The 121896-nt window shown below is 39.6% G+C and overlaps 1 protein-coding gene across 8 annotated transcripts; it reads right to left on the bottom strand.

Moving 5' to 3' along the window:
• Positions 1–422: 422 nt before the first annotated feature.
• TRIM9 (tripartite motif containing 9) lies at positions 423–112661 on the bottom strand. Of its 8 annotated transcripts, none has more exons than XM_076004031.1 (13): positions 111650–112655; positions 55027–55122; positions 52711–52833; positions 40243–40353; positions 38735–38888; positions 30932–31077; positions 27603–27741; positions 14822–15010; positions 12254–12295; positions 11822–11845; positions 10684–10987; positions 8232–8394; positions 425–6193 (listed from the first exon to the last, which is right to left on the bottom strand). In XM_076004031.1, exons 1-13 carry the CDS (start codon positions 112469–112471, stop codon positions 6131–6133), a joined length of 2376 nt encoding a protein of 791 aa, XP_075860146.1. In that variant the 5' UTR covers positions 112472–112655; the 3' UTR covers positions 425–6130. The 8 variants fall into 8 exon arrangements, with proteins under 8 accessions (XP_075860148.1, XP_075860146.1, XP_075860149.1 ...); XM_076004032.1 differs by having other exon boundaries at positions 727–6193; positions 10738–10987; positions 30932–31089; XM_076004030.1 differs by having other exon boundaries at positions 730–6193; positions 30932–31089.
• Positions 112662–121896: the final 9235 nt, after the last annotated feature.

Below are 121896 nucleotides of genomic sequence, written 5' to 3'. Positions count from 1 at the left end.
CAGCTGTATCCAGGAATATACAAGATGTGCTATAGCACCATTGTTTCTTAAAGCTGAGTAGTATTCCATGGTATACATATACCACATTGTATTAATCCACTCATGAATTGATGGGCACTTGGGTTGTTTCCACAGCTTTGCAGTTGTGAATTGTGCTGCTATAAACATTCGAGTGCAGGTGTCTTTTTCATAAAGTGTCTTTTGATCTTTTGGGTAGATGCTCAGTAGTGGAATTGCTGGATCAAATGGTAGATCTACTTGTATCACTTGGAAGTATCTCCATATTGCTTTCCACAGAGGTTGAACTAGTTTGTAGTCCCACCAGCAGTGTAGGAGTGTTCCTCTCTCTCCGCATCCACGCCAGCATTTATTGTTTGGGGACTTTTTGATAAAGGCCATTCTCACTGGAGTTAAGTGATATCTCATTATGGTTTTGATTTGCATTTCTCTGATGATTAGAGATATTGAACATTTTTTCATATGTTTGTTGGCCATTATTCTGTCTTCTTTTGAGAAGTTTCTGTTCATGTCCTTTGCCCATTTTTTGATAGGGTTGTTTGATTTTTTTCTTGCTGATTTTCCTGAGTTCTAAATAGATTCTAGTAATCAGCCCTTTATCAGATGTGTAGCTTGCAAAAATTTTCTCCCATTCTGTGGGTTGTCTGTTTGCTCTCTTGACAGTTTCTTTGGCTGTGCAGAAGGTTTTTAATTTGATCAGGTCCCATTTGTTTATTTTTGTTGCTGTTGTGATTGCCTTTGGGGTCTTCTTCATAAATTCTTTGCCTAGGCCAATGTCTAGAAGAGTATTTCCAACATTTTCCCCTAGAATTCTAATAGTTTCACTCCTAAGGTTCAAGTCTGTTACCCAGTGTGAGTTGATTTTTGTGAGAGGTGAAAGGTGTGGGTCTTGTTTCAGTCTTCTACATGTGGCTATCCAGTTTTCCCAGCACCATTTATTGAATAAGGATTCTTTCCCCCAGTGTATGTTTTTGTTGGCTATAGTCATTAAAACAGCTTTGTATTGGCACAAGAACAGGGACATTGACCAGTGGAACAGAACAGAGAACCCAGATATAAAACCATCCTCATATAGCCAACTAATCATCAAGATGGTTTATTTAGCTTTATGGCTTCCATACACATTAAAAGTCACGGCCGTACATTAAAATATAATGGTTTGTAAGTTAACAGGTTTTAAAATGTAACATTCAGCCATGTTTATTAATGAACTTATAATTTATAATCTTTATTAGTTATTAGAGAATTCTAGAAAAAAATTGGGGGAAAAAACCAAGTACACCAACCAAAATATTTACTCCTTTATATTTCATAACGAATGTTCATTTTTACCTGACAGGAAGAGGAAAAAGGTATATAAGCAAGATTCATGATCACATGCTTGGATAACATACCAGATCCAAGCTTCCCTAAACTCAAGCAGTCTCAGGGGAAGTAGCGGGAATAGCATGTGTTTAAGGAATATATACAAGTGTGTTGAGTGTGTTCATATAAATTCTAAGGGTATGTAACAGTTACTTTGAATTGCTTCCTTAATGGAAGCCAGTTTTTCTGTTCTGTCCACCACTATGGCCCTAGCAAAGGGGCAGGCTAAATTCTGTTTTATGAGAGTGAAGAACAAAACATGGAGGTAATCCCCAGCAGACAGGAAGAGGAAGTAAATAAAAGAAAGCCCTACCATTTAGTAAGGGACAGTGGGAGGGGGAAAGGAAGGCCAGAGTCAGGAGATGAGATCTCAGGTCCTGGACATCTGCCCTGTGCTTTGGGCTTTATCTCAGAGGTTGTGGCTATAGAAGCATCTGGACAGGTTTGGGGAAATAGGAACAGACTGTTGTGGGTAGATTGGGGGAGGCCATAGGCAGAGTCCTCATCAGACTCAGGGTCTTGTCTGATGTGGCCCCACAGTGACCACGTTGCAGCAGAGCCTTGGCACAGGGCTCCTGGTGGCCTCCATGCACTTTGCTTCCTGCTCCGGAGATCCTTCGGGGCGTAATGGAAACTTTTTCTCTCTTTTTTGTATTGAGAGATAATTCACATGCCAGATAAATATACATTTCAGTGGTTTTTAGTATATTCACAAATTATGGAACCATCACCACTAATTCTATGATCTCTAATACTGTAATGGAAATTTCATAAAATGTTGGTCATTTTTTCCCCCAGATAAATGCCCCACATACATATTTCTGTAACTTTTCTTAGCACAGATGTGGCAGGGTGGAGAAGTAGTAAATCAAAAGGTCCAGACTGATGTTCTGTGCATTAAATTAGGTGCTTCTGTTGTTCATTTGTATTCGAGTCCCTAAATTCTGTGTTTATCTGAAAAACTGGAATAAATGCAAGATTTAGGTAGCCTCAGTTATGTGTGATGTATTATATCAGATCCAATCTTCCCTAAACAGCAGTCTCAGGGGTAGTAGCTGGCACATATATTTGAGGAATACATACAGGTGTCTTGAGTGCATTCATATAAATTATAAGGCAGTATGACCTGAGAATGTGTTTGTCTAATTAGTATAGTTCCCTTGATTCATAGTCAGAAATCTTGATTCAACAGCAAGCCCCCGTCTGTTCTCAACAAATTGAATTAATGGGCACGATAGTAATGTCCACATTACATGCAGGGGAAAAAAAGGGATCTCATTTCCAGAAAATAGGACAGTTTCCTGCAAATCACTTAATCCTATCAGGAAATGCTGGGGATCAGAAGTTCCATTAACCTCAGTACCACAAGAAGAGTAAAAAATGGGTAATGTGTTCCATTAGGTAGTGAACAGAAGAGAAGAAAACTGGGAGAAGAGAGATGGGACCAATAGGGGAAGAAGTGAAAAAACAAAAAAGCATCCCGGAAGTGGGTATGGAGAGAGGAAAGTGCAGAAACTGGAATAAACAGAGAGTAGCAGCTGCTGCAACTGAGTGTTGCTCCACTCTGGGGGATGAAAACCCAGATCACATACTTTTAGGTAGGGCCTTTTTTCTAATAAAAAAGATAGTTTCTTTTAAAAGGCTAATAACAATGTGAGGGAGATCAATAATGTGGTAATTATTTTAAAACAACTGTATTGTGGAACCATGCAAATAAATGTTAGAGGATCTAGGTTTGAAAAAGTCAGTGAAACTATATTTTCTAGTACAAGTTTGCGGCTTAAGTCAGTCATCAATGCGTGGGCATCTAAATAGGCATCTAAACCTTCGGAGCAAGGCACTGTTTCCTGGTTTTACTTATCTCCTGAACCCTAATTTGATGTGAAATCTCCACAGTTTAGATGCTTTAAGGTCTGTCTAAAATAGACTGAAACAGGATCCGCACTTTTCACCCTCTTTCAGACTGATTCCATGGCTCAGCTCGGAAGGGAAAACGGTTCTGGCAGAGGAATCCAAGCTTGGGCCCGGTCACCTGGGTTTTTCGAGCAGTAGCTAGCACCAGTGTTGAGAAAATCATTATTTGAAGTGTTTTTTCACCATCCTCCAGGACACCTCACATTTCACCAGCATCTTTAGAGGTGTGGCTTCATGAGCTCACAGCCTCAGGTGATTCCCCCAGAGATTTCTATGCTGAGGCCTAGCTAAGGGGATTTTTCCAGAAGTCAGTCCTAGAGCCTTTTAAAATAACCATTCTTTAAAGAATTATCTCCCTATCCATCACCGTTTCTTCAAGAAGGTAGCCCCATTCACCATCCTTTCAGGAATAATTTTTTGGAGCTGGCCTTTGTGAGAGGTGGAAGGTGTCCGCCCTGTGTTCCCCCTTCCCCCAGGCCGCTTGTTCTCAGAGATGGGAAGTGCCCATGCACGCACGAGCAGGGTGAAAAGTACGGATCCTGTTTCAGTCTAAAATAGACTGACCCTAAAGCATCTAAAACATGGAAATAGGCATCTGCCTATTTTAGGCAGACCCTAAAGCATCTAAACCGTGGAAATTTCATATCAAATTAGGGTTCAGGAGATAAGTAAAAGCAGGAAACTGTGCCTGGCTCCAAAGGAAATGGCGCAAACAGCAGGGCTTGCAAAAGGTCGAGGGGAACTTTCCAGTTACACTTTGCTGAAGAAATATTGCTCTGGCAAAGAGGCAAATTGTCACTCAAAATAGGTAAGAATTAAAATTCTACAGAGACATTTTGTTCGCTCATAAAAATCATTTATTGGCACACCCGAACTGACAATTTTTTAGTACAGTAGCTGTATGCATCTATAATTGCAATTCAGTGTAAACTACATGTTACAAGTCACTAGAAATCTAATTAGCAGGATGAATTTAATAAAGAACAAGAGTAACTGTGAGTCTACAGCGGCCCAGCCATCGAGTCTCATTGGAGCGTAAATCAAATATCAAACTAGTGTTGCCCTGCAACAGAGTTTGCCTGTAGCTAAGAAAAACCAAAATAGACATAAACAGGATAGCACCCATTCAATAAATTAGGTACAACTAACTAGAAAAACTGATTGTAACTGATAGAAATAATCTAAATAAAGAACAAAAGTAAATTAATTAGCTATTTACATATATTACTTTTTGCCAAAACTTTAATTTGTTAGCTTTCCCATCCTATCTCTTCTATATGTTATTCTTGTTTTTTCATGGTCAATGTCTTGGCTCACTGGAAAATATTTAGACAACTAATAAGACCTTTTTTCCAGGTTCTACGTTTCCTAAAAATTCATGTCAAACTAAAGAATCTGAAGAGTAACTTCTGTGAGTCGATCTCTATATAGAAGTCATATGCATTATTATTCTATCTGTCATAGTAATGACATACAAGACCATGTTTTCCCAACATCATTTGGACTACTCCAGAAAGTCAGGCTGTGATTGGCAGCAGAGTGGATGGATTTGTCATTTGTAACAGGCACAGTCTATATGGAGATAAGCATGTTTATCCTGAGAATGTGGACGCTGTGGACTGCAACTCACTATCCCCCATTACTGAGAACGGGTCCTCTGACCTCTGCTCACTATTTTTTTAACCGTGTGTTTTTAAGGCTTAGTATCATTGCAGCATTAACAAATAAGAATGCTGACATCATTTCTACCAAAGAAGGGCTCTGTGATGTGTGGCAGCAGGTACCATAATTAAAGTAGAGCAGTTGAAAAGGCATTGAGTTGGTACGTTTCTGGTGCTATGGCCAGAATGTGTGGATTTTTAGCATCATTCTATAATAGGAAACCTGAAAGATCTTGCAATGAGCCTCTTTGACCCTTGCCTATTTCCTTTCTACTACCTATAACAATATATAATTATTTTATTTTTGCTTTGTTCTCCTATTAGAATATAAGCTTCAGAAGGGAAGAGACTATGCCTGTCTGTTCACCACTGTTTCCCCACAGTGTCTAGAACACAGTGTTCTAGTGTCTAGAACAGTGCCTGGTCCATAGTAGGTTCTCAGTTAAAAGCTTGTATTAAATAAATGAACCAAATCATTAAATCCCCTGGTTTGCCTATGTCTAGAGACTTTCTCATTTTATACAGTGGCCAGGATTTCTGGCTCCTCTTAATTATAGAGTTATCCTAATGATCCTACCCTGCCGTGAACCTGTGTAGCTGATAGTTTTGTGCTTCAATGGGTAGTAAAACTTCTCAATACTAGATTCACTCTGCCCACCTCCCAAAGAGTAGCTATGCAGAGCTGATACTGCATGAGAGGAACAGGGCAAGAACATTCTAGGAGGTGAGCTGCAAGCTCCAAGTTCAGCTTGTTACCTCTCCCTATAATTTTGCTTTTGACAGAAAGCTTAAGAGAAAAGTTAGCAAGAGAATTTTCTCTTAGCAGTGACATTTCAGTGAGTCACCAATAACCTGATCAGAAAAGAAACAAAAGATAAGTCACCTACATAAAAAATTAAGTTAAATAAAAGCAAAATCTAGGAGTGGGAAGGAAGTGACGTGGTGGGCGGTCTAGGTCCTCTGTTGGTTAGAACTGCTGGACGTGGAGGTGGACGCAGGCGTGACAGCAGAGGAGGGCTTGGAAGGAAAGGGGGCAGAGCTTGGGTGTGACCACGGTGGAGGACCAGCTTTTCTCTCCTCCTTCGCCCTCTCCTGCCAGCTCTGCCTCCCGCTGCGGCTCAGGCTCTCAGGCGGAGGTAAGAACAGGCAGCTGGCACCTCCAGGGCACATCCTTAGGCTATTGATGCTCTGCTGGAGTAGAAGTCGGGGACTGGGAGCCCGGTGTGAAGCGTCACCTGGGGAATGAGACTGTGAGTCCTGCGAGGAACCCTGTGTCCCCCCGCCCCTGAACACAGCGCACAGTGGGGGTGTTCCTAACTCAAAAGGGATCTGTTCACTTCTCTTTAACATCTATGCTAGCAGATATTAAAGAGGATTCTAGCAGAATTCTGCCTGTGATAAGAGCCTGGCCACCATGGGGGGGCTCCCAAATCCTGGTGACACTTGATTATATGGTTCTCAGCCACCAGCCTCTTTTAAAGGATTCTGGGGAGATTGTGTTCCTTAGGACTGAAGACACAGGCATTTATTTGCAGGTAGTGACACCTGCTGGCCACACCGCCATGACCACTGTCAAACCCACGGACAGAGGACAGATTAGCAGAGACAACCCTCCACTTATTACTTATCTCCTAGTTATTCCAACTGGGGCAAGCCTTTCTTTCTGGGGTTGCACAGATGATTGCTAGCTGTGAAGGAACACAGCACTCACACTATTTCACCAATATCAGTTCAACCTCAAACCTCCATGGACAGCTGCGTGGACAAGACTAGAACTATTTCATGTAACGCTGTAATTTCCCCTGCCTTGTCCCTGTCTGCCCCATCCCAAGTCTTTATCCACATATTCTCAGAGTGTCCTGAAAATCCCAGAAGAGCATCTAGTACAATATTCTTTGAAAGGGAAATGGCTAAATTGTGGAAAATGTTGAATGCAATTTTTCTGAGATTCGTTTCTATGGCAATTATTATTATTATTTTTTACTCTAATGTAGAGTCTGAAGTCTGAAAGATTAGATTCTAGCCTCTTAGAAAACCTCATCTACTTGCAGGAAGAGTGAAGAGCAGGTGTCATTGGGTTGCAATCACTGTCATTGTGCATATTGATAGATAACAATATATATGTTTTTAATAGCTTCCAAGACTGTGGTTCTGGATAGGGCAGAAATCATCTGCAGTGTTTTGATTCTTGAGCTCTATCTCAAGGCAACCATCTATTGAATGAGGCTCCCAGTAGTTAATGAGAGGCCCAGCACAGGAGGGAAATGAAGTCTAAGTCCTAACAGTGGCTGGCAGGGCTCTGATACCCACCCCCCACCCCAACCTCCTGGCTTCTTTGCCCTTCCTTGCCCATGCAAGGCTCTCTGCCTGGAAAGTTCTGCACAGCCCCCTTCCTCCCCTCCTTTAAGGCTCAGTTCACCCATGGCTGCAACAAGGCTTGTGTACACTGCCCATCCTATTTAAGACTGCAATTGCCCTCCCCATCCCCAGTGCTCCTGGTCCCGTTGCCCTACCCTTGGTCTTTTCTCCATGTACTAACCACCTTCTAACATACCATATAATTAATGTAGTAATTGTGCTTAATATTTATTGTCTGTCTCCTATAACTAGGATGTAATCTCTATGATGGTAAGATTATCTGAGTTTTTTTTTTTTTGTTTTTTCACTGATACATCCCAAATACTTACAACAGTGCCTGGCATGCTAAAGGCATTCAATAGATATTTGCTGAATGAACGAATGAGTGAATGAGAAGAACCTGTCATTTTATATCCACAATAAATTACATGTAACTAACTTGTAGGTAGGGACTATGTTTTCTACTGTTTAGCATCTAACAGAGCTGAACAAGAGTGCAGAGAAGATGCTCAAATTTTCTGATAACGATACAATACTATCATTTCTATCTTACACCTTCACTTCCTCTCAGGCACTCCTGGAGCTTTGTGTAAGCCATTTCATTTGTTTTCAGGGAAGTTGACTAAAGGCTTTCCTTTCAACTTAGAGATGAAACCAGAGCTAGAGGGATGGCCATCCGCAAACCATGAACAGAATCCCAGTTTCTCACATGCTCTTAACTAGACTGTGTCCAAAGAAAGAGTAGCTTCTGCTGGTGTGGAACTGTACCAGTTGTCAACGTGGATCCCTTTCCCTCCTCCCTTCCTCCTTGTCTTGGTCTGGGCCTTACACTGTCAGCTTGATTTAATGCCTGTGGGCTGCCTTTGAAGCCTTGGTCAGCGGAAGTCATTTCACACGCAGGGGCGCGGCGCTTACCTGCACATTCCTGTTCAGGCTGACTGCGGGGAAGAACATGCCCTCCACATTCTCAAATGCTATGGGGCCTTGCTGTTCATCGTTGACAAAAAATGTCAAGGTTTTCCTATTTAAGTCGAGGAGGACCCCAACGGTGGCCCCTTTTGTGATTCCTCCTTCAGTTCTGTGGGAAAAGAAAAAAATTGGGTTTCACTGGCTTGTTGTCCGTTCTAGAAGCTCCTTTTTCTGTATGGTTAAACCAGCGTTTTGCAAACCTGTTTATAATTATTGCCCCCTCCAACCTTTTTAAACATTTTTTCCCTTTCAACCCCTTTCAGATAAAATTGTAATGCCACAGATATACTGTATACCCGGTTATGTACTGTTTGTATATCTGCGCTATATATATATATATATATATATATATATATATATATATATATATATATAGAGAGAGAGAGAGAGAGAGAGAGAGAGAGAGAGAGAGAGAAAGATTTTTTGCTTCCCCGCTCCCAATTTTCACTCCCTTGGAGGAGATATCGGCCCCTGTTGAGGATGCACAGGTTGCTCTGCTGTTGCTGAGAGTGAACTCATTTGTACAGGGTCTCTACCACTGAGCCACAGTGGGAAACTAAACACTAAAGACTAGGGGGAAAAATAGCCTTTGGGCTATCAGAGTTCTGACTGTGTGCAAATGTTGCACACTGTGCACACATGGTGTGAATTAAACATCATTAAATAACAGAATGACTTAATCTGAAAGTCAAAATAAAGAAGCACTTAGATTGAACCTAAAACATATGCATGAGAAATTAGAGTTTGGGCCTTATGTTACCCATTAAATAGAAAAACTCATTCCAGAAAGATGGTTATTTTTTGGCATGCTGCATTGGAATTAAGATGTTAGAGTCTCTCTTTAAAATGACATCAAAGAAGAGGATTCTTCCCTGTAAAGTGAAATAATTATACTATAGGAAATGTGGTGATTTTAAGGATACTGCATGTAAATGTCATTTTACAAAGAACTGTGTCTTATGCTTCAATTGATGATTTTGCAAAACGCCATTAAAACATGGATAATCAGATTTGTCTTTCCTCCCTTTTTGAGATCTAGCAATATTGAATTCATCCTCATCTCAGCAGAGCACAGACAGTGTCATTCGTTTCCTCTCGCATGCAGGATACAGACTGTATACAGCCATTAAAAGACAGGTTTACGAATTGCATCTTGTTAATTCACAGGTTTAACAATGAAAGCACAAGTGACATGCAGTTGGCATGCAAGCAGATGTGTTCGGCTTTAAAAATGTGTTTCACTGCATAGCGTGATGGTTATGTTATTATTCACTCCTTCACTCCAAAATAAAGACGCTAAAAGGGAAAAGGTGAGTGTGGTGTGTGGGTGATGGCATCAGGAATCTAGTGACAGAAAGTTCCGCAAGATGTCAATCACTGAAGATAAGTGCTTATGTACATCCCATAGGATTTGATATCAAGTTGAAATGGCGTGTGTGTTCACTTCAAGTGATAGCGAAAAATACACACCTGAATGGAGAATAGATAGAAAATATCGAAGAGAACAGGAGGCCCTCAGAGGCTAGAGAGGGTCGGTGATGAGCATACAGAAACAGCTTAAATGATGGAGTCCTGGCTTGTTTTCCCTTTCAGTTGATTGAACACAACTTCATTTTTTTTAATAGACACCAATGAATGTGTATTTTGGGGAAATTTGAGAATAAGGTGGACCAGGATCCATGATAGGCACTTCTCTGTGTGCAAATTTGTGCAAAATATACTTGAAGATGAGAACACAACCAAATGAAAAAGGAAATATGGGGAAAAATTACAGTATGAGTTAAATTCTAATTGTCTATATTTTGGTGGTAGAGGAAACCCTTAAGGAAATTACAATAGTCTCTTTCCTTGGCAAATGGGATGCTTTCAATTCATACAATAATAAGAGTGTTCTTTAAGTGTGAAACTATCCAAGTTGGTATCCATAGATTTAATGAATCATAAGAAGAATAATGGCTTCTCTATTTTCAGGTGCCTTCAATGTGAGGCATTTAATCTTCAGAACACACTTGTATTGAAAAATATTATTACACTGGAAAGATTTGGAATCTGAGGTTCAGAAAAATGAAGTAATATGTCCAAAAGCACTGTTCTGGAAAGTTGTAGGTGTGGGTTTTAGAATCCTGGATTGCTTTCCTATAATGGATATGCATGAGGACTCTCAGTTTCCAGCCATGGGCAGGAAGGGCCTAGGAAAGTGCTCACATCTCTATCTTTATGCAAAAAATAAACCAGGACAGACTCACCTAAGTAATAGAGCACCTGTGCTACTTGCTCAAGGCCACCTGCCTGACTTCCTTAATGTTGTCTATGTATTAATAATAGGTCTCTGAACTGGGCTGTCACTGCTGACCAGAAGCCAACATGAAGAAGGCTTGGTTCGGGGGCTGCAGGGTACCTGTTGGTGTGCGAGTTGTTGTGCATGAACCAGCTCCGGTTATTGTCCACATACATTGCCCAAGCTTTGTCGTCCTTTCCTAACATCACATCCTTCATGACGTCGATGCGAGCCACGCCAAAGGCAGGATCCGGGTGGTTGTCATAGCGGTCTACCGTTAACTCCCAGTAGTGGACGCCCTTGGAGAAGCCAGTCTTCCCCAGCACCACCCGGTCATCATAGCTACTGCAGGTCACTGTCAGGTTGTCATTGGAGAAGATGATGTCTGAGTGCGCTGAGCCAGGGTCGAAAGCAAACCAAGCCACTGGGAACAACAGAAGGGAATCGGGTTATTAAGACAGACCACGGCAGCATGGCGTCGTTGCGCACTCCTGGGCAGGTAAGGAGCGTTGTGTAGCGTTTTCATGCTGCCATGCAGGAAGGAGGCGTCCAGGGCCATAGCAGACAAGCGCACGTCCTGGGAGTTGGTACTCTCTGCACCAGAAGCAGACGGAGGACACACGACCGGTTCAGCAGGGGTTACCTGGCTCAGACTGCACTCCCCACCAGGTGATCCGGGAGTGAAGTGGCATCGATTTTGGAAGGTGCAAATCCCTTCACCTGGTGACTGGCAGAACAGTGCACCACAGACATAAAGGGAGAGGGGACGCGCTAAGATGCCCCCTGTGTAACCCCTGAGGCGGGGAGGCTAGGAGCTAGAGTCCTAGATGGAGGAGGGATAAAACACATGGAGTGAAATCAGGAAATAGCCCTTTGGCGGAAGTGCTAACATCTAGTCGCTTTGAAAACTTCCTCAGCTCTAGTGAAAGCTCACAGGCTGCGAAGCTATAAGCAACATAAACTAATTTTTATGAGTGTGACTTGGATGTAGGACAGGTTGCTTCCTCATAACTTAAAAACACAGTTTGCGTGCTACTCCTAAAACTAACATGTAAGATATTTTGCTGAAGCAGTAGGTACTTTGGACATTAGGTGCAGATAGACCCATGTCTTTGCACACATTGTTATGTCCCAAGTTCTAAATGCCACCTGCAAATAATACGCTTGAGAGATGTAACTGCTGATGTATTGAACCTGTGAGCCACCTCACATGCACTGTGGTCTTTGCTATTTGTAACAGAATAAGGTTGTTCCATACCTGCCAACAGCTTTTTAATGTCAACTGTTGTCATTCCAAGTGAAAGGCATGGGGGAGAGAGACAGGAAGCAGAATTGACATGGATAAGAAAACATGTCTCTTGTGATAAACCAGTACTCAAAAGGGCTTCATTTAAAATGCCACATACACTACGACAGTTGGTCTGACTTCTACCTTTACCCACATTTAGCGCTTATAAAGAGTGCTTTGCATTGGCGTATAGGAAAACTGGGGGAAAAGTAAGCTTTGAGGTATACTTTAAAAAATATAGACATTTCTATTTTTCTAAGAACTTGAGAAAGTGTTATAGTGGGGTTAGAATGACAATTAGACAGTTTTATTGACAGAAAATAAGCTGCTGCCATTTATTTTGTGAAGGAAATTGAGCATACCAATCACACAAAAGGTAACAATTACAACAAGTATACTTGCCTAATTGAGAGTAAGGTGCAGATTGTGTCTCAAAATTGCATCCTATAAAGAGATACTACACATCAAAGCTATGAAACAACAACCAGGTTGATAAAAATTATTTGTATACATTAAAAAGCACCAGCTGAACACAGTCACCAGAGGCCTGATTCATGAAAAAAGGAAGCCCTTTTTATTGTTAGTTTACTTTGCTGGGTAAGAATTGCTTCTGCTTTTTCAAAATGAAAAGCACGTCTTTTTACCATTTCATAAATCCTCCTCCAATGGATTCTAAAATCTTCAGCTTAAGTTTTCATCATCATTCCCAGTTCAATCTTTCCCCCTAAAGTTGCCATATTAAGAAAGGTGACTTTTAAAAATGAGAAAAATTTACCCAATTGAAATGGAGAAATCACTGGATCTTGCTAAAACTCTGTGTCGCTGTTGTATGCACTTCTAACTCTGGTTATGCTGAAAGGTCTTTGCTGTGACTTGAGCCCAACATAAATAATACATATATAACTAAATGTATAATGCCATCATATGTTAATAAATACACCTGATAATTATTAAAAATGACAATCTGAATGTAGTAAAATCACCCCAGTTCTTAGATTGTTTTACTCTCTCAGTCCTTCCCACCTGAGGGGAAGGGTGTGGGCTCAGAGATAACTGGAGTCACCTGTGGAACTTTTCCAACCGCCTCCCTTCCCCAAGGTCTGCGTCCCCCACCCCAGGAGAAGCCGCACGGGGTGGAGGAAGGAAGGCTGTCTAGTCTTAAAATGTCCAAAGCTGTGCGAACAATTTCCAGTGGTGTTGGGGACTGACTCATCTAGAAAATGTGGTTTTGACAAGCACTAAAAGATAAAGAAAAAAAATCACTTAATTTTGTTTTCAATTTAGTAAGGCCCTTATATGCTAATTTCTAAAACATATGAAGGATAATGGACTGACTCAAAAGAATTTTATAAGAATTTAAAAAAGCAACTTACTATAAAAAGGAACTGAGGTAAAATCAAAATTTAAAGATTATGACCTTACTTTTGGTTAGTTTATTTACTAATTTGCTTTGAATTCACATGCAAAAGAATCATTTTCTCCCAACTCATGGCTGATTTTTATGTTTAATTTCTATCAGTTGTCAATTCGATTTCTATCCATGGGGTAAAGAACAGTGAATATAGAACACCCAGAGTTTTAAAATTGACTGTCACATCCAGCTTTAGAAATAAATTTGTAGAATCCCAATAGGGCTTTTAAAATTTTTAAATGAATCATGCCTCATGCAAATTCTTTTTCAAAACAAATATTCTGAAATCTTTTTACACTACTTTAAACACACTGTCATATATTTAAGATTCAATGATACAACTAGAACAATGCTATTAAATACACCCATCAAATATTCCAAAACCCACATTTCATTTTATTCTTGAGACAATATACATTACAAAGACTATAACAGTATTTCAGTACATTAGACACAAGTGAAAAGAGTTTCATAACAAAGCATGTTGGAAAGCTAGTGCACAGAAAAACAATAAGAAACATAAAAGCACAAAGAAAAATGTCATTTTAAAGAGAGCTTGAAGTCCCTGCATCCTTTTTGCACTGTCATGCTGTGGCCTTCTTCATTCCAGGATATGGGATGAGCAAAAATAATAAAATAAAGAGCAAAAGAAACCTTTGGAAATGTGAAATGTGCATCATGTGTATCCATGATTACAATATAGTCCTGAAGAGATCAAATAGGTCTGCATCTTAGATATTTTAGGATTTTAATTTTCTAGACAGGGTTCACTGCAAAGTTAGCACAAGTTTAGCTTCCTTGAAGTCAGCTGTAAGCCCTGTCACAACAGGCTTGGCTTGGACAACTTCCAGGAGGCCAGACTTTCTAATTGCTTGGCTCTTTGGGCATTAGGAGTTAAGGTTTCTAATTCAGCTAGCAGCGGTCCCTCCCCTTTGCTAGAAAAACACTCAGCCATGAGCCCGACTGTCCTACCAGTGAGCACAGGCTCTTGCAGAAAATGCTTTTACTTTCTGCTCTCTGGTTTGCCTGCTTTGTAGAATAGGATACATTCTGCTGTTAGTATGTTTTCACTTTTATTTTTGTCAATAAAGATCTCTTGAGTCTATGTTTAATCAGACCACTCCAGGCTGGATGCACTGATCCAGTCTCCCAGACACAGCTGGTATCCTGGATACAGAAGGGTTGCAAACCTCCAAAGTACTGCCATGGCCTCCACTCAGCCAGTGCCTTTGCCGTGCTGTGCCACAGCATGTGATGACAGAGCAAATTATCATGGTACCACGGTGGTACCAGCTTGTGCAAAAAGAACAGCTTCACTCATCACTTTCCAATGCCATTATACATAGACCACAGCTCCATGGTTGCTCCTTACACCACACAAACAGGAATGCCACAGAGCTCCATCATCCAAATGCTCCTCATACTGGAAGCAGGCCACAGACACAGAGACTAGCTCATCCCCTGTACCACGCACATGAACGGCAAGAACAAAACACGCATTTCAAAGCTGCCTTCAAGGCACAGAGATCAAAAGGAAAGGTCTGAGGAGCTCAGCTCACCCGGTGCATTGAGAGACTGCAAAGAGGAATGCAAGCTCAGCTGGTGGGGTGAGGATCGGAAATCAAAGTAGGATCTCCCCGGGAAGCTGGGTTGTAGATTAAGGGTGGAGGAGAAAGGACTCATTCTACGAAGCGGCAATCTTTCCGAAGGCACTGGAAAAGGGAGGGTCTGTTCTTCTGAATCTGTGTCTAAATGTAAGATCAATGCAAACTAGAGATCAGAAATCTGCTACCTGACAGTGCACGGTTCCCCAAGACCTGCCTTAACAATACATTCATACAAAGCCTCCTCTTCCACAGGAGGCCACATACAGGCATCTACACCACCGATGTGCCTGGGGGCTGGGAGGGAATTCTCCGCAGGTCAGGACCCAAGACCAGAGGATACTGCCAACATCACAGGCAATTGTTTTCATTTCCCCCCAATTTTTAGTGGTAGGAAAATTATTTTGAAAAGTTTCCTTTTAATTAAATGAAATATTTTTAGAGTTGAATTTAGTAACTTTAGAGGTCAATTTTACCCATGATGGCCAAGAAGAAATTAATATTTTACCCCTTTCAGCTATCCTGGATATTACCACCTATTCAATAATGGCCTCTTACAGGGTTTCTATGCAGAGATGATGATTTTTGCAAACTGTTCCTGATCCATTTCTAGGTGTATGATATGATTTTCTCTATGGGCACATTCAAGGCTTGATCTTTGAAAAGGAGAGGAAGCACGTGGTCCAGGGAAGACAGGGCTGGACAAATCCTCAGGAAGCCTTACATTTCTTTGTTTCTGAATTATGGTTAGACTCTAGGGACATCATTTGGCCATCTTCTAATAATAATTGGACACGGGCAGTGGTGAGGTGCATTGGTAACAAAGTGTCTTTGTTTCTTTTCAGATAGTCAGGTCTGCTATGAAGACCATTATTATATCAGAGTAAGGAATTATCAATCTTGTTTTTAAAAAGGGCTTGTGAATGAGTTTCCCTAAATTACTAAAATCACTCCTTTTTCTTTTGTCAAACAATAGTTGGCTCTAGGCAGTGGTGTAGTCTGGTTGCAGATGGATCTTTCACCCATTGAAGCCTTTTAAAAACTCAGTTTAATAGTAATAATTTAGGAAACACAGATGATTGGAAGGTAATATTCCATGTTCAAAAACACCAAGGAAATTTCTTCTTGTTGAAAAAATGCTTTTGGTGACCTGGGGTATGCCTGTGAATATATTTCTGGTTTCAATCTTTTAGCAGTTCTTCTTTGTTGAACATACCCTTCTCCTATCAAAATGCTGCTCTGTGCACATTCAAGCAAAAATAACTGGAGTACATGTGTGCAGAACAGGATCCTATTTGAAGAGCTCAGAACAGGGCCAGTGACAAATTTTAATTTAATTCTGCCAAGAGTCAGCCTCATATTCATTTCTGAACTTACAATATTGAAATTAGCTTTTCAGGCTTTAGATTTTTTCTGTGGGGGAAGATTTTTTTTTTTTTAAAGAAAAGTACAAACCCTATCTCAGAGGAAAGGAATTGCTATTCATGGAGTTAAGACTTTGTGTTCCCAAGAATAACACATTCAAATTCTCTTTCTTTCATTCATTTTATTTATTTATTTATTTTGAGAGAGGATCTTGCTCTATTGCCTGGGCTAAGTTCAGTGGCATTATCATAGCTAACTGCAACTTCAAGCTCCTGGGCTAGATGGATCCTCCTGCCTCAGCCTCCTAAGTAGCTGGGACTATAGGCATTAGCCACCATGCCTGGCTAATTTTTCCATTTTTTGTGTAGATGGGGGTCTCACTATGTTGCTCAGGGTGGTCTTGAACTCCTGACCTCAAGTGATCCTCCCACCTTGGTCTCCTGGAGTGCTAAGATTACAGGCACTAGCCACTGTGCCCGGCCCAAGTTTTCTTGTACCTAAATTCATATGGTTTCGATGACTTGGCATGGTATGATCATTTCTTTGTTCAGATATGATAAACCAAAAATTATGTTATTATCTTAGGGGGAAATTAGCCCTTTAGTGTAATGAAAGATTTGAAATACAATAACACGGTGCCCCATAAACTGACATGGGCTTGTCGTGGGGAGAGAGGCATTTATATTTATGTCAGTAAAAGATTTTTTATTAACAAGAATTTGCTTGGAAATGCATTTTCACCAAGCGTGACAATTCATTATATTGAAAATACTTGTTGCTTTAAAAGTTAAGGGAAAGGACATGCATGGTAAGATGAATTTCAGAGTATTGAACCCCCAGGCAACGATCTGAAAACCAGTGAAGAATGTGTACTGGGTACAGACCTTGCGGAGTGTATCCAGTTCCACTGCGAGTCGTACTCACCTTTTCTATTCCCAGCACCAAGAAGAACTTGGAGTTGGTGACGGCACCCCTTGGTGGGGTGGGGGTTGAGGGTAGCTATGGCTATTCATGGGATTAAGAACTTGACCCTAAAGTGGTTATTGTTTTTTCTGTCTTTTCATATAGATCCATGGTGTATTAATGGCCCAATTTCTCTCAACTCCTTTCTCTCTTGAACTACACCCTCTACTCAGGCAAGCTCATCTCATATACATGTTATCGAACCATTCCATTTTTGGTTTTGAGGTGTTTTTTTTTTTCCCACCTACGTCCTCCCATCCCTACCAGCTGGGCTCTTACCGCATTTTCTCTAGGCAGCTCCTAAAAAGAAAAAAAAAAAAACAAAAACAAAACAAAATTCCTACTTTGCCATGAGAACTTTCCAAATGAATTACGAGAGAGAAGCAGAGAACACTTTCCACCTGATCCCAGCCCAAATAAACAAGCAATTCTCCCTTTATTCCCTTCCCCATGGGTACATAGTGGTCAGTTGCCTATAAGTCATCTATGCCACTTCATATTATCTTAGATTTCAGGAGTCTCAAAGGGAAGACACTTCTCCAAATAACATCAGAGAAGCAATCATCAAGCTTCCCCTCTAAGTCCCCTGGGGACTTCCAGCCAGCTCCCTCCAGTTTGTAGTTATTGCTTATTTTGTTCTGGACATACCTCGTTGGGAGCTCTTCTCACCAACTGTAGCATCACTTTCTGGGGCCACAGGGAAACAGATCACTAGTTCTTCAAGTATTTGAGTCCAGTCACCAATCCATTTTAAATCTTCCCTTTTCTGAGCTCAATAGAGTCTACTTCCAACCATTTCTCTATGTGTGGATTTCAAATCTTTCACTGTCTGGTCATGCCCCTCTGCACATGTTCAAAGGCATGAGTCAAAAATAATATGACAATATTGAGAACAGTATTGCCAATCCCTGGTTTAGCCAAATCATGCTTAACTCACATGGAATGTACACAGAACTACCCAAGTGTGTATTCTGTGTTACACTCATGGGATGCAGGAAGGACATACATACCATTTCCTCATCTCCCCTTTGAAATACAACTATTGAGATACGGAGAAGGCTTCTCAGCCATTAATGTTCTATTAGTCAAGACAAAGAGGAATGAGGTTATCATTTTTTTCTTTAGAATACATGATACAAAGCTATTGTTTAGGTCATAGCTAATACTCAGGATGATGACTATTATCAATTTTTAACTTATAGATTACTAGAGAAACACAAGTAGCTCCTTAAGAGATTTTTAATATCTCATCATGTTTCATCATATGCACTGGTCCTGTCTGGTTGAAGAGCTTTGCTGGGTGAAAGCAGCTTAGCAGGAAAGAGCAATGGAAAATAGTGTGTCAGTGGCTGAAGGTGCTAACTCCAGGCATAACTATGACTCTAGGACGGGACTGTGCTAATAACGGAAATGTGTCAAGACATGTTTTTCATCAACTCTGTCAATGACCCTTATTTTCCTCTTGCTCCTTCCTGGACTTCTTTCCCTTCCCACCTGGGATTGGCTGGATTCTGGAGGCAGGGTTTAGATAGTGGCAGAGGCCTCTGCTTGAGAAAAAGCAATCAAGAATTACCAAAGTAAAGATGAGCTGGGGAACACTTGTATTACTGAGTTACTTTTGGGTTCAAGAAAGAAATAAGAATATTTAGGTGGTGTACTCCTATTGGGCCACCATATATTTCGTTAAATTGTTCATTACTAACAATAATTGAACACCTATTGTGTGCCAGACATTGTATTAGAATTGAGTAGTTGGGAAATATGAAATTGGCAGGAGAGCTGACCATAGGAAAAATAATAATTTAGAGAAAATCTGTGTCATACATTATTGATTGGTTTTTATGTTTCTAGGGGTGGAATTTCTTGATTCCAAATACATAGTACTAAAGATTTTTGTGGATGTTGCAGAATATTTTGAAATGTAAAGTATAGTCTTTGAGGTGTTATTTTTTGAATTCAAGGAGGAAAAGTAAACTGATAGTGGTTCCTTATGACAGTATATACTAATCCAGCTTCCTTTGTGTCATGCTAGAAGTTCTCATTGTCCTCCTGTCTGGTTGTGAACAAATTCCTAACTTAAGCAGCCCTTGAACCTGGTCCAACAAGATGGTTGTATTTTAGAGTACAGGAAAGCCAGATCTGTCACTAAGAATTACGTGAGCAGTGTTAAAGATGAGTTTCACTTCAACTAGAAACCAGCTGTAAAATAATCTTAGCCTGCTTTTCTAGGGAAGATGTTAAAAGAGACAAATGAATGAGGAAGGAGGCTGAATTATCTTAAATGATCTAATAACTAGCCAAAGTCACAATTATGCTTGACTGGTACCTAATTTATAATAAAAGCTTGTATTTTAAGCTTTCTTAAGTGTGGCATTAATTGCAGTTGAGAAATGAGAACAGATGTCTTGAAAACCTCCTTTTAAAAGAATGAAACAGCCCTTGCCACCCTAGGATGGCTGCATCACGACCAAACCCTCCACTCCAATTTAGATTACCATGGCATTATTCGTAAGGAACTATCATCAGAAAAACTGAAATTTCCTATATTTCAAAGAGATACACAAAGATTCTAAAGGAGTAATCTGTTCCCCAGAGTGTCAACTGCAGAGCACACTCCCTAGAACCAAAAATAGGGCTCTGGATCCAATTCAGTCCTACAGAAAAATTCTGGAAATTCCCTGGGATATCATGCATAGTGTCAAAATTAAAAGGAACAGAGAATCTCTTTTTCCTGAGCTCTGAAACCTATCATTATGCCTCTCACCTTGGATTTCGTAAAATTTACCCACATTTGGTCAGGTATGATTTACCTACCTTGAGGATTTCATCCTGGAAATGTATATTCTTATAACTATTTTTGCAGAGGCCCAGATGTTCTGGGTCGGGAAAAGCAAAGTAGAGGCATGGAAAACATCTGCAGTGGATCATATACTTTTCCTTATAGGATCCTTTATCAACTGTTTTCTATTAGTGGTGAATTTGCACTATCATAGGTGCAAGGTTAAGATCCATTAAGACCCTTGAAAGAGGCAGGGGACATCTAATGCCACTTCCACAGCATTTTCTGAAGCAGCTTTCAACAGTAATTTTGAAGAGAGAAGCCACAAAAGTACTAATTATAAAGAACTTAGAGGTCATCTGGTCTAAGTTCATAGTTTTAAAGATAAATCAAAGTCCAGAGAGGATAAGGGACACTATCAGCTATCACTACCAGCTGTGGATGGATAGGATAGAGACTTAGGATCAATTCCTGGTGGATAAAATTTGGGGGTGACAAGGCTACTGCTGCTCTTTGCGACCTGGAAATGTACAAAAGATAAGGTTTGTGCTACAGGCTTTGGGGCACATTCAATGTTCTCAAGGGTGACCAAAGTTTGTGCAGATGACCTAATTCATCCACAAACCCTGAACTCTATTGAGGATGAATCTTTCTCCTCTAAATAGGGTAGTTCAGTGGACTATGGTGGTTAGGGATTGTCTCCCTTTAGAATTTTTGGCCTCAGGGGTAGGTAGGTGGGCTGAGCTGTTCCCTGTAGTTGTTCTTCTAAGAGGTTCTTTTCCCTCATAAGGTTATAACTTCTCTGAGGGTCTCAGTGCTGCAGGGTTTAAAAGTGCAGTGCTTATACTAGACTAAAATCTCTATGATATATCTGCAGAGAGACTCTGGACAGATGCATCTGAGGCCATTTGGCATTCAGACAAATGGAAGCAGAAGTCTGTATTCTGCCTGCACCATCCAATATTTTCTGGGTGATGTCCTTTGATGCCTGGAAGAAGGAGCTACCACATTGGCAAGGGCAGTGGGATGCTGAGAAGTGAATGAGGGAAAAAGAGATTTTAATCCTTATGAATAGCACTGTCTATGCCCACTTTTTAAGAAGCAATTTCTAAGACATAATGTCAAGAATCCCAACCCATTTATTGTCATGAGATAAAACAATCCGGATCAATGTTGCGTAGAATGGCTACCAGGACCTTCAACTAAGGCTGCTTGAGAGCACTCTTTTCTCTAATCATCACTGATTACTTTCTCCCCATTTCTCCCAGTTGAGATCTGGAGGGCCAGAAAACTTCTCTGATTAATTGCTCTATGGAGCCCAAGCAGGGCTCTGAACGCTAGACCTCATTTGGTAGTGGCTTTCAAGGGCCTCAAAGGTGTTGCTCTGACATTCCCTTTCTTTCCCAGGCAGCGACCTGTCACTGCCAGCCAAGAGCATCTACTGGTAGCAACTGGGGAAGGGCCTGTCTAGATGAGCTGCTCACCTGAGGTGAGGGGGAGCTGGAGGAAACACAGGGACATGGAAATGGGCATAGGATATGAGGAGGGGCTTGAGTTTTATGCTGGAAATGACAGCTACTTCCACATCTCCTTCTTAAAGCAGGAATGTTATTCTTTTCAACAAAACTCTGACATGACTCTTTGAAAATACTAAAGTCTTATTTCTGGCTGGGGTTTTTGGCTGAGTACATGAGATAGCTACACATGCTGCATCATTCTGACAAGATGTTTCCAGACACCTAGCAGACAGACTTGGGATGGTTTTCCTTCTCTTTCTCTCCTTTGGGTCAAATGCAAATAGCACTTTTCTAATGTTGGCACCACAGCAGATGGTGCTGGGCATGGAAGGCTTGACATCCTGGGTCTGACATGTTACTTAAGATCTCTGAAGCTCAGTTCTTCCACATGTAAAGTAGGATGATAATAATAATACTTATATAGTGTGGTAGACAGGATAATGGCCTGTCCAAAAATGCCCACATCCTAATCCTCAGAACTGGTGAATATGTTGCTTTACATGGCAAAAGGGACTTTGCAGACGTAGTTAAATTAAGGATCTTGAGATGAAGAGATTCTCCTGGATTGTCCGAGTGAGCCCAAGGCAATCACAAGGAAGGCAGGAAGGGACAGTCAGAAAGAGACTGGAAGATGCTATGCTGCTGGCTTTTAAGACAGAAGAAGGGGTCATAAGTCAAAGAATGTAGGTGGCTTCTAGAAGCTGGAAAAAGCAAGAAAACAAATTCTCACCTGAAAGAACATAGTCCTGCTGACACCTTACTGTTAGCCCAGTGAAACCCATTTAAGATTCTGACCTTGAGAACTAGAAGATGACAAATTTGTGCTGTTTTAAGTCACAAAGTTTGTGGTAATTTTTTACAGAAGCAGAATACATCAGATAAATCTAGAATGTGAGAATGTTGCAGCAACAGAACAGGGGAGGGGTTTAGACATTAGCCATGGGCATGGAGGTGGAGTCTATATAACTGTTCTAGGGTGAACAGAAAAAGAAATCTCTGTTTTTTTCTGTAGGCCCTTCTGGTAGTGAAACACAGAATGGGTAGTGTTTACATAATTCCTCCACTGGATCTTAGTATACTAGAAATATTTCCTGGCTTTCATGTTGCTGTCATTTTTCAGAGAATCTTTTGATGAACAATGAAGAAAGTTCTCAGCAGCTTGACACAAGTGAAGTAGGATTTATATTACATATATGTGAGAAATATTACACTAGGTATTTGACTTATTTCATAAAACCCTCTGAGACATACCCAATTACCCAGAGGAATTCCAAGGATTCCTGAGAATATACTGACTTTTAAAATGTTTTAGAGGGAAATTTTTCTAAAATGTATTATATACTTTCTGACATTCTTTTTTTTCGTTTTAATTTGCAGCTTTCATCTCCAAGCTTTCTGACTTTCTTAATCAGAACATTTGCCATGAATTTTGGGGGGGAGGTCTTTTCTTAGTTTTTCCTGTTACCTTCCTTGTTGAATGCTGCCAACAGCCTCAACTCACTTCTATAACAATTCCTCTCTTCTCTCTTCTGATGTGATGCTTTTAGTCTACTGTGGTCTTAGCAAAAGGGTCAGTGAGCTCAGTCAATTGTAAACTAAGAGTAAATGAGAACTCAATGAGAGCTGGTTCTGCTGTGAGGACAGTACAGGAGCTTCTACACATGGACATTGTGTGTGTGTGTGTGTGTTTTCTTGCCAATCAGAGGTCATTGTGCTTACTTCCTGGTTTTAAGATGGTAATGTAGATTGCAGGCGGGATATCTTAGTTCTAGAGAGGTGAGGTGGTACTATAGCTTTTAGGTGATCTGAGAAAGGTGCCATGCAGTTTAGAAGGAGGAGTGCAGCCTATAAGTTCTAGGACAGGGGTTGTGCCCAGCCCAGTACCTGACATACTTGAGGTGCTCAATTAATGTTCTGAATGATTAAGTTTTCCTGTCCAAGGTCAGCTCAAGGCAGATTTCTGAAGTTTTTGCCTTGCATACAGTCATTCCATGTCTGGATCTCGAGTTCTTTCCCTTCTCTGGGAAGTCTCCCCACACCTCACTCCCCACGGCCCCACGTTTACATCATGTTCATTTTCCCTGCAATACGTTGTAACTTACTGCATGCAGTTATTAGTTGTAAAACAATCAGAATATTACTTCTATGAAAATATAAATTTAAAAACTGTTTTTAGAAATATTTTTGTTTTTAGAAAAGGCTGCTCTTTAGTTGAAATTAAATTCAAGAAAGAAGAATTAAGGTTATATAATAAATTGGAGTGGTTCATACATTCCTGGTGTAAAGATCTATTTGGAAAGCAATTTGGAAACACAGATCAAGGGCCTTAAATAGGTTCATCCTCTTTGGTCCAGTAATTTCACTTTTAAGAATCTGTGCAAGGAAAAGAATCTTTTTGCATAAAGATTTGTGTTACAGAGTGTTTTTTATGTAGAGGTTGCAACCCTCCATGTTCTGATTCCCCTGAGGGATGGTGAGCAGTAGCTCCATCCCTGCTGAGAAGTCTGCCTGAGGCAAGTTTCGCTCTGACAAGGCTGAGGGCAGTCAAAGGACCTTCTTTTTCAGCCTGTTAATAGTCTCAGTATGTTATTTGAAACCCAGGAATATTACCTTTGCTATATTTCATGTTCTTTCCAGATTTAAAAAAAAAAAAAGCACAGTCTGTATAGATAGGAAAAGGGAAACTAGAGAAAAATAAACAGAACATTCCCTATCTTGTTCTCAGCCTTGTCTAATTTTTTTTTTTTATTTGACTATCTATAGTGTGTCTCATACACACAGCATGAGCCTCAGAACTCCATGTATTAAGAAGGCCTTGTTACAGGATGTTTTCAACAGATAATCTTTTGCAGATAGTTCAAAGACTGTGGCACAGCTATTAAATGAATTAAAGATATACAGAACCAAGTTTTGGGGTCTTATTTTAAGATTTCATTAAAATTCTTAATTGATTACTGTTGTATTTCTTAAGTCAGGGTAGTTTAGATCTGTGACTGGCATTTTTTGATGGGTGTCATAGATATATCCCCAGGAACTTTGCTTTCAGGGAACTAACCAAACTTGAACTCATATAATAATACATTTTCCTTTCTCTCTCTCTCTCTCTCTCTCTAGAGATGGGGTCTTGCTATGCTGCCCACACTGGTCTTGAACCCTTGGGCTCAAGCAATCCTCTTGTCTTGGCTTCTTGAGTAACTGGGACTACAGGCACGTGCCACCATACGTCACTCCTTTTCTTTGCTCTTAACACATTCTTTGTAATTTCCACTGAATTAAATTGTTTTTCATTATTTTCCTGACCAATTCTCCTATAAAAATTATATTTTTCTGCTGCTCCTCTCCCCTTGTTTCACAGTGTTTATCATGATTTTAAGTATGCAACTATTTACATGTTTATTTCTCTAAGGCCTATCTCTCTTTCTAGCCTGTAAACTCCAGGACAGCAGGGGTCGCTTCTGTTCAACACTCTGCACCCACAGCGTAGCACACAGTGGGCACTTATCAAGCACGGGCCAATAAATAGATAGATACATTTGCTTTTGAGAAAAAAACACTTATAATTCATAATAATGTAGACATTTGACCTTCCCAGTTACCTTTAGGTAACAGCAGAAGGTTTTGTGACAGTTCAGAGAGTATAGTGATTAGTGATTTAAATCTCAGACTAAATGCATGTTAGACTTGCAAGTTAGACCTGCTATCACATATGAAATTGTACCACTCTGTGATATTTTTTGTTTTGAACTTTGGAAAGGGGTTAACTTTTGCTAAGAAGAATATGAAATATTTTTTAAAGCCAAAACAAACTACCCCACCACCCCCAATACCATCAAAGAAAAAAAAAATCTCTAAAGCAAACCTTTCCAGGAACTGTAGGAAACAAGATTAATAAAGTATAAGTGCAGTGAATGTATCAAAACTCTGTTAATAGCATTTTTCTCACTGATTTCTAAAAAACAAAAAAAAAGATATAATTATTTAATTCTATAGGCTTTCTCTATCATTACAAATTGATCGAAGATTTTTTAAAAAAAATAAACTAGTCACTATATTTTTTCTTGCTCTCTAAATCTTGTCTCATTGTTTGGATGAATTAGAATGAGGGAGAAACAAATAGAACAAACCAAAGTTATGGAGAAAGTATGTGTGTGAACTTTATTTCATCATGAGAAAATCACTTCTGTGCAGTAACAGAGAATACTGATATCTACATGATGATAATTTTCTTTGTATTCATATACATACCTTATATTTGTACACAATATATAAAATTCATGGAGGAAATTAATTTCTACAGTACAGTTTCTTTGTTGGAAGAGAACTTGTTCCGTTTGTTTCATCTAGAAAATGACCCCCAGTTCTGTGACTGTGGTACCAAGGATCGCAGTTCCAATCCTGTAATTTATTAAATTAGACACCATAATCTTGTGAACATTAAAAGAAACTGAGAAACTACATCCTCCTGCAGGATGAAATGAGAGACATAAGTGCTCACGCTGCTATGCTAATAACTGAGTTTAGCAGAATAGTATGATTCCCACGATGTATTATGAATAGAAATAGTTTTCCCGCAGGTCTGATGACACGTGTTAGCAACATTGCTGCAATTTCTCTCTGCTCTGCTGGCATGCACTTCACTCTTCAGTCAGACCACCTGTACACACATGGGAAATGAGGCCATCACCAGCAAAGGCCTTCTGCATTGCATCTAGGAAGAGTTCTCAGAGGGCTTTAGCGTTTAGCATGGTATTCTGGGAAAAGAGGCAACTGCTCTCAAACTGATAGGTCATCCCAGAGAGAAGTAGCTAAAGTGATAATTCTGGGGAAAATTCTAACTGCTAACCACATCATTGTACTCTACATGGGAATAGGTCATGTGGGCCTTTTCCCTTGAACAAATCTTTCTCTTTGATTAGCATCATTCATAGACTTACACTTGCTCCCCAAAGCACTGTTTTCACAGCCAGGGACCTCTCACCCTTGCTGTGGGATTCAAAGTTGTGCTTGATTTTAACCATGTGAACCATTTTTAGGGTGACTGGCATATGCTGAGGTTTGTGGGAAGTAGGAAAAAATGCCAACCACAGTGCTTTTAGCTAACATCTTGAAGTTAAACAAAATCAACATAATTCATTTTGCAGAGGGAAATTATGGAGAATGTCATGGGGGGGGGTGACTTCTATGATTAAAATGACACCCCGAGGTCTCAAAATGCTTTCATATAAGCCACAAATAACCTCTTGGTAGGTTTAATTTTTCATGTGTTGTGCTTGCTTTTAAAATGAAAATGTTAAAAGCCTTGGAGGTTATAGTTGGCCATCCAGTTCAAGCCTCACTTCTGAGATGGATTACTTGTGTTTGATGACCAAAATGCATAAAGTATAACCAAGAAGCAAAAGCTCTGTAGAGATTAACCTTGTACGGTGGCCCCAGGCAGCCTAACTCAGACTAGAGGGACTGGCAAAGATGAAAATGGTTGGTAAGGTGGAGTTGCTGGTCTTCCTGTTGGTGTCCACAGGAAGTCTCAGTCCTGGTGCCACCGGCTGGGCTTTGGGTGTGAAATGGAGATGGACCAAGCTGGCTGAGCCAGGAGTGGCTAATAGGCCCTCTGGGAATAGCTCTAGCACCCCACACCCATTTGAAACACATTTGGTCATACAGATCCTCAGCTGGAAAGAACCTACGTCCCACCCTTAGGAACAAGCAAGCACCACAAAGTAATTTAGAACCATCTGGGCAACAATGGCACATGATGTGTATTAGTGGAGAATGGGAGCCTGTTCTACAGCCTAGACACATTCGTCTTACACACCGGGGCACATTCAGGCCTTCATTTTTCAGCTTCTTCAACTGCAGCTTATTTAGAGCGTTATCAAAGGAAGCCGACGGCCCGAGCCATTTGAACTGCCGATGTGGAATCTTTGGTTTGCTCACATCCACATACCACAGGCTCTCTAAAGGCCGGAGAGGAAGAGCGGCTCTATGCAGAATGCAGAGCAAGTCATGGAAAGACTTCAGGAATGTGGGAAGTGGTGGGGTTACCTCCGAGCTTGCCAGGCATTTTAGACGCCACACAGTTCTCGCTCTGAGGGATACTGCTGAAGGGCCTTACCCTCGGACGTTTGGAGGACCAGGGTCTTGCTGTACGGGCTGACTCCTGTTTTGTTGAAGGCCTTGACCCGAGCGTTGTATGTGCTGTTGAAGTGAAGACCATCCACGGTGCACATCGTCTCCTTCCCCACATACACTTCCTGAGGGGCAGCAAATATGAGGACATCACTTAACATGGAGCCCTGTGAGGGGCCGGGGAGGCAGCATGGCTGAGGGGTTAGGAGCGAGAGCTTTGACAGCAGTCTGATCTGGATTTGAATCCTGCAAGATACTGGGCCATTTAATTTACCCTTTTTAGCCTCAGTTTCCTAGTCTGTAAAATGGGGATAATAATGCCCACCTTCTGAGGTTGGTGTGAGGATTACATGAACAGATTGATTAGCATAGTGCCTTGTATTTAGCACAGGCCCAGCAGCTTGCTGGATGGTAGTTATTAGCAGATAGGGCTTCAGAAGTTAAAACTGGGTGTTTATAGTTAGGATTATGCTTACTAATATTAACTTGGCATTTTATCCAGTATCTTATACCTACTGAGCTCTTTATACACCAAGTGTGGTTTGTAAAAAATGTTTGAAAAAAAATGAGGGTGGTCTCTATGCTGTATTTATAACTTCACTGATAACTTCAGGAGCTGTCACACAGACCAAATTCAAAGCCATAGAAGTATAGGTTTTCATTACAGTAGGGGATGGGAAGGGACGGGGAAGAGGGAAGAAATGACATTTCAAAGACTTAAAATAAATCCTGGCATAACACATCTTTAGCATAGGTTAGGCATTTGCTTCCCTCTTTAGCTGTACACTTTGCAAAATGCTGGTGTCATGAGTAAAAATAATGTGCATTTAAAGCTCAGTCTTAAAATGACAACTCTCCAGTGGGATACTAAGAAGACTGGGGTCTTGTGCCCAACAGTTCATCACTACTGCAGTGGTAACAAAAATCCCCTCTCATTTAGTACTTCTCAAACTTTAAGAGCACTTGAATCATGTGAAGATCTTGTTAAAATGCAGTTTCTGATCCAGCAGGTTTCTGGGTAGGAGCTGAGATTTTGCATTTTTAACAACTTCCCAGGTGAAGCCAATGGTGCTGGGGGGACCATACTTTGAGTAGCAAGGCAAGAAAAACCTGCAGGCACAAAGGTGCAAGTGGCCCCTTGGGCTGGGACCTTTGTGGCCTGTGGAATAAGAGAAAGAACCAGATGGGAGAGTCATGGGTTGACTAGAAGGGATCCTTCTTTATGTTATTGGAGTTCAAGGGGGAAGGCAGTGCCAGATGGTGCTAAGATTGGGAGTCTGATATCTAAGCAAGGACAACTGGGGTACAGAAGAGACAGACTAAGTTTTTAAAGAAAATGACAGGTTTGTTTTGATTCATGTTCAGGAGATAGAAGTGGAAATGTTTAGGCCACAGGTGGAAATCTGGGCCTGGCTCTCAGAGGGAAGTCTAGGTGAGGGATGGACTAGGGGGTGGGGGACAGCACGCATCAAGACCTCAAAATGGGAAGAGAAGGGGCCATGTCCAGGCACCTTCGCCACTGTTGGCAGGTAGTAACTGGGAGGAAGAAGTCGGGGAAACTATGAGAATTACTTTCCCAGGGAAAAAAATAACAAAGGGAAAAGAAAGGTACTAAAACAAGAACTGTGGGTTGCAGAAAAGGCAAGTCAGAGATGGGAAACTGACAGACAGGATTTTTTACACACAAATACAGACACCCACATAAGTACACACAGTGCAAAAGACATGAATTGAAATGGAACCTGAGACCCTTATCTCAGAAAGGAAGAAACTTGGATCTGTCATGACAGCATATCAACACATATATAAATAAGGCTTCTATATCAAAAGAGAGAACCTTTATCCTTAAGAATTATAGAAGACATGGTCCTTGCTCTCAAGTATTTAAACCTAGTGGAGGATCAAAAACACATTCAATGGTGGCTCACGCCTGTAATCCTAGCACTCTGGGAGGCCGAGGTGGGCGGATCGCTCCAGGTCAGGAGTTCAAAACCAGCCTGAGCAAGAGCGAGACCCCGTCTCTACTAAAAATAGAAAGAAAATCAATTGGCCAACTAAAATATATAGAAAAAATTAGCTGGGCATGGTGGTGCATGCCTGTAGTCCCAGCTACTCAGGAGGCTGAGGCAGACGGATTGCTTAAGCCCAGGAGTTTGAGGTTGCTGTGAGCTAGGCTGACACCATGGCACTCTAGCCTGGGCAACAGAGTGAGACTCTGTCTCAAACAAAACAAAACAAAAACAAACAAACAAACAAAACACATTCAAGAAAAAGAAGCCTTGACAGGCATTGCTCTTGAAAGCTGGTGGCCCAGGTTTGGCCACTGATGGCCAGAAGGTAGCCTCATCTTCAGGGACCTGGGGTTCTTTGTAGACAGGAGGCTCCATCTTCATCAGTGAAGGGATTGGCCTCAGTACCCAGAAGGTTCCAGGCATCAGAGCTCCCAGTCAAGACTGGGTAGGGGAGAAGCTAGATGAGAATGGGGCTGTGTGTGTGTGAGACAGAAGCGGTCACACGCAGATCACCAACTTCTAGGCACCATGGCCATGTCTTACCAAAAGGTTAGGCTGGCCTACTTTTAGAGAGGACTGTGAACTTCTCAATGGGGTTAGGGCTCCTTTGCTTTGAGGAGCTAATAATCTGCTGGCACCAGTTCTATTGGATGAAAAACCCAGATAAAAACCATAGAACTGGGGAAATGTTTGCTAGAAACTCTTCTTAGAATAGGGAAGCTACAATAGGGGAGCATGCTGATTAAGAGAAATGCCAATTAAAGACATTAGAAGCTGTGGGTTGCAGGTTGCAGAAATAAATCTTAGACAATGGTTAATTATATTATTAGCAATAAATAACAATGGTAATAATAATATTGCTATAGTGCAGACTTACTATGTTCTAGGCAACATGCTAAGAATTTTATACAGATTATCTAATGGATTCTTAGCAATAAGGCATGATACATGCTAATGTTGTCATCCCCCACTTTTATAAATGAGGACCTGAAGGCTCAAAGAGGTGAGACATAGGCACAGTCACACAGCTCCGTGGAGGAGACCAGATTGAATGCAGGCAGTCTGCCTCCAGAACCTGCAGCACTGCATGTACTGTCTCTTTAAAAGGACAGGACAGTTTTGGAGACTCCTCCATCCCTCTTTGATGGTACGGGGAGAAAGCAGGCCTCAGGGGAAGGGCAGGCAGGCCCTGCCAGGATGGCCTGTCCTTAGGAGGATAGGAAGCCAGGCCTGAGCCTCGCTGGCAGGGCCTTTGAGGGATGCATTTTGGTTTTGGGTAACAAGCAGGAGGTTCTCTACTGACCCGGAACTGACCACCATTGCCGTCATCCAGCTCCAGAATGTATCCTTCCGCGGGCACCGTGGACAGAGGTGGCTGTTTCCAGGACAGTGTAGCACTGTTGTTGTGGGTGCAACATTCCTCCAGCTGTAGGATGGGAGTTGCTGGGACTGGAGAGGAAGCTAAACAGAAATTAGTGTAACCCTGGTTTCTGTTGAGTTGCAAATATTTCCTTGACTTTGAATGACAAACATGCCTCTGACAAACACGTGGTTGGAAGTAGCCAGCCTGGGGTGCACGGGGGACCTGAACTGGAGTGGGACTGGCTCCTGAACTGCTGTGATGCCTTTTTCTAAGCTCACAATGGCACTTCCCACATTAATCGTGGCAGTGAAGGGGAGACAGGCACATTCACAGAACTGCTCTGTTCTCACCTCCCTGAGGATAGGAGACATCATCCCTAAGGGAAATGTTTGTCCAGCCCACTAAAGCCTATTTAACTCATAACATGGCCAACCTGTGCTAATAATTTTATCATAACATTTATTCTGAGATTTAAAACCCAGTTTATATTCTAAGATATAGCTCTGAAACCACTATATTTCTAATATTCTATTATTTTTTTAAACCAGTGATTCTACTCTACATCTTGTACACATAAGTAGCTATAGCAGTGCATTTGTTGAAAATTTGGTAACAAGTGACACAAAGTGTTCTCTCACTTTCAAAACTTCTGAGGAACCTGACATCATTCTCCCAAGGCAGTTGCACCTCAAAAACAGCAGGAGGCCAAGTGTGCTCTTCCTCCAGAACACCAGGCTCAGAGCCTGGGAATGTATGGGGGGCAGGCTGGGCTGGGACAGAGAGGCTGAAGGTGTGCTCATGGCCCTGTGAGAATCTTTTGTGGTGTTACCAGTCCCAATACCCCCTACCCACATTTTATACTAAAACTTTTTTGTGTTACTTACAATTGCAAATTAGTTGAGACTTCAGACACACAGACATAGAATAATCCCAGTTCCTAACATACAAACTCAATATATATAGCTGGGAATGATGTTTTTAACAACTGTTTAAAATTTTATTTTAGCACCAAAACACTGATTTATTATTATTATTATTGCACTTCAATAACAGGAGAGAACAGCTTGGACCACATCCAGGGACATTTAGATGAACAAATGTTAACTGTGGAACACCTGGTGTGTTGTACCAAAATTGGACTCTGTGTCTCATGCACTGAATTAAATCTGCTCCTTTTCAGTCACCTCAAACAGGAAGAGGTTTAATTTAACAGCAGTTTGGGAAACTAGTTCTATGGTGGATAACCTAGAAAATAAAAGCAGTGATTACAGTGTAAGAGCTATGAAGGTGAAATAGGTCAATCCTCTCATACTTAAGAAAAGACTGTGAGACATTACAATAAAACCATGTCTGAACTATGAAATCAAATATAATTGAATTAAAATTCCTGACTAGTTAATTGGAGGTGATCAGTTTAAGAAGGGAAATCATGTTTTAAGTTTCACTGATACAGGATTTGGAAGGAATCTTGGAGAACAATGGCTACTGCAGCCTCAGCGTTTCCAAAACCTCTGGATTTGGAGGAAGGAAGATAAATTCATAGCCTTGTTCAATAAATAAACTACAGGTTTGGACAGAAAGAGGAGACAGAAGACATCACTCCTCCTGATTCTCATGAGCATCTGCACATGAACAGGCATCACCCTGGAGTTGTAACTGGAGGGTTAACTTAAGTCATTTTAAGTATTAGAGACTTACTCTGTTGTTTCAAATTTATTTTCTTGATAAAAATAATACATTTTTAACACTTACCATGGAAGCAAAATATGGCAAGTTTAGGCAAACCATTCTTCAAAGGGCTTCTAGAAACATGAATGATACTCCTAAGATATCTGTTCTTAACTGTCCTTATTAGCTAGAGCCTCCCATTAAAATAATTCTTTGGACTCTCTTATTTCATTAGCTCCACAATAGTCTTTCTTTTTCCCTTTGCTCATGCTTCAGGCAAGTCTACATTTAATCAATTACAAAATCAAAGAATAAGATCACAAGATGGCTTCAAATTAAATTATACAAATGCTCACAATGTCTCTGATAAGAAAGTCAAATTTCCCTGTGTAGAGACAGGTATAATTAAAAGATTAACTGAAATACATGATGTCATGTGTAATTAAAACATTACAACTTCATTTATGAGTGCTTAGTGGATATACTTTAAAAGACCAAAAGGATAAAAAAAAAGATTCTAACTTCTCAATAATCTTCAGATCTTAATATTGTCCCAGATTTAAACCAACAAGCAAATGAACGAAAAAACAAGGAGGGTGGGCAGAGAAAGAAAGCAAGAACTAACCCAGAGATATCTGCATGTGTCTACATTTATTCCTCAATGTTCTGAGAATTATTTTTTCTTTCTTCTCATTTACCCCAAAATGATGTTGCATATAAAAAGTAAATGTGACAAAATTATAGCATTAGCAGAGACTTTCCTCATTAGCAGAGATTCAGGCTGACATTTTAAAAAATAGATTTTTATAGTGGGTGTGTTATGTTATACTAACTTACTTTATTAGGTATAGAATAAATGATCTACTAGAAATCTAAAGTACTTTCAAATTAATCTACCTTTTATGATTTGGAAATGGAAAGCATTATAGTTCCTGGGCTGAAGTCTAAGAAAGAGCATTTTATTTTATTGAAACTACTGTCCTTGGGGCTGCCACAGCTATTGGATCTTTACACTTTCATGATCATGCTGGGACATCTTTTGATGTTTCCTTAAGAACTAGTTTTACTTGACCCAATCAGAATTCTAGCATGTAGCATTGTTTTAGCCTGTAAATCAAGCTTGATGCTGAGAATTCTTTTAGATATAAGCAGTCAGCTGTTCTTATTGACTTCCTTGAAGAAGGCTGGTGGAGCTGTGTTTCAAAATTTAATTTTGCAACAGCGGCTTCTTACACCAACATTTCCAAATGTCTTCCATTTTTAAGGTCACTCTATTCCAAATTCTATCTCACATTTTCCTTATGTGTTTAATTTTTTTGTTGTAATGTTTCAGGTGGGGAACACTCACAACCATCCAGAATTCCTCTGTGCAAGTACAGGGGAGTGAGGTGAGGACAGGCAGGAAAGAAAGCTGGGCTCCCAGCCTCAGGGAACACAAATCCTAAGTGATGCTTTTGGAACGCTTACTAAGTGCTAGACAGTGTGGTGAGAGGTTTATGTGGATTAACTCATTTAATTTGCACAACCACAACCCCACAAGGAAGGTACTGTTATTGTCTCTAATTTGCAGATGAGGAAACTGAAACATAGAAAGCTTTCATGGCTAGTAAGTGGCAGAGCTGGGATCTGAAACCAAACAGCCTGGCTCAGGCTCAAGGGGCTTTCGTCTTGCATTCTACTGCCTCTCTAGTCCAATGTTTAGTGACAGTACACCAGAGGAATGTCTCCATGTTTCATTCTCAAAGTTTCTTACAATGTGAACAATAGAGATTCCCAAGAATTGCTGGTAGGTATTAATGAAATATTTCACCTTCAGTGCTATGGTGGTTGGGAATGCAATTTTACTGAGTCATCTTCTCTGAAGGCTCATTTGTAGACTGTCATTCCTCTTTATGGTGGCTAAACAATACAAATGGCATTTGAGGAAAGTTCAGACTTTAGTGGAACTGTAAGCCATTTCTAGAAAGCTGTCACTAGTACAGTTTTATGGATATATGTGAATGCATGTGAGGACATGAATTTCAGGCCCCCAAACTATCAAGGATGAATAGATTATGTGGCAAGTGTGTATGTTTATTCCATCCCTGCCAACCCTCTGGCAGCTTTTCCCTATAATTTATAGGAGAGTCTGTTCAGATCACACTGTCCCTGCCCTGTGACCTTGGTGCATACTCAGAGCTCTTACATTCAACATGAGTCATTAGAGATAAGTGTGGCTGGGCGCTATGGCTCATGCCTGCAGTGCTAGCTACTTGGGTGCTCAGACTGCAGGGATCACTTGAACCTAGGAATTCAAGGCTGCAGTGAGCTATGATCATGCCACTGCGCTCCAGCCTGGGTGAGAGAGCTAGACTCTGTGTCTTAAAAAAAAAAAAAGCATCCTTTGGAGAGTAGAAGCACTTACTGGGATTAACAGCCAATGGTCTATGTGCTAAAAAGGCTTGGTAGGAGTTAGTTTGCTGTTTTGTCCTGATTCAGAATGAAAACACTGGCATTTCATTTCAGCACCATAACTTAAGAATCTTGGAATACTTTGTGTACTTAGACAATTTTGGGGTAGTATTTTTTTGCGAGGATATAGGTATCTGAAATCTATTTTTAACCCTTAGCAGACTAGGAAAAGACTCTTAAAAAATTTCCTTCCCATGACCTGGGAAAGAGTTGAGGATAACAACTTAAAATTAAGAAAAAAATGTGTTTATTACTCTCTAATAAAAATAAAAGACAAAACGTAATATGATGTTTTCTATAAAAGTCTGAAAGATCAAACCCCAATAGTTGGAAAGAGGGTGAGATGGTTTTCTAATCAGAATACAACCAGAAAACATGTCATTACAATTTGGGAATATTTTAATGAAGAAAATATCAGTGTTCTCCATATAGATCTTAGTCATTTGGGAATAATATGGAATCAGAAAGAACAGACCAGCTAAATCCTTAGCTAATAAGAGAATAACTTTGGGCAGTACATTCTTGCTAAACAGTAGCTGGCCTGACTGGAAATGTGTAGAAACCGATATCAGATCTACCTTCTCTGGGATCAACAATAACAATAAAGGCATCTGCAATGAGAGTTCAAAACCAGAGCGATGCTTGCTAAAATTCTGAGTCAAAAAGTAAAGAGATATTTTAGTTATCATTTTGAGTAATAATTTTAAATGCAGATTTTGACAGTATTTTAACTTTATACTGTAATCCAGTTGGCACAATTAGAAAACACATACTGAATTACACGTATTGTTAGTTTCACAATGTCTGAATTACTTTAACACCACTTCAAATGCTACTTAATTGTGGCCATTTGCATGTCGATTTTCAGGGGCAGTTTCTTCAGATATTTTTACTGACAAGTTGTGAAAGTGCAGTTTATTAAGAAGATCTTGAAGAAGTGAAAAGATTCACACTACATCAGTAACAGGTGTGGATATGTTAACAGATTTTACAGAGACCAGTAGAAGTCTCAACTACAACAAATCAAGCTCTATTATGTCGTGACCTCTGTCTTTTTCTTTCCATCACAAGCATTTGACAAAACTTATTCAGATTCTAAAAAGAACTGGGCTCTCATTGAATTAATTAAATTCAAAGAGCACAAAGCAAAGCATATAAATGAACTAGGCAGAGTGATAATAATCAGAAGTAAATTAAATTAAGACAAAGTGTTAAAAAGAAAAGGAAAATGGAATACTATAATCCAGTGTCATAGCAAATGGCCTGTTTGTTATATTAACTTCATCAATAATCGTCTGGTTTTTGTGTGGCTCCAGGTGAACTTTGGCTGTGTGAGTGTTCCGCATTTTGGCCTTCAGAGTACTTGGCATTCTCTGCTGTGTGTGCAGACTTGAATGGGCTGGACAAACATCCCTGTCCACTCTGACGTTTGTGTGCAGTCCTAAGTGGCCAAGTGACAGTGCTTTAGAAATGCGGTCTGTGATGCAGAGCACGTGAACCTGCAGTTCCCATACCCAAGGAAGGGCCTGTTCACTCCAACACGATCTCTAACCTCCTGCCAACTGGCTTGGCTTCCACCGTGGGCAGATGGACTTGACTCAGAAGGGCAGCAAATGGGGGTGTTGACAGCTGATTAAAGCGTTTGAAAGCCCTGAGGCTTTTGCCCTCTAACTGCCCCTCCTCCTGCTCCCTCACTGAGGCTAATTGGGTTGGTGCATTTTTTCCTCTTTTACCAAAAGCCTTTATATTCCTCTTTTGTGACATATTTTTCCCTCCAAGCTACATGTAACATACCTTTCAGTGATTTTATCTCATTGAAAGAATTGGGGACAGAGAGAGGCTGATTGAGGGGAATTTAAATGTATCCAGGGCTCTCTATTTTACTAGGGATGGGTTTACTTTAGAGGCTACCATGTTGGTATTAAAGAAAAAATTTTAAGTAGCAAGAAAAAAATTCCTGCAACAAAAAATTAGAGTTATTAAGTTTTAGAGAGGAATTCCATTATTCCTTGAAGAAGCTGCTTAGAAATGGCACTAGCTTTACAGCATAAACTGCAAGTTGTAGGAGTGGGTTCTGCAGGAGTGGATTCAAATCTAGGGATTCAAATCTTGGTACCGCCACTCACTAGCTGTGTGAGCTCAGGCAAGAAACCCAGTCTTCCTGTGCCCCAGTTTCTTCAGCTAACTACTAGGGCTGTGAGAACAAAATGAGTTAATACATGTAGAACACTTGGGAGAATGTCTAGTGCAGTTAGCTAAATGCTAATTAAGCTCAATAAATACTAAACATTTTTGTTACTGTAACAAAGCATATTTATTTATAATATATATACTGCTTCAAAAATTGATTAAGGCATCTTCCCAAAGTAATACATATTAATCAAAAAAAAGAGAGAAAATTGAAAATGAAAGAACAAAAATCCATTAAAAGGATGAGAGAAGTATATGTACCGAGTACAGGGATGAATTTATCTGCACTATGTGAGGTTCAGTGGATAGCCCTAAACTTGCTGGCTTATATGATTCTCTTTGTCTCAAAAAAGGAAGAAGGTAGATTTTTCTTAAGAAATGAAATGTCTAAAGCACTGAATGCTAAGAGTCATTTATTGCGTGGATGCTTACATTGGGAGTTGTGAAGAACAAATAATCAATTTTTTTGGTTTTTAAAAAAGATCAGAAAATGACAAAATAAGAGAGATAGAGAACAGATTAGTGGTTTTCAGAGATTCAGGGTGGTGGAGGGGAGGGGTATGACTGTCTAGGGAGATGTTCGTGTTGAAGGAATAGATCTGTATCCTGATTGCAGTGGCAGACACGTGATAAAATGGCATAGAACTACTCATACAACTGTACCAATAACAACTTCTTGGTAGCTAGGACCTTTCTTTACTATTTTTTCAACTTCCTGTGAATCTATATTTCAAAACAAAAAGTTAAAAGAAATATTCTTCAAATGGATATTACTTACACTGCCATAAAAATTTTGTTGCATGGTTGGCTTGAGTTGTTATTTTCTTTTGAAAGAGTTATTTTGCCTAAAATACTTCAAGTCCTTATATTTCCCCTCGGCCCCCCAAAAGTCTCAAAGAGACCTTGCTATAACCCATAATCATAGAAACCCATTTTAAAAATTATTTCAAATTTTCATTTTCCTTCCAGGCTCTCATTCTCTCACCATTATTGGCAGGCTGGCTGTGATTCTCTCAAATTCCCACTGATGTATGCTCTAACCATTTGCTCACTATCTCTACCCATGTGGAAGCAGTCATTCCAATTCTGGAGTCCCTTGAGTTACATCAATATTTCTGGGTTACTTTCTGTACCAAGATTTTATTTATGTACAGTGATCTTCTCTCTCTTCCTACCTCTTTTTACACCAGCTATTCTCTGGTGCTGAGCATGTGAAATCTCTGTCTCTCAAAGAAGCAAGCATTGCATTTATCTGAATTTATCTGACTTGGTGAAAGGTAGGTCACACAGCTACAAGGAGATGTTTTCTTTATATGCCAAGATAGGAGCCACTCCAAATTTTTGCAACATTAGCCAGAGAGGTACCCATCCTGCTTCAAACACCAGTATCCACTTGGGATGTTGCTTTTTGACTCAGGGGACATGAGCACGTACCTTTCACCTGCACAAAGTCGAGCTGGTGAATGGATTGCAGCAGAGGGCTGTTATCCAGGCTCAAATCAAAGTCCGTGGTCATCCTCGGCGTGAGTGTGCCTTTCCCCCACTGATCCTCGGTCAGGTGCACTCTCCTTATGAGGGCGTCAGAAATCTAATCACATCAAAGACCACAGCCTGAGAAATACAACACCACACTGCTCCCCAGCTTTCTGGGAGTGTTACCCCCAAACCACCTTGGGACTCACACCCTGTCTTAGTGCCATTGGTGAGGGGGACCCCTTTATGACTAGAGTGACCCATGATTTATCCAGAAAATCTGAACACTTTTGAGAGTTGGAAGAGGGTACTATAAACAATTAGCAGGTATTAATTGATCTAATAGACAAACCTGGATATATGATCATGCATTTATGACTGATCCACTACAAAGCTAACAACTTTAAAGAATGATATATTGGAAATTAGTTAATTCTTATTAGAACCAATGTCTCTAAGCTTCTAATTTGAGTGTGGGTATCCTATCAAGACTTGGAAATGAGTTTTATAAAATAGTTTAGAGAGGTCACATATGGAATTTCTTAGATTTTAAGCACATCATCTTCATGTGACTATAGCTATATTCTTTGGTAGAGAGGTCTTTCATTTCTTTCTTACTTTTTTTTTTTTTTTTGAGACAAAGTCTCACTCTGTTGCTTGGGCTAGAGTGCAGTGTTCAAGTGATTCTCCTGTCTCAGCCTTCCTAGCAGCTGGAACTACAGACATACACCACCATACCTGGCTAATTTTTCTATTTTTTGTAGAGACAGGGTCTTACTATGTTGCTTAGTCTGGTCTCCAACTCCTGGCCTCAAGTAATCTTCTTGCCTCCACCTCTCAAAAATGCTAGGATTACAGGTGTGAGACACCATGCCCGGTTTCATTTCTTATATTCAATCTCCCTCTGTCATTCTTGCCCAGTTTAGTAGAATGTAAGTTGGAAGAGGTCTACGTGTTCCTTAACAAAGGTTCCTTATCATTGAGATCAAAACCTCAGTAACATCCAGCTTATATCACAGCATTTCACTAAAACAATTAACATGGAAGAATGTAAAAAACACTTCACTGTATTTGAGAAATCACTGACTTACTGGCCAGTAGGAGGTGTCAAGGTAGAAACTTTGACACTTAGATATTTCCAGCTGACAAAACTGTCAAAGAGATATTAATGGATAAGGACACAATTCTTAGGCAAGGCAATAACTCCACTTTGGAAAAACTTTCAGGAAATTATGTTTTCATGATTAAACACAAAAACAAACCAAAAAAAGCTCACACACTTCTCAGTCTTGCAGTACACGGTGGCAGACACCTCCAGGAAGTCAGTGGAGTTTACTCAGCAGGCGGCCTCACACACATTGCAGTGGGAAGTGGGTTCTGTTACCGAGGGACCCAAGCCTGGCCTAAGCGTCCTACGCTCACTCCCATAGGACATTCAGAATCTGAAGCAGAAGGAAGTTAACACTTACCTGCAAAAAGCCACTAGGATCATTTTCCTTAATCACCTCCAAGCAGTACTCCATGAGACCTGTGGTCTGGCGCAGTTTCACGGTGCAGTGAGAGATCTGATCTCGAACCACCTAGAATTGAGGAGAGAACCGAATGGTCCAAAATGGCAGAGGGTGGAAGAGAAGTAAACTGGGGCTTTGGAAAGCTTCTTCAAACCAGAATCCAACAGAATGGAACTAGGTTTATGAGAATATTCTGTGGCAAAGTCTGCTGTGGACAATGGCTCTAGAAGACAGATTGGAAGAGGCTCTTAAAAGAAATTGGTAACAACAGGACTCATCAGAAAGGACAGATGTTGGAACCCTGAGGACCTGGTGACCTTGGTGTATCAAGGTGCACCTCCCGGAGTTCCCGCTGCCCTGTTCTGGGAAGCGGACTCTATGTGAGCTCCCCAGTGTGTGCTTGCCACTCTGCTTTATGACACTGCCACCCACCTTCTCACACCCTCTGCCTGACTCTTCTAAGGAGCGGATGTCACCATCTAGACTCAGTTCCTGCCCCTCCCCATGGCCTCAGGGGTGTCCATTCTGCTTCTCTTTACTTGAGTGGCTGGGTGGGGTAGCTGGAGAGCCAAGGGGGAGCTTGGGAGAGACCACAAGATAATACCAGTAAGCTGGAGAAAGAAGGTGGATGCAGAATTAAGTTTCATGAATAACTCACTTATGTGTCCCCCCAAGACATAGGGTAGAATAACAGGCGTTGGAGACTTGAAAGGGTAGGAGGGGGTGAGGGATGAACAATGACTTAATGTGTACAATGCACACTATCTGGGTGATGGTTACACTATAAACCCAGTCCTCACAACTATGCATACTATCTATGTACAAAACTGCACTGTGCTTCCTAAATCTATAAAAATAAAAAAGAATAACCCATTAGAATCACTGCCTCATTTGGGAGAGCAGTAGAAAAGGCTGCTGTATTTGCCAAGCTGTGAATCTGCTTTAACCTAGATAGGCATCTCTCCTAGCCTGCACTTTCCGCCTCTGGGAAGTTGTCTTTGCTGAGTGATAAACACATGACATTTCTTGAAAAGTTTCTTTCTTCAGAGATGTTCTTCTTCTGTGTCCTCTGCTCAGTGACCCAAATCTTGAGTTTTGTTTTTTTCTTTTTTCCCAGAGATGAGGTCTTGCCATGTTGCCCAAGCTGGTCGCTAATCGGTGGGCTCAAGAAATCCTCTTGCCTTAGCCTCCTGCATCCAGCTTTGAATGATTTTTGAAGCACAGAATTGAAGAAGGGTTTTCCAGAAACCTTAATTACTTATATTCTTAATATTTATACTACCTTGCCAAAGCCTCAAAAGTATCCAGTGTTTTGAGATTTATATACAAAACTAAAACTAAAGGGGATTTTAAGAATTATTTTAAAAACTTTTCCTTGTTCTTTTTCATTTTTTATTATAAATTTATTTTTCATTAAAGAGCACTTCATCCACTTTCCAAAACAATTGGCAAATAGATTTTTTAAAAAAGGAAATGATCTCATCATTCTAATGTAAAATTTTGTAAAATTTTAAAGCATTTTGATATTTCCTTTTAGTGTTTTTCTGGAACCAGACTTATTTATAGTTACAATCATAGCACATAACAACCTTGCCCTTCTCTTAATAATATTGTAGGTATTTTCCATGTTGCCACCATAAGTGTTATTGGTGACACAAAGACTCCATCGAGTGGGTAATCATAATTTATTTAATCATTCCTGTTTTCCTATTACTGGACATTTAATTTCTATTTTTTTATAACTCATTCATTCATTATTTCTCTCTTGTTCCTAATTTTTTTATTGTGGTAAAATATACATAAAATTTCCAGTTTAACCATTTTTAGTGTATAGTTCTATGTCATTAAGTATATTCACATTGTTGTGTGACCATCACCACCATCCATCTCTAGAACTTTTTCATCTTCCCAAACTGAAACTCTGTCCCCATTAAACAATAACTCCCCATTCCTCCTTTCCTTCCAGCCTCTGGCAACCACCATTCTACTTTTTGTCTCTATGAATTGACTATGTTAGGAACCTCATAAAGGTGGCATCATACAATATTTGTCCTTTTGCGACCAGCTTATTTCATTTAGCATCAGGTCTTCAAGATTCAACCATGTTGTAGCATGTGTTAACATTTTCATCTTAAGACTGAATAATATTCTAGTGTATGTACATACCACATTTTGTTTATCCATTCAGCCATTGATGAATACTTGGGTTGCTTCCACCTTTTGGCTATTGTGAATAAAGCTGTTATAAACATGGGTATACAAATATCTGTGTGAGTCTCTGCCTTTACTTCTTTGGGGTATATACCTGGAAGTGGAATTTCTGGATCATATGGTTATTCGGTGTTTAATTTTTTGAGGAATCACCATAGTTTTCCACAGCAGCTATAACATTTTACATTCCCACAAGCAATGCATAAGGGTTCCAATTTTTCCACTATCACTTATTATTTTCTTTCTTTTTAAAAATATAGCCATCCCAATAGTGTAAAGTGATATCTCTTTGTGGTTTTGATTTGCATTTCCCTAATACCATGTTTCCCTGAAAATAAGATAAGGTCTTATATTTATTTTTCCTCAAGAAGACAACCTAGGGCTTATTTTCAGGGGATGTGTTATTTTTTTTAAGTAAGGTACAACAATCTACATTTATTCAAATATAGTTAAGTCATCTTCTTCTGGAACATCATCTTAACTCTCCAAACCCCGAATTCCATCCTGAATTTCTTGCGACTCTATTTCTTTTAGAACCATTGGCCCCAATCTCTCATGTCAAGCAGCAGAGCTCTCATGGGGCAGATGAGAAGGGCTGCTCATCTTCTTTACCGCTCTGCTACGAAATGCATAGGTTATGCGGATACGCTGCGTAGCCACGCCCACCACTAGGTCTTATATTTGGGGTAGGGCTTATTTGGGCAAATGCTTAGAAATCCTGCTAGGGCTTATTTTATGGGTAGGTCTTATTTTTGGGGAAACACGGTAACTAGTGATGTTGAGCATCTTTTCATGTGCTTATTGATCATCAGTAAATCTTTAGAGATCAAGTCTTTACTCATTTTTTAAATCAGGTTATTCTGTTCTTGTTGTTGAGTTGTAGGAATTCTTTTTGGATATTAATCTCTTATCAGATATGATTTGCAAATATCTCCTCTTGTTCCATAGATTGCTTTTTAACTCCTTTCCATTTCTTGTGTCCTGTGGAGCACAGATATATTTAATTTTTATGAAGTTCAACTTATCTATATTTTCATTTGTTTCCTGTGCTTTTGGTGTCATATCCAAGAAACGATTGCCAAATCCAATGTACTCAAGATATGTTTTCTTCTAAAAGTCTTAGGTTTCACATTTAGTACTTTGATTTATTTGGAGTTAATTTTTTATATGGTATTAGATGAAATGTCTAACTAATTTTTGTACATGGTGTTTGGTAAGTGTCTACTAATTTTTTGGTATGTGAATATCCAGTTTTCCCCACACTCTTTGTTAAAATGACTGCCCTTTCTCCATTGAACGGTCTTAGCATCCTTGTGGAAAATCATTTGACCATATATGTGAGAGTTTATTTTTGCACTCTATTCTATTCTAGTAGTCTATCTGTCTGTCTTTATGCCAATCCCATGCTATTTTGATTATTGTAGCTTTGTTGTAAGTTTTGAAATTAGGAAGTATGAGACCTTCAACTTTGTTCTTCTTTTCAAGATTAATTTGGCTATTTGAGTCTTCTAACTTTCTGACAGATGATTTATTATTGCTTTTTAATTTTTAATAATTTAAAGGAAAAATAAATGTTTGGACTTCAAATATCTTTATTATAATTGGTAAAATAAATCAACTTTGATGTGAAAATTATTTTTGTGATTTTTCGGGGGGAGATCAAATTTAAAATTCACTGGTCGATTTATTTTCTTCTGACACTAATTATGCTTTTGACAACCATCACATTTCACCATCGGTTTGTCTGGGTTCAAGGAATGCAAACTATTTCATTTTTTATTCAGAAAATAACAGGAAGATTGGGCTTCTGCTTCTTAGAGGAGAAAACTTCACAAATAAAACATTTAAACATCTTGGACAGTTGATCTACAGCTAGTGTGTGCTATTCCCTTCTGCTGTATGACTTCCCAGATGACGCTTTTATATTTTGGTAGCCAGTATATGGATGCTGCTAGGTAGCAGAAACCTCAGCAGTCATCATTTCTTTATCCAAATAGCATCTGCCCTTTGACTACTGGTACTAAAAGTATGAATAAGCCCAGACCAGATCTCAGCACTATAATCCAAAGTGAGTTTGCTTCTGAAACAAAATAGGCTAAATCGTTGTGTTTTCTTTCCAGAGGCTTCAACTCAATGATATATAAATGTACTGAAATAAAGACATTAATTACTCAGTCCTCATAAAATTCTGTGTTTGCTTCTACAAATGTCCGTCTCAAGCAAGGTTTATTTGATGCTGAAGAAAGTGTCCGAATGTTGGGGCTCTCTGTCTACTCTTAAGATTAATTGTTGCATTGCCAAAAGGTGAGTTTCAGCTGGGGTTAGCCATTGGCTCCTCCATTCTATGACTCAAGTTTCTTGGAAGGACTCAATATCCCTCAGTTCCTGGCTCTCAACTCCCATTGTTACTATAATTCATTTGGTCCATCTTTTTACATTTTAATCAACCCTTCCACAATGATCACAATAGCCTGTGATGACATCACTGCTGAACATTATCCTATGAGTTCCCAGAGCAGCATTTTGGGTGAGTTGTAATTGATTTATAGTTTCTGAATTAACTTAGCAAGATTTCTCACCTTATGGAAATCAGCCAGGTAATTAGATCTTTTAAGAGTGTAACTATTTTTTCCCATTACTGGAGTGTCTTTATCAATTCTCTTATTTGCTACCTCCTTCGACTTGTGTTTTTCACACCACTTTTTTATCATTGTTTATTTCTATGTTGTGTTTTTTTTTATGTAAACCAATTCCTAGGAAGCCAGGCCACATTGGTTTTTTCTTTGAGTGACACATTTCTGTGCTTTGGCTCTGATGCACAAGAGAACCCCTTGGCACCATGTTTGTAGCTGGCTGGACTTAAGAGTTCCTTTTCCTAGGAACTGTGCAAGTTGCAGGAATGACACGAATAGGGGCTGGGAGAACAATATTCCTGCTTTCATCTGCATGGAAGCCTAAACCAGCTCTCACAGGACAGTGAATTAATCTGTAGTCCACAGTTTCAGAGGCTTTTAAAATTTTATCAGCAGAGCCACCATCTGTTCTGGATGGCAAGTGCCTATTGATCATTTGAACAGTTCTAGTTAAGTGGCAAATTTATAAAGGTCATTTCTTGGATTAGGATATGACACTGACACCATTTGTTAAGGAGAGTCTGAGTGACTGTTGTGTCTGTTTGAATTCTCAGGCTTTTTCAGTAGCGTGGAGTCACCCAGGAGAGCGTATACAATACAAATGTAAAATTCTGTTCTGCCTGTCCACGACTACGTTCTCATGGCTACCAGGCCAATTTCCTTCCTCCAGTAAGTTCATGGGACACAATGAGCGGCAAGACCTGAGGTTAATTACGGAGAATTTCAATTTTTATCCAACCTTGACACCTTTCCCCTACCTCCATTCATTTTATATGTGGCTCTTTTAAATTTTTTCTTTATTCTTTTTAATAAATACTTTTTCTCATAATTCTCTCATCATAGGTTCTGAAGGTATATCACTAAGGAATTGTTACTCTAAGTAAATAATAACGTTCTCTCTCTCCTATTTCAAAAAAATTCTTTCTTAAATATTGGTTGGGCCCTGAGGCTCACCCCTGTAATGCCAGCACTTTGGGAGGCTGAACTAGGAGGGTCACTTGAGCCCAGGAATTCAAGGTTAAAGTGAGCTATGATCATGCCACTGTACTGTAGCCTGGGCAACATAGCAAGACCCTGTCTTTCTCTCTCTCTTTCTATATACACATACACACACACATATATATGTATATATATGTGTGTGTATATATGTACATATGTGTATACGCACACACATATACACATATGCCTTCCCATCACAATTTAAAACAACTTTCCTTAAACATAAGGTAATTCTTTAACCCTTTTTGTTTGTTTCTATTTAAGGTCCAAGCCCAATTGTCACTCAGTATTCACGGAGGATTGGTACTAAGACTCTCTGAAGTCCCTGATATAAAATGGTGTTTCATATAACCTACATCCTCCTGTGTACTTTAAATCATTTCTAGATTACTTAAAATACTTAATAAAATGTAAATGCTATATAAATAATTATTATATTGTTCAGAGAATAATTACAAGAAAAAGTCTGTACATATTTAGTACATACACTTTTTTTCCTCAAATATTTTCAATCCATCATTGGTATAATTCATGGATGCAGAACCCACAGACATGGAGGGCTGACTGTACCTTTAAGATGCAAGCCTGAAGACTTGTTCTCTATGGGTACTTTTGGTTGGGGTGGGCGGTTGTTTCTATGTGTCCCATCATCTCCTGAAGCATAATGACCAACTGATGCTTTGAACTGACTCATGTGTGAGTCAAAGGTGCAATGTGTTGGCTGTTAGATTTGTCTGGTAAAATAAAAAATTCTCCTGTTTTTTCCTAAAGTAGAATATTATCTACCATATTGTTGTTACATTAACTGAAACATAGAGGCATTTAAATTAAAGAAGAACATTTAAAATTTCTCACATGCCACCATTTTCCATGCTACATGGTTTCAGGAAAATATTTTTCTTATTCTCTTGACACCACCCTCTCTGTGCTAATGTCATTAACTTACCTACATTGACAACTAATCATTTCAAGACATGTCTGAAGCTTTGAATTTTTAATCAAGAAAAGGATCATTTAGCCCTATTAAATAAATAAAACATGCACCTGTTTTGAGGAAAGACTTGAGATTTTAACAGTAAAGCTGTGAACCTTCTGTTCCAGAAGTGTGAATGTCACCGACAGCCTTATCAATAAATATTGAATGGAATATGCAAAGCATGCTCTTAGTGTATAGAATACTTATCCTTGCATGAGAAGTTAATGAGGGAAGAAATACAAGGCATTGAAGGAGATAAGCATATTTACTGGTGCAGTCTCACCTTCACAGGAGAACATTTACCACTGATAGTGGGTCACAATAAAAGTGATGCAATATGGTGTTTTGCGGGATGTGAGGTGTAGTAGGTACGGTGGATTACTCCACCAACTTCCAAGTATGAGTTAGGTGCCTTTTGCAGGTAAGGAGTGTCACCTACATGTGGGTTTAGGCAAAGGGCCTTAAAGAAGTTCCGAGACCGCCCTTCATTGTTATTGCCAAAGTGAGTAGGTGGGGTTTCAAGGATGTGGCCTCTAACATAGAGGAATCCCAGCTGTGCATGGTAGCTTCCTGGTGATTCCACAGGCCCTGGGCAGTCAATCCCATACAGACTATCTGTGACTTGCTCCTACAGGGTGGGAAGCAGAGGACCACACAATTTTCTAAATGAAACTCTCATTTAATAAGGAATTCCTTATTAATTACAGGCTTGTAATCAATTATAATTGTGGCTAAGAGATTAGAGTTGGCCCCTACAGACTTCTGCTGAGGACAGCTGAAGGTTTCAAGTTGTTCTACTGTGCCTATGTTTTCCAAATGTCTTCATTGTAGTGGACTAATTGCACTGTTTGCCATTAGTTTTATTGGGATTGAGCAGGTTACTGGCTAGAATTTGTTGTTTTTTCTTTCCAGTAATGGCTATAGCTAGTCAAGTCACATCTAATTATTTTTAAATTCCTTCCTGCCTTCCTTCTTTCCTCCCTCCCTCCTTCTTTTCATTTTCTCTCCCACTCATCTGAATCAAAAAATTATTTGCCTGTTATGAAGCAATGGTAAAATAGCTGAAGTAAGCAGGTTGTAAGCCAATAATATTCACAATATAAATTTGTACTTTTAAGGATATGGCCCTATAATTGATTTTTTGCAAACATAATGGGATCATAACAGGCAATACGTGGGAAATAATAATAAAGATAATGATAAAAATAATAGTAATGATTCTAACAAAACCCAGTGGTACACTAGGACTCAAAATCAAGCATTCTAGATAATTATAATTGGCACATGAAGGCTCTCTGTAAATACGGAGGCTCTACAACACAGTGAGCTTCACTATCCCTTAGCATCCTCGCTGAGTCATTTCTTGGTATGCAAAATTTACGATCACACACAGAAATTAAAGATTAGATTTTTTCCAGAATCATTTTGAATAACTGTAACATTTTTTCTTTCAGAGGACCTTAGAATTGAAAGGTAACCAAGAAGGTATATATCACCTTGTACTATTCAATGTATGAATGCTTTCTAAAACATTAGAGAAAGAACACCTTTAAGATGACTTCAGAATTACTTCAAATTCTGAATGTTACGTAGGCAAAAATAATTCTAGGTATTCCTTTGGCTTACCAAAAGAAAATGAAAAGTTTCTGAAGAAAAGCATAGATCTCACTAATGACAGATTTTAAATTAGGTGTTGTCACAAACTCCCTGTGATGATCATAGATAGTGAGGAAATTTTAGGGCTTTATTCAGGTAAGGAAGACCTTGGAAGGATGTTAACACATCGTAGAAATAAGGACAAAAAACTCTGGGGATCCAGTTTACTCTGCCCATTGCTGGAATATTGCAGAAGTAGTTCCGGATGTGAGTTAGTAATATTTCTTGGGGGCTCAGAAACACTTTTTCCCTCCAGTAGCTTGCTGACATTTGCTTTAGTTCACCACATCCCTAAAACAGATATTTGGCTCCTAGCATTTTTTTCAAACCACAGAATAGTATTACCTATAATTTACATTTCAAACAGTTTTCCTAAAATATGACCACATCTGCATGTGTGTGAAAGCCTTTCTGTTTTCTTAGCTTTTAAAAATAGCTCACCCAACTGTGTGAACTATTTCATAAGATGTTCAATTATAAACTGAGGCCACTAAAGAATCTCTCAGATCCAGAGATAATAACACTAGTGTGTGGGCTGATCCTACACCATGAGCTCTGGTATTACGGAATGCAAGTACCTGGAAACACTTCTTCAGTGTGTTGAATGGAACTATATTTCCTGTTATTCTCTCTCAATGATAGCAACAACAATAATAGCCCATATAGATTGAGACTGTGACAAGCACTTCACAATGTCCCGTGAGGAACCATGCTGGCCTTATTTTACACACAGATGAAATCAACTGAGCCGCAGACTTCACCAAGGTTGGAGACTTAGTAAGTGATAAAGGGTGTCCTCTTACCCTGGTCTCTATGACACAGAATCTGGGCTCTTCACCAGTCAGCTCCATCTTGCCTCAGAACCAGAGCTATTACATCTGTTCAAGCAATCAGCGCTTTCAGAGAGGGACATGAGCAGATTATAAAGACTGTGTAAATACACACTTGCTTTCCAGCATCCTCAGCCTTTTGGATTGCTCAAGGAGAGAAGTTGCCAGGAAAATGCACACACAACTCCCCTCTTTGTCAGCAAAAAGCAGGCCCCCAGAGAACTCGGCCAAAGGGAAGCGGAAGAACATAAGATTATCCCCACGGGACAGTGAATGATGGCTTAGCCAACAAAGACAGAAAGAAGTACTGTGCTTGGCAAATGATGTCTATGAAAGGCCAGTCTTTTCTCATAAATCTCAGTAGCAACGAAAGTAACAAGAGAGGGAAAAGGCAGGGGGAGAGAAGAGAGAGGAAGCCGTGGAGGCCCATATCAGTGGTCATGGCTGCAGCACCATTGGTGGCTATTTTAAGAAGCAGTGATAGGCACAATCAGCTCAAAACAGCAGAGAAACAAATCACTCAGGACAGAAAACAGAACAGCTTTGCTGCCGTGGGGGACAACCAGCCACCTGTCTCTGTTTTCTGCAGTCCTTTGAGGTCTGGGGCGGGGAACTCCAGCCTGGGCAGGGTGCAGTGAGGACAGGCAGCTGCCTCTGCTCAGCAGTCCCCAGCGTATCCACGTGCCCTGGCAGGGCAGCCCAGCCAGCGCAGGTGGATGGGAAAAGGACAAAGTCACGGGTCATGGTGGTGCCTGGCGGTGCCTTAAGGCCACTCCTGTGCAATATACATCTGCATCCACAGCACAGTCCCTAACTGATTTTCATACAGTCCTGTCCTGCAGAGGTAGCACTAAGCAGGAGGGCATGTGGGCTTTTCGTGCCTTCTGCCATCTTTAATAGGGATAAATGATGCATTCTCAATCTTTGGTTCCCTCTTCCCTCCTGATTGCTGCCCTGATTGCTGCTGATTGCTGTCTCTCCAGGTATAGAAAACCTGGAGTTGCAACAGTAGTCACCTACCAGAAGCTATCCACCACACTTTGTTTTAAAACTGCCAGGAAAGTATTTCCAGTTTTTTTTTTTTTTTTTTTTTAAGACAGGGTCTTGCTATGTTGCTCAGGCTGGAGTGCAGTGGTATAGGTGATCATCGCTCACTGTAACGTTGAACTCCTGGCCTCAAGAGATCCTCCCTTCTCAGCCTTCCAAAGTGCTGGGATTATAGGCATGCACCATCACACCAGGCCCATTTGTAATGTTTTGAAAAAGAGATTTCCATTAAGAAAAAGTTACAATTTTATGTCTAAGTACTTAAATAGTTGCTCCACTATTTAGCAGGGAAGATCCTAGCTGTCCAGTTCATTTCCCAAAGAAATCTGCAGTTTTATTTTACACAGCTCTGTGTGATTCCAGTGATATTTTGAGGACTGCTATAACAATAAAAGTTCTGGGTTTCTGAAGGGTGCTAAAATTGAAGGGCTATAGTGACAATCTTTTAGTCATGTTAGAGCAGGTGATGAAAACAAAATATTCATTGGTCCTCAGGCCTGAGTGGATGGAGCAAGACCACAGTGCACACTGTGCTGATCACTGTCTTCTCCCCTGACAACTTAGCTGATTCCTGCAGGCAAGAATGTAAGCAAAGAGGCCAGTAGCACATACCTCCGGCAGTTTGGGCTATTCGGACACCAGCTCTTTTATGAGGTGCTCTGTTACCCTTTCAGCTGCGAGTAATTTTGCCCTCTTCACAACTTCTATGGCATTGGCCACCTTAATCCTGGAAGCTGGCTCTCTACCCTTGTTGGAGTCATTTGTGGGTGTAGCTTGTCTCTTACACTGAACTGAAAGCTCCATAAGGGCAGGATTCCTCCCGAGTCACCCCCATGTCCCACCCTCCCCCGGCTCCCCTGCCCAGCATTCTGAGCCTATGGCCAGATATCATGCTCCTTCCACCCTAATCCCAGGCCAACACCCACCCACCACCCACTGGTAGCCACCCTGAGGCTTCCTGAAGTGAACCTCTGCTGATTGCTCCCTGCTGGACTCCCTTCTGCCTCACTGGTCTTATCCACCCACTCTGCTTTCACATCTTGTGGCCCTGCTCCAGAGGGGTGATGGATGGGATATCAGATGTCTCTAGGAGGACCAGCCCCGCCAAGAGGGTCGCATGCCTGTAGCCAGTTGATCCCACTGTGTGGTGACAAAAGCTCATACAGCTGTCCAGTTGTAAAATTCACTTTAGAAGTTACAACAAATCTTGTTTATTTTCTATTTCCCAATTCAAAAATGTACTTTTGCCTCTGTATGGCCACCCAATCTAAAATTTCAACCTCCATCCTCCGAACTCACCATCCCCTTTTCCTGCCTTTTTAATTTTATTTTTCTTGGCACTTTTTACTAACATATTGCACATTTTACTTGTTTTTGTGGTTTGAATATCCCCTCCAAATTGCACATTGGAATTTAACTGCCATTGAAAAAGTATTAAGAGGAGTATTTAAGAGGTGATCTGGCCATGGGGGCTCTGCCCTCACAGGATTAGTACTATATCTCAGGAGTGGGTTAGTCATTGTGGGGGTAGGATCCTGATAAAAGGATGAAGTTCAGCCCCCATCCTCTTTGTTTCCCATGGTCACTTGCCCTCCTGCCTTCCACCACGGGACGACACAGCACGAAGGCCCTTACTAGATGCCAGTGCCATGTTCCAGGACTTCACAGCCTCCAGAATCGTAAGCCAGTAAACTTCCATTGTTTATAATTACCCAGTCTATGGTATTTTGTTATAGCAACATGAAATGAATTAAACTACTTATCTTGCTTACTATTTATCCCTCCTGGTAGAATATAAGCCCATGAAGGCAGGGATTTTTATTTATTTATTATTCCTGCACCCATAGAAGTTCCTGGCCCAGAGGAGTCACTCAACAAACATTGTTTAGGTAAATGAAAGAGTAAGTGGTGAATGAAAGGATGTGCCGGCTCCTTTCTGGCCAGGCCACTGGCTACTCACACCTGTGTGCATCCTCCCCTCTAGCCCAGGGGAGGGAATTCCTCCAGCCTGTCCATCAGGGCCAGTGGAGCCAGGCTCGTTGGCTTTCTGCTTTCCCCACCATGCAGCACTCACCTTCAGCTTGTGCTCATGCTCCTTGTTGACACGGGCTAGCAGCTGGGCTTTCCTTCTGTTTAGGGCATCGATGAGGGCGTCACACTGGGCCACCAGGCAGGCTTCAAACTCCACGCTGTTCTCCTGTGTGATAGAGCACATTTCTCAGCTGTGAGCTGCTGGGTGTCTTGGGCTGCCAGAGAGAACAGAGCTCCCCCATGCATGTGTCCCTCCTGCTGAAGGGAATAATGAAAAGGAACTCTGTCCACAATGCACATTTAGTATTTTTATAAATAACTGGATAAACTTTATTCTACAGTGGTAGTGTTTTGCTTTAAATTTAGATTGAAAAGGATAAATGTTTATCATTTAAGTTTATTTTTATCAAAAGGGAATCATCTCCACAATTTAAATTATATTAAATGAAATAAAGTTTTAGTATGTAGAGTTGGACATGATCCTTTCAAGGGACATGTATGTATGGTGAAAGATGACCTTCAGAAAGGCAGCCAGGAGGCAGTGGGGTATTGCCAAGGCATGAGAGACAGGAATCAGTAAATCCAAGATATGAAAGAAGAAAGAGGATGGCAATGGTCTTCAATATTAAACAATAATCCAATGATAACAGATGTTTATAAGATATAAGAATAATGGGCAAAAGTATTTGCACCTTTCATTAAGGAAAGCCAATAGTGAACTCCAGCAGGCAGTTAAGAATCATCGATGCTTCTAACAGTCATCAACCTGCTGTAAAAATCAGACATGAGCCGACAGCTTGTGGGGCAAAGGCAACTATGTACTAAATTAATTATAGCTTCTTCATGATGTTTAAATTAAATGCTGGCTATAACATTTTTATTTGATTTAAATCTATACATGCCATAGATATTTCTTTTAAGCAATTCTCTCACTGAGTTATAAACATTTATTAAAGATAATCCTTTCAATGAGGTACATATATAATTTTGGTTCTTAAACCATAATCTGAAAAAAATGTAGTTTACAGCAAATGAAAGCTAAGTACTCATATATGCATTAACAGCACTTAAAAAAACAGCACCCTATTGAGTAAACTATAAAATTTGGGGGCTGGCAAGGAAGGAACAACTTAGCCTATCAAATTTTAATTTATTCCCAAAGTCATAAAGAACTATGTCTCTTTATATAATAATCAACTGATAGGTATTTGGTAACTGTTCTCAAATTTAAGGTCTTCGTATAAGGTACGCATTAGTTATTGCTTGAGCAATGGTTTCTACACATGTAAATTTCAGTGGGGGGGGGGAACCTTATCCTTACAGGCTCTGTCACTGATTTGCAGCAGAAAGAAAGCTTTGCTCTGATGAAGAGGCCAGGGCAGAGGCAAGCCTGGGGCTGCACATTTTATGCCAGCAAAAGCAAAGAAAGGACTGATTGATAAACTCTTGCTTCAGAAAACAGAAGGGAGTATACAAAATGGTTAGGTTGTTAGGGAATCAAAAATTTCAACATAGGCATGCATGCCAAAAAAAAAAAAAAAAAAAAAGGCAAAGAAATCAGTGTGTAATGCTTTGAAAGGATAGCTTACATTTACAAATCCATTTCTGCCTTGACATGGGTTAAATATTAACTTATGCCAATTTATTGTAGGCCAGGGCTAAGGTTATTTCTGTGAGGCAAACCTCAAAACATAAGAATGCCAAATAGTACAGAGGGTCATTACTTTAGCATCTCATGCAGTTTATGTCTTTTCTCCTTCAGCTATAGTGGAGAATTCATGAGCTCTCAAATGTTGGTTGACCTGCTGGTCATTGTGTCCAGATGAAGCAATGTGAAATTATAATCCCTACGGGATCATGGTTGAAAAATATTTAAGTATCTAAGTGGAGGAGAAGCATTATTATGAATCAAGAAGGAAGAAAGGAAGGATAAAAGTAAAAGAAGGAAGGAAAGAAAGAAGGAAGAAAGAAAAAAAAGAGAAAACGTGACTTGTTACCATTAAATAAGATATACTTGTCACAAGGTGCTTTGGGAACCTATAGGGTTTTAAAAACTTTGTAATAATGACCCTGAATTCCAAAGAAATAGGACTCTTTCTGAATATTTAGTAGTAGAAAATGAGGACCTCCACTTGGAAAACCAGGCTGCGTTTCCAGCTTGTTGACAAAGGTAACCCCTCAAGAAGGGATATGTTTGAAGTTGATCTGTATGTATGTTTGTACGTATAGAAGAGATACAGCATAAAAAAATAGGAATTTTTCCACAACACATAAAAATATAAGAGAAAAAACAAACTCCCCCACTACACAGTTACACATTAACCCACGGGGTTTGCTGTGACCCAGCTGATGTCAATACCTGAATCTGCTGGACCATGTTGCGAAGTTGTACCAGAAACTCCTTGGCTTCTTTGGCCCTGTCTGACAGTCCGTTCAGCGCCTGGGAGAGCTGGCTCTGCAAAGACAAAGAAAGGAACCATGGAGTTATAATCACAGGAAGCAGCAACAAAGCCACACAGGGTCGTTTTCAGCAAGACCCCAAGCCAGAGAGTCATCAGCCTCCTCAGATTCCTCTTGTCTGAGGTTGGGTCATTTAGCTGACGTTTGTACACATGGATTCTGGTAACAGTGGTGTCCAAACTCCTTGGGCTCCAGAAGTGGTGAAAACTTCTAGCCAGGGTAGCCAAAGGCCCTCACCAGCTGTTATTTACCTAGAATTTCCTCATTTCATTCATTAATTAATAATTTATTTAATACCTATTATTTCCTAAGGACTAACAAAACAGAACAGTGAGTCAGATAATCCGATTATTATCAACTTTACTTAGCCCAAAAGGCTACTGGTCTGGGATTGGAGCAGAAAGAATAAAGAGAGTGAGAGCAGGATGAAGGAAGGAAGGATTAGATTCCACTTCCCAGCTTCTCCCAAGTACAGCCCTGCTGCCCTAACTCCTCTCCACACTGGCCTCCTACACCAAAGTTTCCTCTCTCTCCGACCTCCACGCCACCCCACCCACATGTGGGTGTGATTCGGCTGGGGAGATAAGGTGTCCAGCTAGACATTGCTGTCCCAACCTCCCTGCCTGCTGGGGTGGCCATGGCACACATTGCTGATCTATGAGACCTAAGTGGAAACGTGCTGGGGATGAGAGGGGTCTGAAGAAGATTTGGCTTTTCTGCTGATATGGGACCAGTGGTGCCTGGTGCAGCCTTTCCCTTTTGTCCCCTTGACTTTGTGATGGATGGGACATCTTCTGACTCACATGAGAAGGCCCTTGGGATATGGGTGGAGGGGTGGGAAGAGAGGGTACCTGGGTTCTGATGGCATCTTTGAGCAGCTGAATCAGCACCTAAACAAGGCTTCTTGTTAGTACTTGTTCTGGAATTTTCCATGGCTTGCAGCCATTTTCATTATACTTGATACAAAACTCCTTCTCCTATCAGTCTGGGCTTACTCTTCCATCCCTCATGGACAGGGATAGACTCACTTTTCCGCACCGTCTTCTTTGGAAACTAAAGTCCATTATCTTTCTTGCCAACACAATGCTTCATCTACCCTTTCCTTTTAGTAAAAGGAAGGAATCCTAAAATTATATCTCTTGGTCTTGTAAATGTTTTTCTTTTATATTTGCCCTGTTAAATACAAAGTTGAGCACTGACACTCTTCAAAAATATGCATGCCAAATGCTTGGTGCAAACAATGTGGGATGGCAGAAAGAACACAGGCTTTGAAAGGGTTCAGATTCTGGCTCTGTCCCTTGCTAACTGTGACCTTGAGAAAGTTACTTCTGTCTGACTTACTGCAATGGAAAAAATGGGAAGAATAATACTGCTTTGTAGTTGGATTACTATGAGGTTTGTCTGCATGAACCCATGTGAAATATCCTGCTAGTAAATAGTAAGTGGTTAAGGGAATTATTCTGAATTCATAAATGCTGCCGGTTACTGGCTGCTCAACCCTTTGTAATAAATAGTTTTACCTCATCCATAAAAGAAGAATAATGCTATTCTTGGATGTTGTGGGCATTGCATGATATACTACACGTAAAGCCCAGAACCCTGCTGGTGCACAGTGAATGATGCATGCTTAACAAATGTTGGCTGTCATTGACTCATTCTCTTTCTTCATTCCTGCTCAGAAACACCTGCTGACTGCAGGGATTCACAGGACAGATTCCTGGAACAGCATCTATTGGAGAATATCCTTGATGACTTGTACGTTGCTCTTATGTACTCAGACTCCAAGAAGCTGGACAGACACAACTAAGTAAGAAAAAGCACAAAGTGAACCTACAGTTGCAAAAGGCCTACTCAATTCTTTATGACCAAGTTGTAGCTGCAACATTGTTTGGAATAAAAGTTTCTCCTCAAGAACTATTTCCAGGAGCCCAGGGGATAAAGGTGGGAGGTGGGGTGGGGGAAGGGTCTCATTTGGAAGAGCAGGCAGTAAAATAAGAGACACATTTTAAAGGAGGCTTTTTTTCATTGTTACTTTCAAACTCATATCTTTTTTTTTTTTCCTGAATGAGTAAAAATCTGCTAGTAGAAATCCACAGTTTTCTTCCTCTTTTTATTATAACCTATTCTTAGTAACCACACAGAGGTTTGAATATAGAAGCCAAATTCCTTTGGCTACAGGGAAGTGAAGCTACCTGATTTCTTGTGCTCCAAACCTTGCAATTAATTGTTTCTGTATCATGTAAGTCAAAAATCAGGTGCTGCTATATAATTAGAAAAAAAATTACTCAGTAGTAGACAAAGAGTGCTGGCTTCATTCAGGATTTTATATGGCAAAGCAGTAAGTGAACTGCAAAAATCAATTTATTTCCAGATTTCCTCTCTTTGTGTCTACATTCAGTACCAAGAATGCCTTCTACCTGGCCACTGATTATTCTGTTATTTGATAAACAACTGCATTAGAAGATAAATATCTAGAAGCCTTTCTCTTAAGCTTTATCCACTTGAAGAAATTGTGCAGGAGCTAATAAAACATGCTGAAAAAGTATTTATCCCATGAAAGTGCTCTTATTGTAAAAATTTATCTGTACATTGCTTTTATAAGGTAGTCTTTTGATCACATTTATAAGGTATATCTAATGTAGAAGAACATTATTATTGATTTTGTTTCCCAGAAGCATTTAAATTCCTGCTGTGTGCTAACAGAGATGTTCTGTATTCAGGACTACAGAACAGCCCTGTAAATTTATGACCAGAACACTGAAGATGCAAATGTGTGATGTTTGTTTTCAGCACAAAATCTTTGGCTGTACATGCAGTCATTAGAAGGAGGAAGGTAAGGTTCTAAAAGCTGTTTAAACTGCCTAAGCCATGACATTCAGATTTCTTGGATATTTGTTTTCTAATTTATTGAAAAGGTGTCATGATCTGAAAGTGAATGAGATGGGAAAATGATGCAGCCGCCCAGCACTGACAGCTCTCCTTCCTTTAAGTTGTTCTTGCATGCTGGGAATAACCAAGGTCCCCCAGAAAGATGGCAAGCTGTTCCTCCTTCCCTCCTTATGTGGCTTTCCCCTCCACCTTCCACCCTCACCTCGGCTCCCCTTGCCTCCCTAGGAGAGATCAGGAGCTCGACCTGGGAGCGACTGTGGCAGATGTTTTAGAATCTATTTCTGGCGCTCAGCAAACAGGTAACGGAATTGAATCCAGCCTGGCCAACCCTGACTTGCCAGAGCTTTTGCCTAAGCTTCTGGGCATGCCCAGACCAAAGACAGCATCTCCTTTCCTTTCCCCATTGTAAATATCATTGACCTGTCATTTTCCCCTCAATTTACTGCGAATGTTGGATGGAGACAAACTGGGACAAATGAAAAGATGCATTCTGGCTGCCTGGGATCTGAAGTTACAGGCACCGGATGGGTCAAAAGGGTCAGCCAAAGAATTGGTACATAACAGATGAGGCGGCTTGATGGCCCAGAAAATGACCTTACTGCCTCTCCGTGCACTGCCCAGCTCTGCACCAAAGCCAACTCCACCTCCTTCCCGGGGTCCAAGGTAAACACAAAACACAGCAGGAAAGTGACCACTGATGCAATGGGATTCTGAAGGAAGCCCCCCACCCTGCCCCGCCACCCAGAACCAAGAGAATGACAGTTTTTCTGATGAAATACTGATTTTTGAGTCACACTACATTACTGACATTGTATAATTAAAAAGTAAAAGAAATTCTAATAGTTACAACATGTTGGTCATGTCTCATGAGCCAGGAACTCTGATGGGTGCTTTCAATGTAGATCCTATTTAATCCCAATCATCACTCTGCTGTTTTGCAGAGGCACAGAAAAGATACACCTACCTGTGTGAAACTTTTTCAAAAGAGCCAGAACACAAACCCATGAGCAAAGTCATGCTCTTTGCTCCAGCCTCCCAAAGAAAGAGAATTCTTCTCTCGCCCTTGCAGAAAGGCACAAAACAACTCACAGGGAGAGTGTGTAAAACCAGAGAAAGTGAGCTGATGAGGGGATGATGATTGATTATGAGGGGATTTGATTATACTTAACAGTTGGATAATGTCAACTATAGCATGACTAGTTAACCTAAGAAATGTTCAACTTCTTTCTTCTTGTGTAAAGTTTTTTGGTGAATTTGAAAAAGACCCCTGTCTGAGAGGAATCTTATGGCAGAGGGGAAGATGCTTTGGCCTGAAGTCCAATGCCAGCTTTTTCAACTCCTGGCGTGAGATCTTGGGCTGAGTGGGGAAATGAGGTAACAGAATGAGAACTCACCAAGTGACTAGGGACTTTGGGAACCATCAAGCTGAGCTGCCCAAGGGGCCTGATTCTCCTTCTAGGCAAAATTTCTGTTCTTCTTACCTGCACCTTTCCAGCCTGCAAGAAGGGATCTCTTCTCTGGTTTCTCTGGTGGTGGAAGATCTTGGATCTACTCCAACTCCAGCTCATGATAGTCTCATGGCAGAAATTCTGAGAGGCCAGCCTGCCTGGAGATGCCAATGTGGCTGTAGGCCCAGCCAAAAAATACAGGGTTGTGATCTGCAAAATGAGCAGCTGGGCCTGGGAATTGAGACACACAGTGTAGGGACAGGGAGTGTGTGTGTGAGTATGTGTATGTGTATGAGTGTGAATGAGTAAGTATATGCATGTGAGTATGTGAAAGTATGTGTGTGTGTGATAATGTGTATGTGTAAGCATGTAAGAATCTTTTTGTGTATGTGATTGTGTGTGTGTGTGTGTGTGTGTGTGTGAAACATCTCATCAGTGGAGCATGGGGAGGCTCTTGGGCAGAGGCCGGTGTCAGAGGGGACTTATGGATAGGGAACTGGTCTATTAAACTGCTGCTTATTGCTAATAGCTTGTGAGAAAGATTCTCTCCTTGACCAAGCTCTAGCCAGGCTCCTCTGTACCCCCTTCTCGACTAGGCCTCAGCCTTGGCCTGTAAAGACTTGAATAAACACTAACACAGCTTCTAACAGCTCAAGGCTGAATCCCTAAGATGAGCCTATCCCCCTTTAAAATGCCTGCCTGAGAAAACTCAAGGCTCCCAAAAGAATTTAATGTTCATTCCATCCAACACCTGAAGATAGAAGCTCTATCTCCTAGTCTCTGTGGGAAGGCAGGAGGTTAACTTTAAGAAACACCAGCTAGCAAATTTAGATGGGTTTCCTATAGACCAATCCCTCCTTCCTGATTTTTGGAATTCTGCACTTCTCTGACTCCAAGTCCATGCTCCCCTCTCCTTATTCCCTGCCTTTAAAGTGCCCAGTCGCCTCTGTACCAATTGATGCAGGCTGGGCTTTTTTCCTTATCGCGTATTAAATTGTATATTAAAGGACGGATTAAAATCTGTCCTTCCCATTTTAACTAGCATCTGTATTTATCTTTGACAGTTGCTAGCACTGACTCTGACCCAGGGAGAGCTGGGCGCTCCCCAGGCAATGAGCTGACCCTCCGGCAGGGGCAGGTTAACTTGAAGGCTGTGTGAGGGAGCACATCACTAGTGGTACAGGGTCCCTGCCTGAGCCAGCACGTCTCTCTTATCTTAAATAAATATCACCATTTTTATTGTGAACCTGACTTTACAAGCTGTGTGGAGGGCAGAAAGGGCTCTATGCATGTTTAATCTAACACACTGTTACATATAATCCTCTTTCCTTTTCCTCATTGCTAGACCTGTACATGCAAGCACACAAACATTTACACCAGAAGCTAAAGCATAATGCCATTTACCTCCTTTTTTATATATATAACAATTTAAATCAAAACATGCTGTTTCATTCACTCTTTAAACCATAAAAATCTATCAGAAATGCCATTATTCTGTCAGATTGTAGCAACTGAATCAGATAGAAAGGGCAACGGGAACCACTATGGTATTGGAGTTAAGAGGACAGACTTTAAAGTCAGATGAACTTGGGTTTAAATTCTAGCATCTTATTAGCTGTGTGATCATGGACATGTTACCTAATTGTAGTGACTATGTGGTACACTACCCAGAATCCTCTCTTAAAGACTAGGCATCTGTTTCCCAGCTGCTGGAATTATCAGCTGCATTGATTACACTAGGAATTGCTCTTGGCCAAACGGAACTGTCTTGCTGAAGGCCATGCCCCCTTCTGGGGGTGTCCCATGGCCAGGGAATGGCTGGGGCCTCCATGCCTCAATTTCAGGACAACCCTGAAGAGCCATTCCAGCTCCAGAACTCCCAGCAGGATTGACTGAGGCCACTGCATGTCACTTTCCACCTCTGTTCAATCCTGGCTGCCTCACTTCCTTACAGGTGGATTTACCAAGGGCACTCAACAACTAACCATCCCTATTCAACTGTCTCAGAGTCTGGGTCCGGGGAACCCAGTCTGCAACATGGGGATAACAGAGCCTGCACCATACGACTATGATGAGGATTATGTGACATCATGTATATAAAGTTCTTCTACTCAATGCCTAGCATGTTATAAAAATTCAATAAATAGTACAGGCTGAGTATCCCCAATCCAAAATCCTAAATGCTCCAAAATCTGAAACTTATTGAGCACTGCCAAGATGATCAAAGGAAACGCTCCAATGAATATTTGCATTTTGGATTTTCAGATTACAAATGCTCAACTGGTTAAGTATAATGAAATATTCCAGAATCCAAAAAAATATTCCAAAATCTGAAACACTTCTGGTCCCAAGCATTTCAGATAAGAGATAGTCAACCCATATTATTTTTATGATATGAATAATGTTAAAATACATATACATAAATCATAAAACACTGCTGTTATACCAAATGTCCCGATTTGGAGTTTGGTCAATTATAATTATTCAAACAGTGGGGTGGATTGTAATATTGTTCACAACTATTTGCGCCCTTCCCATTTTTGTCAAGTGACTTGCAGGGCCTCCTATAATGGAGCATGTGTCCCTGCCCCACTGTCATCCTTGGGCACATGCCTTCCGTTAGCCTAAAGAGGCATTGCGATTCTCTGCTAGCTCTTTTGCTTTTTCTCTTTGTCACATGAATCAGTGGTGATAAACAGGCTGATAAACAGGCTCTGAAAAAATAAAAAACAAGAAACAAATTTTTATTGGTAGTGTTTGCCCATTTCTATGGTATAAATACATAGTTGATTTTAGGCTACCAGAGATATACTGCATAGTCTTCTTCCACAAAACTTAAGATATTTCTATGCCTGAGACACAAAGTTCTCAAACTAGAGATGCACAACAATGTGGCAGGTGTTTTTCCTGCAATGAGATAGAAGAGCTGCTTTTCACCTCAGGGCACAGCAAAAGAAATTGTCGCCTCACCCAATGTTCATAGTTTCTTGGGAGAAAAATGATTTGCCAAGTCTCTGTGGCTTTCACTTAGAGTGCTAGGAGCAGTGGAAGAATTCCTGCAGCAATTGTTGTGGATTGAAGGCATGAAACTGTAATAAAGCGGTAGGGATACAGGCTGTGAAGTCACCATCACTCTGCCCAAGGCTCTGTCAGAGAGCATGCCTTTCTGTGGATATTCTAAACCCTGATATGTGTGTTGTTAGGCAGTTACCAAGTATTCACAATGGAGGATCAAAAATATGCCTTCCTTAGGTTAAGCCTTTGTGTAAATATTAGATTTTACATCCCAGAGTTGCACTACAGAATAGATCTCCTTTTTACACATGCCTTCTCTTTATTGGAAGGCACTAACCAGCAGTCTCTGAGTTCTTTCTAGAAAGCTGTTTTCTCTAGAGATCCCTCTGGCTGTCTTTGCCTTTGTGTCCACCTTGGGCTACCATGTTCTTCCAGGTGGTATAGTATTCTCCTTTGTCTGATACTACCAGGGAATAATTTTAAGATAAAACATATTTGAGATCCATGAATTTTCAGTTCTCTAGATAGAAAATTTCAGTTCTACAAATAAAGATTTTTCACTAGATAATTAAAAACATGCTATTAGGAATGTATGTCATAAAGTGAAAAATCAGAGAAATATTTTTCTTAAAGAAATGGTTTGACTGGGCTCTTTCAGAGACTCAGATATTACTGCTAAAACAGGATAGACTTTTTATTCATACCCTAAGTTTCCAGTTAGATCTATATAGTGGGAACAGACAAAAGCAAAACATGCCCATTTCAGAAAAATCAGAAAATAAAAGACTTTAAAAAGAAGAGAAAAACTCCTCAATTCAGCAGAGACATACTATGAATAGCCTTGATAATAAACTCTTAATATTTATCCTTTGAAATCCTGTATACATTTATATGCAGATATGCATGTCTTTATATAATTTATATCAACAAAATTGGGGTCATGTTATGTATTCATTGCTATCTTGAAATCTGCCCTTTTCACTTAATATGCTACAAATATTTTCCCATCTGCTACCCCCTTTAATAGCTAATAATACATGGATAACACTTTCTACGTGCTAGGTATTGCTTGCCAAGCTTTATACATATTAACACATCTTTTTTCTACTACAACCTGGCAAGATGCGTACTATTATTCATATTTTTTTATAGGTGATAAAATAGGACAAGGAGGGTTAAGTGGGTCCAAAGTCACATATCTGTTAAGAAGCAGAAAAGGGATTCAAACACAGGCAGTCTGGGGCCAGAATCCACGCTATTAACTGCCAAATTGCAGTGTAATTCACTGTATAGGTCTCTGTGATTTATTTAATTAATCTCCTATTTTAGAATGTTTATTAATAGTTTGATTCCATCTTGTTACAAGGAGCTGAAATAAAATTCATGTAGTAAATATTTGAACACATTCTTGATTATTCCTGTTTCCAGAAGTGAAATTTCTTAATCAACAAACTTTCAAATTTAGAGGGTTTTTAAAACCATGTTACCAAAATGCCCCTCTGAGTGCTTGTACAATTTACACCCTCACTGAAGGTGGTAAGAGTGATTTTTTTCTTGCATCACTCTAAATATTATAATTTGTATTTATATAATCTGGTAGACAAAGAATGGAATCTCTTTTTTTAAAAATTACATTTTAAAACTACCAGTGAAGGGGTGCAGGAAGCTTTTTCCAAAAGCTTCTTATTGCTCTATTCCTAGTTAAGGTGTAAGTTGTCATTGGTATAATTTGTAAAGCACTTAGGAGAGGTCCTGGCACATACAGTGTTACCTAAGTGCTTGTTAAACAAATTAGTTTTTTCCCATTGCTGATGACTAACTGTTGTGAAGGCCAGCTTTACTACCAAGAATGACTTAAGGACCCCAAACTAGAAAACAATCTGGAAAATTCCAGTGGCCTGTTGGAGAGGAAGTTAAAAGTCATGGTTTTGTAGTGCTAGATTATGGTCAGAGAGCCTCTGGTTCACAGAATCTCCATTCTTTAGAATTTAGAGCCATTGTTTTGTGGACAGATACATGTACATGACAGTTTCTAGTAAACACTTAATGGACATAAAGAGAAGGATTCTATAAGAAGAGATATATAATATAAAGAGATATACATAATATAAACCTTTGTGATACATTCATAAACATAAGTGAACTTGTTGATCAGATAACTATATTCTTGCTTATTATTTGTCTACTTGATCTATTATATTCTCAAATAAGCAAATGATTACATTTTTCACAAGAATTGTGTTTTGATCATGTTCTCCCTTATTTCTAGAAGTTTTCCTTTATGTAATCTATTTCTTTGTCTTTTTAATATATATATGTGTATGTGTATATATATGTGTGTAGACACACACACACACACACACATATATGGGGGGGGGGACAGAGAGACAGAGAGAGAGTCTTACTCTGTCACCCAGACTGTAGTGTAGTTCAGTGGCTGGATCATAGCTCATTGCAACCTCAAACTCCTGGCCTCAAGTGATCTTCCTGCCTCAGCCTCCCAGGGTGCTGGGATTACATGTGTGAGCCACTGTGCCTAGCCCTTTGTTATTTGTTATATCTTCTCTGTGCATTCATGAAACCTTTTAACATTAGATAATATGCTTCTATGCTTGAACTCCACTTTATCTGATACTATTAAACAGTCCCTTGGTATCCATGGCAGATCAGTTCCATGACCTCCTACAGATACCAAAATCCATGGATGCTCAAATTCCTGACATAGAATGGTGTATTAATAGTATTTGTGTATAAACTATGCATATCCTCCCATATGCTTTAAATTATCTCTAGATTACTTATAATAACTAACATAATGTAAAAGCTATGTAAGTATTAGTAACTGTTATACCATATTGTTTAGGGAATAATACAATGAAAAACGTCTGTACATGTTCAATACAGGTGCAATTTTTTTCCAAATATTTTCAATCCACAGTTGGTTGAATACATAGATGTGGAACTCACTGATACGGAGAGCTGACTGTATCCTCTTCTCCCCACCCTCTCTCTCTTTATGGTATAATTTTGCCCATCCTTTATTTTAAAACTAGATGTGTTTTTAGCTTAATTTATAGTTTTTTCCCTTATAGGGAAATTTGGGCTATCTACATTTATTATGTTAATTAATATAGTTGGCTTTATTCCATCTACTTATATATTTTCTAGTTATAATAAACCAATTTATTTCCTTTTTAACTTTTATGGATTTATCACATTTATTTTAACAGCTTAATCCCACTCACCAATTAGTTCAGATATTTTGCTATGCTTCTCCATTTTGTAAGCTGTTACCTTCCCATTTTTCATCACATGTAAACCAAGATCTATCCATTACTAAATCAAAATTAAGTAACTTTGACTCCCTACAACCCTACTACAACCTTTCAAATGCTTTACTTAATGTTTACTATCTCTTGGAAATTAAGAAACACCATGCTAAATAATTCCTGGATCAAACAGGAAATTAAACTAAATTTATAAATTATCTAGATATTAATGACGAAAGCCACTTTATAAAACTGTACTGCATTTTTATATGATTCTGTGGGTTAGCTAGGAAACCCAAGCACCCTTTATATAGCATTGTTCCCACTAGAAACACTCAAGCGCTTACATACAGGATGGCTCTGGCAGACTGTTCATAAGTTCTGAACCTTCAGGAACTTCACAGTGTCTTTATTCCAGTATTAAGTTATAAACTGCATGGCAAGATACAGGGTCTCTTTGGCTCTTTTTTTTTTTTTTAAATGTTTTTTATAACATCAAAGAATAGCTCACACCTAAGCAACCCCTGTATCTAAGATTAAAGTACATATTTCCTTTAAACTTTACTGGATGACAAATACAACCAGCAGCATTACCATCCATTCCTTAGCCTGCAGGCCACCTTGGGAGGGATAAAAGCCACACTTGTCACACCTGCACCATCAAGCAGCATTGATAAACGTTCAAGGCTCAGCAGGTTCACTGAGAGCAGGGCTTTAGCCAGTGGAATGAGGGTGACTAGGTTCAATTACCCAGGCATTGACTCTGTTTCCTGATGCAGTAACAATGACCTACGAAATGTCCATGTCCTAATCCCCAGAACCTGTGAATATGTCACCTTACATAACAAAAGGGATTTTGCAGATATGATTACAGTTATAGACCTTGAGATGGAGAGATTACCCTGGATTGACTGGGTGGGCCCTATTTAATCACATGAGTCCTTAAAAGCTGAGGACCTTTCTAGGTTATAGTCAATGAGACAGAGATCTGACTACAAAAGGAGGATCAGAGAGAAACCACATTGCTGACTTTGAAGATGGAGGAAGGAGCCAAGGTAGCCTCTGGAAGCTGGAAAGGGCAAGGAAACGGATTCTTCTCTAGAGCATCCAGAAGGGAACTCAGCCCTGCTTGTTGGACTTCTGACCTACAGAACTCTAAGATAAAAATCTGTGCTGTTTTAAGTCACTAAGTTTTTGGAGGTTTTTCATGGCAGCAATAGAAACGAAATATACCTGATAGGGCTGCCAGTTGAGAGCTGGATGCTTACTACCTTTGGCAATGGCCAGATTGCTTCACCTTATATTTTGTAAATCTATTCAGAATACATATTTCCTGCTTTCCCTTTGAGCTGGAGGCCTTAGATGAAAAGCGAAATGGCCACAAAGAATAAAAAGAACCCAGCCCGTTGCAACTTGTGGACACATTTTAAGGTTGAGTTAAGAAACAAGAATTGGCTACTCAGCTCTTTTCATCCATTTGTATTTAAGGCACCTGATCTCCTAATAAACTAGAAATTCTGTGAGATTGATTGAGCTGGCTCAACAGCCCCTCTGGCTAATCACCACGGGTGAGGTTTCCCCATCAGTCTGGAATAAGCCACTGAATTAAAATAACTTCTTAAAAGTGGGGATGGGGGCAGATTTTAGGGCCCTTCAGAATGAGTAAGTGGCTATTGTTTAGGTCAGAAGCTTAAACTGATGTATATTTTGGATATTAAAGTGGTCCTTTCCAACTTAACTGTTCTGGTCATCGGTTAATGTCTTTCCTGAAATCTCAGCTTATTTGAACTTTTACTTTATCTCAGAAAAGCTATATTTTTTTTCAAAGGCAGAGGGTCATTAGAAATGACTAGGAAATGTTCATCACAAGATCTGAATTTTAATTCTGACCTTAGGAGGCTACTACAGCTTTGGTACAGAGATTAGAAGACTTCTTTAAAACCAAAGGACACACAAAGGAGAGACCATTACACACCCCCTGGACAGGCAGTGTGGAGTTCTGGGGAAGATACGGAGCAGCTGGAGCCCCACACATTGCTAGTGGGAGTTAAAATGGTAAAATCGCTTGGAAAAATTGGCGTTCTAATAAAGTTAAACATATACTTACCCTCTATGACAGCATATGTCCACAAAGGACTTGCATACAATGCTCATAGCAACTTTATTTATAATAGCCCCAAGCTGGAAACAGCCCAGATGTCTACCGACGGTAACATGGACAAATAGTTTGTGTATATTCCTGCAATGGAACACTGGCTCAGAGATGAGAAAGTGTAAGCTAATAATATATGCAAAGTATAAATGTATTATAAAACATTATGTTGGGGAAAAGAAGCCACACACACAAAAAGTACACACTGTAAAGTTCAAGAACAGTGCTATGATGATAAAAGTCAGGAAAGTAGTGACTTTTGGAGGCAGAGATTGATTGGAAAGTGTCATGCGGGAACTCTCTGAGGTATGGAAATGGTCTATGTCTTTATCTGGGGTGGTTGCATGACAAAAATGTAAGTTTATTAAACTGTAAACTTTAGATTTCTGTACTTTATTGTAGATAAATTATGTTTATTCAAAAAATGAACTTTTCTTCTGAGGACAAATATCCCTTATATAATCTGTTTATTAAGATTCCATGCTGTGTAAGAAAAAAAGTTTTGCTCAGATGGTCTTATTCTTTTTTCAATTGGATCTCTGAATTCAAATAAATATCCACAGAACCCTCAAGCCACTTATAAATGACCAATAGAAATAGTTCACTCACTTTTCTTTCATACCTGATATTGATGCTAGGAGCCCTCCACTCAAAGGCCATTGGTGCCTTTGATGAAGACTCTGTCATCTCTCATGTCCTTCCTCTGGTTATGTTGTCAGCTTTTCTTCCCTTGTGGATACCCAGCAACACCTGAAATCTGGTCACATGGCAACTGCTAACAGTGGTCTCTGTGCCCTCCCACAATGACATGATTTTATTTATGCTCCTCAGAGGAAAAAGGAATGACTGGAACCACCTCTACCTGTGCCTTCACCCACCCTGAGAAGGGTCCCATCCTTTAGTAAGGTACAACTACCATAACCTGTAATACACATGGGTCCTTTCTAGTCAACCTGTGGTGCCATAAGTTTGTAAGAATATGTGTGCAGATGTGCTTAGTACCTTTACTTTGACTACGCATTTGCGATCTTTTCATGTTTATGATGAACCACAGATTTTTTTTCTCCGATAGTCCTAACATTACATTTATAAAGCCTGAATATAAGGAAATTAAATTATTCTCAACTCTACCTCTCACTACCATTGCTTCAATTACTCTGAAAGCAAACTAAAACATAATTTTATTCTAAAAATAAGATTAGACCATCTTTGGCCAAAGACAAACTCTTTGGGATATCTTAAATAGCTTCTATAATAGATTTAGATTTTCCCCTTCTAGTAGTATTGAAAGGTTTATTAGGATCCAGTATTTATAGGTAAATTTCCATCCACAATAAAATTAATAATGATCATCAATATTATCCAGAAAAATGAATTTAAGTCATGTGTCTGATTTCTATTCGCCCTTCCCCTCAGCATCTCTGTCAATCCGTTTCTCTGCAAGCGAATCGTAGCTCCAACCCTAGTGAAAATAGGAATAGTTTCCATGGTAACAGTTTTCTCTCTGCTAGTTAGAATCTGAGATTTGACTCCCACAGAAATAAATCTAGCCGTGGGAATTGGTTGATTTTGTAAATGACTAAATAACTGTGCAATCATTTCCTGAGAAAAGCCTATGATAAGCTTGCACGAGCAAGGGTAGGTTATGCAAGGTGACTTCTGAGGCTGCTGCTAACATCACACACACAGAACAAAGTGCAGGGAAATGCCTGCTTTGAGCTGCGGCTCACTCTGCTCCTCACCCATCAAGTGTGGGCTGCACAGCCTGGCCCTCTGATAAATGTCAATGATGTTTTCATCCAAGGTGGAGGGAATAGATTTTAAAGCACCTCATAGCAAATGACAAGTGTTAACCCCCAAATGTCTTTCCTCTTATTTCCAGCAACTATTAGTTCCTTGAAAAGATGAGATTCCCAGAGCAGTTCTTAAGGCATCTAGTATTGGTATAAATTTCTCATTATCTATTTCTCTGTTAAGATTAGTACCATTGTACAAAAGTACTCTTTTCTCTTTACCATCATTTCTCCTTCTTAGTAATCTGTCTTATGTTATTACTTAAAAATATATAGAAATGTTTTCAGTTTTTAAAAATGTAAAAACCTAACATGGTGTTAAATGTTTCAAATAATGTTTTATAAACATGTTTCCTTAGTAACATTTATACAAATCATAATGGTTAATTCCTACTTGTAAGAAAAAACTGCTATTAATCTAGTGGTATACAATTAACACACTGAATTCCATGTAATCCGGTATCCCTGACTCTCTTAAGCCAGGGTTTTCCTTTGAACAGGGGGACCTGCTGCTGGAGGAGGGATTTCTGCGGGAGGGAGGTGGTGTCCCCAGCACAGATCTGAGAGGGGATGAGTACACACCTTAGAATAAGGATGCAAATATTCAAGACTATGCTGAAGACCCTTTACAAACTACAAAATTGACAGCTAAATCAACCCTCACCCAGCGTGATGATGCATTATGCTAAGTGAGCTGGTTTATAAAAGCCACCGCAAGTACGGCTTTGACCTAGCCTGTCATTGTCCCCACCTAGCAGAAGATAATTACTGACAAATCTGGTAAAATCTGCATCTTTGTTTTGTGCACTTTCTTTGTCCCCTCAGCCGGTCCCCTGGTGCCACTCTCCTCCTTCTTTCTCCTCTCAAAGCTTAGGAAGGATCTGAAGCCTGTCACTTAAGGAATGATTGGCCAAATACCCCATTATCCTTTCACTGAAATTCATTCACATTAAATTTTTATCTAAACTAAAGATTTCCCTTTTAAATGTTTTATTTCTAGTTGTCAGATGAAAGACTTTATAGTTAAAGGAATTTTGGGTGATGTTGAAAAGAGTGGGAGCAATTTTGGTCAGGAAAGGGGACCTTGAAATTACATGAATTTTACCCTGCTGGCTACAAAGGCAAATCTGATATTATCTTTTTTAGCGTGAAGTCTCTCTCTTCCCAACCCTAGCATTGGATATCTTCCTCCTTGGGGTAAGAGCATCCCTCTGAGGCCAGAGGAGGCCAAGTTCTATTGATATCTGGGGGTGGAGGAAGTGGTTTCCCTTCATCGTGAACTTTTCCCAGGACCCTAAGCCTGACCTGTTCTGGTACAGATCTGCCTGCTGGCAGTTCCTTTTATCCAGACCTCTTCTCAATATTCTCTGGGTGAACACAGGGCTTGCCACCTCCTTTGCCTCCCTTAACCTTAGGTGCCCACTCTTCTAGGCATATACAAACATATATAGACATACATATATACATGTACACACACACACATATATATTCCTGGCATAAATGCAATTATGTATTTTAAGCTGGTAGCTAATAATGTTAATGGCATAACTTGCTTATAAGAGGTCCTAAAATGCATACACTATATCTCCTATAGTATTTCTTCCTCTGAATTTCTGACTAAGAATGTAATTACTAGAGTTTATCAATTTTATGACAACTGTCTTCCTGAATGTCTTATATTCAGAATATCACCTTCTGCCCATTTCTATTATATATTTAAAATGATAGAACTTAGGCATGCTAATGGCCAACTGATTCAAGTTAAATATGGAGAGAGGAGGGGAAGGAAGACAGGGAAGGAAGAAACCAGACTGTGTAGAATACATGGTCTCATGAGCAGAGGACAGCTGAGACACAGAGCTGGGGGATGGGCATCCAAAGGGTGGAGGCAGGGGGCAATGGGAACAACGGAGAGAAGAGAAGGGTCAAGAGATCCGCAGAGGGAAGACGGAGAGCAAGTCAGAATCAAATACTAGGCCATCTGGGGTAGTGCTGAAATGCCTGTTGACCACATAAACACACTTGAGCAATTCTATCTGTGGCCCAGAAAGCTAGGTGGTGTGTCCTCAACTGGGGCTAACCCTGAGGGACTAGAGGAGAAAAGTGTCCTCATTTAAGTACTCAAAAAGTAACATTTCCTTCCTGATTAATATCTGGCTCCATGATGTCATTTCTCAAATTTTTTTCACTTGAGACTCCGTTCTTAATGTTAGAACAATAAATATACAGCTATACCAAATTAAAACCGCCAGTTGTTTTACAGTGTAGAGGTTTTCAGGGTTAAACGGTTTCCTAGCAGCTTAGCAAAACGCATTGCATGGACAGTGTTGGCCTCATGGCTGTTGACCTGTACATGATGCAGTGGCTGTGCTGAATACCACACGGCTCTCCGAAGACCAGTCCTGAGAATTCTCATCTTATAGAACTTATGGAAAGGAGCCACACTCCTTGTGACAGTCTAGGAAAAGAGCCATTGACCCTTTTCCCCAGTGAGCATAGTATTGGGATGCTGAGTACGTGTTCCCTCACACACCTTCTTGATAGCATGCTGTTAAGGAAGTTCGTGCATTTGTTTGCTGGGTCAGCCATCAAATCCTTCCATTGAGTGCGGTATCCTGAGTGAAAGTCATTGGTTAGTTACTAGGGACATAAAGACCAACATGACCCAGACTCTGTCCTCAAGAAGCCAGAGATTCAGAACAGGGGCAGACATGGAAACAAACGCAAAAGTATTGGGTGCTATGATAGGTGTGTGCACACGGTGCCGTGGAGTCGATGGAAGGAAATGCCCTGTTTTACCGTGTGGTGGTGTGGTTTAAAAAAGACCTCAGAAGGAAGGTGAAGCTCAAGAATCACAGCATGCCCCAAAGGGGAAACATGGCAGGCAGAGGCATGGAGGTGTCAGATGGCCTGGCTTGGTGAGGACTGAGAGCAGTTCAGCAGGGCTGGAGCAAGGCCACGAAGAAACATGGCTCCAGAGGCATCTGGATGCTTTCTCTGTCTCCTACAGTCAGTACTGCCATTACTCATCAACTTGTTGCTAAAATCCTTAAAATAGCAAGCAAAGGCATTATGCTTGGTTTTGTTCGACTGCCTTTCAGAAAAGGTTGGAACCATCATTTTATTAGCAGTGCAATTTACCTTGTATTCAGTAATATGAAAGGCAAGGCCGCCTTTAAAATCCATGATGGAATCCTATTGACCCTGAATTTTTAATCCTTTGACATAGTGTCATTAAGACGGCACTCCACTATTTCAAAAAGCCTCAAAGACTTTTGAGTTTGGCATGCACAATCAACAAATTCAAAAGCAAATGCCTGGGTTAGATTCTGAATCCACAAATTAAAATTCATCCCATCTCAGCCTTTCATTCACATGAACATAGTTCAGTGTAAGCACCATTGTGGGCTTTTCTTATTCCTTTATCTAGATGGAAAAGGTTATACCAGGTCTCACTGTGACTTGCAGTAATGTGAATGCTTCCTAGCAGTTAGGATCTATGCATGAGAGTCCTGCCCTTCCTAATCCTCTCGGGCACATTTATTATGGTGCTGCCACAATGGGTCAGAGCAACTCAGGGATGGCCTTCAGAAAGAGTTACCATCCATTTGTTTCTTCCTTCATTCATTCAACAAACATTTATATGTAAGTGTAATAATATATAATATATAATATAAATATTTATATTTATATTATTATTTATAACAATCCAGGCGAAGGGAATGAGTTTGGTACATGTGAGAAATGGCCAAACAATGTGTGGCTGGAGGGGGTAGGTGGGTAAAGAGTGGTAGGAAAGGATTTCAGAGTGAAGAGCTAGATCACCTAAAGTTTTGTAGGGAAGGGATTCTGGAAGTAATTGATGTGAAGCCATTGGATAGTCTTTAGCGGGGGATTGATATGATCTGATTTATCAGTTATATTAAAGAATTATTATAACCATATGACCACAGGAAACCCTCCTCATGAAAGACTATTTTCCAAAGATGGCCATACCATCCCTTAAATAAATATCCATATTTATCCCTTTCTAAATGTGCTTCTACAAATGTGACCAACCAAGAGGAGCAGTGTATGTTCCCTCTCCTTGAATCTGGGCAGGGGCATGGGAGTGTCCCACCCAATGGAGTAAGACAGACATGATCCTCTGTGCCTTCTAAGGCCAGGTTATAACAAGGACATAGCTTCTGCCTGGCGCTCTCCCTTTCTCTCCACCCCTGTTACTCCCCGTCCCCTTTTCTCCCTTTTTTCCTCCTTGGATGCTCATCACTGGAACTCAGCCAGCACCAATTTGCCAGCCGTGTCAGTGAGCCACCTTGGAAATGGATTCCCAACCCTACTGAAGCCTTCAGATGACTGTAGCACCAGCTCACATCTGACTGCAACCTCATGGGAGACCCTGAGCAGAACCACCACACCAAGATTACCTACCACAGAAACTGTGAGACATAAGGAATCATTTTTAGTCACTAAGTAGTGTCGGAGAGCTAAACCATGTAAGGCTGTGCAGGTCACACTAAGGAACTTAAATTTAATTATAAGTTTGATGGAAAGTCATTGGAGAGTTTTCATAAGAAATTCATATGTTCTGATTTACCAGATATAAAAAATATTATCATACCCATATAACCACAGGAAACCCTCTTTATCTTTGAAAATGTTAGGTATCATTTCTCTTTGCTCCTGTCTCACCTCCTCCATCCTTGCTCTCCCTTTAATCTTTGTCTCTTTATCTCTTTCTCTCCCTACTCTCTTGTTCCCTTCCTTTCTTGCAGTTATTCTTCATTCCCTCCCTCCCTGGCCTGCCTGGGGGGCCCCAGGACTCATGATTCTCTTAGCCAAAACTAGCACTGTGAAGAAAGGACTGAAGAGGAATTTAGGCTGGGTAGAGTGAGAGCAGGCAGGTCTTACCTGGTAACCCTCTGTTGTACACTAAAGATGGGAGATGGAAGATTTTTAAACAAAGCACCCAGGAAGAGATGCATTCATATAACTTTGCTAGTGTTGGTGTAATTAGCAGAGGAGTATAATGCAAATAGATAAATCATCCTAAATTGAGGCTGTTAGTGAGCTATACATGTGAGCTCCCCAAAGGAAAAGATGGAATAATCAAACCATCCATATTCAAGGTCTTTTATATGACAGGCACAATGATCCAGCTACTGAATTTCATTAATATCCTTATGTGGCCTAGCACTAAATTAATTTGCTCAACATATATTTTTCTAAAATCATCAATATGGTTTAAAAAAATAGACCCATACATGTTATAAAGCCAAGTACCAACTCCCTAACACTTGAGGAGACCCCTTAAAAATAACAAAAGAGCCAAGGTCTGTGAACATAATTAGGAATTACTTTTTAGTTAATAATGCCTCTTCAAAACCTTTTTATTAATACCTCCTATTGTGTGTCTGCTGGCATTCCTCTTCTCCTGGGAACTAAATTGGATCATCAATAGCCCCAGCCCTTGAAGTTATTTATTTTTAGCCATTGTTGGTTTTAGCAACATTTCATTTCTATTTTATATTTAATCCCTATGGATTTGATTTGGAATGTGAAGGAGACAGTGATTCCAACTGCCTGAAGCAGCACAGTCAATCTGACATACCTCTTCAATGATATGAGCCTTTGATTTTTAAAGTAGAAATTTTGATGTAGGCTCAGAGGTTGCCAAGACGGTATAACATCCAGCTTAGCGGCTGCTACTATGCACTCGAGCTTCATTACTTAAGCAGATTCCTCTTTAGCCCCCATTTCTGACTCCAGATACAGACATCATTGCCCATAAATCATTAAGTGTTGAGAGCTAGAGTTCAGTAAGTCACATCACATTACTGGAAACCATATAAGCCTCATACCTCAAGGTTGGCACTGAGGAAGAAAACTTGTCATTTTCCTATTTGTACGGTAAAAAAAAAAAAAAGAATCTGTCTTATACAAATCACTTTTATTTCATATTTCTGAAATGTTTTATTAATGATAATAAAGTGAGCTTTATTTTAGGGTCTCTCACAGTATTTATCAGACCCTTAAGAATCCCAAGATGAGTCAGGTTTTCAAATACCCATTTTCTCTCAAGGTCCTGAGGGAAATTCTCTGCTTCTTTCTAGTACTTTCTTTTAAAGAGCTGAGTCTTTATGGAGGTGGATTTTCTGATGGATGGAGAAGCTATACACAGTGCACACTGATAATAAGAGATACTTCAGTTCAAATGCAGAAAAGTTTATTCAACACTGGTAGTTCACACCTCATACTCTTTGGGAATATCTCAAGACACACAAGCTCAACTGTAAAATTGATCAGAACAGCTATTGTTATGAATTGGGAAAATTACAAACTATTGCCCAAAGGTAAAGACTAACTAATTAGTGTAAAAGAAATATATTACAGGTGAGAATAAATCTATGAGGCTTTTGCTATCTTAAAATCTTTAATAAAGGATGTTATCAATTTAATCAGCTACCATCTCTAAAGATAGATGAGTGGCCAATATGAACTTTAGAAATTGAAGCCAGGAAAAATGGCTGAAGCCTGTAATCCCAGCACTTTGGGAGGCTTGAGTCCAGGAGTTGGAGACCAGCCTGGGCAATATAGCAAGACCCCATCTCTAAAAAAATAAAAGAATTAGCCAGGCATGGTGACAGATGCCTGTAGTTCCAGCGACTCAGGAGGCTGAGGCAGGAGGATCACTTGAGCCCAGGAGTTTGAGGTTACAGTGAGCTATGATCACACCACTGCACTTCAGCCTGCATGACTGAGCAATACCCTATCTCTAAAAAAATTTATGAATAAAAATAAAATTGATTATCTTAAAATTTAGTAATTGAAGTCCAGCAACTATTACAGAATTAATCTTTCTCTAGAAGTCATTTTACATCATTTTGAGAGCATGATTTATGACTCACACAGAAGAAAAAGGATTGGATCTTATATTCATTTGGTTTATTATTTAAAGTTATGATACTGTTATTTCATTAAATCCCAAAGCCATTCAGTTGTAAGATGTACCATTATTTTATGCTCCAATAAGAAAGAAAAGCATGACCAATTAAACTATGAAACAATGTTTTCTTATCACATTGATTACAAGACATATCCTGAATGTAAAGATTATAAAATGTGAAAAAAGGTGTTTTAGGTAGATTAACAGCCCCCCCACACACTTTTACATCCTAATTCTTGGAACCCATAAATATGTTAGGTTACATGGCAAAAGGGAATTCAGAATGTAGATGGAATTAAGGCTGCTAATCAGCAAACAGGAGGTCATCCTGGATTGTAATCACAATGTAATCACAAGAGTCCAAGAGTGGAAGAGAGGCAGAAGAGAATCAGGAGGAGATGTGACTATGAATGAATGGTCAGAGAGAAATAATTTTTGCTGGCTTTGGAGATGGAAGAAGAAGCTATGAGCCAATGAACATGGGTGTCCTTTAGAAGCTGGAAATGGCAGGGAAATGGATTCTCTCCCTCAGACTCAGAAGGGAAAGCAGCCTTGCTGACACCTTGATTTTAGCCTGAATAGACCCATGTCAGACTTCTAACCTACAGAACTATAAAAGACAATTTGTGCTTGTTCAAGCTACTGAATTTGTATAATTTATTATGGCACGGATAAGAAAACTAATACAATTACATTTTAGAATCCATGCATACAACATAACTTGCACAAATTTGAAGTTACAATACGTATATTTTGCTAGATACATAAATTCATGAGATTTATTAAGCTATTATTCATAAATAAACATTTTGGTCAATCTCAAAAAGTTTAATAATGCACTCCTCTGCCATAGGGGAAAACCTTCATTAGGATGCATAAATTCAGATAAGTATGTCCAAAAGCAAAGTTTCCTACTCAAAACTCCACTCATGTCTCTGATATTCAGTTCACTTCTATTTATTACAGTTGTGGGAAAGCAAACCTTTACAACGGGACAAAAATCATCCCAATGGATTAATAATCTTTGATTCAAATAAGAAATTAGAATATTCTTAAAGTTTTTAAGCCTCTCTTGCCAGCTCAAAAATTAATTTATAATCAGTGATTCATTATCTTGCAAAGCAATAAAAAATATTAATTGGTATTTGTTTTTCAAATTTAAAAAAAGTCAAATTCATTGTGTTAGCCTTGAATCCAGCACATTAGACATTAAGTCTACACAAATGTATAGTTTGCATCTGTACTACTAAATCCAAAGCTGAACTTCTGAAAACAAAATAAAATAAGCAAACTCATGAAATAATCCCCAATGCCAGATATGCTATACTCTAGATCCCAGATCTCATAATCTCTCATATAAAAGCTGACATTCAACAAATGAGTCCAACATTTTCCAGGCAGTTTGGAAATGTCACTTCACATGTGCACAGTGAGCTAGCCATCAGAGGGCATGCACTCTGAATACAAAATAAATGACCCAGGCAGTTGATTGCATCAACAGCTCAGCAAATCATCTAAGAAAACTATTATTTGCTATTCTTAGGCCATTATCCTTCCTCTACGTTTCACAGTTCCAGGATCTTATCACATTGATTGCAGCTGGTCCAAGATCTTGATTTTTCTGTCAGTTTTATCTATTTCTTTGTTTCTTCTATGAGCTTGTCATATATAATACAATTTGCCAGAGCCTTTCCCTTCCCTTCCCTTCAAATGAAAGGTCAGTATTTCCAGCTTCTGGCATCAAGAAGCAAATATTTATGAAGGCAAAATAGAGATTTAAGGCATGATTTTGTGCGTGTTAATATTCATTTGACTTGGCTTAGCTTCTGCCCATCAGATAAAAGAATAGATAAATGAACCCATCTCCTATTCATTAACAAAATCATTCAGGAGCCTTCTTTCTTTTTGGAGCATTCATTGATTAGGCTTTTTGGGTACCCAGCATAGGGCCTCAGACATATTATGCCTGTATGGCCACTGATGCAGAATTAGAGTTATAAGCGCTCTAATTTTATTTGCATCGCCATAAAACCCCACAACCCTTTGGTAGAAATTGCTGCTCACATTTTCAATGGGAAGCAAATTACTTGAGTGGCCATGACAGCAAATGACTGAGCTAATGAATTGTTCTATTACTGCTATTAGCCTGATTATTAGAAGTGCTGCTATTTTTACAGAATTAAAATGTTTGTCTTCTAAAATAATCCAAAGTAATTTACAGATATTTCCTTAATTGTCTTCAAAAAGGTTATAATGGAAGTAATATTACATCCTCTTATAGATGAAGGGATTTTTTTCCTGGAAGTTACCATAATTAGTATAATTAAAACTTGAGTTTTATAGTAATAGTCTATGTGCTAAAATAAAATACACATTTAAAATACTTTTTGTCATGTTCAAAAATCTCCCTTAAACTTTTTATCTTTAAATTCTGCTTGCCAACTATTTATGTATGGCCTACTCAAAATATGATACACACAGAAATATCACCATACATCAGGAATTTCAGAAGGTATGAAAATCATGTTTTATTTTCTTCTTTATTTTTATTATAAAATCAAAATCCTAGCCCATTAATTTGAATTTATTCTGAATTTATTCATCTGAATTTATTCATCACTCTTCTAGTAATGTAGCCTATTGACTGGAAAAATAGGCCAAGCTTATAAAATCCATATGTTTTCATATTTTTGAGACTAAAACATTCATATAAGAAATAAGAGGTAAGTGGAAAAAAAAGTCTACAGAGCCAAGTTGATACACAAGTTTATCCACTATAGACCAATTAAAGATAATTTATTCAAAGGATAGACCTTTAAGCTCTGATTCCAAGCCAATTTACTCTGATTTTAAATTAAATTCTAACACACTTGATTATTTGGTTTCTAAGTCTACAACTAATTGAAAGTAGTACTTCTATAAACAGACTCCAGCAAGAGCAACAGCTGATAGCCTATCAGTAAAGAGATTGAAAAGCAAGTGAAAAACTGAAGAAAAATCCCATGGTAAACTAGGCGCCTAACCTACTACAAGTCAACTTCCCACAGTAAGCCTGAATGAGTCTCTGCATTATAGCTCAGCACAATCGTGGACTGCAGAGCCAAAAGTGAAGTCCAGTCCAGATATAACCACTTACTATATGAATGCCCTTGAGCTAGTTACTCAGGTGATGTTAGCCTCACATCTAGAGAATGGAGTCATTTTTGCCTGCCTACCCTAACAATGTTATTGGTTGGGAACACCAAATAAGATCATGTATATATTAGCTAGGTTATTGATTCAACATGTGAGTTCTCTTTACTCAGACTAAAGACTGGATTTCTTAGCCTCTCTTCAGCTGGTATGGCCCTAGAACTAACTTCTGACCACTGGGATGTAGGAGGAGAGTGGTACTGGTTCCTCTGGGACATGCCCTTACTTTGCCTTTTCCCATCGTGGTGGTGAGAACACAGGTGTGCCATGAGGATGAAGGCAACAAGCCCAAAGGTGGCTAGATCTCCTGGGATGGCTTCAATACAACAGATACACTCAGCTGACTTTTACATGAAAGAAATAAATTTCTTTTTGTTTAAGCCCCTTTAATTCAGCTGCATATGGTATGACTATCACACTAATTCAAAATGACAAATGCTCTAAAGAATATGGATGGGATTTGTTATGAGATGTTTGAAGAATATTACTGATTCTTAAACTTAATGTGTTACATTTTTAGCTCTTTACAGTCAAGCAAGAAATCTCATGTGATGTTTTATATTTTTTCTTCGGAGATTGTAGTAGAAAATGAGAATCATGGAATTCTTGGATGGACCATAGAGTTCTCTAAGGCAGGTTAGAATTTGTAAAGGAAGAGCTGATGAAATGGAAGCTTAGTCTGCCAGGCCTATGACCAGCTGCAATGTCTGCACAACCTTCCCCCTCTCTCACTCCCTACCATGGTCCTAGGAAATTAGCTCTTTCCTCCAAGGAGAGAAACAGTGGCACAGAAGATCAGAGAGCAAAGGAAGGGCAGAGATTTTTTCATTTCCCCTAAACAGCATTTCTACAACGTTCACTCCTGTTACTATGGTTACCACATGACTTTTGAATTAGTTTCTACAGAAACAGCAATCCTGGAAGCCGATAAGCATAGCATTTACCCAGGTGCCTTCATTAATAATATGAAATGCGGGGCATGTGTTAAAAATACAGATGATGGGGTAGTCTTTTCTTTTAACATTACTTTTTTCTCCATTTGTTCACCAATATTCAAATTGGAGGCATATCATTGGGAGCACAATGAAGAGAGTGAAAAAAAAATAATACCCTATTCCTCTACTAGGGATATCTAACCATCAGAGAAGCCTCTCTAGAATATTGGTTACTAACAAGGCTCTAAAACCAGGTTCCAAATAATGCATTAAGTGGAAACTATGAAGTAAATTCTGTCAAATAAGTGTTTCACCCTAATTTTAAGATGTTTGTAGTTCTTGCCAAGATGGCCAAAAAGATTTTTGTTATATCTTTCATTCCAAAAGTAGAATTCCATCAAACTGGAGTACACAGATGAATCACCTCCTGCCTAGACTGCCTCAGAATTTGTAATGGGTTTTCTAGCTTTGTTTCTTCCAAGTACAGTTTCACAAACTGCAGTTGGCTTCTAGGATAATATTTCTAGACTCTAAGTAAGACTTTAAGTATTCTTATTTTGTCTTTGGTCAATTCTCACCCCTTTAGCCTAGTCTTCAAAGCCTTATATCAGCCCATCTTCCTGTTACCATCTAGCCAACCTTAGTCTCTCAGTACTCCTTAGGTCAGTATCCTAACATTCTCTGTATATATCATACTTTTCTTATTTTATTGTATTGTATTTTATCTTTGAGACAGAATCTTGCTCTTGTTACCCAGGCTAGAGTGCAGTGGCGTCATCGCAAACTCCTGAGCTCAAGTGATCCCCCTGCCTCAGCCTCCCAAGTAGCCGAAACTACAGGCATATGCCACTGCCCATGGCTAATTTTTCTTCTTCTTCTTCTTCTTCTTCTTTTTTTAAAGTAGAGACAGGGTCTCTCTCTTTCTCCAGCTGGCCTCGAACTCCTGAGCTCAAACAATCCTCCCTCCTCAGCCTCCCAGAGTGCTAGGATTACAGGCGTGTGCCACCATCCTATTCTTTTCTTATTTTTATAGAACATAAAAACCAACTGCTTTCACTCAAGATAATGTTTTTGAGATTCATTCACATTGTTACCTGTATTGTGAGAGATCATTCCTTTGTATTGCTGATTAGTTAGTATTCCATTAAGTAGATATTCCAAAATTTGTTTATCCATACTGCTATTCAGACATTTGGGTGGTTTACAGTGTCAGGCTATTATGAATATGATGACTATGAACATTCTTGTACAAGTCTCTTGTGGACATATATTTTTATTTCTCTTGGGTAAATTCCTGACAGTGGTATTTTTGATTCATCAGATAGGTATATGTTTAACTTTATGAGAAATTATCAGTTTTTCAAAAATCATTTTATTCTCCTGCTAGCAATGGTAGAAAGTTCTAGTTGCTTCATACCTTTCTAACAGTTGGTATTGTCAGTCTTTTTCATTTTAATAAGTTATATAAAGTGGTATCTTATTGTAGTTATAATTCACAGTTAATGAATGGTTGATGATGTTAAGTACCTGTCCATGTTATTAATGGCATTCCTATATTTTTTGGCAAAGTGTCTGCTCAAGTCTTCTGTCATTTTAAAAATTGGATTGTTTACTTTTTATTACAAGAATATATGTACTGAATTTAAGTCCTTTGATACATGTCATATTTTTTCCTAGTCTGTGTCTTGATGGCTTTTTTCCTGTAGAAATTTTTTAGACATTAACACAGCTAATTTATATATTTTTTCTTTTATAGTTATCACTTTCTGTGTCCTAAGAAATTTTTGCTCATTCCAAACTGAAAATATATTCTTCTATGTTTTCTTCTAGAAGGTTTATGGTTCTAACTTACAGTTTTTGGCCTACAATCCAATAAAAATTAATATTTGTATATAAATTAATATAGGAGTTAAAGTTCTTTTTTAGCTTTTATTATTTACTTATTTTGGCATACAGTATATCCAGTTGTTATAGTATCATTTGTCCTACTCAGGGCTCTGTTAGCTTTTTGGATTTATGGGCTGAAGTAACACAACTTTGGAAAATTCATAGGAATCATCAAATATTTCTTCTGTGACACCTGCCTCCCCCTCCACTATTCTGGGACTCCAGTGATATGTATGTTAAGCCATGTAATATTATCCCCAAAATTTCAGATTTTGTCTGTTCTGTTTGTTTTCACTTTTATTTCCTCTTAGTGTTTCAGTCTAGATGATTTCTTCTTCATGTTCTTTCTACTGCTATGTCCAGTATGTTATTGAGCCCAATGAATAAATTCTTCATTTATGATATTATGCTTTTCATTTCTAGTATTTACATTGGTTCTTTGTTATGGTTTCCTTCCCTCTAATGAAATTACTTATCTGTTTATGCATGTTACTCAACTTTTCTACTAAATCCTTTAATATGCTTACCATATTTATTTTGAAATCTCTGATAATACCAACATCTGGGCCATCTTTGGGTATGCTATATTAACTGCTTCTGTCTTAACTGGGGTTGGGGGTCACATTTTCTTGATTCTTCATATGTCTCACAATTGTGAGTTATATGCCAGAAATTATATTGTAAGGAACAATAGAAGTGCTAGTTCCCCTAATAGTGGAGTAGCTTTTATTGAAATAACCTTCATACAGGTACCAATTATAATACCTGGGCAAAATATATATTAAAAAACTAATCCAGCTATTAGGAGTTCTTTATTTTGGTTCTCTTCTCTATATCATTGCTTAAATATTTTCATATGTACATGATTCTCCACATAATTTCTGTGTTCTATAGTCTTTTAATCTGGATTACTAACCTTTTTCTTTCCTTTATAAATTTTATACAAGTAATTCATGAATAGATACTTGTTAAAACGCAACACATAAATAAATAAGGTAGAACAAAAGAGGATATCCATTTCTCACTATAATAGAATGGTTTCTATGAAGCCAATCCTCCCTCCAAACACAACTATGAAAGCTACATAAAATAACAACAAAATCCTGTTTGAAGTCTGAACGCTATAAAGGAGGAAAGACTTTTGAAGGCAAGATGCCAGAGAAAAGGAAACCAAAGAGAAGTAAGAGAGATATTTTTTGCAGCTTTTGTTCATCAAGCCATTTGTCTATTCCTAAAGGGTGTGGAGTCATGTGTCTCAGAAACTGAACGGAATGCACATGCAATGAAGTAGGAATTGTAAGGGGAGTTTCTGGCAGATTCATGGAGCTGGGGAGAATAGGATTAGATTTTGTAGTATGGAGAAAAAACTTGGGTAGATCTCCAGATTTTCATCTGAAACTCCTGAATACCTGCTTCCTAGAATAAGTGTCCAAAAGCCCAGTCTCTAAACGTCTCACTCTCTGATTGAAGCAAGGGAATCTACCCCACTTCTAGCTGAAGGCTAGAAGAAAAGTAATCTTCTCTGGAGCAGACAAACATCTTCTGGAGTCCCTATAAATTTTATCTGTATTTTCCATCAGTTAGACCAAATAAGTAAAATCAAATTTTAGACCTGAAATGCACAACATTAAGAGCTTAATAGATGGGTTGAAGAAGCGATTAGTCAAAGCTGGAGAGGCTTTGTGAACTATAATATAACTCAGAAGAAATATTTTAACTAAAGCACTGGTAGGAAATGAAAGTGTGAAAATACAGGAAGAGAAAAAGATAGAGATATATGTTTCATCATAAATAGTTCTAATGTATTTGTAATAATAGTCCTAGAAGAGGAAGAGTGGGAGCCTTGAGTAGAATAGTCAAAAAAAAAACTGCCCAAGAATTTTCTACTGCTACCAAAAGATGTCAAATCACAAATTCAAAACCACCAAGCAGAATAAATTCAACAAAAATCACACCCAAACACTTTATAAAAAATCATACCCAAGCTTCTTTTAAAAAGTAAAGACAAAAAGTAAATTGTAAAAACATCAAACTAAAAAAATATATATTAAAAACTATGTGAAAGCTGATCTTTTAACAGAAAACAATGGAAGCCAAATGGCATGGAATAAAAATAGCTACCAACACAGATTCTTGTAATAAAGGACATATTACAAATGTCCTTTAGAAATGAAGATAACATAAAAATATTTTGGGGCAAACAAAATGAAGGAACTTGCCACCAGCAGCCCCACGCTAAATCGGATATTGAGGAGAATCTCTAATCTGAGGAAAAATGATCTCAGATGGAATCACTTTGGTGAAGTAAGGAACAAATCACTAAAATGACCAATGTGTGATAAAACTAAAGAAATAGTACCTGTTTAAAAATAATATCTTTGGGGGTTTAAATAAATGTAGAATTATGATAAATAACACTTTTAAAACAAGTAAGATGTGAGTAAAAATCAAAATGTTTCCTAAAAAAAAAAAAACCACAAAAAACTGAGGGCATTGGAGAGCAACCAAAAGCAGACATAAACTGGAAGAAATTACATGTAGATCTGTATTTATAGGGATTTTCCTTTGGAACAAGGATGGCTAGAAAAAGCTGAAGTTTTAGTGGCCAGTGATGAGGAAAGGCAGAGTTTGTATCTGCCAGAGTGGATGGAAATTGAGAAGATTATTCTATAAGGGAGAGTGCCACAAAGAGGGGATCCCTGAAATCTGCATTCAAATTCTCCTGGAAATAAGAGACTCCAGGGGGCCCAGACGAAAGAAACAGCTGTTAACAGTAAAATAAATAAGCAGAGATGTCTGCATGTGCTCAATGAAAAGCAATCAGAGTTTGAATCCTACCAAAGTAGTCTATAATAACCTTAAAGTTTCTGAAGACCACCCTAACAAAGCAGAACACCAAGCTTCTACAAGATCTAAGTGATCACCCAATACTTCATATGTGTACCAGAAAAAGCACATACTCTTCAGATAGACATACAGAAGCCAGAATGTTTTAAATGTATCATCTATAGTAGGCAGCATATAATAAAACATCATGAAACATGTAGAGAAATAGAAAGTAAAATCCATAGTTGAAAAGAAAAAAGGAAGAAAAATCAGGCAATAGAAACAGATCCTGAGATAACCCAGATGTTGGAATAACAGAGAAAGCATTCAAAATGGCTATTATAAGTATATTCAATGACTTGAAATCAATAGTAATTATTCAATCTGAAGGAAAGAGAGAGGAAAAAAAAGTTAAAAAATAAACAGTGCTTCAGTGGCCTGCAAGAAAATATCAAGCAGCCTAATATACATTTAATTGGAGTAGAATAAGGAGAGGAGAGCTAGAATCATGCAGAAAACATACTTGATGGGATACTGGTAAATAAACAAACAACTTTGGTTTAAGAAATCATAAATTCAAGAAGTTTAACGAACTCTAAGCAGAATAAATTTCTTAAAAACACCAAAACCACACATACACTTAGATATATGGCAGTCAAACTTCTAAAAAACAAAGGTAAAGATAAAATCATGAAATTAGCCAGAAAAGGACATGATATAAGAGAGGGGAATGACAATTCTCACCAAAAACTAAGAAGAAAAAATGGTAATGGAACCACATTTTTAAAGCAAAAAAAACCTCTACCAAACACACATACACACACACAAATTAGCCTTGTGTGGTGGTGTACACCTGTAATCCTAGATACTTGGGAGGCTGAGGCAGGAGAATGGCTTGAGCTCAGGAGGTGAGTGGTGGGCAACGGAAGCTTCAACTATATTTATACAGCCACTCCCCACTGTGCATCACTGTGTAAGCTCTGCCTTCTGTCAGAGATCAGCGGGTGTAAGATTCCCATAGGAGTGCGAACCCTACTGTAAACTGCACATTGGAGAGATCTAGGTTGTGCACTCCTTATGAAAATCTAATGCCTGATCTGAGGTGGAGCTGAGGCAGTGATGCTAGCACTGGGGAGCAGCTGCAAATACAAATTACTATTAGCAGAGAGGTTTGACTGCACAATAAATTTAATGCGTTTGAATCATCCCAGAACCATCTCCCAGCCCCATCCATGGAAAAATTGTCTTCCATGAAACCAGTCCCTGGTGCTAAAAAGGTTGGAGACCACTGGTATTGGTAGTCTAACTGCTGAATTGAGGTGGAAGGTTAGAGTTATACTGATAAGAGCTTTTAACATCAAAGTTGCTGAAGAGACCTAGAGCTAGAATTCACCTTGTGGGCATTGGATTCTAAGACAGTGTTCCAATGAGCAGCTACCACATTGTCCTGGCAGGGAAAGCAGTTTGATTAAATAGTAATCAATTCAGCTTAGTGTGGCTCCTTTAAGCAGCTATGCCTTCCAGAACAACACACAGGGTCCACTTGAAGGGGGTGCTCTTACGTTTATAAGTTAGTTTACACAATTCTGAAATGACCCAAAGATTTTGATTAAGCTAAAGGTAAAGCATTTTGAATATTCCCTGACTTTTCTAAGCCTGTATCCCAAGCTTCCAACACAGGACCTGTGCCATTAACTTGTCCATCACTTTTCAATTCTTTTCATTGGCAAGCAAGTGGGCCTGAATATCTCTTTCCTTAAAAGAAAGAACTTCCTTTTTCACCATATCTCCTCTAGCTAGTGCTCCATGTCTCTGCTCTCAATGGCAAAACTCCTTTAAAGGTCTGACCAAACCCAGTCTTCATTTTTCATCTTTCATTCTCTCCTCAACTGATTCCCATTGGACTTTTGGTCCCCACTGCTCCACTGAACCACTCTTAAAAAGGTCCTCACTGATCTCTATCTTGGCAAACCCAATGGTCAGCACTTTGTCTTTGTTTTATACAACTTCTCAGCAGTCTTTGACCCAGAGAACATTCTGCTCTTCCCAAAACTCCTTTGCTAGATCCTGGAATACCACATTCCTGATTTTCCTTCTGTATCCCTGGCTGTTGCTTCTCAGTGTCTTTACTGGGTCCCCACTTGGCTCAACCTCTACACTCTTTCTTTCATCATCTCATCTCATGGCTTTAAATCACGTGTATGAACTATTAAAAGACAAAACCACAACAAATGTAGTGTAAAGATCTTAATTGGCTTTTATTCACGATTCTAGAATTAGGCAGCCCTCCAAACCAGAACGAGTTCAAAGAACTCCAGACGCTTACCGTGTGCTCAGACAGCATTTATGGACAGAAAACGGAAATGAGGTTCAGAAAACTGAAGTCAGCTACAGAGATAGCTCAACTGGGTACAGCTCAGCATTTGCCTTATTTGAACATGTTTTGAACAGTTGGCCGCCTGCAACTGACTGAAGTGCAGCTGCTGTGATTGGCTGAGACTTAGCTATTTGTTACAAAAGGATACTCTTAAATTAGGCTTTCAGTTAGTTTACATACTAAATTAGGTTGCAGTTCGTTACGTAAGGACTTATGCATGGAGGCGTCCTTAGGACAAATTTGGTTTAATTTAACAGGACTGATGACTTCCAAATTTATCTCCCAAACATGACTTCTTCCTTGAGCGGTAGACCAGGGTATTAGATTTTGTATTCTACATCTTCACCTACATGTCTATGAGCACCTCAAACTTAACGTGGGCAAAAAGGAACCATTTGTTTCCTCTCCTCCCATGTTAAACCGGTTCCTTCCCAAATATTCTCCATTTCAAGAAATGGTGCTATTATTGAGCCAGTTTCTGAGGTCCCTTCCTAGTAGTCATCCATGATTCTTCTCTTTTGTACTCTAAGTATATTCCAAATCTGACCATTTCTCACCACCTCCACTTCTAAACCCTACTCCAAGCCACCATCATCTCTTTCCTACACCACTATAACAAACTCCTAACTTCCACAGTCTGTCCTTATCGTAGCAGTCAGAGCAGTCTTTTAAAAATGCAAATCAAATTATATCATTCTCCTGTTTAAGACACTCCCATGGCTTCCTACAGCAATCAACATAACATCCAAATCCTTTGCCAGTACCTACATAATCAAGCTGCTATCTACCTCTCTGATCTTATCTCTTATCAACTCTCCCAATTCCCATTCACTATAGCCCACTGGGCTTCTTTCTGTCCAGTTCATTCCTGCTTGAGGATCTTTGCATTTGCTGTTGGCCCTTCCTGCAGATCTTCATCTGGCTGCCCTTCTCATCACCATTCAGGTCTCAGCTCTGAGATGTTCCTTCTCAGAGAGGCTTTCCTTCACCACCCGAAGGAACAAAGCAACTTCTTTACCTCCTTCCAATTGCTCTCCATTCCATTCTACCATTTTATTTTCTTCAAAGTAGCAGCCCTTACCTGAAAATGTACTATTTCTTTTATTTTGTATTATGTCTGTTTCTTCCAATAGAATATAAGCCCCATGACAGCAGAGATAGTCTTGTGTATTGTTGTTTCCCAAATTCCTAAAAGTTACCAACACATGGCAGGCTGACTTAGGAACAGAGAAAAGTATTAACGAGTCATAAGGTGCACTCAGATGGTCCATCTATGTTAATCCAGGACAGAGGTTCTCAACTGGAGGTGATTCTCCCCCCAAGAGGACATGAGGCAATGTCTAGAGGCACCTTTGGTTGTCACAACTCAGAGGTGAGTGCTGGCGGGGGGCGGGGGGGAGAGATGGACACACTACTGGGGCATCTAGTGGGCAGAGGCCAGAGATACCTCTCAACACCCTACAATGCATAGGGTGAAACCACATCAAAGAATTACCTATTCCAAAATGTCAACAGTGCTGAGACTGAGAAACCCTGCTCTAGACTGTGTGCGAAATTGTAAACCCAAGGTCCTCAGAACAAGGCAGGCACAGAGAAAAGATTCATTTAGTTTGTTCTATGGCATTGTTGGTGTTTTTAATTTAAATCAACACATAAAATCAGGAGAGATCATATTAAAATGATCCTGACGTCGGGCTTCTCTTGGAAAATCTGCCAACCCTGGGCCCATGTTTCTCCAAGGCAACACCTGACTGCAACTGATTTCCCTTTGGTTTGCCAGTCTCTCAACCCCATTTCCTGACTCTCTACAATTACTGACATCAAGCCTCTGCTGCCATTTACCTTCATGCTTGCACTGTTACCTTTCTCAAGATGGAAAAACAAAGTTGATCCTTATTACTTAAGAATTCTGTATTTGCAAATTTGCCTACTTGCTATAATTTATTTGTACCCCCAAAATCTATACTCACAGCACTTTGGTGATCACTCATGGACAGAGCAGCAGTGATAAGCGAGTCGCCCAATGCCTGCATTCCCAGCTGAGGTCGATCAAAGTGATGCCCCTGCCCCTCCCTCCCTCCCTCCCTCCCTCCCTCCCTCCCTCCCTCCCTCCCTCCCTCCCTCCCTTCCTTCCTTCCTTCCTTCCTTCCTTCCTTCCTTCCTTCCTTCCTTCCTTCCTTCCTTCCTTCCTTCCTTCCTTCCCCTCCTCCCTCCCCTTCCCTTCTTTCCTCTTTCTTTCATTCTCTTTCTTTTTTCTTTCTCCTTTCTTCCTTCCTCTCTCTCTCTCTCTCTTTCTCTCTTTCTTTCTTTCTTTAGTCCAGAACCAGAAAATGATGGATCAGCGATTCAGAGAACATGGACTACCATGTAAGATGATGTAAATAATCCTGGGAAAAGGAATACATTTACATTCTAGGGCTTTGGCAGACTGATGGGGAAGACAGAATAGGACTCCTATTGCCTAAGAAAGCAATGGCAAATTGATTTCATTTTAAAGGCCAGCTCTGACAGATTGGTATTGGTTGCTCAGTGCACTGTGTTAAGAATTCTCGGCTGCATTTGGGTTACACTTGGACTGGGTAGGAAAGGTGCCATGACCAACAGTGATGGCTGCCATGGGCCCAGAGAGAGGAGTTACAAGGTGCTGTGCATTTGCTAGTCCTGGACATGGTGAGGGGACACCGTGAATGCACAGCACAAGGGAAGCAGAATGCATGGAAAGGGAACTTTCCCTTCTCCCCAGTTTTGCTCTGGCTGCCCATGCTGTGTGCAGGAAAAAGACACCCATGGCAGGACCCAGCCAGGACCTGGGCTTCGGAAAAATCTGCAAGGGCCTTCAGGAGGTTCTGGGAATATCCCCAGTTCTTTCTGGAACATTTCAGGAAATTTCTTTCTTCTTCCTCATACAGAGACTTAACTCTCTCTCCTCAAATAGTAATTGTAATACTTTATCTTATTTTATTACATAAGAAAAAATACTGAAGGAAGGGAAAGCAATTATGCTTCTGTGAAAAAACAGTTTGTTATATTTGACCCACATCCAGCAATCCAATGAGAGTTCCTTAACCTCTAAAATGGTAAACTGTTCTTCAAAGTTGTCTACTTTCTTGCATAGGATCAGTTATGGATTAACAGATTGCAGCCAGGTATCTAAACATGGATTTTAAAAAATAAGATGACTCACAGGAGGAATTCAATTTTTAGTGGATAAGGTTTTTTAAAAAAGACTTATGGATAAGAAACAAAGTTTTTCTACTGAGATAATACAAAGGAAAAAGAAGAATCACTCCTGGAAACTTTCTAAAATTCATATTTAATATGAAATCAACATTACCTTTTTGGGATTACTGAGGTTCAATTTATTACTTTTTTTACTTAGAGACAATTTGAATAGCTCTCACTGTCATTTAAGAACTGTTATCTGTTGAAAATTTGCATTTGCACTGTTTGCACTTAAGAACCTTTCTCCCTAAATTGCTTTATAATATTTCTAAGTGAAGCTCTGAAATACGCACAATATCTGACAAAGATTTGGGAGGGAGCAATGCACAGGGTAGGAGATGATCTGCACTGAGAAAAAGAATCACAAGGGAAAGCAGAAGTGGTAAACTTTTTCTAATTAGTACTGTGGCTCACAAGACAAAATCACAAGGAAAAAGCAGCTTATTTCAGAATTAGATTATTTTGTATTTGTTTTTAGTATTTGTTGGTAAAGAAGAAATTTAAAAGAGTGAGTTTTTTTAAAAAGGCAGAAAACCCAATCGAAAAGTGGGCAAATGATTTATAACTTAGCAGACACCACACAAAAGGAGATATTCAAATGACCAGAAAATATGAAAACATGCTTAATGCCATTGGCTATAATTACACTGTGATACTACTATACACCCACCAGGATTGCTAAAATAAAAGGACACATAATAATAAGTGCTGGGGAGAATGAGGAGCACTGCTGGCAGTGATGTACGATGGCACCACCATCTGGTAACACTGTTTTGCAGCACATACCAATGCTGAGCATTTGTGTACACTATCACCCAGCAATTCCCCTTTTAGGGATACACCCAAGAAACGCTTACATTTGTACACACAAAAAAAGGTGCTATAATGTTTATAGCTGCACTACTCCTAATAGCCCAAACCTGGAAACTACCCAAAGGCTCACCAATGATAGAATGGCTAAATTATGGAATATTCATGAAAATGGAACACTATCCAACAATGAGAATGATCTAAAGCTACATGCAACAATATGAATGAATCTAATAAATATACAGTTGAACAAAAGAAGCCATGTATAAGACATATGCTATATAATTACATTTATATTAAGTACAAAAAAGCAGGTGGAGTTTACATGCTGTTAGAAGTCTGGACACTTATTGGTTGTCCTTGGCAGGGGCCAGTGAAGGGGCTGTGAACTGGCAGGGAGCATGAGGATTTCTGGGGGCTGAGGATATTCTGTTTCTTGATTTAGTGCTAATTACACAGGTGTGATCAGTTTGTGGAAAATCATTGAGCTGTACATTCATAATTTCTACACTAAAAATTTCTGTAACATATCTTTTTTTTGTTGTTTTGCAGCTGCAGGCTTAAGTAATTTTAGGAATAATTTTAGGAAATTTGCAATCTGGCAGTTCCTCTCATAGAATGTAAAGCTAAAGAACTAACTACAAGTAGTGGTGCTCTGGGGCTGGCCGGGACTAATCCTTCCAGACTCCAAGGTCAGCATCTCAGGTAGGTAGTTTGAAGTCAGCCATGGCAAAAGTACAAATCAGGGCTTTCTGTATTTACCAGCACACCACTGAATATCAGCAGTGACAACAACAAAACAACCACTGAATAACAGCAATGACAACTACAAAACCAAACAACTGCATTAAAAAAAATCTAATAATCACTTCAAATGGAAGAATTTGTCATCTAAAATGAATAACACATTCCTCCCCTTAGAAGTTTAGCTCCAAACCAGCTCTTGTCCTAAGATAAGGAATTCCAGGCCAGGTTCCCGTCTCAACTCAGGGAGGAAGATGGCATAAGCATATTTACCCATTTGTTTTCAACTTTCATCCCTCTCAATCAAATCATACTTCTCATTTTAGGAAGCAAATAGTCAAAAACAGCTTTTTTTTTCTTTCTTCTTGATCCCCCTCCCCTTTTCTTTCCCTGAAGGAAATGATCTGCAGATGAGGTGATCACAGATCCAGTAGGGGTTGTTCGCAGGGGTCATGGAGGCAGAGCACAAAGCCAGTCAGCCTGTGCTCTGGCATCTTTATTCTGCCCTGTGCTGTCCTGCCTCCCCCTCCTACGGGGCAAACAGGGCTGTGCACCCGCCCGGCACTTCCAAGGCCTGGGTAAAATGAAGGGAATGGAAGATGCTGCAGCAACATGGTTCATCTTCCTTTGATCCCAAAATGTTGAGGCCCCAACTGAGAAACTTGAAACATGAGGAAATTTAAAGTGTTTCTTCACAAAGCCACCAACAGCAGGCAGCAGACAGTTTTATCCAAAGAGACTCTTGTCAGGAACCGAGCCAGAGAAACATCAATAAATCTAGACCCCAATTAAAGTGCCACTAACTGGGGCCTTAGCTTGCATTTAATTCTGCATCTTCATTTTATACACAAGAAGCTAGAGGTGCAAAGGAGTTAAGTGGCTAATTCTTTTTCTTGTTTATTGTTTTTTCCTAGAAAAAAATTTTCAAAGCCTGTACTTAACATGTTGGTGTCCTGCAATCTAGGCAATGCAGATTTGCAATACCTATTTAGATTTGAAAAATATACACCGAAGAGTTCCTTATAATGAGAATATCTCTAGTACATTTAAAATCTGACTTAGTTTACACAAAGTTTTGGGGAACACATACCCACATGGGCTGTGTTTCAGAAGCATTCCTTAGCAGCTTGTTGCCTGTCCATCTTTTTCCATTTTTGCTGCTCTCCTTGAAGTCATGGGCTGAATTCTTTGCAAACACCCAGAGGTCAGTGTGAGTCAGGGAACCTTGAAACAGATACTGAAGAAGAAAAAATGGCAGTGGGGATTTCTGAGCTGCCCTAACTCTCAGGACTTCCAAGAGGGGTGGTGGGTCTGATCTATCTGAATTTCTCACTGCTCTTGGCCACCTTCTGAGTAACCCAACTTTTATCTTCCTTTGGTGCAAAATCCATTGAACACACAACAAAATCTGTCAAGGGCTCTCTTGTTAGAGAACATGCAATATAAAAGGAGATTGCACTAGGAATTCAACAAATATTCCATTAAATAAACTTTTATTTATTGTTTATTTTGTTTTTCTTTTCTTCACTGCTATACGCCCAATACCTACAAGAGTACTGGGGCACCAATACAAATGGTTGAATGACCTTCGAATAATAAAAGCTATTTTTACTGAAGACCTGCCAATGCCAGGCACTTTTCAAAGGCAATGTCACTGAGCTACCCTACAGCTCTAGGAGGTGCTGTGTTGCCTGTTTCACAGATGAGGAAACTGAGGCACAGATGAGTTAAATAACTTACCAAAGACACATTCAAGTAAATGAGTAAGGTGAGGTTTTCAGACTCTAAAGCCTGGGTTCTTCCTCAGAAAGTACTGGTCCCTTTTTTTTTCAAAGAATGATAGGTGCTCAAGGTCAGAAGTGACTCTATGGGACTCTCACAACCTTCCAATAGAGAGTTTGTCTCCCAGACCTCCCTTTCCTCTCCATTCCTTTGCCTTCTGCCTGCTCTTTGGAAGGTACTATGTCTTTAGCTGCTTTACTTCCCCTCATTCCCAGGGGAGGGACCCACAAGTCAAGGGAACTAGCCAGAAGCATTTCAGCTATTCAATGCATTGTGTGGCCTCTACCTGTATGGATACATAATAATACTAAAAACTTGGATTTATTATAAAAGGCTTTCTCATACATTCATTCTCTCATCCAGTCCTCATCACCACACTGGGTCTAGGCAGGAATTACTAGCACCATTTAACAGGTACCAATAGCTAACATTAATCACAAACTTATTCCACCTAGGCTCTGTTTCAAGGGCTTTGTGTCTATAATTCCTCTCATCCTCACAACAGTCCTTGGAGGTTGGTCCTATTATCTCCATTTTACAGATGAGAAAACTGAAGCACAGAGAAGTCAAGTAATCTACCCAAGTCTAACCACCATCCCTCCCCAACAAGCTACAGGTCCCTATTCTTAACCCCTCTCTGTTGTTTTGCCTGAACAGTAGTAGATGCTGTTTTCCTGGCCCTATACCAATAAACAGCCAAACACCACGTGGGCAGTCCCCCACTATGGTTTGATTATGAAAAGGCCTCTTCAGCTGGGCTCTAGTTCTACAGCCCTAACTCTTATTTTAGTGCTTGCTGCAAAAGGGCTTAACAAGAGACCAGTTTTCACATTTCTGTCATGCTCATTCTATTTCCTGTTTCTCCCATTTTTCTCATCTGTTATTTTTGCTGTGTATCTTATATTCTCCGAGCTTATGAATAGTGTCAAAATGCTTGTCATCCTTAGCACTCAGCCAATAAGCACTGAATTGGCCACTGCAAAATGGCAAATATATTCAACTGCTTTTAAGAGCTAGGAGGATGGAATCTCATGTTTTCTGTAGGTGACATAGTGACAGAGATAGGGTATTTTAAGGTTTGTTATAAGGCAACCATAAGCTGTCAAACTTAATTCCTGGCCCTCAGTCTCAGCTTCAACATGCACACAGCTCTCCTAACCCAATTCTAAAGTGCCTCCCTGTTAAATCAAATAAAAGTTCATGGTGGAAAAGATGTTGACATGAAATCACATCTCAAAGCATAGTTCACACAAATCATGTTCCAGTATCAGCTGTTCCATGACCTTAATTTCAATGCATTATAAGAACAAGTTATTCTCAGAGGCATCTGGGAATTAAGATGATCACACACCATCGCCTGTAGTAACCATTATCCATTTTGCTTTCTGGGCATATAAAAGTACTTTGCTTATGTAATCAAACTAGAAATCTCCCTCACTGGGTGAACTTCTCAGTTGAACAGCCAAATACACCTGGCGCTCTGGATCTGCCAAACAGTCAGTAGTCCTCTGCTGCATCACCAGTATCCCGAGCTTGAGTCAACAGCAGGGAGGGCCTCACTCAGTCAGTGTAGGGCCTTGAGGATGGGACTTTGAATATAGATCATCTAAATCCCTTGACATGGCTGGGAACATTGAAGAACAGTAAAACAGGAAGGAATGTAGTGGGAATAGTATATCACTGATAAATATGATTTAATCCCTGAGGAAAATCAGAAGATATGAACAAATACTAAATGAAATTAATTTTCAAATCCAATATTTATGCAAATTGTATGCCAATCTTTTTAGATATACCAATGAAAGAATTTCTCTAAAAATACTCTGGAATTCACAATAGCCAAGATATAGAAACAACCTAAGTGTACATCAAGAGAAGAATACAGAAAATGTGGTATATATTTCAGTATACACACACACACACAAACCAGAACATTATTCAGCCTTAGAAAGGAGAGCCTGCCATTTGCCACAAAAATGGATAGACCTAGAGGACATTATACTAAGTGAAATAAGCCAGAAACATACAGAAAAATATTGCATGATCTCATTTATGTGGAATCTAAAAAGCAAGTCTCATATACAGACATGGAGAATAAAGTGGTGGTTACTGTGGGCAGGTGGGGGGAGATGTACATCAAATGATACAAAGTAGCATATATATAGGATAAACAAGTCCAAAGATCTAATGTACAACATGAGGACTGTAGTTAATACAATTGTATTAATATTTTTGTTAAATAAGTAGATTTTAGCACATTTTACTATCTATCTGTATCCCATAACATCATGTGGTAAACCTAAAATATATATAATAAAATTTATTTTGAAAATAAAATAAAAATAATCTTGATTAATTTTTGATGGCTATCTCATAAAAACCTTTTGTACATATAGAGTTTCAAAAAACTTAATAATCGACAATAACCCAAAAACCATCATAACATGCAAATTAAATAATGTAAATGGTAAATGGATGACTTTGTTCTCATAAAAGCAAATAGAAGACTTAAAGGAGTGAAACTATAATATAATATACTTGAACTATTTGGTTTCACTCAGAAGAGAGTAATTGGCCAGTCTTTGGCTAACCTCCAAATTGGATAATAATCTCTTACTTACTAATTCATTCCTTCCCTGTTTTACAGATTAAATTTATAAATTATTCTTTACTTCCTTCCCTTACAGAAGCAGAACTTTCAGGTTTTACTAAATATCTGTGATAGTTCATTTCTGTGGTGGCTACATGTCAATGGATTCTGTGTTTACATTTAGTTAATAACTTGATGGCATGTTTCAAAAGAAAGATTTATGAGTACATTTTTATACATCCCTGATGTATATGCTGTAATCTTATTTTAACATTACAGGTTATTGGCCAAAGTACATTACAATAATCTATTGTTGGGATCAGTGCCAGTTTTAAAGCTACTATGAGGTATCACGGGGTATGATTTGAGGAGCTGTTAGCACTGGGACCTTCAGTAGGAATGAAGCCAGGGCTGGGAAAGCCAACGTCAGGCTGGACGGAGAAGGTACATACACCGGATGGGCTAGGCAGAGAGACTTCTTCACAGTTCCTGGTCAAGGATGTAGAGCCGGATGAACAGACTGGATGCACACTGGTCAGAACAAGCCATGAAGATGACCAGGAAGGAAAGCTCATACTGTGGAACCAAAGCTGGGCTTGCAGACAGGTAAGCAGAAACCAGAGGATTCATAGGAGACCACAGGGAGAGGAAACGGGAGGGGAGGAGAGTGCTAGTGGTCAGTAAGGTGCCAAGAAACTAGCAAGTAGTGCAAAAGAATGGTGAGAAGAGCATTTGGCCTCAGCCCAGGGCGGGCACCAACCAGACAGCCATGCCAAGGGCATAGCCATGCTGCCACGAGGTAGTGCCCTCTGTGTGAGGGGCACAGCAAAACCTAATATTAATATTTTTAAGTTTTTTCTTTTCTATACTCATGCTCTTGAAAAGAGTAAACAAGGATGATATAAACTTTGATAATTGTAGACATGGAATACAGAAAAAAAACCTGTGATTATGGTTGTCTGAGGGCATGGGATACCCCCCAAAGGGAGAACAGGTGTTTTAATTGAGCTTCACTGAACAAAGGCACACAACACACATACACAGAGAAACAACTAAAAATGGGTCCTTAGATGTTCATAATTCTTAATGTAAATTCTAAAAAAAAAAAATCAGAAAAAATTTTTGATAATATGTTCTGTATGATTTTGGTAATTTAACAGTCTTGGATTTGTTTTTCTTTTTTTTAAATTTTTTTTATCGAGGTAAAATATACTTATATATGTATTTATCACCACTGAACTGTATACTTAAAAATGGTAAAGATGGTAAAATATATAAGTATATTTTATACTTATATAAATATACTTATTTTTTTTTATATATTTTACCATCTTTACCATTTTTAAGTATACAGTTCAGTGGTGATAAATACATTATGTCCCTCCCCCCTCATTTATCCCTGGGATTTATTTTTCTGACTTTGGAGAAGGCTGGGCAAATAATCTCTGAGATCCAGTGTCCCAATTCTATCAATTTATAACTCCCAAATACAGGGTAAAAACCCACCCTTTTGATACCCTAAAGTGACTTTTTTTGAATGCCACAATGTTAAGTATTAAGTAATGGAAACCTTACCCCTGGAACTTTATGGTATTGTACTGAAGTGAACTCCATTACCAAAGTCAGAAGTGGAACTTGGGGTAAGGAGGAGGAGGAACAGCTGCCATATCCAGGGACCTTGAAAATTAAATTATTTCATCCTCCTGCTTTAGGACTCTTCCATGTTTCCTGTTTGTCAAAGCCAATCCAGATGGATGTTCTCCAAGTTCTTTCTCAGAAATGGCTTTTTAGGGATAATTGGGTAGGTAATTTTCAGTAGGTCCTGATGGGCCAGTCTTGGTATGGTTCTCTTTTCTCCTGTGTTTGCTTTTTTCCTCCTGTGAGTGTCTGAGAGATGAGAGGCTCACATGTCCATCTCTTCCATTTTAAAGTAAGTGTCCAGAATACATAAAGAACTCTTACAACTCAACAATAAATGACAAATAACCCAATTAAAATGGGCAATGGATATGAATAGACATTTATCTCTTTAAAAAGACATAAAATAGCCAATGAAGCACATGAAAAGATTCTCAACATCACTAGTCATTAGGGAATTGCAAATTAAAACCACAATGAGACATCACTTCATATGCACTAGAATGACTATAATCAAAAAGACAGACAATAATAAGTACTGGTAAGGACATGGAGAAATTGGAATGCTCATATACTGCTGGCGGGAGTGTAATATGGTGCAGCATCTTTGGAAAACAGACACTTCCTCAAAATGTTAAACATGGAGTTAGCTTATGACTCAACTCCACTTCTAGGTATATACGTCAGTGATTTTCCAATTCTCTGACACCAGTAGGTGTCTTACAATTCAATTCTACTCTGACACAAACTACCTGGAGTTAAGACTCCACAGGTTTAAGGGATGATTCCTAAAAGAAAGCCCTCATATGCCAGTTGCAAGTCCCTGGTCCCCAAGCCACCTGCACTTCTGTCTGACTTGATTATAACTTCGTTGGGGGTGGGGAGTGTTTCTCAGGTTCATTTTCTAGAATGACTCACAGAACTCAGAAAAACATTTTACTTTTTTTTTATTTGCTCTTTACTGATTTATTATAGAGGATACAACTTGGGAACAGCCAAATGGAAGAGACGCATAAGGCAAAGTGTGGGGGCAGGGATAGAGCTTCCATACTCTTTCTGAGTGTGGCACCGTCCCAGAGCCTCCACGTGTTCACTAACCTGAAAGCTCTCTGAATCTTACTGTTCAAAAGTTTTTATAGAACTCAATCTGCACCCTCTTTCCTCTCTCTGGTCAGAGGTCAAGGGGTGGGGCTGAAAGTTCCAACCCTCTAATCTCACATTTGATCTTTCTGGTGACCATTCCCCACCCTGAAGCTATCTGGGAGATCCACCCTGAGTTGCCTCATTAGCACAAACTCTAGTCTGGTCAAAAGACACTTCTATCACTCAGGAAATCTCAAGGGTTGTAGAAGCTCTAGGCCAGGAACCAAGGATAAAAGACCAAGTATATTTTTTATTATACCGTAATACTCAAGATAATTAAAAACATATGACCACACAAAAACTTGTACATGAATGTTCATAGCAGCATTATTCATAATAGCCCAAAAGTGGAAGCAACTTGAATGTCCATCAACTGATGAATGGATAAACAAAAAGTGGTATGTTCAACACAATTGAATATTATTTGATCATAATGGTGGTTATAGTTGTTAAGACATAGAATTTGGAGTCTTTGACTCTTTAAGGAGAAAACTTGTCTCTGGCCCTTGTTGACTATGACTTTGGGCTTCTTGGTTTCTTAGTCTCAGTTTCCTCATCTGTAACATGAGGATAATAATAGTACCTGCTTCATAGAGTTGTTGTGGCAATTCTGTCAGTTAATGTATAGAAATTGCTTAGATCAGGGGCTAGACCATTGTGTACCTGAAATATAATAAGTGGTCAAAGATTATTAAAGAAAGCTTTACTAAGATTCCTTTGAAGTCTTACTTCCTTCTTTGACATTCTAGAACTTGGTGCTTTTATTCATTAAGTGAATCTTTGTTTAGTTTTTTAATGCCTAAGTTTGGAAATATGTGTGGGTTTTAAGTACTTTATTTGAGATTTTTAGTTTTAAAATATTTTGCATCAACATTCTTCACCAGTCTGTGGAGTTAAGATGCTTGCATTCTTTGGTTCCTATTCAAAACGTAAGAGGAGGAAATCTATGAGTTACAAAATGGAGAGAGATGATGAATTCAGATCTGGCCATGCTGAGTGTGAAGTAGCTGTGGTACATCTAAGTGGAAATGCCAGCGAGCTTTAGATTTTGGGTTCAACGCAAAATGATTGATTAATGGATAAATATGTTCTCAATTACAAAAAATGTGAACTTTTGACACTGTGAAATACATTTTAACCAAAATAATATTTAGTGTGGTGCAATGGAAAAGAGTGTGGGCTTGAGAGTTAAACAGGCTTAGGTTCAAGCCTGCCTTTGTTAAGCTCTATGACTCTAGGCAATCACTTAACCCCTCTGAAATAATAACAGTGATCTCAAAATGTTGTTAGTATCATATCAAACAATGAATGTTAAGTAAATAAGAATTGAAGTTATTCTCAGTGCTAGAAGCATTCATTTTCTTTTTAGCTTGATAGTTTTTAAAAATTTATGTGAAATATTCATGTGCTAATCTGCCAATTAATACCAACAATTTTAGTAATATGTTTTGTATCTCCATAGCAGGAGCTTTCTATCAATTCAAACTTTTCTACACTTTTTAAAAAATGTGTAATGATCAGAGCAATCAGAAATCCATGTCCCAGTGCAGGTGTACATATGTCACCATACGTGACACATAGGTGCCATATGTCACCATGAGGCAATGGTAGTTATATTTTGTACCCTTGCTCATTGAGCTTGGTGAAGTCAGCCTGGAAATTCAGTACCCATACAAATTCCTATATTCCATAGTGGTCCTAAGAGTACAGAGTGGAGAAAATTCTAGTACTGTATTCAGTATTACTGAATAATGTTTTATTTCCACAGATGACATATTCACTTACATATTGGCAGAAGGTAGCATGTAAACATCATGCTTTTTCACACTGCATTGATTGTCTGCTGAAAGCTATTTATCATATTTCCTTGCTAAGTCTTGGCTAGATGATTGATGGTCGATAAAATCAATAATAACATCTCTTTAAAAGCACCATGGATTTATCTGTGCCATGTAAGACTTGCGTGTAATTCCAATTTTACATTTGATTTTATGCGACTAATGCCCTTGAGATAATATTTCCTAGGGGGGGAGAATGAGGATGGCTTTATTAGTACCACCATTTTATCGGTTTCATGAACTGATGTGTCTTGGTGATGGCATAAATGTCATTAGTAGCACAAGGCAATGAATTACACATATCTGTAGTCAAATCAGCTAATGTAAAGAAACTAAAGTATAGATAATCAAAAGAAGTAGATTATGTTAAAGAATCATTTCTATTTGGCCTTTTGGGAAATGAGTTATATTTACAGTTGAGCCTGAATATATTTGACCGTCCAAGATTTTGCTCCCTACAAAATCACAAAGCCTATTACAAAGATCTGTTTTAGGTAGAAACTGTTTAACTCCCCCATATTCTTATTTACTCCTCTGTAACCTGCTTTGTTCAGAATATTGATAATGACTGATACACAGCGCAAGTTAGGAGTATTATCCTTAGGCTTCTCTGGTACATGGGGGTGAGTGATGAGTATTTGGTGTCAGTTTCTTCTTAAAATGCAGGCTGTAAGGAAAGCAAGAGTAAAGAGGGATGAACCAAAATCTCAATTAAGCTGAATTGATGCTATCCAGCCGGAAAGTCAGTGTCAGATGAATAAATCGGCAGTAGATAGGAATTAACCGTCTATGTGTACTATGTGTACTAGCTCCTGACAAAATGTGGCTACCATCACACTGAAGAACAATGTTTAATATTCTATTTCCAAAGCCAACTCTTTAAGGAACAGTTTCTTCTTTGATCAGAGCTGTTAGTATAAAACATGCAGTTCTGTTTCTGTACCAGGTTTATGAAGGATTATGTTATTTGGCAGTGCTCAAATCCATTCTTAAACAATAGTTTCTTCCAGTTTACATATTCCTTTTATATTTATGGTGAAAGGTGGGCAAACTATCTATTCTTTAACTGAAGGATACATATTTTCTTTAAACCACATAGGCAGAAGGTACAAGAAAAAACTGAAAGTAAACATAAGAGTATATACCTGCTTACAAGTTAGACATACTTCTGTGTTTTCAAAATTGGACATATAAATGTTTTAGACCTGCAGAAATATTAAGATACTTAAAATGCCTATGTATCACTTTTATTTTTAAAATCTACTTATTCTTTTATGTTAATTTTTGTCTGTAAATTTTAAGGTGTATTATCATTATTTTGTAAGAAGAGGGACAGTGACTCCATGGCTGAACTGATACAAGCTCACTGCCTGTCACTTAGTTCTATCAGGGAGGCAGGATGGACCCCTAACAAGGCTATTTGGCCTGCACCTCTGATGGTCCGGTCTGTGGAATACTCAACATATTCATCTCTCCTTTCCTTCTGCCCTGTATTTTCTTCTTGAAATTTATTTTGTCACAAGGAAACTTAGGAGAAAAAGGAATCTTAGTTTATCAGTAATTTTCATACATGAGAATTAAAGGACTCCAGCTATTTGTTATGTCATCACAGTTTATAAGGCCATAAAACTGTGCTATATTTATAGGTCATATATTTCCTGGGCTTATCAGAAAAGTAGGACAGAATGGCAGCTAAATACCATGAGCTCCAGAGTCAGATAGCCTGGATTCCAATCCTTGGCTCTGCCACTTACAACTGGTGTGACTTTATAATCTTTCTGTGTCCCAGTTTTCTCATAGGAAGATGTGTGAATTATAAAGATTAAATGAGAAAATGCTGTGAAGAGCTTAGAACAGTGTCACACTGGCACACAGCACATACTGGCACACAGTAAGTGCTCAGTATGTTTTAGCAAAAAGCATGAAATACAGTTTTTCAAATGTAATGATTACTGTCAGGCTAATAAGAGAAATCTAAAATATTGGGCTATAGTGCTAATTATTAATTTTCCTCTTACTGATTATTTTCTCTATGAAACCAACCTGTATCTAATGTTTACTAAGTCCAGAAATAGGGTAAAAGAAGATACTTAAGAAAAAGTATGACATTGAGATATTAGGGCCTAGTGGAAGATCCTAACATAAGTAATTACAATACAGAGGGAGGATGTTCAATGTTAGAACACAGATTTGGGAACTATGGAGAGTGGTGAGGTGAACAGAAGATAGGGCTGGAAAGACGGTTTGGGATCAAGCTGTGAAAGGGAAGGAGACTGAGATGACCAGATTTGTCTGGGACAAACAGGTATAAGCAAGAGTGGAAACCATGGAGTGAATGAGTTTCTAGAAACAGGCATGTTGAGGAGGAGGGAGAAGTCAATGATGTTTATTTGTTCATGAGTAGAAACTCAAGAAAAGTTTTCTTGCTTCTTCAGCTTAAAATGAATCAGTCAAAATGAAGAAAATTCCCACTCTACAGTTGAAAAAAAAAACACACACACACGCACAAAAAATCAAGAGTGCCTGTAACGAAACCCAGCTGGGGTGAGAGATGCTATTGGTGCAGGTTAAAACTCAAGCAGCCTCAGGTTCTCAGTTGGTCAGCAGCCTGGACTGGTCTGAGGCCGGTGAGGATGGCTCATTGGAGCTGGGCTTGGCAAGTTAGTTGGGTGATCTAAAAGTCTGGTTTAAGAAAATGCTGGTGGGCAAGCCAGGTTGACAAGAAGAGAGGGAAGAGCTCAGTGGGGAAGCTGGAAGGCCAGATGGTGTCAAGGAGAAGGGAACTTAGGTAGGCAGATGGGATTGTGACTAGACCCATGGCCACCATGCTTGTACTTTAAAGCAAGAAAATTAAAAAGATGGCAAAGCCAGGGACAAACAAAAGTGAAATGATGTTGTGGTGATTTTCCTAATGCAGATGCAGTAAACAGGGAATAACTATTGTCAAATGCATTTTGCCTGAGTTTTCCTGAGTACTCTCTGTTGGAGATACTTCTCAGTTTAGGACAGGGGCTGAGTTTAGGGTTGGGGATGAAACTGCCATGAGAACACCTAGGGAAGTGTTTCTGGCTTTGAGATGTCCTCTGAGATGAATTAGGTATGCTGCTGACAAAAACCTAGATCTGGTCTCTGGCAGTCCATGTGTACTGCCAGTGGCCCTTTTATAGATAACTCTTTTCCTAAGGTTAGAAACTGGAGACAGGCATTATTTTATGGAATAAAAAAAAAAAAGAAATAAAAAAGAAGAAACTGACCCCAAATGTCAATGTGAAAATATTAGCAAAGCCTAGAATATAACAGGCAAAGTACTACTCATTTAACTTTCACAAACTGTTATGCTATGTTGTCCCAGAAACAACACTAGAATTGTAACATTTTGTCTTTTTTTGCTTTATCAAAAGTATTTTTTAAATAATCTATTTCTATCTACCATATTTTAATGAAAAACTCACTTACACCACTCATTTGGAATCATGTATACAAAGCCTAAATGTAGTCAAAAGTAGATCAAGATAGTTTTTAAAAATTATATTACATTTGTATTCCTCAAGCCTAAAATTATTTTTAAGAGTTAAATTACCTAAAATAAAAAGGGAGACAATATTTATTAAAGTCCTTATCTATAAATACTACAAAACTTATATTAACTGTTTTTACATCTTTAACTTTTAACATTTAAAGAATAACATAAATTTGCTTTAAGAATTAACATAAGATTTAAGGATAGGCTTACTGCAGACATTCACCTGCAGGCTGGAATTTTAGGGTATTCTACTCTGCATAGACAAGAAATTAATAACGATTAACTCCTTACTAACTTATTCATTAATCATTACCTGGACTAGTGTTCCCAAGCCTGTGTGCCACTCAAAAAGAATTTCCAAAGTTGACTGAGTTTGGAAAATTCTAGGTTGAATCAAGCAGCTTTATTTGCTGAAGGTATCATTATATTGATATAATAATGTACAATGTGAACTTTCAGGAGTGTCTTTAGGGTAGAGAGTCTCAAACATATTTAACTATGGACAATTTGTGGGGACACAGTTTGAGACATTCTGACCTAAAGTATGAGTCAAAAAAAATTAATTCTGAGTTGCTCATATATATTTTCAGAGGTTTCTTGCCTTTGAAAGCAATGAAATTGATTTTTGGCAGAAGTTTGATTTCAGAATCTCCCTGTCTAGTCTAATGCTCTTAAAAGTACCTTCACTGCATCCTTGGCTGGTCTGATACTCTTAAAAGTGCCTTTACCATGTATGAATAATTTAGAGTTGGTTTTTTAAAAAAGCCCTAGGCCTCTTTGTAAGCAGCCTCACAATAAAAATAGTTGAAGAGGCCGGGGGCGAGGTGGCTCACCCCTGTAATCCTAGCACTCTGGGAGGCTGAGGTGGGAGGATCGCTTGAAGGCAGGAGTTTGAAACCAGCCTGAGCAAGAGTGAGACCCGTCTCTACTAAAAATAGAAAGAAATTAATTGACCAACTAAAAAATATATATAGAAAAAATTAGCCGGGCATGGTGGCACGTGCCTGTAGTCCCAGCTACTCGGGAGGCTGAGGCAGGAGGATTGCTTGAACTCAGGAGATTGAGGTTGCTGTGAGCTAGGCTGATGCCATGGCACTCACTCTAGCCTGGGCAACAAAGTGAGACTCTGTCTCCAAAAAAAAAAAAAAAAAAAAAATGAAGAAACCAGCCAAAGGCTAGTAAAGGTTGTCTACCCATACTGAATAAGTAGACAACATTAAATATTCTATCATTTCTGCTTTATTGAACCAAAACTGCCTCTCCATTTGTATTAATGGCATCAGAATGAAACCTTTTTTTTTTCTTTTTTGAGATAGGGTCGCAGCACTCTGCTACCCAGGCTGGAGTGAGTGCAGGGGTACAAAGCTCACTACAGCCTCAAACTCCTACACAATCCTCCTGCCTCAGTCTCCCAAACAGCTAGGACCATAAGTGTGCACTGGCCATGCCCAGCTAATTTTTTATTTTTTGTAGAAATGGGGTATTGCTATATTACCCAAGCTGGTCTCAAACTCCTGGCCTCAAGCAATCCTCCCACTTCAACCTCTCAAAGTGCTGGGATTATAGGGGTGAGCCACCATGCCCACCCAAGAATTCAGCCTTCTAAGCATAGTATTTTAAAGACAACATCTATAATTAATAAGAATTAGAATCATCGAAGACAAAGGTTTATATGTGTTAATTTATATATATGCTTTTTAAGCAAGGACTTCTCAGTTGAAAGTGGCAGAAGACCGACACAAACTAGCTAAAGAAAAAAAACGACTCTCGGTAGACACTGACATGGGTAAGAAATTAGATGCTGTTGTAATTCACTGAGATTTAAAGATTGTTTGTTAGGGCAGAAAACTTAGTCCAAGCTGACTAATACAGAGAGTAAACTTAGTTTCTAGCTTTCCAGTTCTACTCTCCTTGTGAGTTGATTTTATTTCAATTTCCACAAAATCCTCTGAGATCACCTAATTGGGTTTCTGGTCTGTACAACCAACAATCCCTGCTAAAACTGATTTAAAATGATATTTATTTAGAACTATTTTGTTCTTAAACATTTATCACGCAATGGGTTCTACCCTGCCTTATGCCAAAGTTAAGTTTTAGGCACATATACACTTTGAAAAGTCCATCAACTTGTTTAGGTGAGGGAAGTGCAATTTACTATACTGATGGTAAGGACAAATTTTTGCCTGTACATTATTCATAGTACCCAGTAACAGATGGCTGTATAATTTTCTCTTACTGTATGCAAACTGTGATTTGACCTGAAATCCCAATTAATAACATCTTTTCATAGCATACACAGGAAAAATAATTTCTAGTACTTCAAAGTTATAACAATATCTTTATTGGACAATCTGAAAAAAACTGAGTCATATCAGCTATCATTTTAGCTTTGTTATGGAAAAAATACTATTGCTTAATACATAAATCTTTATGTAGTATTCTTATTTCTTGAGCTTAATTCAACTGAGTATTCTCTCTGGACCCATGAGGATGTGGCTCTCTCTTTTAGGCCACCTTCCAGAGCAGTCTTGGACTATATGCTCTGAAAGGAAGAAGCAAAGTACCCTAAATAAGGAGGTGAGGTTTTTATGCGGTAATTGTTGACCAGTGAGATACTGATTTCTATTTTACACAAATGGTTTATAGTGGTGCCAACTGAAATTAGTAAAATGATAAACATTATTTTCTCAAAATCCTTTCACAGATATTGCTTTAACTCCTTTTCATCCTTGTGGGTGGGAAGCATACAGAGGTTCTGAGACTTGCCTAAAGTCTTCTGCAAGTAAGTGGGAGCATCAGTTCTTGAACCTGGATCTCCTGTCACCTCGTTCTTTCCATTATGCCTTAGCACAATGAGACACAACTGTCTTCTCTGTAACAATCACTTTAAAATCTGTAAAAATGTTTACATTGTACACAGAATGTTTTCATTGTAGAAGTAAAAGAAATTTTAAAACATGAACATATGCTATCTTTTACATTTATCACAGGAACATATAAATTATAATGTGTTTACTGCTGATATATGTGGTTAACTGAATATCATTTTAGTAGCATTATATAACATATTTTGCTACACAAGTATTTAATGAGATGCCACCATAAAAGCTAAGCAGATATTTTTTTCCAGAATACCTTGGAAATAAAAGTATATAAATTGACAATTTATTTCAAGATGTTATTTAAATTGCAAATCTCCACTAAAAAACAAAGATAAGAGAGAAATAACATTTGATAGATTTAGAATGAATAGTGTTTAGGACAGAAAGGAAAAGAATATCTTTGCTCATTAGCACAAACACAAAAGAATGGTTACAAATACATTAATGATTCAGTGATTGATAAAACACATCAGGAATTCAAGGATAATGTTAGGATTTAGGAATGTGAACTGCTTAAAATTGCAAAGAAATAATAGTGACTACAATTGCCCATTTTAAATTGTTTACAAAATCATTTTTTTTGCATTGCAATTCTTTCACCAATCTAAGTTGAATAAAGGAATATAGCAAGTGCTGATAATAAATAAAAACTGCTACCAGATATTTGACTTATAAGACCACTTCATGTAATGTTATTTTTCATGGATTTTGGCAGCTGCAGATATCTGAAAAACATTTTAATTTGGTCAATTGACAACTAATGAATTTCAACCAGTTGTTTTTAAAACCACTTAAAAGATTAACTTCAGCCATTTTGTCTTGAATGTGTAAGATGATGACAAATGCCTATGGGGAATACTTATTCACAGGATTTTCTAATCAGTAGAAATGATTAATATGGTAGAATATGAATGAAAACTATTCAAGTCTAGTAATAACCTGTGTTGATAACTAACTGCCCAACTTTGGGAGACATGCTTAGTTTAATTCTTTGCTCACTGATTTTTGAAGGACACAGAAATTCCAGCCCATGAGCTTTTGTGGAGATAGTGGTATCATTAACTAAAACACAAACTATATGAGAACATTTGCACTAACACATTAACTTTCTTATTAAAGAAATAAGGTTGGGGAGTAATGTTTGTTGTTCATCTAATAGATGACAAATGAATGCTAAAATCTGTCATCCTTCTGCCTTACTTATTCCTTGGTAGTTTAGTAATCCTTATATTGACCAAACAAAAGTATGCCTAATTATTGTTTTGCAAAAGATCAGAGAATAAATGGTCTTTTAGCCTATTTATCTTATGTCTCAAGGGTTTTAACATTATTCTTTTTTAGCACAGATATCCAAATTTTAACCCAGTCAGCACCACAGTGGCTAGTCAACAACTTCTATTACCAATAAAACAAATGGATTAACATTTCAATCCACATAGAACTTGACAGAGATTTAAAGGTTCCTTTTGATCTTAATGGATCAAGTATAGACTTTTCTTCACAGAAAAATAAAGCTGTGATTTGACCATGCTACTTAGTTTGTGGCTCTAAGTTCTTTTTCCAGACAGGGTGATTAATTTCCTAGTTCCAATGATACTTTTAGGGCAATTCAACATAGGTTCCAGTTAGCAGTTTTTGAGTGAAATCATAATATGAAGAAAAAATTGGCTTTGAACTAAAGTTTTGAAAACTTTCAAAATTAAATGTCATTTTTAAAAGCTTAAAGTGTTTTAAAAACAGTGGTGTGTGCCTAGTGGGTTCAGTTTTGTGCTAAATGCAATTTCCATCAGTACTAACATGGTTTAACTAGTTATATGTGAGAACACAATGACTGTAAACATGGATCACAATTAATTGGGATAAGGAGCTGAGAAAACCTCCACTCATTGCTGCAAATAGTGACATTTTATATTTTTCTGGCTGTAAATAAAATATCAGTGTTTCAGCCTTAATCTCAGGGTTAGCCATACTCAAAGGGCAGCCTTTCTATTCTAGAAGGAATGCTGTGAACTCAGAGTGGGGCCACAGCTGAGGCAAGAACACCATCTTCAGTTCTAGCTCATTCTTGGGCATGTGTCTCAGTGGTGTAAAGAAAACCTCCCTGCAATAATCCTGAACCCCTAGCGTGCCCTCCACACACCCAACTAAATGGATCATTTAAAAAGTCAAAGTCAAATTTATGTACCTCTCCTGAAGTAATTTCCTTCCTTCTGAGCAGTGTAGGCGTAATATTATAAAGATCTCTTTTCTCCTGAGCCTTATTTTCTAGTGTGTGTGTGTTTGTAGGGGGAGCAATAAATAAATACAAAAATAACATGATAATTAAAATACGCAGCATGCCAGACAATGATAAGAAGTACTACTGAGAAAAATAAAGCTGGGAGGGAACTAAGGGGTGTCTGTCCCGGTGGATGGCACTGCAAAGGTGACATCTGAGCAAAGACCTGAAGGAGACAAGTGAGTGAGCCATTCTGATCCAGGGTACTGGGGAAAGAGAGTCTCAGGCTGAGGAGGCACCAAATGCAAAGGCCCTGGTTTTGGCTGAAGAGCAGCAAGAGGCACAGTGTGGCTGGAGCAGACGGAGTGAGTGGGAGAAGACCAAAGGGAACAGGCCATGTAGGTCCTGCTATTCTACCAACGGCCTGAGAAGCACAGGGAATCACCAGAGGATTCTCAGCAGATGAATGGCACAACCTAACATGTTAAGGCACTCTTCTCTTCTTAAATAGCCGTGGTGGAAGCACCATCAAAAGAGACCAGAAAGGTAAATCTAGTAACAGGTGTCCCAAAGTTTGCACATACAACTACTGAAAGAGGAAAAGGGTTAACTCCGGAGGCACGGTGTGTGGTACTTGGGAGGAGGGGGTTTCCCAGGGAGACACCCGCCTGACTTTCAGGCCTCAACGGCGCAGAAATGCGCAGAAAACTCGGTCCTTGGCACTCCAATCCCAGGACCCCCTCCAGGAGGGTCAGGGCCCAAGCCCGCACACCGCGTTGCCATGACAACCGTAGGCTCCCCTCTCCCCTCCGCTTCCTAAGCGTTAGGCACCCGACGCCGCGTTGCCTCCAGCGGGAGCGCCAAGTCTGACCCAGCGCGGGCTCATCAGCATTCCGCCCGCGGCGTCTCCCCCGCCCCCGCCGTGCCACACGGCCCCCGCCTATCCAACAGCGACAGCCGCCTGCTGTCAGCGAGACCCCACCAACCCCACCTCAAACCTTCCCGGGGGCTCACAGCCCACCTTGCCCTGGAGCGTGCCTAGCGGCCCTGGGCACTGACAAGGCTCTTCCTAGCTACGCAGCGCTTTTCCTTACACTGACTGCGGCCACAGGCTGCAGACCCACCGCGGAGAGGGGGCGCCCAGCACCCGGCTCGCCCGCAGCGCGCCGGGGTAGACCCGCTCTTAGGCACCCCTGCAACAACTCTCTAGGGACATTCGACTCCTTAGTGAGCCGTTTTAAGATCCCCGACGCCTCCTGCAATGCACCACACTGGGGAGGTAAACATCGAAGGCACCTGCATTGCGCCCCCGCTGGGATGCGCTGTGCGCAAAAGAGGACACTGCTGCCAAACCAGAGCATCGGAGGCGCAGGGAGTTAGGAGTGGGTTTTCTTAGGACTCACCTTGTGCAGTTTCCACATGGCTCCCAGAGCCTTGACTTCGTGGCTGGAATGTTTGCCCTCCTCCAAACACTGGTAGCACACGGGCATCTTGCACTGCACGCAGTACATGCTGTGGTTCTCCAGCTCGTGGTCTGTGCAGGTGGAGACCTTGCGCGGGCTCAGTCTCCGGCTCACGCGGCCCTGAGCCGGGGGCACCAGCCGGTGCTTGGCTAGGGGTCCCCGTGGCGGGTGGCAGCGCAGGCGGCATGGATCGCAGTAGAAGACATCGCACTGTTCGCACATGACCGTGGCCTCCTTAGGCGCCTTCTCGCAGAGCTGGCACTTGAGGGCCGCGGCTTTGCTCTGCTGATAGCGGTCAATCACCCCTTCCAGGACACGGTTCTTGGGGAAGCCGCGGAGCCCCCGGTCATCCAAGATGAGACTGCGGTGGCACTGGGGGCAGGTGATACAGGAGTTGCGGGGCACCGGGGCCAGGGCCGGTGACAGGTGGGTGGCGGGTGGCGGCATAGCTGGGGGAAACACGCGGACGCCATTGGGGGACTTCTGGCACGGGGTCGTGGGGGCGCTGGCGAAGCCCCCGTAGGAGCCATAGCCGCTGTCCGCCTCGCTGTACAGGCTCATCTTGTCCAGGTCCAGATAGTCATAGTCGGAGACCCCAGAGCCCGAGGCCCGACGGCTCTGAGGGGACTCAGACTCCGGGGTCTGCACCAGGATGTTGCGGGCGCACGCCTGACATAAATTGTGAGAGCAGGGCAGGATGATGGGCTCCCGATAGAAGGAGCCACAGACGGGGCATTTTAACTCCTCTTCCATCTCTTCCATGGGGACCGGTGTGGGAGCGAGGCAGCGGCGGCTGCAGCGGGTGCCTGAGGTGGCGAGCTGGCCGACGGGCCTGTCTTGTCCAGCACCTTGGCCAGCGGCGGCGGCGGCTGCTGTGGTGGCGTCTGCTGTGGTGGCGGCTTCCCGCGTTGTCTTGGCGCCGACACCCAGCGAGGCGCTCTCTCTGAGAGCCGCGGAGCCGCCGCGCCGCGCGCCAGCCCCGGACCGCCCCCTCCTGTCCTCCTAGCCCCGCCCCGGCCCGTGAGCCGCGGCCCATTGGGCGGCGGGCGAGAGAGCAAAGCTCTTATTGGCCGGACGCCCTGTCCGTCTCCTCTCCTCCGCAGGCCACAGGGGGTTTGGTGGCGTCTGGGGATGAGGGGAGTCTTCGCTCGCGGCTGCATGATCTCGGGAGGGGGCTGGCGTGCGGAGGCTCGGGGACCGGGAAGGAGGAATTAGGCGGGATGACTCATCCCTCGCCCCACTTCCTTCCGACCTCCGGTGCAGTCACCCAGGAGCAGGGGGCGTGAGAAACCCCTCCCGGCGGCGAGTGGGCTGGCGGAGGGGGCTGGGGCTTCTCGGCGACATTTGCGTTTGGCTTGCCGCTCTGATCTCGGCGCCCACCTACCAGCGGCCGCTGTGCGCAGCGCGGGGGACGCCCCTCTTCGGTCGCAGGCGGCCCCGGCCGGGGCCTCACCCAGGCCTGCGTTTCTGCGCGGCGTTGGGGCTTTTCCCACCTCCAGGAAGCCGCTGAAGCCGACCCGGCCCCCGCCCCCCAGCCCGGGAGTCTGACGGCGCTGCTGTGAGCCGTGGCAACACTCTCTGCTTTGCACCCTCGGTCCCTCCTTTCTAAAAGAGGATTAATAATACCGATTTCCTAGTGTTGCCATGAGATTTAACTAGGTAACTGATGTAAAGGCCCAGCGTTAGTCAAAATCTACGCCCCCTTCATTTCACGCTTTAAATCCAAGCTCGGCCCACAGGCGTCTAGGCTTTGGTGCGAACGTGCTTCTGTCCCTCTGCCTCCTCCCTGCCTGCCAAAGCTGTGCTCTCACCCTGCTCTCAGCACCTGCCTGAGCTTTAACCAGACCTCTGGTTAATATCGAGGCAGGAATAGTTTGTCTATTTCTGGGCGCCCACAGTTTGGTAACTAGCTGTGTAAATGAATCACTGAGACTGCGGAGTCTCAATGTTTGACTCCAAACAGCATCATTCAGTGCCACGTGCCCTGAGCATCTGCCACAGCTTACAGCAGGGTGTATTTTTCCCCCAGTGACGTAGGTGGTAATGATGGTGGTGGTGGTTCTAGTGTTAGTCCATATAAAGAGAGGAAGGGAGAGAGGGAGGAAGGAAGAAAGAGAGGGGCAAGGAAGGGAAGGAGGAAGGGAGGGAAGGAAAAGAAAAGAAGAAAGGAAAACCTTTATGGGACTTTCTGAGGCAGTAACATTTCAAATAGTACATGGCTGGCTTTTTGCTGAATGATTCATGAAGTAAATGACAAAAAGTCTTTGCAAGTTCTAAGAACTCTTCCAATTTTCCATCTTACAGAAAAGAGATAATTGATTATATGCAGCTACATTCACAATTTTAAACCGCTTTATTTTCAATTTTTAAACCAGAAAGAAAATGGACATTTTAGAGCCTTGCCCTGATAGAAATAGTCCAATAAACTAAGTTATCTTTCCAACACCTTCTTTAGTTACAGTGAGAACAGTAGTTGATCGTTGTTATTTAAAGCCATGTTGATCATAAATGCTACGTGATTTATTTTAAACCTGACTTTTAATTGAGCATCCAAAGAGGTACATGTACTCTTGTTTACAGGCATAGAATTTATTCAAGTGTGGTTGGGACATTATCTGCACTTGGCAGGATATATCTAATTTATGGGTCCCAAGAGAATTTACTTTTAACAAGTTATTGAGAAATTGTTACAAAAGCATGTCCTTCCATAGTTTTTGTATGCATTTGGCCACAAGTCACAGTAGCCTTGGCTCAGCAAGGTGAGCAGCTGTTATTCTTTTTATGAGTTTGAACTTTGCTTCTCACAGTATACCATCTAAGAGGTCTGCTTATTAGCAGAAGCCTAGTTCAGAGTTCTGCTAGAATAACTAGCAGAGCCTAGTTCAAAGTAAAGATAGCATTAGAGGGTGTCTGACTGTTGAGAACTATACAGAGAGAACTATACAGATTTATAATATAGTCAATAGAGAAAGATTTCATCTATTATGAAGTGTCTTGACATGATTTAATTGTTACATCTATTTGGTTAGGAATAAGCTAAATCAGTCAATCCTAGGAGAGCTCTTAGAATGACTCTCATTTGTTGAGAGTTCACCCTGTTTCAGGTAGTGGGTTAATTTGTTTATATACATTACTTGGTTCAATCCTGTAATTACAAGAAGAGCTAGATACAATTATCCCCACTTTACAGATGAGTAGACTGAGGATGAGCAAAAACAGGTAAGTACTCAAGGTCAAATACTGGTGAAGCTGGGATTAGAATCCAGCCACTTATAAGTTTGTATCTTTGTTTATGTGTTCATTCAACAAATGCTGAGTTTTACTCCTTGTCAGGCTCTGTGTGTAATAAATACCCAAAATGTTTTTTTGTTAACTTCTATGATATTCTATTTACCTTCACTGAGTGTTTATTATTTTTCTTGAATTCACTTCTCTGAGACATTTTTGTGGCCTTTGAAGATTTTCCTGTCATGTTGTACTATGTGGCCGTGATGTACTTTGAAGTCCTCCAATGAGTCATGTTTAAAGGGGAGTGAAAATCAGATTGTAACTGATGATACTGTAGAAATGCTATACCATTGGGGAAAAAGCTTCTGTATCCCAGCTGGTGATCTGTCCATGCCCTGAAGCACAAGGATTGATAGCCCTGTAATTTCGTCATTCCTGGGGTGACTGCAGATGTTCTCATTTGTATAAAGTGCTTGATTAGCCTCTGAAACTTACTCTTCACCCAAATGATGTTCTTTAGCAATGAGGTGGGCAAATTTAAAATGTAGTGGCAGCTTTTCTTTTTTTAAAAGAAAAGATAAATGCTTCTCAATGAAAAATTGAGTTGCTTTCCTATTTGCTTTGGACTACAATACTTGATTATTAACAAAACAGTCTCTTTGAGTCTAATGAATAAACACAGAGAATAAAGCATTCTCTCTTATTTCCTCTCCACTTTTTTTCCTACAGCCATCTACCTCTAGTTGAAGGGGGAAAAATCAATGAAAGGAGCTGAGTATAGGCTCTGACTCTTTAAAATTCTCTGAAACATATACAAAAATATTTTATTAAAGTATTTGATTAAGGGTATTGCTGAATGTGATTTGTAAAAATTGGATCATTTGAAAAGTGATGGATGTGATGTTTCTATTTTCAAAAGAAATTCTGAGGAAATTTCTTTTTATGAGGTATTTTAGAAACAAAATATTTAGAATATTTGGTTTCATCCTTTAATAACATACATTTATTTATTTTTGACATCCTTTGATTTTTTTTTTCTTTTTGAGACAGGGTCTCGTCTCATTCTGTTGCCTGGGCTAGAGTGCAGTGGCATTATCGTAGCTCACTGCAACCTCAAACTCCTGGGCTCAAGTGATTCTCCTGCCTCAGCCTCCCGAATAGCTGGGACTACAGGTGGGCATCATCATGCCTGGTTAAATTTTTTAGTTTTTTTTTTTTTTTTTTTTTTTGACAGAGTCTCACTTTGTTGCCAAGGCTAGAGTGAGTGCTGTGGCATCAGCCTAGCTCACAGCAACCTCAAACTCCTGGGCTCAAGCGATCCTCCTGCCTCAGCCCCCCAAGTAGCTGGGACTACAGGCATGTGCCACCATCCCTGGCTAATTATATATATATATATATATATATATATATATATATATATATATATATGTTAGTTGGCCAATTAATTTCTTTCTATTTATAGTAGAGACGGGGTCTTGCTCTTGCTCTTGTTCAGGCTGGTTTCAAACTCCTGACCTCGAGCAATCCACCCACCTTGGCCTCCCAGAGTGCTTAAATTTTTTTGTTTTTGTAGAGATGGGGTCTTGCTATTGTCCAGGCTGGTCTCAAACTCCTGGCTTCAAGCAATTCTCCCACCTCAGCCTCCCCAAATGTTAGGATTACAGGTGTGAGCCACCGTTGCTTGGCCTCTTTGATGTTTTCAATTATGTGATTAATATTGTGAATTAGGAGCTTTTTGCCTACCTAGTACTGCTGGAAGATGACCTTATTCAAATTCTGTAGTATTTCTAACTGTAAGTAATATGTTACTAAGGCTTTGGGAAGTGTAGACAGGAAAATATAAGAAAATGAAGGTTTAATGAATCTTATATTGAGGTAAGAGAGTTGGAGGATAAATCCAGGAGACCTAACTTACAAATAATAAGAATCTCAGAATGAGGAAATAACACAGTTGGAAGAAAAAACACAATTAAAAAAAATAATGAGATTACATTACATAAAAAAAGACATGAGATTACATATTGAAAGGACTTTGGAATTATAGATGACATTGATGAAAAAAGACCCAGTCACATACAGATATAATTCTTGAGCTCAGAGGAAAAAAAGAACATCTTACAAGCTCCCAGACATAAAGAACAACTTAATCATAAAGAAAAAAGAACCAGATGGGCATCAGATTTCTTTCTGCATCCTTAAAGGTGAAAAGAATGTGAAATAAATTCTACAACCTACTGAAAGAAGCTACCCTGTCTTAGTCCGTTTTGTGCCACTGTAACAGCATACCACGGACTGGGTAACTTGTAATGAACAGAAATGTATTGACTCATGTTTTTGAGGCTGGGAAAGCCAAGATCAAGGCACTGGCATCTGGTGACTGCTTTCTTGTTGCATCATCCCATAGCAAAAGGGCAGAGAGAGGGCAAGAGGGGCAGAATTTGTCCTTTTATAAGGAACCTACTCCACGATAACAAACTCATTAATCCATCCATGACAGTGGTGCCCCCATGACCCAAATACCGCTTATAGGTCCCACCTCCTAACGTCTCCGCATTGAGGATCGGGTTCCCAACACATGAACTTTGGTGGACACATTCAAACCATAGCACACTGTTAAACTTCCACTGATAGTGTCATAGTGGAACCAATTATATTGCACCCATACCAGGCAATATGATGAATCCATTTAAAAAGAATGAAATTCATTAGCATTTTATTTAGAGGCATTTCTATTAAATATTATTGATTGAAAAAAGTAAGATACACAGGGGTGTACACAAGATAATTTTGTTTTTGGCAGGCTGACAATGCCCCCCCTTAAAGCACCTCTATGTACATATGTTTACATATGATCATATGAACATTTAGAAGCTTATTAAAGTATGCTCACCAAGTTGTAAACCATGGTTACCTGGAAGGGTCAGGGGATGGATTATAGGTGGAGGTGAAGGGGGAAGGTAGAAGCTATTAAAAATGTACCAATTTTACTTCCCCAACATATAGGAGATCCTACTTCTTGTAAGCTAAATTTGTGAATGGCTATGTGTTTCAGACACACATCTATTTTAAAAGAAAAAGGCATAGATTATAGATATTGACATATATGTCAATCCTTAAAATCCTATCAAATGAAAAAGAGCAAGTTGCAGGCTAATGTATATATTATGATTCTCTTTAGTTAAAAAGCAACCAACCAACCCATCCACCCTTAGGTATAAATATATTCACTTCAATTTATAAGTGTAAACACAGAGAAAGAGGGCATGAGGATACCATGTCATTAGCATTGCATCTGAGTTGGGATTGAGGAAGGAATAAAAAGGGAGATAATTTGCTTTATTTTTATATATCATTATAATAGGTTATTTTACTTTTTATAACAAGCATGTGATATAAATGTATTATAATTTTTAAAACTAATAAATAATTTTTAATCGAATGTTGAACTAATTTCTGAAGGAGTGTGAGCACTTCTACTTTGGAATTCCCATTCTACTATCTGATCTGCATTGTTACATGCTGGAATTCTGAAGCATCTCTTATGTTTCAAATCTCAAATTCTGGAATTCTATTTTATGCTGTCATAGTGTTAATCTTATTTTATATCATTTACTCTGTCCTTATTAGAAATCATAGCTACTTTCTTCTTAAGCCTGCTAATACAGTCCCATTGCCTTTGTTCCTTATAATGTTTTCTGGAGCTGTCTTCCTGGTGAATTTCTCTACATTTTTTAAGTTTTTAAATATTTTCCCCCTGCCTTTAGGATGAAGATAATATGCTAGAAAAATAAACTTATTGGTAGAATCCCTTTTCTTTAGGTGTTCAGTAAGTGCTGTCCCAGTCTCTTCTATAATTCATAAAGACAGAAGTTATTCACATCCCAATTTCTCTTAAATATAGCTGTCACTGCTTTTGGTAATGAATTCTTCTCTTAGGATTTTGAAATTGGGAAACAGAAAGATTGAGTACATTAGTTGAAGGGCTAGGTAAAAAGGTAATGAGCTAGGGTTGAGCGTGGTGGCTCACGCCTGTAATCCTAGCACTCTGGGAGGCTGAGGCAGGTGGATCGCTCAAGGTCAGGAGTTCAAAACCAGCCTGAGCAAGAGTGAAACCGTGTCTCTACTAAAAATAGAAAGAAATTAATTGGTCAACTAAAAATATATATAGAAAAATTAGCTGGGCATGGTGGCACATGCCTGTAGTCCTAGCTACTTGGGAGCCTGAGGCAGGAGGATCGCCTGAGCTCAGGAGTTTGAGGTTGCTGTGAGCTAGGCTGATGCCACGGCACTCTAGCCCAGGCAACAGAGTGAGACTCTGTCTCAAAAAAAAAAAAAAAAAAAAAAGGTAATGAGCTGTACTAGAAGCCAGATTAGCCAATATGGTTATATTATATGGTTATAAAAGTTTCAAGGACCATGTTTGATGTCGTAGATATTACTAGTGCTCAGCAATATCTAGGTCTCTCTCTCCTCCTGGGAATATGAGAGACTACACACCCTCACCCTTGGTTATTAGGCAAGACCTTGTGACCAGTTCTGGCCAAAGAAATGTGTGCATAAGTAATGTGTGTTACTTCCAACCTGGGTCAGTATAAAGCTCCTGCACAATGTGATGGAGAATGAATTGAGATTTTATTTAACCTCAAGATCAAAGAAAGCTGGTGGGATTGCTGAGTCTCTACACGGAAAGCAGTTATCAGAATCATTGAGTCACTACTTGGGTAACAGCAGAGGAGAAAAATTAACTCTTATTGTATTAAGCCAGAGATATGAGGAGTGTGTGTTACTGTAACATACCACAGCCTAATCTTTCTAATACAGTAGTAAAAAGAGATGAATGAAAGAAATGGGCAAAGAGGAGTCATGAGTGTGGCCCTTGAGAGAGACAAAGTAGCTGCATTGCTTCCCAATGGTTTATTAGTTTTAGTTCCCATTAGGTCTCACATTACTTTGGTCTCTCTACTTGTATGCCCATGAATCTATTGGTATCTTTAAAATAAATTTAACATATCTTGGTTAGCTTAAGTTTGTTCTTTTTCCTTGCAATGCAAAGACCAAAATCAAATTATTCAATTAGTTGTTTTTAAACCACTTAACATATTCGGATCTCCATTGTAGCAGACGCTGTTGGTGCCCCATCAATTTTTATCTTAGCATATACCTCTTCATACTGAAGGCCATTTAATACAAAATCCTATGAGTCTTTGAGGGATTTTCCTGGCTAAGAGAGCAAGCTCAGCCCATACACTGGGCAAGTCAGAAGTTCCAGGGATTAATGCTCCTGGAAATAGCCCAACCAATAGTGCTTGGTAGCTGAGGATTTTGGTGGATAAATACCAATGTTCCTTGTCTCTTAGTTGAGATAATTTTGAGATATGTTTCATATTGTCTCCCAGAGTTCCCCAGTGGGATGAACTCAAAGTGGCTTGCCTAAAGTGCAACAAGTTGCCCATGGTTCCTTAAAACTTTGCCAAACTCTGACTTTAGTATCTCCTCTGGGAAGAAGGAAAAAGAGGAAGAGGAGGAGGAGGATGGAAGAGGAGAAGGAAGAAGAACAGATCTGCTCTTATTCTCTAAAAAAAAGAAGTTTCAGATTATTTCCCCCCCTCCAGCCTAATGAGAATAAGGATGGGCCCTGAGGTCTACTCAGTGCTTAATGCATCCTGTACATGTTTTTGCAATTGATGAAAGGTCAGAATCACTTGCTAAGTGACATCTAAAGAGGATAAAATAGAGCTTGAGCTCATTCAGGAAAGAAAAATTGCTAAGACATGTCTGTAGTATTATTAGGCATTTTATTATTAATTTCTGTTCTATGCTATGAATTTTTATTCAATTTATCAAGCAGAAGATATATATTTATGCTTTAAGATGAAACTCAAGTTTAATGTAAGTATTTGTAAAAGAATTATTAAATAACTAGCTTGATAATGTAAGCAGAGAAAAAACAATATTTTTGGTGTAGGACCTAATTTTTCACTAACACTCTGATGTATTTGATCTCATAACCCTCATAACCCTGGTGAGTAAGTGACCTTAAAGAAATGGAGGCTCTGCAAGGTGACATAGTGTTCCCAGGACAGTGGTGGAGTAGAACTCAAGTTCCTCATAGGAGCAGCCAAATTAATTTTGTAAGAGAATATTTTGTTGTCATATTTTTTGGAAGTAGTGTTCTATTATGTAACATTTTCTCAGCTTCAATAATATTTATTGAGTAGTTACATAGTAAAATGAAACACCAAATTTTATGAGATGGCCAATATTTATTGCTCCATATTTCTCTTCTTTAATGCTGCTAATGGACACTCTATTAGAGTGCCTTATGTAAATTTTTGGGTAGTTCATTGTTGGTTTTTGAGCTCTAGCTTGTTCGATTTTGCTGACCTTCTGATTTTATTTCTGATGAGAACCTGAATGAGAATGATCATTTTCGTTGCTCCAGATCCACAACTTAAATCTTTTTGAGTTGCTTACAATCACCCCTTAATTAATTACCTATTAAATTATTTTATACCACTTCGCAAATTTGGATGGTTCTTCACTGCAACCTCCAATTCTCCTGGAATAATTCCTTGTGCAGTGTAGGTGATAAATAATTATTTATGGATCAAACATCCTCTTTTATATTCTTACAGACTCAAATTAACTGTAACATGGGGGCTTTTGTGTGAGTGGCATGTTTCTTTGTGGTTTTGAAAATACTCGATTCTCTAAAATAGGAGTTCAAAACAATTGAATAAAGATAATTATGAGCTTAATTTTAAAGAACAACTCAATTCAATTTTTAAAAATTTGTTGATTTTAATACACTTGAGGAAGCCGCCCCTCCCTTTCAGAGTTAGTATTTTATTAGAGAGAGTAAGACAAAAGCCATTCATGGTCAGAGTGTAAGACCATGAGTGCAAGGCAAGGGGTCCAGAGTGTCACGGGAGTTAGAAGAGGGAAGCAGCACAGGTGGA

The sequence above is a fragment of the Microcebus murinus genome, chromosome 6 (genome assembly GCF_040939455.1).
Source record: "Microcebus murinus isolate Inina chromosome 6, M.murinus_Inina_mat1.0, whole genome shotgun sequence".
Lineage (NCBI taxonomy): Eukaryota > Metazoa > Chordata > Mammalia > Primates > Cheirogaleidae > Microcebus > Microcebus murinus.
Note: the sequence above shows the minus strand (reverse complement) of the source record. Positions and strands in the feature narration are given on the sequence as shown.

Excerpts from the sequence above, each read along its gene's own strand:
- TRIM9 (XM_076004030.1), bottom strand. The coding sequence starts at position 112,471 with ATGGAAGAGATGGAAGAGGAGTTAAAATGCCCCGTCTGTGGCTCCTTC. Across the intron at positions 12,296-14,821 it reads GCAGTCTCTCAATGCACCGG|GATGCAATTTTGAGACACAA; the intron begins GTGAGCTGAGCT and ends ATCTCTTTATAG. Across the intron at positions 11,846-12,253 it reads TGCACCTTACTCTCAATTAG|TTGACATTAAAAAGCTGTTG; the intron begins GCAAGTATACTT and ends GAATGACAACAG.